The sequence below is a fragment of the Trematomus bernacchii genome, unplaced genomic scaffold (assembly GCF_902827165.1).
Source record: "Trematomus bernacchii unplaced genomic scaffold, fTreBer1.1, whole genome shotgun sequence".
In the NCBI taxonomy this organism is placed as follows: domain Eukaryota; kingdom Metazoa; phylum Chordata; class Actinopteri; order Perciformes; family Nototheniidae; genus Trematomus; species Trematomus bernacchii.
In genome coordinates, this window is record NW_022987869.1 from 2,846,764 (window position 1) to 2,990,942 (window position 144,179).

General features: G+C 42.5%; 1 protein-coding gene and 1 long non-coding RNA gene across 6 annotated transcripts; one reads left to right on the forward strand and one right to left on the reverse strand.

Moving 5' to 3' along the window:
* Window positions 1–21,391: 21,391 nt before the first annotated feature.
* nbr1b (NBR1 autophagy cargo receptor b) lies at window positions 21,392–119,588 on the reverse strand. Of its 5 annotated transcripts, none has more exons than XM_034113738.1 (23): window positions 119,426–119,588; window positions 96,731–96,793; window positions 91,922–91,940; window positions 91,811–91,833; window positions 90,588–90,776; window positions 86,846–86,923; window positions 86,516–86,763; window positions 84,458–84,583; window positions 74,681–74,887; window positions 73,896–74,055; window positions 73,177–73,260; window positions 72,902–73,087; window positions 72,659–72,772; window positions 70,989–71,064; window positions 70,622–70,732; window positions 67,164–67,340; window positions 43,239–43,520; window positions 33,835–34,027; window positions 32,837–33,067; window positions 30,830–30,915; window positions 28,935–29,007; window positions 23,992–24,077; window positions 21,392–22,604 (listed from the first exon to the last, which is right to left on the reverse strand). In XM_034113738.1, the coding sequence occupies exons 1-23, from the start codon at window positions 119,525–119,527 to the stop codon at window positions 22,459–22,461; spliced, it is 3,060 nt and encodes a 1,019-aa protein (XP_033969629.1). In that variant the 5' UTR covers window positions 119,528–119,588; the 3' UTR covers window positions 21,392–22,458. The 5 variants fall into 5 exon arrangements, with proteins under 5 accessions (XP_033969629.1, XP_033969628.1, XP_033969630.1 ...); XM_034113737.1 differs by having other exon boundaries at window positions 23,992–24,085; XM_034113739.1 differs by lacking the exon at window positions 70,622–70,732 and having other exon boundaries at window positions 23,992–24,085.
* LOC117469314 lies at window positions 76,711–78,135 on the forward strand. Its single transcript, XR_004554582.1, has 3 exons — window positions 76,711–77,686; window positions 77,785–77,812; window positions 77,959–78,135. It is a non-coding gene; the product is annotated as an uncharacterized LOC117469314 (long non-coding RNA).
* Window positions 119,589–144,179: the final 24,591 nt, after the last annotated feature.

Below are 144,179 nucleotides of genomic sequence, written 5' to 3' on the forward strand. Positions count from 1 at the left end.
TACTTGAGAGACAGAGAGCAACAAGAAGGTGGTATAATGTCTGAGACCCTACCTCCACCCTACGGAGATAAGGGCTCACAAATGCCACTTATGAGTATCCCATCTAATACTCCTAAAGGAAAACACATTGTTAGACCTGATATTCAGGGAAAAGGAATGTTGGAAATAGTAATGGCAGATATTGAAAATCTTAAACTGGATCAACCAACCATGTTAGTGAACCCTGCTAATATGGAGCTAATACATGTAGAAAGAATAGCAGCAGCTCTGGCAAAGACAATAGGTCCTAGCATGCAAGCACAGAGCGATACTATGATAAGGGCTATTAAACTGACCCTTTTTGGGAATGGGATTTTCCGTTACACAACAGAAGACTCAATTCAGGCCTTAAAGAACGCTTTACAAACAAGTCAGGGAGTGTTAAATGTGGAGCTATGTTGCTCAAAAGGGAGCTTACACTTTTGGGAAGAGATCTCCCACTTTCTCTGTCCTGAGGTGCTGCAGAATCACAGCAGCATACAGGGTCAAAGACAGGCGTGACCTCTGGAGAGGAAGAAAATCTAAATCTGAACAGACCACAGAGCCCATTAAAAGGTTTTATGGCCTCTACACTGAGAGGAAGATCTGGAGATTGTAAGGAACTCTCCCTAAATATCCACCCCCACCCAATCACGAGGGCAAGAGTGTGCCTCTCACCAATAAACGAATCATCTCTTAACCAAGTCAGATTTCAAAGTAGCCATACCTCAAGTTGTTAAGAAAAGAGGGAGATTCAAAAAGTTATCAATAATTGCCCAGTATATTAAATAAATACAAACGGACACGTATCAATATAAGTCAGATAATATAGACGAGGTCAATCGTGGAAGAAGGCTGACATTTAATGCCTGATATATAAGTAATAGTAATGATAAATATATAGCTGATATTAAAACTGATGTATAAGGCTCGATATTTCTGAAAATGGGAACACCGTTAACGGCGTTCTATTTCAGTAAAAGGGGGAAAAAAGATAGGATATACATCAGACAATATGTATGTGAGATTATTACGTTTTTAGGAGAAATTTATCAATTTAAAATACTAGTTATGGTATTTTTTGTTTTGTTTTACTTGTTGCTTTTAAGAGAAATTGATACATTTAAAATAATCTAGCTTTGGTTATTTTTTGTTTTGTTAGTTTGTTCCTTTTTTGTTTTATTTTTATTTTTGTTCTATTTTTTTATTTAATTTTTAATTTTTAATTTTTAATTTTTAATTTTAATTTTTAATTTTTAATTTTTGTTTATTATTTTCTGCATAGTCTCTTGTCCACACTCCAGTCTAGTTGGTGCCGCCAATAAACACTAAAGAAGTAGAAAAGATGATTTCAAAACCATATTTCCAGCAACTTAAGGGCTTGGTATGAGACTTCTCCACACAGGCTGCTGACGTCAAAAGGGGGACCCAAGAAACACAAGGCCAACACAGCAGATTACGTCTGGTTGGAGGGGACCTCCCATGCCGTTCGCCTAGATGGAAAGGGAGACAACTGGTACCACTGGAGCCAGTGTGCGGTCGGGAAAAACACCTGCGAGGACCCTGGACGACATCAGGACAGAGTTGGCCCTCGTCGCGAGGACCCTGGACGACATCAGAACAGACCTGGCTCTCGTCAAGGCAGTCGACCCAGGAGGCGCCATCAGCAGTCCGGAGGAGGAGGATCAGGACATCTCTCCAACAGTCGACCCGGAAGCCGCCATCAGCGGGCCGGGGGAGGACAATCAGGCCACATCTCTCTAGCAAGCACCCCAGAAGCCGCCGTCAGCGGGCTGGGGGGACGAAGATATGGCAAACCAAGACGGCACAGGGAACTCCATTTCCCGCTGAAACAGGTTGATATAGCCGGTGTGGAACTTTGTCTGAACAATCCATTTTTTTTTTTGAGGAACTTTCAACTTTATTTTTATATCCCATAAAAAGGGATTTGTATTTTTTATTCTACAGAACTATGTGTTACCAAAAGAGGGAAAAGTATGATAATGTCTTTTCTGATTTCTGTGGCTACTTTTATTGCCATTTTGGTGACATGTGGTTGTTGTTGTGTGCCTTGTATCCGCTCATTGTGTGTTAAACTCATCAGTTCCACCATTGAGGGTAGAGTAAAGATGACTCAGCTGACAAGGACTTTGCTTTTTAGACATATTTTATTCTCCCTCCACTGTCATGAGAAGTTCTTGTTGTGGACTGTTCCTAAAGGTTTAAAGTGCTCTATATCCCAGCTTCTGATGGGTTTATATAAATGTTGGGACAGACACAGTAGGAAAAAAGAATGACAGTGGTAATGTTTCTAATGATATATGTTGATCTCGTGAGGTGAGATCAAAAGAGGGATTGAAGTAAGAAGATATGATTCTAAACTGTATTGAAGTAAAGATGTATTATTTTGAATTGTATTTTAGTGAACATGTTTGAACTGTTTTAAGTAATCACACTCCTGGGTCATATACACACCCTGTCCCTTTCACCTCAACACACCAGATGTTGTTTTTTAAGGTAGATTTGGGTCTCTTTTTATGGGGGCACTAAAGGTTTAATTGTTTGAAAAAGAAAAGTTTATGAGATAACTCCCCTGGAAAAGGTAGGGAGGGGAGATCGGGACGGAGATAAGAATTGACTTTTGACCTTAGGGGACTTTGGAATTTCAAGTCCTGGTGAGAACTATTGAACCCGGCCAGAAGCGAATCCAGCCAGTCAGGGCACTTGGGGGAGGTGGTCAGTTTAAACAGCTCCTCCCCAGGGGCTCTCTAATTCGCTTGGGAGAAAAATGGGAAGGAAGACTCGACAAATCTCCGCCCCAAAAGTAGATAGAAATACTGATGTTTGTGTGTGTAAAAATGCTTTTTGGGTTTGGTGAGTTGGTTTGATCCCGATATCTGTGTCCGAATTGCATCACAGACCTGAAGTCCAATTTCTTTTTGGTTTGATGAGTTGGTTTGATCCCGATGCATTTATCCGAATCGCATCACAAATCTAAAAGCCCGGAGTACCCGGAGTACTCTGTATAACTTGTATATGTGTTTGGTTTCCTACTAGAAGTAAACTCAGATAATTTGTTATAACTTTGATTCCGGTGTTTTCAATTCCTTTCTTAATTTAATAGAGATCCAGCCTCATCCAACGAACGGCGCGTAGCAGAAGTATTCTACTCCAACAATGTGTATGCTAACTGAGCGAGCATGTCAAGCTAAGAGCTAAGATATATGTATATCTTAGCTTGACAGATGGAACAATGCATGTACTGTAATTTTTACAAGAATCTGATTTTGTGTAAGTTTTAAATATTGATTGAAGGTGTCTTGCACATTTGAATGTTTATTTATTTAAAACAATTATTAGTTGCTATAATGTAGACATGTAGGCCTACATATGTATAATTATATTATTATTTTAAGTGTGGTTTAAAGTAAACTAGCCAAGTAACCCAGGTGGATGCAATCAGGTAATTAGGACAGAGCCTCTATTTTTAGATGGGGTTTGTGGCCATGCTGTAGGCCTGACGTTTAAAATAAATGATCAAATCTTATCTGTTAAGATGAACGTTTCATTTAAAAGGTTATTATTTATTTGTTTAAGGAGGGACCCCAGAGCCAAGGGCAGGCCGAGCAGACCGCCTTCTCCCACCGCAGGCAGGATCAAACTCTCGGTCCGGCAGCTTCCCCGGGGATGGGCTCTGTGTAACAAGTCCCCTCAGTCTTTGCGGGGAGCCGCGCCGTGCCCAGGTACTCCCCGTTCTGCCCTATCTGCACCACAGTGATGCTGCGGTCATCGCTCGCCTCTCCTCCGGTGGTGCCCTCGGCTCCCTCCGCCGCCACACTGCCCAGCACACTGGAGATCACTATCCCGTCGGGGGTCGTCAGTCTCTGGCACTGTTATTTTGGGGGTCGTGGGCTGAAAAGTCTCACCATACTTAATCCTAGACAGTAGCACATGGTATATATTGTACGACTTTGTAATTTTTGAATGTTGATATGTATTCGCTCATAGCCTACTGTGCCTTTCACGCAGACAATACAAGTGAATTCTGAAATGACAAATAGGTTTATGTTTCAAGTTTATTTGCATTAAACACGTGTTTTTAAACCCTTCTGTTCAAAGTTGATATTTTGCTTCTTAAAAGTTTAATCTTTAAAAACATGCTGTTTGCCATTTTTATAGTTTGATGGAAGAAAAGAAAATATAGGTCACTGACGGAGCTTTAGGCCTGCAATGCTTTAACAACAAATGTTTTAGTTTCAGTTTTGAAGAGTGATATGGATGTTAAATTCACAAATTAGTATGAATAATCTTAAACAAGAACAAGATGTGGCTACTTCATTGTATTTGTGGTAGTAGTCTAACAAGTACTGAGTCCAACAGTACCAATTTTATTAAGAACTTATGGATACAAATCATTTTATCTCATCAAATATAGCAGAAGTGGCATGATTTTGTTCTCAGGGACTTTGAGAGAGTATTACCCAAAAAGTACATAGTAAAAATAGCCTACTTCATTTTATTGTAGCAGTCAAACTAGGACTGAGTCAAACAGTGTCAGTTTTATTAAGAACTTATGGTACAAATGACTTGTATTGCAAATAAAGCAGAAAAAAACATGCCTTATTTTACTCTTGTACAACGATTACCGTAAAGGCGCTATTAATTGCGCACTCAAAAATGAATAGCTGCTGATTTGACCAAGCGAACGCGAGAGACGGCTGAGTTGACCGCAGTTATGCAACAGCAACCGAAGCTAAACTGACTATCTTGACTACTTGTTGCTATCCTATTGTGGCATAAGACGTTTTCTACAGGCACATTTTACCTTTTCATTATGATTCTACGTGATAGTCGGACTCGGACATGACAACCTGTGCAGCCCATGTATTGATTCCATCTGATAGCTGCTATAATACAAAACAAAACTTCTGCCTGCTCTCCACAATGATCAATAACAGCGAACGGATGGTCAAAGTAAGGTACAAATAAACAGAATCACACGAAGCCTGGTTAGTGTTGCCTGACTTTATAAAGTGTGTTTGTTTATAAGTGTGTGGTTGCCTTCTAGTCACTTTGCTCAGCGCTACTGCTTGTTACAACTTTCATTTTCCGTACTCGCCATAAACTGTTATTATGGCTCAGGTTAATCTCGCCCCCTTCCGACGTGAGCGTGGTTCTTGGTTCTTGCCGGGTAGCCAAGTGGGGTCAGCTAAGAACCGGTTTTCGGTGTTTAGAGCCGGCTCCGCTGTGGCTGAAACAGGAAGAACCAGAGCTAAATCAGGCTGAGTGTGAAACAAGAACTATTGAGTCAGTGTTGCGGTGCTGTTGCTTTGGTCTGGATCTGTGAGCTAACCACGCCCCGTTCATTTGCATATAAGAAATGGAAATGTGTCATTATGAAATACAAGTCCCCTGAAATAAATAAATGTGTCATTATGAAATAAAAGTCCCATGAAATAAATAAATGTGTATTTAAATGTACATGTATACATATTTATTGCCTCATTTATTTATTTCAGAATTTATTTCATAGGCATATTTATATATATATATGTATTTATTTAATTATTTATGTATTTATTTAATTTTGGCTTAAATGGCATTCCATACTTTGGTTGCTTGGAATGGCTAACAGAAGAATGTGAGTGTCCAGCATCCAAACTGAAACTGTCCACATCAGTACTGTGTTATTGCTTTGGCTATTCATGCCATTAAATCTTATTGGTATATTAAGATTGCCTTGAGTCTGTGTGTGTGTGTGTGTGTGTGTGTGTGTGTGTGTGTGTGTGTGTGTGTGTGTGTGTGTGTGTGTGTGTGTGTGTGTGTGTGTGTGTGTGTGTGTGTGTGTGTGTGTGTGTGTGTGTGTGTGTGTGAGACCTCTGGGTATGCATCCTGTCCCCTGGCAGGTGGGACAGTGCACTATCTCTGCAGAGCTGAGTCTCCTGCTGTCCTCCTTCTCTATTATTGGCTGGCAGTCATTGTCTTGGCCACTCCCACTGTGCTGTGACCCCGCCCCCTTACCTTCACACTTGCTGGGAACAGACCCAATATCTAAAGAGACCACAGACGTTGTCAGTTAGTAGTCAAGTACACAACTACTACAAAAGAAGATAGGATATTACAATTCATGTAATTTAATGACATTTTTGAGAGTTAGAACTAGAACTAGAACAAGAAGTGGAAGAGTAGAAGTGTAGTGATGGCCCTTTAAACTTTAATCTAGTGATGTCATTTTGAATTACAGTTGAAGGAGGAAAACACAAAGAGGACATGGCTGAAGATAAAAACCTGCATACTCTTTATTTAACTCTTGTTTCTGAAAACTCACATTAGCGTCTACCAAACCTTGGTTTTTATTTTTTGCATAGAACAAGAACTCTGAGATGTTGTGCATTTTAGATATTTGAAATACAATTGTAACTATAAATGTACAATTTAAAATACACATTATATTAGTAGAATAAATCCTTTTATAACTAGTCAGATCTACGTTCTACACAGCAAAAAATAGAGTTTTTTGACAAATTGAATTCAACCTTACAAGAAATCCATAAAATGCCTATTTTTTTCCACGTGAAGTTATTCAGTGGTGGAATACAACAAAGTACATTTACTCAAGTAGAAATTGAAGGTACTTGTACTTCAACTGAGTATTTACACATTATGCTACTTTATACTTTTACTTTACTACATCTTTTGGGCACATTTTTTATTTTTAACTCCACTACTCCATCTACAGCTTTAGTGTCTAGCTACTTTGCAGACTATTTTCATCTAATAAATGTTGGGCTACTTTTATATGTTACACAGCAGTAAATAAAATAATTAAACTATACCCTATCTTTACTAGATGCAACGTTAAAGGGGTGAACACAGTAATGCATGAATACACATAATAAAACCCTTTAAATAGGTATGATTCTGAAATGAGCCATACTACATAATGGGTACTTTTACTTTTGCTACTTTATGTATATTTTGATGCCCGTACTTTTATACTTTTACTTGAGTACACATTTGATTAAAGGACTTGTACTTGTAACAGAGTATTTTTGCACTGTAGTATTGCTACTTTTACCAAAGATGGGAGAAGTATAGCGTGTAGGAGTACTCTGTTACAAGTAAAAGTCCTTTAATCAAATGTGTACTCAAGTAAAAAAATAAAAGTATTAGCATCAAAATATAGTTAAAGTAGCGACAGTAAAAGTAGTCATTGTGCAGATTGGTCCATTTCAGAATAATATATATGATATGTTTTATAATGATTGATCATTAAAGTGTTCTCAAAGCTGGTAAAGGTGCAGCTAGTTTGAATGACTTTGTATACTGCAGGGTAGCTTGTGGATTTACTCCAGGTGGAACTAAAGTCTGATTTAACACTTGGTTATATTTCACACCATTCATCCACATCTGTAAAGTAACTAAAGGTATTAAATACATGTAGTAAAGTGAAAGTAAACTATTAACCTCTCAAATGTAGTGGGTTAGAGCAAAACATTGAAATACTCCAGTAAATTACAAGTATATCAAAATTGTACTTAAGTATACTTGAGTAAATGTACTTAGTTACTTTACACAACTGTAACCTACTAATGTGTTTTGATTAAAGAAGGACTCTGTAATGAGTTTCATATTCACATGTTTATGTCAACGTGTTTTATATTCCTTCAATATCATTTCCACTAAAGGACAGTTCGACATGTAGGAATGATTTCTGCCATTTGATCACTAGTTGGTGACATGTCCGCGTGCTGCTCTGTGTTCCCGCTTCTCTCCTCATGTGTCTCAGTAGTTAGATCAAGTCTCTGTGCTGACAGCTTACCTGCGGCTGAGCCTGAGAAGATGTCAACAGCTTCCTGATTCCATCTCAGTCCTGTTCCTGTCCTGTTTGGCAGTACGGCAGGAGGAGTCACACGGTTCCCACAGCGTCACCGCCCTGAACACAACACACTGACACTTCCTGTCCAACACACTCTCACTCCCTAAGCGTCCAGGAGCGACGCTTGGTCAGGGTCCCGTGGCGTCCCGTTGTGACGCGCCGAGGCTCCTTCAGCTTCATAAACGGACGCAAAGAGCTTTCAACTGATTGCAATGTATTCCCATCGGCGGCGGTATTTGACGCTTAGGGAAGCACGGCATTCGTTTGTGTCGGAGGCTGTTAAAGGCAATGTGAGCGTCCATTCCCATTGGATAACGGAGAATTGTACACCCGGAAGTAAGTATTCCCCTTACTGTCGATTGATTTGACAGTGATATCTCCACTACTCATCAACTCAAAAACACCAGATTATCCTTGTTAATTAAACGACATTGATAGGTTTTAGTGTGTGTACAATGCTTTTGTCACGTTTTCCCCTTCAATTCTGAGAAACAAGTCGTTTTCTATGAGTTTTGGATGGCCGAAGACATTACATTACCCACAATCCTCTGTAGCAACCATAGACTGTATAAAAAAATTAAATAATACATTATTCCGAGTGTGCTTGCTTTTCTCTTTGAAAGTCATCACATAACGGCATTGTAATACACGTTTCGGCTGCATTAAATATTACATATCTGCCGTAGTTAACTCTATTTATAGAGCCCTGATGACAAGACTTCTAGACAAACAGGAACTGCCGCCAAAACTGAAAACTTGACGTGGATCTTAAATATATAAGCAATTAAACAACATCTTACATTTCTTTTCACACAATACGTCTCCTTGCAGTATCAACACTAATTCGGCTGACTTTTATATTTGATCCAATTGGTAGATAGGCTGTATTTACGCCATAACGGTGCACAGCTGATAGAAAGGGACACCTACTGGTTAAAGCACGTTATTGCATTTTATAATTTTATTATTAGATATTAATAGGAGGATGTGCAAAACAGACAAACTAATAAGGCTTTATTTAAACATTAAAGAATACTTTAGGTTAAGGTCTTCTTTTGAATAAGAAAAAAGCTTTGGGGGTATAGAAGATGAATATGGAGGGATGAAACCCTCTTTGATGGTCACACATGCAGAGCACACAGCACACACAGTGACATTTGTATCTACAGATAAATATTAAGCCTGACAAAGTACTTACTGTCTAATATATTGCTTTCCTGCAATGTTAACTATGTCTAAGCACTTATTTTAACTGATATTATACATATGTATTATACTCTTATAAGATGTATGTAGATAGTATAAGAAATGTGCAGAATATGACAGTTTAATGGTGGAGGTACACACATATTGATAGATGTCTTGTAATGCACTGTTGAGGAACCTGCGACCCAAGTTTTTCATTCATTGCATAACTACACCGTAGTTGTGTATAATATGATATGTCAATAAACTTTAGAAAATCTTGAAATCTTGAAAGGGATGTGCAAAATAGTCATTATATACAGTCTTTAATGTCAATAAACCTTAGAAAATCTTGAAATCTTGAATGGGATGTGCAAAATAGTCATTATATACAGTCTTTAATGAACTATTAGTAGAGAATAACGACGAGTAAAGAATATACTTTATAGGGATCCTATTAATATCTAATAATACAATTATAAAATGCAATAACGTGCTTATAACCAGTAGGTGTCCCTTTCTATCAGCTGTGCACCGTTATGGCGTAAATACAGCATATCTACCAATTGGATCAAATATAAAAGTCAGCCGAATTAGTGTTGATACTGCAAGGAGACGTATTGTGTGAAAAGAAATGTAAGATGTTGTTTAATTGCTTATATATTTCAGATCCACGTCAAGTTTTCAGTTTTGGCGGCAGTTCCTGTTTGTCTAGAAGTCTTGTCATCAGGGCTCTATACATAGTTAACTACGGCAGATATGTCATATTTAATGCAGCCGAAACGTGTATTACAATGCCGTTATGTGATGACTTTCAAAGAGAAAAGCAAGCACACTCGGAATAATGTATTATTTAATTTGTTTATACAGTCTATGGTTGCTACAGAGGATTCTGGGTAATGTAATGTCTTCGGCCATCCAAAACTCATAGAAAACGACTTGTTTCTCAGAATTGAAGGGGAAAACGTGACAAAAGCATTGTACACACACTAAAACCTATCAATGTCGTTTAATTAACAAGGATAATCTGGTGTTTTTGAGTTGATGAGTAGTGCAGATATCACTGTCAAATCAATCGACAGTAAGGGGAATACTTACTTCCGGGTGTACAATTCTCCGTTATCCAATGGGAATGGACGCTCACATTGCCTTTAACAGCCTCCGACACACACGAATGCGGTGCTTCCCTACGCGTCAAATACTGCCGCCGATGGGAATACATTGCAATCAGTTGAAAGCTATTTGCGTCCGTTTATGAAGCTGAAGGAGCCTCGGCGCGTCACAACTGGACGCCACGGGACCCTGACCAAGCGTAGCTCCTGGGAGTGAGGGAGTGAGAGTGTGTTGTCCTGTCACACCTTTCAAAGTAAAACTCTTTGGCATCACTTTTTAGTCTCTAAATAAGGCTGGTTCATCAAGTTTATTCAATATTTTTGTGTAGTTACCATCTGGGTTAACCCTGAAATGTTGAGTTTCCCAAAGAAATATATAGTATTGGTCCCCAGCACATAGAAACTGCCGGATGCTAATTTGCATATGTTGGGCAATTTTCACAATTAGCATAAATTGTGTTAATTAAAATGAATGGGATTACATGGAAGCCTGTTTGCGCCACAGGAAAAAATAAATAAAAATTCTGTAAGTCAATATATTGACTTAGCTATCTCAATATATTGACTTACTATCTCAATATATTGACTTACTATCTCAATATATTGACTTAGCTATCTCAATATATTGACTTACTATCTCAATATATTGACTTAACTATCTCATTATATTGAGTTATATATGTTTTTTTTAGTGAAACAATTATGTCAAATACAGAATAAGGCACATAGACATCAATGTTCATCATATAAGCGGTACAATTTTATATTAAGGTACACAAATTAACCATCAACTAGTTGTTAATTAACATGCATATTAGCAGTATATTGGCTATTTATTAGTCATTATAAAACACTTATTAATGCCTTATTCTACATGACCATATTCTACAAGTAATATGCCATTAGTTGAGAGTTTTTCCTCAATAACCCTCTAATTAGTCCTTATTTATTGCAAGTAAGGAAGTTGTTGTACATGAGCTTTGGTCTTAATATGCTCTCCTCAATATGTCTAAATAACTCCAAATTAGGTATTTCTATCTAAGAATATGTTCCCTATTTTAAAGTGAAGTTTTGTTCATAACCAATACGCTAGTAGTTTGACTCTAATTGACCTGAACAGGTTCCCTATTCAAAAGTTGCCTCCTCTTCACACTTTGTAAATACATTATAGCACACAACTACTGAAATTAACCTCAACAGTACATGAAGAAAGTAGGCTCACATTGAAATATCTGTTTTATTAATGAACCACTAAAGCAGTGGCGGCGCCAGAGATTTTCTCTAGGGGGTGCTGTGGGGTAGCTTGACGTTTCATAGAGGGTGCTCAAACATTTAGGGTTTCCCATTAATGCACCAGCGCTACAGTTGAATGTTCTACTGCAACAATCCCCACGCATATACACAGTGTACCCGCGACAGTTACAATGAAGGCTCGATAATCAGCTCACGGCATATAGGTGTAAGCAGGGGTAAAGTGCTATTTTTACAAGTGGGGAGTGGACCTCACCTCCTATAGGAGGGTCCTCACCTCCTCTAGGGCGGTCCGGGGGCATGCTCCCCCGGGAAGATTTGTTTTAAAATATTGAAGTTAAAAGCATCAATCTGGTGCACTTTGAGAGCAACATGAAGAGATCTATGGATACATCTCTCAACACCCATGAAACAGAACTGTAAACAGATTTTCTATTTCTTTATAGATATTTTACAAATCACTCCCCTTTTAATACTGTATTCTTGTTTTACTGTCATATAGTATTTCATACCTGTTTTTCATACTGATCATATAAACGTGTGCCTCGGAAATACTTATTTACATAAATCGTGACCAAACCGTTTGAGACCCACTGAGATAACTAGACTAAAGTTAACTATCTAAACATTGAGAGAGTCCTTTACCTCACTGAGCTGAGGTTATCTGAGACTCTCAGGCCTAGGCTCCACGGGAACGAAAACTGGTTGAATCCGCATATTTCTCATGCGTATAGCCCTTTAAGCTTAACGACGCCGTAACGGAAACGTAGAAACAGACCCTGCAAACGACAACGGGTCCAAAGGTGGATAGATCTGGGAACGGAGCGCTCTGGGGGGTCCAACGGGGCCGTGTGGTCGCCTATACGGTCATCCGTTTCTGATAATGACGACGCAATAGCCCCGCCTCTCCCCACCTCTGCTGCTCACCCCATGGATGTATAATAAGAACTAGATACAGCGTGGGAGGCGGGGCCTCATTCATTCCTATGAGAGTTGCTCATTCGCGCATGATGATAAAATGGCCCAACTTTTGAGAAAGCGAAACATCACAGATTACCCGGCATGCCTGAGAAGTACCCGTATGTGCGCTCATAGCGCATGCGCAACTTTAACCATGCCCCCCAAAATGCTCGTTCACATCAAGCACGTCAATTTGCGTACACGTAACAGCACCGCACGTTCATGACAGCATGGTAATGGGTTGTTATGATAGATTTGATATTAACGAGGCGGCAGTTCGCAGCTAGCGGTTAGCTAGTAATTATGCTAATTTACACATCAATCGTTATGTACTTTTATATTACGCTGTAACAGGATCTAGTGATATCCAAGCAACAGAGCTTCCTTTAGCATGAAAGAATTATTGCACTGTATATATATATATATATGTATATGTATATACAGTGCAATAAGCTTCTTAGTGCAATAAGAAGCTACAGGGACGTTAATCTACGTCGGTAATATTAACTTTATTTAATACAACATTTACGGTACAAGATTTACATCATACAGCCCATGTAGTATAATATTTGACAAATGATGAATTACAGCAAACATGTGCAATATATCCATTATTACAGCTCCGTGGGCTGGCAGTAAGGCGATATGGGTCCGTTCTTATTGTGCATCCATGGGTAAAGATAAACGCATGTTGTGCTGAACACGTAACATGAACGTGCCGGGCGGCGCGGTCCCGTGGGTTAGATGCACGTTCATAATGCAGAGGGAAATAACTCTCAGAATAACGTTATTAGCACATTTTTACAACTTGAGGAACGAATGTTTTTAATAAGGGCTATACAAGTGTTCATACTGGGTAGTTTATTTAGTTTAAAAAAAATTATCCAACGATTTACAGACCACTCTTTCCCCATGTAAGTCAATGGGAAAAAGTGTTTCCGGGCCTGGCAACCAAAAGGAAGTGTAGTACCGCCGTTTGGCCAGCACGAATATTTTCATCTGAGTCCGACGCACTTCCTGGGGGCTTGGCTCACCCCCGCAAAAGTACACTGCACACTGAATTCAGATTATTTATCTTTATCTCGATATGGACATAAACGCGAGTGAAGTCTAATCTGACAGGACGGAGACACGCAGCTCCTCCCGCTGTGATGCAGCGGGAGCAAAACACACACTTCAAGTCAGATCATCACCCTTAGCTATTTTAATTACCTCTCAAACTACCTAAACTAGTTATAAATATGTTTATTTTTACTGTCGGGTTTACTTACTGGATCAGCTGCTGCATGAGGAAGCATGAAGATTTAAACTTTAACACACGTTGACCGGCGAAAAACTCTGCGCGGTTCCCTCGGCCCCCACCGCGGAGAAGTGCAGCCATGACAACCATTCTTCTTCGCTGCTTTTGTGGAGGAAGTTGCTGCTTTTTGTGGAGGAAGTTACAGCGCCATGTACAGGTTCGGCATATGTACTGCAGCTTTTGGAGCAGGTTGGATGTAAACGGAGCCGTCTCGTGGAGCTTGACACAATCCGGTGTATATTGCGTGTGGGCGGAAGCTTTTTTGCGGTTGCGTTTGCGTTACTCCGATGCGTTTTGCCGTATGCGTTCCCGTGGAGCCGGGGCCTCAGTCTGACAGGAGAGAGTTCTCCCTCCACCTTGTTGTTGAAAAAGCTCCTCGCTCGCGCACGCACACAAAATGGCTCATGCCACACACACACAGAGCAGAGCTTGAATGAAACAGAGACCCAGAAGTAAGCTACTTGTACTGTACTGTAGCATATTACTTTCGAATCAATAATTTTTCAAATTATGAATTTCACACATAAAAAAAAAGACATTTCTTGGGGGTGCTTAGGGGGGGCTATGGCTATCCTGGGGGGTGCTTCAGCACCCCCTAGCGCCCCCCTGGCGCCGCCACTGCACTAAAGAGAGGTTCAGACACATGTACCAAAACATGTCAAGTTTCTCCAAGGCTGAGAACACATGCAGCCTGTACTTTTTAATAAAACTGATTTTTAACAGAGTTTATGTATTTGTGATCATACTGTGTGACCTGCTTGTAAGTACTTACACAATACAGGTGTACTGTTCTCTCTATGTGTTGTACTGTCTCAGTGTGAACATAGATTAAACAGCCAGCCAAACTCTTTTGAGAGCCAGGGAATGAGCAGCCATGCTCCTTTATTGACTTATTTGCAGTCTACTGACATTCAAACGGAGTGAAACTATACAAAAAGAAGTTACAAGGCACTTAATGATCTCATACATGCAAGTGTAACATACACAGATTACTTGTAGAATATGGTCATCTAGAATAAGGCATTAATTAGTGTTTTATAATGACTAATAAAGAGCCAATATACTGCTAATATGCATGTTAATTAACAACTAGTTGATGGTTAATTTGTGTACCTTAATATGAAGTTGTACCGCTTATATGACGAACATTGATGTCTATGTGCCTTATTCTGTATTTGACATAATAGTTTCAATAAAAAAAAATATATACAACTCAATATATTGACATAGCTAAGTCAATATATTGAGATAGTAAGTCAATATATTGAGATAGCTAAGTCAATATATTGAGATAGTAAGTCAATATATTAAGATAGCTAAGTCAATATATTGAGATAGTAAGTCAATATATTAAGATAGCTAAGTCAATATATTGACATAGCTAAGTCAATATATTGAGATAGTAAGTCAATATATTGAGATAGCTAAGTCAATATATTGACATAGCTAAGTCAATATATTGAGATAGTAAGTCAATATATTGAGATAGCTAAGTCAATATATTGAGATAGTAAGTCAATATATTGAGATAGCTAAGTCAATATATTGAGATAGTAAGTCAATATATTAAGATAGCTAAGTCAATATATTGCGATAGTAAGTCAATATATTGAGATAGCTATGTCAATATATTGAGATAGTAAGTCAATATATTGAGATAGTAAGTCAATATATTGAGATAGCTAAGTCAATATATTGCGATAGTAAGTCAATATATTGAGATAGTAAGTCAATATATTGAGATAGTAAGTCAATAAATTAACTTAAAGGATTTTTTATTTTTTTTCCTGTGGCGCAAACAGGCTTCCATAGATTAAAGCCTATGTGAACAATAGTACAAATAAAATGACTTTGTTTTGGGGGTTATTGAGGATGCTGAATTTCAGAATCAAAAATGGCAGTTTTAACCAGAAAGTGGCTTTATTTTACTCCCGGTGGGGCTGATTTTGACTACCATGTCATGATCATTGGATATAGAAAGCACAAGATGACAATTATTACCTCTACTGTGGACAATGCGTTTAAAAAAGAATATGTTGAAAATATCATTAAAAAGTCATAGTACAATATAAGTATATAATGTTGAAAACAATCATAATATAGTACGTCAAATACATCCTGACAAAAGCCATATTAAAATATGTTAAAAGATATATAAAAAGTAATAGTTGTAGTTTTGTACAGTATGTTAAGGCGGTTCTTCACAGTACTGGAGCTGAGCTTCCTTCTTGTCACACATGCTTCCCTTTAGCAGACTAATGTCATTAAACAGGAACAGGAAACAGTCATACTGCATCAGTGTAATGACTTTAATTGGAGACATATTGATTTGTACATGTTCATAAAGTGCAATACAGAAAAAAAAAAGCAAAGATTATCCAGTTTTAGCCTCCATAAATACTTGACATGTATTCATACCCCAATATGAAAATACTTCCCTTGCCCATCGCTTGTGGAACACATACACATTAATTTAAAGCAAAATGATTTACAGTACATCATAAGAATCTCTTCACTTTTATCCAGTGCACATTTCAACCGCGTTCACCCCGCAGGAGTTTGGATCAGACACGTGCAACAAAGTTTCATTAATACCCACTTCATGTCTTTTAAAGGGACTGTGGTCAGAGTCAGTTCAGTGAATAAATTATGCATTATGAACAAGAAACTCTGGAATAAGTTGAAGTAAACTATAGAAGATACAAGTTTACCCCAGGAGAACTGAGGGACACCTCCAAAACAAAAAAGAACTTTCCAAATATCTCTCACTAAGACATATTTAAATAGGGTTATGTGGTCATGTCTTTATGCACAATGTATCATTCTTTTGGTAGCAACTCAATGTCCAGGAACGCAAATGAGCCTATTTCCTTAAATGTTGAACTATTCCTTTTAACTTTCTTGTGTTTATGGACTGCTAAAGACAGTGACTTTTATAGGACAAAAACTAAAAAGCTGAATTATCATATCAAGGTTTTTTAAACCACTGATTTACATTATATATAACATATGAACAAAATTATAATCCTACAAGCTTTTTATTAAAGGATGTCTTCAACTCCAACCCCAAATCTTCTCCAATCAACTTGGTAACATTTTTACAAAAGGAAACACTAACACACACATACAGTACGGCAGAAATCCAATCACCATACAATAAGCCTTAAATACAACATCATCACCAAACAGTCTTCAGGCATTCCAAGCAAAAGCACCCTAAACAATTTGAAACTAAAGATTCAGCTGATAGTCATAGCTTCCAACTACAGACTTCTGTACATATTCTTACATTTGTGAAGGGAAACAAACACTTTTTCACACTGATTCCAGTTTAAGTTTGGAGAGTTGTAATGTACACATCCTTTAGGTTTAGGATATCAGCCTGGACACCGGTCCATTTTGAAGAAAAGAAGCTCAATGATAAGAACACACTGCGGAGGGGATTCCACCCGACGTAGCTAACCCCAATCTGACTGATCAGGTGAGATCTGTCACGTGTGTTCAGTCATTTTGGAGCTGATTCATATCTATAAATATATACATAAATTGATGTATTCAAACATTAGACGTTATGCATATTTTAACAGTTCTTTTATGTTCCTCAAGTTTTAAAACCATTTTTTTAACTGGACAAACAATTTGTGGACAGTGAAGATTTCTTCTGCTCTTGACCACTAGTAAAATTATCTCTTACTGTACCTAAAGAAAGAGCTAAAATAAATCATTGGTGAATCCCATATATCAATGGGCTCTGAAAAAATAAGAACAAAATGTGTAATTGTGTTTGTTTGTAACTTCCTGCATGATGCCCGTCAGACAAATAGTTTATTTGAAGAATAAGACCTTCAGTCTGGGATCCTTAGCCAGCGAACACGTCCAGGGAATGTGTGTGAAAGGCAAACTTTATTTAAAAAGACTGTTTACTGAACGGTATCTGTGTCCTGTAGCTTTTAAGTGCAAACACCAAATCCAGAGTCTAAAGGGGGATGTTCTTCCAATCAGCTTCAGTAGATCATGCACAGTACAGTGAGATAAAATCAATAAATGAATGATAATAATGCAGCCATACGCAAACATTTCCCAAATTGGGATCAATAAAGTACCTATCTATCTATCTATCTATCTATACTCTTAGATACTTGCACCTTAGTGAGCACATGTATTCACTTAATACCAAGCTCATAAAAAACCTGCTCTTTACCAACAGGACTGATAGGCAGGTGGCTCCAGTGCTCCAGAGTAAATGTAATTATATATCACAATCTGGACATCTGGGGATTTCTAATAACACTTTTGGAAAATTGTTTGACAAATTGTCTAAAGCTAAAATGCTTTTGGCTTAGGGGTTAGGGTTAGGGTTCCAGTGATTTAATTACCTGACTAATGAAGGTGTTTCCTTACTGCTCACCTATATCACGAGTAACATCATCTAAAAACTCTCCTGCCCATTGATTTATAAAATATCATAATACCGACACATTCACATCCTTATACATGATGTATATGTTCCCAAACCCTGATTGTACTTAGTAAATCTTCAAGAGTTTACATGAAGTAATACACAGGCCTAAAGCTGAAACCTGAACCCCCCCCTTCCGGGGCAGGTTGACGTCACTAAGTCCAAATGGACCAATTGGTCTAAATCAGGGATGGGCAACTTGGATGGTGGTGGGGGCCACATAATTTATGTACTGGTCACCAGGGGGCCGCAGATTCACTTGGAACACACACAAATTCCATGTATTGTATGTAATTATTAACAAATATACTAAGTCTGACATCTTCATTGACAATCTTTCAGGGAACATCCTCTAATAAGCTCACTAAACAAATATCAGTTCACAGAAATGTTATTTAATTTGTACAAGTGGCATGTTTGTATTGAACAGGTTATTTAACAGAGGAATAAAACTATTTTAAACTATTGGAAAGCACGGAAAATGTGTGTGCATTAAGATTAACCATAAAGATGACATAAACATGAAGTCATGAACACTAACCCAGACATTAGTTGTCTAACTTGAACCTAAGACACTTGTAGCCTGTCACTGCTGACGCACAATAAGGGGAATGTCAACACAGACACCTGTCAACACTCTGCTGTTCCTCAGCGCCGCTCCCCCTCCCTCCCGCTGAAATTATGAATGAAAAGCGTATAGTAATCATAGATAACACGGCAGGGTCCGTGACAGTTTGTTTTCATTTGATTTCAAATTAAAAAAGTCTTGGTTTTTAGAATATTAAACTTGTTTCGCCAAATTCAGATGATAAATGCAACTTTGAAGCTTGTAAAGGCATAATTACAAGCGGTAACTTAACGTCACAGCAGGCATAACAACAGCCGGTGTTTCTTGTGAGTGTTTCCCGGGAAACAAACACAATACACACAAATGCGTCACAGATTATTTCGCGGTATTTGGCTGCCGAACGAAATCATGTACGACGTAACTAGGAGTCTAGTGGACAGTATCAGTACTACAAGTAAAACAATGCAAAATAAATATATATATTTTTTTATTAATTACGTTGTTTATAAATTAATCTGAGGGCTGCAAAAAGAGGAGGTGGGGGGCCGCCCTTTGCCAATCCCTGGTCTAAATGGACCAATCCGCGGAGCTCTGTACACACACACACACGCACACGCACACACACACACACACACACACACACACACACACACACACACACACACACACACACACACACACACACACACACACACACACACACACACACACACACACACACATATCTTTTCTCAGCTCAGACCCCACACAGCAACCAGGAAACGACACCAGTAATCCACCTCCCCCCCAATGGGCGGAGCAGCGAGCCCCGCAACGTCCCGCCAACACGGCACCCAGACCCCACGCAGCATTCTCATCTGTTTGTCATTACTGGTGTCATTTTCTGGTTGCTAACAAACGCCATTGTAAAACATAAACACTGATGTTCAGCTGTAACGGTGGTTGACTAATCAGAACAGAGTGGGCGAGCTGACCAATCAGAGCACAGTGGGCTTATAGGGAGGGGGGGGGGGCAGGAGCTCCAACAAGCCGTGTAGGACAGAGTGAATACACATACTATACAGCAGGGGTCGGCAACCTTTTTGATATGATGTGCCATTAAAAAAATTCATTGTTATCAGCGTGCCAACGATCGAAAATGATCAAGGGGGGGGGGGGGGTGTTGAGGAGCTTGACGCTGGTGAACTATCAACAGGAGGGTGGGGGGAGCCTCGCTGCGGGGAAGCAGTGTGTGGACCTGTCAGCACAACTTACATAATTCCGAATTTAACAAACACATTTAAATAATTGGTTTAAACGGCATAATAATAAGGACGATCGTCCGTTCTGTGATTCTCCAGAACACACATGTTATGATATTAGGGTCATGCAGAGTGAGATGAGATCGCTGTCCCTTTAAGAGAGAGAGAGAGGGGTGTGGCGTGTGCATGTGTGTGTGTGTGGATGGTAGAGCGACAGTGAGGGAGCGTGTGTATGTTTCTGGAAGTGAAACGAGGCAGCAGAAAAACAGAGGTCTGTGATGTATTTTGTGAAACAGAAGAACAGCTAAATAAATGCATCCCAAGAAGAGCTCGCCTCTCTCCAGTCATTTAAGCTAAAGTGGGTTATTGAACCTGAAGCTTGTTGCTTCTGCCCTCCTCGACTACGGTCTGGGAGCCGACAGGAAAGTTCAACACACAGATTGCCAGTCCGCCCCTTTGTAGCATATTATTTCAATGAGAGATGAGCAGATCGCCACTGGGCTTTCAACTAAAGACACAGCCACGCAAAAACTGTGATATTTGTACAGCTCCTTATGGGTACTGCAATTTGTGCTTTCCTCCGTGGTGAAACGATCAGCACTGCACCACGGAGGAAAGCGGCAGAAAGTCACCTGGAGTTCAACAGAGCGGGGCTGCGCTGCGTGCATGGCTTCCTTCTGCATGTAACGGGGAGACGCGCTCTGGCGGCGGTCTCGTTCAGGATCCGAAAATACAATTTAAATATTTTGCACACTTATTCCACTTAATCCTAGTGTGCCACTGGTTACGGTGCCGCGTGCCAATGCTGGCACGCGTGCCAGGGGTTGCCGACCCCTGCTATACAGAGATGCTGTATGAGAAACCAATGTGATTTTGGAACATTGAACAATGTAAATCTATTCTAGTAGACCTCAACCATGGAATTGGCCAAGACATGGGACCTTTAAGTATTAAATGGCCACAACCCTATATTAAAGTGGACCTATCATGCTATATTTGAATAATATAGTGTAGGACCATACCTATATAAGGCATATTTATACTTTTTTTTTCTTCAAAATACCAAACAGATCATGCATTTTAGCCATGCCTCATTTCGCTAAATTTGAAAAATGTTAGCTCTGTTTTTGCAAGGGCTGATTCTGTGAGAACAGCACCATCTACAGGCCTGGCATATGTACTACAGCGTCTCCAGCTCTTTCGAACGGCAATGGCCGTGGCTGTCTCCTCCTGATTGGTGGAGTTGGCCGAATAGCCGTAGCGCCACTGTCCTGACGTCAGGACAGTGTTCAAATCTGGATCAGTTTTTATCAGATCCGTTGCAGCCCCTTTTTTAGAGATTTGGGTATGGAGGAAAATAGAGAGGGTTGTGTTTTCTGACACTTGGTGAGTTCCCTGGAACACCGGGGACACATATTCATGTATAAAAGACGTACAAAAGTGCATTTTGCATGATAGGTCCCCTTTAAGCAACGTGGACCTAGTGTTGTGTTGCCCGGAACCAGGTTATTTATTTCATTAACTCTATGGCAGATAAGGTCCAATTTATCCTTGGAAAATATACATTGGTGACTCTGGATTTTGCACAACGTAAACAAATAAATGTGACATAAAGACGATGTTGAATGTTGGCAAAAAAGCAACTTATCCGACCTGTTAGCATTTTAGAGAAGGTACCCAACACATGAGCCACCATGTTAACACAGCACATTGTTAAAGGAAGTAGATCAGTGCTCTGAGCTGTTTGGTGTGATATTCAGTCTGTGACCATCTATCATGTGACTACTGGTACCAAAGGAACCGTGCTGTGAACATCCACACCAAGGGTTATCTCTCTGCTTTGTACTTCATCAATGTCCCAGGTAAAAGGGCAAAGCAGGAATATGCTATGTGTAGCATTCTAATGAACAATTTGGGAATATTTACCGCTAAATTGCATCTTAGATTTAATCTAAAATCTGTTACAATACTTTACAGCATGGGGTTGGAACTGTTTCATATTTGAACCTGTTAGTATACTGTGTCACATTAAAGTACATCTTTTATGCTCCTGAAGGCTTTTACCAACTTTGTAGTTCTGGTTGCTTTTCAAAACAAATAGACCAATGGTTTCGTTGCAGGCTGCAGTGAGGCTCATGGGAAAGGTGGGCTTGATTTTAAGAAATACTAAATGCTACACATAGCTCCTTTGAAAGAACACATCTCTTATCTCTAAAACTCCAGTGCAAAGCAGCCTAAGATAAACATATCTGCACAGACAGTGTTTGATGCCCTACGATATCCCAGAGAGTTTGCTGGAATGTCTCCAACTGGACCAATCAGAAGAGAGATGTGTAGAAAGAGGAAGGCAAAAAGGGAGATGAGCAGAAATAAATCCTCTCCTCCAGTCTTTCCTCTAATCTCTCTTCATCCATCATTTCTGGTGTCATCTCCTCTCCTCTTCCTCTCTCTCTCCTGTCAGTAGCGTGTAGAGTACCAGTCATTGTCAGTCATCTGCACCAGCTCGTTCACCACGTCCAGCAGGACGAAGTTGTATTTCTTTAACAGCCGCTGGTTCAGTGGCCTGTCCCCGAAACCCATCTCCACCAGCACGGCCATCATGGTTTCCTGGGTGTTCGCATCCACAGGAGGCTGCAGAGAAACAAGAGGCAGTCGTCCATGAATGCTTGGTTATATATAATACTGGTTATATGAAAACCAAATCTCCCATAAACATACGAAGAAAAAAAGGAACCATCCAAGCTTTGGGTTTTTTCCACATGTTGATGCAGAGTGTTCCAACTGTGTGGCTCTACTTTAAACTCTTCTAAACCAAAAATATTGAATATTATATCAAAGAAATCCTGCTTTCCACAAGCATATCCACTGTGATGTGTTGTGTTGTGCCACTGGTTTAATCTTTTAAAATTAAGTTTAGGCTAACATTAGCTGCTCAGTAATGCTCTATTTTTCTATTGTCGTGTTAATACTACACCAGTACCCAGCCACTAGTTTTAAAGACAGATGTTGTGTCTCAAATCGCAGACTTCTGAAATTACTGGAGAGAATGTGAAGGATGGAAAAACGCACTGTGTACTCATAACACATCTTAGCTATGTAGCCGAAGTAGCGTGTTCAGTTGCTGTTGCTATGGAAATCACAGAACTAACTAAGTTATATATGTGTTTTTATTTACTGTTTAAGTAATTTAGCAGCTACACGTGTTTAGAAGAAGCCACTTTTAATTGTTTTGGGTAATTGAGTGGTTTGTAATGATTTGTCACCGCTAACGTTGCTAACTAGCTAGCTAGCTAGCTAGCTAGCTCGTCATTACTAGATTGTCACTTCCTGTGATGGCACAGCAGCCGTTTAAAACAACACTACAGGATCATTAGCACTGCAACAGTGTATGAAATACAGTGGGAATTATCTGAATTGAGACAGCAAGAATTATATCTGCTAAAGTGCCCCTAAAATAAATGAGAGTGTCTCTCTGCAGCCAATGTTGTCTAATGTGATGCGCATAGGTTATCAATAATTTACAGAAATAGGAAATGAAAAAAAAGTTTTAAAAAAGGACCGGATTGGCCTTTGTATTGGCAGATATCTGATACTGAAGGACTTGGATAGGGATCATGACCACTCCTAGTTTAGCACTTTACGGCCCGTCCACACGGCGGCGTGCGTTGAAACTTCAACGCTTCTGCCCATTCACTTTGAATGGGGTGACGTCACGCTTTGCCGAACTGCATTGTGGGAGCGTTGCTTCGCTTTGCTCGCGTTGCATCAAAAGTTGAGCAATGTTCAACTTTTGAAGCTTCGGCGGAAGCGTCAGCCAATCAAATCATATGCCAGTACAAGCTCTAGCCAATCAAACCGCGTGCTTGTGTGTCCGGGGCGGGAGATTCATGTGATTGGCTGTTGGTCGAGTTTCAGACAAGCTCACCGGCAAGCTTCAACGCACGCCGCCGTGTGGACGCTGCGTTAGGGACTTCTCAACAACATGAGGTATGACATCAGATGCCTGGTGTAATCTGACCTGTGTGGGGCCTTGTCCAGTGAACAGAGCTTTGTAGGCAGAGGCAGCGACGGACAGCGCTCCCTTCACCAGGCCGCTGGTGATGCCTGGGTGCCTGAGAGGGGACAATGAAGAGGTTATGTCCAAAACGTGACTCCCTTCTGACAGCCATGGCAACAACTTCAACCAGCCTTCCTACAGAAAACAATGATGTATTTAACTAGAAAAGCAGCTATCGTGACTGGACAGGTCTTATAAGAGAACTGACACCCCCTTTTCCACTGAAACGAGCTCCGTTCTATTTCCCTGTTGCGGCTGGTTTGGATCGCAGTTGGTTCAACATGCAGAACACTTAAGAACCAGTTTGCTGTTGCACCAACCAGAGCCAAGAGGAGCCACGTCATGATGTCTCTGCTTATGTGGCTGCAATGCCCACAGGAGTTTCTGTCACAAGAACAATGATGGTGGACTCTTTTTGGACTGGGCTCATGTTGCTCTTTGACCTACAAAACCAGATTTAATCGCAAGCACAACTTCTCAAACGTTATACTGTTCTCCAGAATTATGTGGCTCATTGTTTTTTCACTTACATTAATGAATAATCGTAATAATCATGATGCCTATGCAACAATTATTGTAATGGTAATTTCAGACAGAACCATGCAGGAATGTGTATTCAGCAGATCTACATGTAGATGCGTTTCACTTTCCTTAAAGGTAGGGATGGGTACCGAGCCCCGGTATTAAACGGGCCCCGGGGGTGAATTATTAAAGACCGTGGTACCGTTAAGCTCCGACGTTATCGGTCTTTTTATCGGTACTGGAGACATGTAAAAAATATGTCATGTGTATTATTGCTACACAAACATTATATTGCAGTTTTAGTGTCGCCAACTCCGTTTCTAACATGCAAAAAGACTGCAAAATGCGTCATTTTTAGTATTTTCGATCTCTCCAATCCAGACGAGAGATCTCTCTCTTCCCCGCCTGCTTGCGAGGGGGCGGGGCAGTTTACACACACGCAGCTGCTACATGCAGCAACACACACACACGGAGGAGATGGCGGAGAGAACTAAGCGCTCCGAGGTGTGGTTAAACTTTACCCGTCTCGCTCGTTGCCTAAAGTGCAATAAGAGTTTAGCATGTAAGGGCGGTAACATGAGCAATTTGTCTAAACATCTTGCAAAAGTGCACCACGTTCAGACGGAGAAATGCACCGTTTTCGACTGTCTTTCTAGTAGCTCTGTAGCCCCATCCACGAGTAACGTTTCCACGTCAGGTATATTATGTATGCTAGCAGCAACACACGGAGCTAACTCAATGATACAAACATGGGTTAATGATTAGAGGTAACCGAGTTATTTATTTTGTTAAAGTTTCAGCTATTCTGTTTACAGTTCTGTCATCAGATTATTTAATATGATTTGTTAAAACATTGTTGTTTCTTTTGATGTGAAATATTATGATAATTAATAAAAAGCAATGTTAGTTTTGTTCACAATTTGTTTATTTTCATTTTTCATTTAATCGTTTATTTGAATAGGGACAATGCACATTAATGAACACTTTAGACAAATAATGCTTCAAGTGTAAATATGCCGGATTTTTAGCTTTGAGCTAATTTCCATCCGTAGTCCCTGACATACAACATATAGTTAGTTTACCTCATTTTTCTCTCCAAAAGAACCGATAAAAGTACCATTAAAAGACCGGACCGATAAGCGGTATCGATAAAAGTAGTAGTACCGTTAAAACCTTAACGATACCCATCCCTACTTAAAGGTGGGGTAGCTAATTTTGGAGAAACCAGCTCGAGTGCGCTAGAATTTGAAAATACACAGCCGGAAAAAATCTGCCACTTCCTTACAGAGCCCCTCCTCCAACACACACAAACGCGCACATGACCAATGAGGGCACGAGATAAGTTTGTGCACAGATGGAAGGCTGACAGGCAGGTAGGCCATCCAGTTATTTTAGCCGGCCCGGCTAAAATGATTGGTTGTGCTTTTTACAGTACTACGGCTTCCACAGATGACATTTTGTTATGGATTTTTTGTCAAAGCACTTAAGAAATTCATTGCTATCGGGATGTTAAGAGCATTCCATGGAATATAACAAAAAGTGTATCTCGAGCCGCTTTCTCAAACTTACCTGCCCCACATTTAAGCTAGTTTGTAATTGAAAATGGCACCTTGAAAAGTCACGGAAAGATTTAAATATTTGAAAAGATGTGTATATAATATCTCAATATCAAGATGTAAATTAATCCAAGTTTAATTGAACTATTCTATAAATGTTATATTTGAAACAGATAAATGGGAGTGGTGGGGTTACGCCTGGGCATCATGAATAGCCCTACTTATCTTAATATAAAAATCATCATACTGGTGTTATAGAGTGGCGAAGTCACGCCCATCTACTTCCGGTCCATGGGACCTTATTTCGGAAAAGTTATGTATTGAAGTCAATGGAGAGAGAAAACGTATCTTTCGATCCCGTTTAAATTGTGCCATGAATTACACATATGATGTTTGTCAATCTTAAAAAATCATTTCCATGTCAAAAAAGTCACAGTTTGTCGTAAAACTGTTGAAATATAAGACTGAAAAATACACAACTAGAAAGACTACAAATCCCAGAGTCGCGTAAGTGATGTCACTCATAACTGATGTCACAATTGTTTTCCTCCACTAAAATAGAGATAGCTAAGATAAGATAACTTTAACAAGATGCCTGTGTGCTTAGTACCAGGTTGTTATCATACCAGCAATGGGTCTTGCTCGTTCTTTCGCTTCCCGTCTGATGAAAGGACCAGGAGTGGCTGGATCAAGTTAGCTACCTAGCTAGTAGCAAGCACGTTAGTTAGCATTACAGCCGGCTTAGCCTTGTCATTTTTATTAGCCTTAACATGAAGTAACATTAAGTAACCCAAAATGTTAAACAGTAAGATTAGTGTTCATATTTCGTGAACCCTTTGAAGAGTACTGTCACACCGGTGTGATCATTCTATAATACACCATTTAAGCCCTGGGGAGAAATGCTAACGCTAACGCTACATTAGCTTCGGCGATCTTTTCTACTTCATGCTATCTGCACAAATGGTTGACATTAAACATTAAAAAGATCAGGCAGTTCAGGGAGAATCAAAGGAAGGCAGGCAGGCAGGCAGGCAGGCAGCTTTGCATGACATTCTTCTGGACGTGTTTCATTGTGGTGATAGTGAGGGTATTCAATCACTTTTTTGACAAGACAGTAGTGACGGCCATCTTGGTGACGTGTATTGTTGTGCAAGAGATGTAGTTCATTGATTTTCTTTGACTTGCAAAATTATCTTTTAAATTGACAAACATCATATTCGTGGCACAATTCAAACGGGATCGAAAGATAATCTTTCTCTCTCCATTGACTTCAATACATATTTTTTCCGAAATAAGGTCCCATGGAGGTCCACCGGAAAGGGAGGGACTTCGCCACTGTATATAGAAAGGGATTTAAAATATTGCGATATACTGTATATCATGTATCGCAATATATGTTACGGTTTTGTATTTATGTTTTCATTTTCCACCTTAGTTTTGAAATGTTTTCCTCCTTGTGTCTTCTCTGTTCCTTCTTCCTGTGTTTGCCTTCCTGTCATTAGTTTCCCTGGTGTGTCTGATTGTGTTCACCTGTTGCCCTTGTGTTTCTGCCTGCCTTACCCCAGCTGTGTCTTGTCTTGTGATTACCCCTCTCTGTATTTAGTCTTGTCTTCCCCTGTGTGCCTTGTCGGTTCATTGTTGGTTTTTCCTGTCTCCCTCCATGTTGGTCACGATTATTCCTAGTGCTACCCTTGTTATCCATGCCATGTTTTTTTGCTCATCAGCTTTGTAAATAAAGCTAATTTTTTGTTTCTAGACCTGTTACCTCTTTTTGTAGTCTGCAGTTGGGTCCTACCTTTTCCACGCTACCTAACAATATAGCCTAAACATATAGAGATATCATTTTTAGGCTATATCTCCCAGCTCTAGTTCCACTGACGTTTCCTCACGCCATTTGCCGCTTAAATTATGAATTCACTTTTTGACCGGTCGCTGATGCATATTTCCCCATAAATGTAAATGTTTTGGTTGTTGAGCAAATAAAGGGTGGCCGAGTTAAAACAATTTTCATTGGTTGAGAGCTGGCGCAGCTCCAAACTGGCCCTGGAACTGCTTTGGTGGAAAAGGGTTAACAGAGTCCAAATAGGAAAATATCACAGCTCATAAACTGTGTGTATGGTGGTCAGTACACCCACTGAAATGACTTCATGTAAGCTCGGGGCCTTGATGCAACCAGCATTATTCAAACTGCTGATACTTAAAGTGGATCTATCATGCTATATTTGAATAATATATTGTAGGGCCATACCTATATAAAACATGTCTGTGAAATATTTTTTTCAAAATACCAAACAGATCATGCATTTTAGCCATGCCTCATTTCGCTCTATTTGCTGTATTCCAGCCCTGTTTTTGCAAGGGCTGATTCTGTGGCAAATGAGCTGCAGCTGACCACGCCCCCCTGCAAAGGAGGGGGGCGAGGCACGAGCGTCATGTTACCATGCTGTTACCATGCTGATACCATGCCACGGCAACCTCTCATTCCCCTGATAGGTGGAGAGTTGCCCATATAGGCGGAGCTCCCTGTTTCTGACATCAGAACAATTTCAAATCTGTATCAGTCTGTATCAGCTCCATTGCAGCCCCGTTTTTAGAGATTTGGGTATGGAGGAAAAGAGAGAGGGTTGTGTTTTCTGACACTTGGTGAGTTCCCTGACACACCGGGGACACATATTCATGTATAAAAGACGTACAAAAGTGCATTTTGCATGATAGGTCCCCTTTAATATATATGCTTGCTTTAGTGTGTGTGTGTGTGTGTGTGTGTGTGTGTGTGTGTGTGTGTGTGTGTGTGTGTGTGTGTGTGTGTGTGTGTGTGTGTGAGACCTGGGGTCCTCAGGGTTGTCCTCCTCGGTGTCTCCAGTAGCTTCAGTATCATCAGTCTGTTCAGGACCGGATGCTGTGGCACAACGATACATCATATTATAAAAAATATAGCATACACATGTTCTCATTTACAGCATATCTCTCCACATTTCCACATGTGGTCAGAGCAGGACCTTTCACACCTTTCATTGTGAACAACCAGGTCGTACATTGGATCTGGTTTCTTATTGCAAATATGCGAGCTCACTGTAAAACTCTACTTTATATATCCATCTGTAGCCAGGGACTGACAGGCGAGTAGGCTTCTGTGAGATGATGAATGAATATAGCAAAATGAATGGAAAGACTAATTTGTTGGCCGTATAATATTATTTAAAGACCTCTCTACTACCACTGCCCGTTATCGCAGATTATTGATCTTCATGTGGCATTAATATCATGTGAAATTCATCTAAACCTTTGTGAACCAAATGTTCCTTTCCCTGGCCACATCAACCAGCTCTGACTGGGGGATCCCAAGGCGCTCCCAGGCCAGCGCAGAGATATAATCCCTCCACCTGGTCCTAGGTCTACCCCTTGGTCTCTTCCCAGCTGGACGTGCCTGGAACACCTCTCTAGAGAGGCGCCCAGGTGGCATCCTTACTAGGTGCCCGAACCACCTCAACTGGCTCCTTTCGACGCGAAGAAGGAGCGGTTCAACTCCGAGTCCCTCCCGGATGACTGAACTTCTCACCTTATCCCTAAGGGAGACGCCAGCCACCCTGCGGAGAAAACCCATCTCGGCCGCTTGTATCCGCGATCTCGTTCTTTCGGTCATGACCCATCCTTCATGACCATAGGTGAGGGTAGGAATGAAAATGGCCCGGAAGACAGAGAGCTTTGCCTTCTGGCTCAGCTCTCTTTTCGTCACACCGGTGCGGTAAAGCGACTGCAGTACCGCTCCCGCTGCTCCGATTCTCCGGCCCATCTCATGCTCCATTGTTCCCTCACTCGAGAACAAGACCCCGAGATACTTGAACTCCTTCACTTGGGGTAAGGACTTATTCCCTACTTGGAGTGGACAGTCCATCGGTTTCTTGCTGAGAACCATGGCCTCCGATTTGGAGGTGCTGATCCTCATCCCATCCGCTTCACACTCGGTTGCGAACCGATCCAGTGAGTGCTGAAGGTTGCAGACCGATGAAGCCATTAGAACCACATCATCTGCAAAAAGCAGTGGTGCAATCCTTAGTCCACCGAACTGCAGACCCCCTCCCCCACGACTACGCCTCGAAATCCTATCCATGTATATTACAAACAGGATTGGTGACAAAGCGCAGCCCTGGCGGAGGCCAACCCTCACCGGAAATGCGTCCGACTTACTGCCGAGGACCCGGACACAGCTCTCGCTTTGGGAGTACAGAGATTGGATGGCCCTGAGTAGAGACCCCCTCACCCCATACTCCTGCAGCACCTCCCACAGTAACTCCCTGGGAACCCGGTCATACGCCTTCTCCAAGTCTACAAAACACATGTAGACCGGATAAGCGTACTCCCAGGCCCCCTCCAGGATCCTTGCGAGAGTAAAAAGCTGATCCGTCGTTCCACGACCAGGACAGAATCTGCATTGTTCCTCCTCAATCTGAGGTTCGACAATCGGCCTGACCCTCCTTTCGAGTACCTTAGAGTAAACTTTTGGAATAAATAAGTTCCCACTACAAACAAACTGAATGATGGACTAATTTGATCTCACTAAGTCTGTGTCTTTTGGTCAGAAAAAGGTTTGGCTGTGTATCCGGACCATAGCCTGGGGCAGGTTCCTCACCTGTGTTTCAAATCTAACTTAAACTCCTGACGGACAGGGCTCGTGTGAGGGGCCTTCTTGTTATTTCATGAGGACACAGGGATATGCTTACCGCCCTCAGTTCGGTACAGTTCAGAGCCGTCTGCTCCTCCCTCAGCAGCAGCTGGCTCAGCATCTCTCTCTCCACTGCTCTCCGGACTGCACAGCATGAAGAGCAACACATTTTCAACAGGTTATATCAACTGTAACAAACTCCAAGTCACCCTTAAACATTTTTCAAACAAAATAAAAAAACAAATGCTGCACATTTTCAAACTAAAGCTGAACTGGAACATCGAAAATACCAATGCACATAATGAATCTGCAAACCTATTGTTTTGTAAAACTAGGACTTCTTTAACCACATAGTCAACAATAATGGCTAACATTAGTGCTTGTAACAACAGACCTGAGCACTACACTTCAACAGTGAATAACAATGCTGCCTTTTAAAGTTTCTAAAAAACAAAATATATTTTGGGGGGAGTTGATCTCAACCCTTATGTAAAATGTAATAGATTATGGATGTTGCGTATTTTTGTTCTCAAGTATGGTTTATCATATGATATTTTTATACTTGGCGAAGGTTGATCTAAGCCAGGGGTCTGCAACCCCTGGCACGCGTGCCACCATTGGCACGCGGCACCGTAACCAGTGGCACACTAGGAATAAGTGGAATAAGTGTGCAAAATATTTAAATTGTATTTTCGGATCCTGAACGAGACCGCCGCCAGAGCGCGTCTCCCCGTTACCTGCAGAAGGAAGCCATGCACGCAGCGCAGCCCCGCTCTCTTTAACTCCAGGCGACTTTCTGCCGCTTTCCTCCGTGGTGCAGGGCTGATCGTTTCACCACAGAGGAAAGCACTTCACAAATTGCAGTACCCATAAGGAGCTGTACAAATGCCGCAGTTTTTGCGCGGCTGTGTCTTTAGTTGAAAGCCCAGTGGCGATCTGCTCATCTCTCATCGAAATAATATGCTACAAAGGGGCGGACTGGCCATCTGTGTGTTGAACTTTCCTGTCTGCAACAAGCTTCAGGTTCAATAACCCACTTTAGCTTAAATGACTGGAGAGAGGCGAGCTCTTCTTGGGAGGCCGTTGCATTTATTTAGCTGTTCTTCTGTTTCACAAAATACATCACAGACCTCTGTTTTTCTGCTGCCTCGTTTCACTTCCAGAAACATACACACGCTCCCTCACTGTCGCTCTACCATCCACACACACACACATGCACACGCCACACCCCTCTCTCTCTCTCTTAAAGGGACAGCGATCTCATCTCACTCTGCATGACCCTAATATCATAACATGTGTGTTCTGGAGAATCACAGAACGGACGATCGTCCTTATTATTATGCCGTTTAAACCAATTATTTAAATGTGTTTGTTAAATTCGGAATTATGTAAGTTGTGCTGACAGGTCCACACACTGCTTCCCCGCAGCGAGGCTCCCCCCACCCTCCTGTTGATAGTTCACCAGCGTCAAGCTCCTCAACACCCCCCCCCCCCCCCTTGATCATTTTCGATCGTTGGCACGCTGATAACAATGAATTTTTTAATGGCACATCATATCAAAAGGTTGCCGACCCCTGCTGTATAGTATGTGTATTCACTCTGTCCTACACGGCTTGTTGGAGCTCCTGCCCCCCCCCCCCTCCCTATAAGCCCACTGTGCTCTGATTGGTCAGCTCGCCCACTCTGTTCTGATTAGTCAACCACCGTTACAGCTGAACATCAGTGTTTATGTTTTACAATGGCGTTTGTTAGCAACCAGAAAATGACACCAGTAATGACAAACAGATGAGAATGCTGCGTGGGGTCTGGGTGTTGTTAAATTCGGAATTATGTAAGTTGTGCTGACAGGTCCACACACTGCTTCCCCGCAGTGAGGCTCCCCCCGCCCTCCTGTTGACAGTTCACGATCGTCGGCACGCTGATAAACAAATTTTTTTGTAATGGCACTTCATATCAAAAAGGTGGCCGACCCCTGATCGAAGCCTTTTCCAAATGCTGTTCCAGAAGCCTGCAGCTGAAGCAGCACATGAAGCAGCTGTGTTTGTACCACACCCCTCAGACTGACCTCGGGGTGACGGTGGTCAGGGGGGGTGCCACCACTTCAGGCGTCAGCGGCTCGTCGTCCAGCGTCTGGGACGTGCAGAGCATGTCGTTGGCGCTGCTGTTCCCCGACACTGCCTCCCCTAGCCCCCCCTGCTCCCCCTCTGGGGCGGGGGGGCCCGGTTGGTCGGGCGATGGAGTTTCTGGGTCTGTGGGGGTCTTAGCTGGGATGTCACCAGGCTGGGACAAGGCTGAACTGCAATGAAACAGAAAATTAAAGGAATTAAACAGAATGTGACAACATGCAGCCCGAGGTTGCCACCGGAAGTCCTTGTCTACTAAAATAACATTTGAACCCTTAAATGGTTTGTGCATCCTGGGAGATACAGTCATTTGACAGGCTATGTACATGTGTAAAATGGGTGTAATTACGATGTAATAGGGTGTAATGCCAGTGTAATATGGGTATGATTATGTGTAATATGGGTGCAATAGATACAATCGGAAGATGAAACCCTCTTTAATGGTCACACATACATGCACACAGCACACACAGCAATTTGACCTCTGCATTTAACCCATCCTAGTTCTAGGAGCAGTGGGCAGCTATTGTATAGCGCCCAGGGAGTACTATGGGTGTAATAAGGCAGTACTTCCGGTATAATAATGAATTACTAACGGTGTAATACAGGTGGCTGTATTAGGACTATTGTAATGTGTAATATGGGTGCAATGAAGAAAATACCAATCAATATGTGATTGCCCATTTAGGGTCAAATAACATGGTTCTTATATTAACAAGTTTTGTCAATTGCTAAAACCTTTTTTAATCAAGTTAATCACAATAACAATCTGTGATTAAGCATGATTTATAACAAGTTTTAGAAACTAGTAATGACTTAGTAATTATGGTAGGAAATTTTGGTTGAACTAGGTTTCCAGATGAATGGCGAGCCTTAACGCTGACGGCCCTAATATTTCATATTTATACATCCTGTTTCTGAAGTGCAAAGGGACCGGTACCTGTACATGGACTCCCCCAGGGGCCGGCTGGTGTCGAAGCAGTCAGGGAGGATGATGATGTAGTCCTCTGAGGAGGTAGAGGAGGAGCGGCTCCTCCTGCCCTCTCTCTTCTCCTCTCTTTTCTCCTTCTCCTCCTCCGACCCCTTCTCTCTCTCCTTCACCCTGGACTCCATGTCGGCCTCCGCAGCTTCAGCTGTGTTGGGATTAACAAAACTGATCAGTCTCAGACTATAGTTACCATACAGCGCTACAACTTTCTGCAGGATTGCAATCTCCCAAGACTTTTAAAACTCTTTTTACAAGATTATGGCTATATGAAATAATGTCAAGATCCAAAAGGCATATTTCATATTGTTACTTCAGTTGTGACTCAGTATACTAGGAGCCACTTGAACAGTTTATGCCAAACCCCAGCTGTAACGCTACCCTCCTAACAACTCACTTTCAGAAAGAAAAGAAAGAAAGACATGTTTTGCTCTAAAAGTAAAAAGTAAAAAGCAACACAAATTCACCAGGTGGCCGCTGAAGCAACCAGTCTAATGCTGCTGACCACACAGCTCCTGCATGCATTGTTGATGTACACAACCTAGGGCTGTGCAATTAATCGTATTTTAGCTTGCAGCGATTACGAAAACAACGTAATCGAAATAAAACTATTATTTTGCTGCGTGCGCTTTCGCCCCTCCCTTAAAGCCCTCTCGGCCAGGTTGTGAGTGACATTAGTTATGTGAGTTCAGCGCGAGTGAAGATGGCAGAACAAGAGCAACTCGTGAACAAGAAAGGTAACACGAATTTCACTGTTTGGAAATACTTTGGGTTTAAGGAGTCCGACGTGGAACAAAAAAAAGTACAGTGCAGCAGGGGCTGCTGGAGAATCACAGACGGCCGCCCCCCCGTTGACAGTTCAAGAGCGTGCCCCCTCGACTTCATCCACCACATCAGTCATCAATTAAGGACGCGCTTTACAGTGCAACGGCCTACTCAACCAGCTCGCAAAGACACAAATATATAACAGATGCCATCACATTCTACATAGAATGCAGAGAGTTAACTAATTAAAGGGGCGTGGCCCCACAGCTGTGACAACTCAGCAATCAGGACTGGTGTCCATTTTAGGCAGCACTTTCCTGGAGCGTCAGCTTCAGTGTCAGACAGATGAAGACTGACAAAGACAATAGAGTCCTGCGGGAGTCTCTAAGACTGACAAAGACAATAGAGTCCTGCGGGAGTCACGAGGGACGCAAAGAGGAGGCAAATCCTACTTTGATTGAGCTAAGTATCGCTGGTGTTTTTTAGCCCCTCATGCTAAAACATGTGTATATTCTCCATTCCTGTTCATGTGTCTTCTCACAATTATTACGGGCCCCGTATATCTCCTAATTGTTATAACCGGCCTGCTCTCGTCTATCCCACATGCTCCACTGAGATCCAACAGGTTAGATGCCGCCTATCACAGTGCTCTGAGATTTGTTACTAACTGTAAAGTACTTACTCATCACTGTACCCTGTATGCCAAGGCAGGTCTGCCTTCACTTACTGGTCGGAGGCTCAGTCATTGGTACATGTTCATCTACAAAGCCATGCTGGGTAAACTACCTTCTTATATCTGCTCTTTGATCTCACGGACAGTGGCAAGTAGCTATTGCCTGAGATCACAGGATGTGTTTTTATTACATGTGCCAAGTGCTAGGACTGTTTTAGGTGCTAAAGCTTTTATGTGCGCTGCTCCTCTGGCTTGGAACACCATGCAAAAAATATTGAAACTGAGCATTTTGATTCCCTTGCATCGTTTTAAAGCACGGCTGGATGAAATATTATTGGATACCTGTAAATGTAAATAGGTTGCTAATGTATACCCCTGTAATTATGTTGTGATGTCCTTTTGTTTTCTGTTTGTTTTTATATGTGTAACTAAATGTGCCGCAGGTCTCCCTTGTAAAAGAGATCGTTGATCTCAATGGGATTTTTTAACCTGGATAAATAAAGGCTACAAACAAACAAACAAACAACAGCTAGTTACAGGTGGCCTGTGGAACTGCCAGTCAGCTGTTCCTAAGGCTGACTTCATTTCTGGCTACGCTTCCCTGCAGTCTCTGGATTTCCTTGCTCTCACTGAGACCTGGATTACACCATCCAACACATCCACCCCAGCAGCTCTTTCCACAGCATATTCCTTCACCCATACACCCAGACCCACTGGCAGAGGAGGTGGCACTGGTCTCCTGCTCTCTCCCAAATGGAGCTTTTCCCTCTTCAAGCTACCTAACTTCACTCCTTCCACCTTTGAATTCCATGCCGTTACTGTAACCCATCCTATACAATTAACCATTGTTGTTCTCTAACGTCCACCAGGCGCCTTGGGGGACTTCTTGGAGGAATTAGATAATCTCCTCTCACACATCCCTGAAACTGGCCCTCCCACTGTACTTCTCTGAGACTTTAACCTCCAGACAGAGAAGATATCTGAACTAACATCTCTTTTAACCGCCTTTGCTTTCTCACTGTCTCCATCACCACCAACTCATAAAGCTGGCAATGTCCTTGATCTCATATTCTCAAGGAACTGCACTACTTCTAACCTCTCTGTAAACCCGCTTCACACATCCGATCACTTCTTCATATCATTCTCTCTACCCCTTTCCAAACATAACAAACTAATCTCTTCTAACTCTGCACCTGTCCGCCGTAACGTTCGTTCCCTCTCCCCCTCTACTCTTACCTCATCGGTGCTCTCAGCCCTCCTTTCCTCTGACTCGTTCCAACTCCTGCCTCCAAACTCTGCTGCAGAAACTCTCCTCTCGACTCTTTCATCCTCTCTGGACTCTCTCTGTCCTCTCACATCTCGGCAGGCTCGTCAGTCCCCTCCTGCTCCCTGGCTAAATGACGCACTGCGTGCTAATAGAACCATCCTTCGGGCAGCTGAGCAGAAATGGTGGAAATCCAAACACCATGACGACCTCCTAACCTATCAGGCTCTCCTCTCCTCTTTCTCTGCTTCGATCTCTCAGACAAAAAGCACTTTCTTTCAAGATAAGATCCATTCTTCCTATTCCAATCCCAAAAAACTATTTTCTATCTTCTCCACCCTCCTCGAACCCCCCAGAGCCCCTTCCCCCTCCTTCCTTCTTCCAAGCGACTTTGTTAACTACTTTGAAAAAAAGGTTGATGATATTCGCTCTTCTTTTTCCGACTCACCATTACTCACCACTGGGTCACCAGTCCCACCGTTCACCCACACACTAACCTCCTTTTCCCCTCTCTCTCCAAGTGAGGTTCTTACCATCATTACCTCTGCCCGTCCTACCACTTGTCCTCTGGACCCTATCCCCTCAAACCTCCTTCAGACTATCGCTCCTGATATTCTACCGTTTCTCACCCATCTCATCAATACTTCTCAACTTCTGGTCACTTTCTAAACAGTCTCAAGGAGGCAAGAGTAAACCCTCTCCTAAAGAAACCCACTCTCAACCCGTCCGATGTTATAAACTACAGGCCTGTCTCTCTCCTCCCATTCCTGTCTAAAACACTTGAACGCGCTGTCTTTAAACAACTCTCCTGTTATCTCCATCAGAACAACCTTCTTGATCCACACCAGTCTGGTTTCAAGGCAGGTCACTCTACAGAAACTGCTCTCCTTGCTGTCTCTGAGGAACTGCACACTGCTAAAGCAGCCTCCCTCTCCTCTGTCATCATCCTTTTGGACCTGTCAGTTGCATTCGACACGGTGAACCATCAGATCCTCCTTTGCACTCTCCAAGAACTTGGAGTTTCAGGCTCTGCACTTTCCCTCCTCACCTCATACCTCAAAGACCGCACCTACAGGGTAACTTGGAGAGGGTCAGAGTCTGACCCTTGTCAATTAACTACAGGGGTCCCTCAGGGCTCTGTTCTTGGTCCCCTCCTCTTCTCTCTGTACACAAACTCGCTCGGATCGGTCATTAGCCCGCATGGTTTTTCATACCACTGCTACACTGACGACACCCAATTAATTCTGTCTTTTCCCCGTTCAGAAACCCAGGTCGTCGCACGCATCTCTGCTTGTCTAGCAGACATCTCTCAGTGGATGTCTGCTCACCACTTCAAGCTAAACCTTGACAAGACTGAACTGCTTTTTCTTCCGGGAAAAGAGTGTCCCACCCTTGACCTAACAATCAACATCGGCACCTCTATTGTTTCCCCGACTCAGACTGCAAGGAATCTGGGTGTGACCCTAGATAACAACCTGTCCTTCACTGCAAACATCACTGCTACAACCCGCTGCTGCAGATACACCCTTTACAACATCAGGAGGATACGTCCCCTCCTGACCCAGAAAGCGACGCAACTTTTGGTCCAGGCTCTCGTCATCTCACGCCTAGACTACTGCAACTCCCTCCTGGCTGGTCTACCTGCATGTGCCATCCGACCTCTGCAGCTCATCCAGAATGCAGCGGCTCGTCTGGTCTTCAACCTTCCAACATTTTCCGACACCACACCGCTCCTCCGCTCCCTTCACTGGCTTCCAGTAACTGCTAGAATCCACTTCAAGACACTGGTACTTGCGTACCATGCTGTGAATGGATCTGGCCCTTCCTACACCCAGGACGTGGTTAAACTGTACACCCCAGCACGTGCACTCCGCTCTGCATCAGCCAAACGGCTCGCTGCACCCACACTGCGAGGGGGACCCAAGTTCCCATCAGCAAAAATACGTCGGTTTACTATCCTGGCTCCAAAATGGTGGAATGAGCTCCCCATTGACATCAGGACAGCAGAAAGCTTACACATCTTCCGGCGCAGACTAAAAACTCATCTCTTTCGACTCCACTTCGAGCAATACAATTACTAACAAAGCACTTATATACTAATAAAGGACTGGCTTATCTAAAGCTAGTTGAGTAGCACTTGAAATGTTTTGGCTCTATGAAACCTGATGTACTTATATGATTCTGTTTTCTTCAAGTGTATATCTTCTTGGTCGAATGCACTTATTGTAAGTCGCTTTGGATAAAAGCATCACCTAATGCAATGTAATGTAATGTAGACATGTGCCCAGTTAGCACGGTTAGCAACCAGGGGTTTAAGCAACTGGTTAACAACTGGTTAACACTATGGACAACTGGTTAGCACTATGGACAAGTGTTACGCAATGCCATCTCGGCATCATTTCACCAGATAGGCACTGCCTGCCCTATATGAGAAATGCCGGGGGGAAGTTGAAAAAGATGTGGCTTCAGCTGAATACTTTGCAGTTGAATTATACTAAAAGTGCACCTATCATGCTATTTTTAGGCAATAGCATAGGTCTCAGATATATACAAATATATAAAAAACATGTCAATAAAGTGTTTTGCTCAAAATACCAAACAGATCACCCATTCTAGCCATGCCTCATATCCCTCTATTTCACTTCCTGTTTCAAAAGTGCTGATTTTGGGTATAAAGCTTTAAAAAAGAAAAATTTGATAAAAAAGAAAAAAGGAGGAGGCTGAGCTCATGCGGGACCCGGCAGCTACTGTCTAAACTAAATACTGCCGTGATGAAACATTTTATTGATTTATATGATTATTTCTGAAACAGTATGGAGCTCAAAGGCTTTCTCTCTTGCCGGTTATACCACAAGGTGAGTTCCTTTTTATTTCCTGCTTCTTCACACACATGCTCTGTGTAGTACAGGTTAGCTCTGAGTGTTAGCGATGCTAATGTAAACACCGACCATATTACGTCCAAAACAGTCGGGCATTGTTTCTGATAGCAACTTTCTGATAGTGCCGTGGGTCCACATTTCCGATATTACGTCATATCGGACGCAAATCTGGATCAGCTCCGTTGTACCCCCGTTTTTAGAGATTTGGGTACGGAACAGGAAAAGAGAGAGGATTTTATTTTCTGACGCTGCGTGAGTTCCCTGACACACCGCGGACACATATTTATGTATAAAAGACATAAAAAAGTGCATTTTGCATGATAGGTCCCCTTTAAAGTTCAGGGTAATCAACTGTTCCTGTTAAGCCCCAAGCCTGTTTTTCAGGTCTCAGGCTCGAAAATGACATTTCCAGAACAAATGACCATAACTACACTTCTAAAAGGGGAAAATTAATAATCTTTTTTCTCAAAGTAATGATAAACCTGTGTGTTGGATGTAGAAAAGTCAGAATCAATATAGATGTTTTTTATTTTAAAGAAAATTCAGATTGAACATAGTAAAAAAACTGTAAATGATAGTGTCCGTCCAAAAATTATATTTTACTTATAGTGAAAACTACCCTTGGATGATGGGTTAGTAGACTAAAAGCTTTACGAATCCAAAGTACAACATATAATAAGTACCCTGTATCAAGATTGATGAAAAACAAGTGATATTTGACCTTTTTAGAGAGGTTTAGCAAAAAGAACTCCACCTCTGGGGTCATTTGGGTGGAAAGGGGCATTTTTGCCGTTTATCTGGAACCCATTGGTCGTTTTTGATGATTGACATCTCTTTTGAACTGTTAGAGCCAATAGAATCGAAGGGGAATTTCCACATACACCAACGTTACCATTGAGAAGTGGGGACTATGCGCACGCAGTTTGCCAAAAGCAAAACCTATCTTACGCTCTGAAATCTGAAAACTTAAAACTAGGTTTATTGCTGATGGATTATCAGAAATCATTTCAAAGTGACACAGACACATTGGATTAACCTATGGATTAACCTTCAGCAGCGTTGTTATCGTTTTAATGCCATTGAAGACAACTTTTGATCAGACAACAACAGAGGTAAGACATATTGCCGTGTTTGCTACCTAGCGCCACGTGTTGTGATGTCTGTTTTTGTTTCTAATGTCGCGAGTTCTGATCATGGAGTGATGATATAGATACCTGTTATACCGTGAGTTCTGTACCAACGGCGTTAGCATTTTTTCGCTCAGGGCTAATTCAGAGGCTCAGCGTTGGCCTTGTGTTTCTTCCCGTTACATGGATATGAAACATTCATAGTTTATTAAATCTTAAGAAGCCCTCAGACACTGTTGCTTGCAGATGTTGTGGTTTCGGACCCGCCGAAGGGTCTGTGGGGCTTAAGAGGTTTTAAAAAGATACTGTTAAAATTATTATTATTTGTTTCTTTTAAGTTCAATAAATGGATGTTTTCAAAGTCAATGAATAATCATATTTAATAATCGTGATATCAGTATTGACCAAAATAATCGTGATTATGATTTTTCCCATAATCGAGCAGCCCTAACACAACCTTAACTATGACAAAATATACATTTAAAATAACATATTGGTTGATTAAACTTTTTCACGTCAAAAACAAATCAAAAAGTAACCTTTGAGGACAAGCACTGTGGGAGATATATGGGATTAGCTTTGTGTCATTAAGATAAAGGAACACTTTCTCAGAATCAAGCAAAACTAAGAGTTTAAGAGAAAAAAAACTGAGTCAAACAAAATCAAATTAATTTCAAAAATAAAACTACAAGTTGCAAACAAATCATTTGTGTAATCATGTAAACTATAAGTATTTTTTCTTTGTTTTAACATAGGTTTTTGTTTGCAGTTCTTGTTTCTTCTTTCTCAATGATCAGACTTTTGCTCTCGCTGCAGCTCTCTCGTTTGCGCTCCTTCATTTTTTGTTTTCGATTCTGACACAAACATCCCAGGTGGGCGGGACTTTCAGGGGTGCGTCCCCATTGGCTACTCAGTTTTTGAGTGACAGCCCAGTCCTCCGGCGATTGTACAGTGCAGCTGCATACATAGCTGAGCACGGACAAAAGACCCCCAGAAGAACCAGCATTTCAATTATTACAATACAAGTGAAAATATATGTAAGTATTGATCATTTGTGTTGTTTGTGCTGTACTATACGGTCTGTTTCTTTATTGTGTTAAGTGAGAAGAAAAGCTGTGCTATGAAAGTTAGCTTTTGCTAACTTTAGATCCATAACAATGCAAGCTAAGTAGCCTAAAGCCCCTGACACACCAACCTGATTTTGGGAGTCAGAGGCCGTCAGAGGCAGTCGGGCATTCGCGGCGCCCTACTCAGGTTGGTGTGTCCCGCACCGTTGTCTCTTTACGGCACATTTTCACACCTCCCGCGGCCGATTCAACATGTTGAATCGGTAGACAGTCGGCCAAAGAAAGTCGGCCAAAGAAATCACTCTGATTGGCTGTTCAGCTTAGCGAATCAGTGCATGAGAAAACTTTGGCGGGGACATTTTCTGTTCTGAGTTTGATCTAATCTGTCAAAATGACGGACGGCTTTCAGATATTTCCGTCATTGTTAAAAAAAAAACGTCATAGACGGAAAATATTCGGTTAACGCGACCTCTGACCCTATCCCACTGAAAAGGCACCGACACCGTTAAAATATTGGTCAGAATCAAAAACAAAAAATGAAGGAGCGCAAACGAGAAGAGCTGCAGCGAGAGCAAAAGTCTGATCGTTGAGAAAGAAGCAAAGAGAACTGCAAACAAAAAGATATGTTAAAACAAAGAAAAAATACTTATAGTTTACATGATTACACAAATGATTTGTTTGCAACTTATAGTTTTATTTTTTTAATTAATTTTATTTTGTTTGACTCAGTTTTTTTTTCTCTTAAACTCTTAGTTTTGCTTGATTCTGAGAAAGTGTTGCTTTATCTTTATGACACAAAACTAATCCCATAGGGATGCACATTCATTTTTTGATTAACTTATCAAAACATATAATGGGAAAGAAGCGTGAATGAACAAATTAATTAATACATTTAGTCAAGTCTTTTCTAAAGTTTTCTAATATCTCTTGTTCAGAGGTTGATGTAGTTGCTTTATATGTTACAATGCTGTTAATAAGAAGCATCACAAGTGATTGTCAGTTAATGTTGTCTCTCAGAAGCTCTGGAGCATAACTTTAAAGTGTGTTTACAGACAAGTGCTCAAGTTTTTGGAAAAAAGTCCTCATAAAAAAGCCTGAAAGGTGACCAACAGACCAAGGACATCTGAGTCTTCTAAGAGCACAATGACCAGTCCATTTATTTAGATGGGGCCGCCCTTCTTAAGTAGTTTACAATTCACTGAGAACTACTAAGAAGCAGCAACAAAGAGCTGAAGCACACTATGGAAACATTCAGTCAGCAATATTAATTACAAAAAGGTTAAATAACCTGATAACATTATTAACGCTACTTTCAGTCTGCAATCATGTGTGTGGCTTTTAGAAAGAATACGTGACCTCAAGGATAGATGTCAGCAGTCAAAACACAGAAGATACTAAAACTAATATACAATATTATCTAAAGGACGGACATAAACATAATAAAAACACATTTTTGAGTAGAGCGGATCTTTAAGGATTAAAACTTGAAGCCAAAGCGGTGTTTTTCTAGATTACACATGTTTAGCAAACGCTTTTCATTCAACATAAAAAAGGGTCCAATCAAAATGTGTTTTAGAGCGTCACCTGTGGCTGTGTGCAGGGTGGAGGCCCTGGGAGGAGCAAGGAGTGGGGTCGGTGCTGAGCTGGGTCCTGGAGCCGGGGCCACAACCAGGGGAGCAGGCAGCGAGGCTTTGATAGGGGGAGGGAGGGAAGCCTTCAGCGTGGAGGGGCCCAACAGTGGGGGGTTAGAGGTGCTGGGGCTGCTGTCTGCGCTCTCCTCTGTCCTCCCTGTTTTACTCTTCACACAGGAGGAGGAAGAGGAAGAGGAGGAGGAGGAGGAGCCTCCCTGAGCAGCAGGACGCAGCACTGGGGGCAAACAGGAAGTCCACTGTGAGACACTGAACTGTGATACTCTTTATTTACATGCAAACACATAGAGCTGCAGACGGGAAAATATGGTTAGATTAGTCTAAAAATTAATGAATCCACACAGAAGGATTCACAAATGTAATTTATATATATAAAAAAAAGTCAATGTATACACAAATCCACATATATAAAAATACGTTTCACAAATATATTTCTGATCCATACATTCTTTTTTTTTTTTTAAATAAACGTAATATTAATCCACAAATATATGTAAGTGTTTAATGTTTCCATCTAAAACATATTTAAATGTAATTACCTTTATATAAAAAATGCTTTTTGTGCATGAATCTCTCTGCATTTGTGTGTGGATTTTTGAGACAACGCCATCAGATTGACAAATGCATTATTTTCAACAGGAAACTGTTTGTAGCCAATCAGATGTCTCCTTCATTTTTAGCCAATGACATGAGCGCGACCCTACGACGGTGTGGTTTATGCGTTCAGGACGTAGCGTAACATCTACACATTCTGCATAGTAAATAGGGGGAATATTTCATTTTTTTTCAAAGCCTGTGTTGTGTCTCACTGCAGATACTCCCCTACACTGCCTTGTCATTCTCTGTGAACACTTACATACTGTTTTGACCCTGAAGTTCTATTTCGCATTGCACATGGCGTCTGCCGATCGCCGCTGTTAGCTAAAAACGATCAAATGCATTACCAAACATTATAGACGGCTTCAATATCCCAATTAACCTAATGGTGGCTTGTTTTTTAGTTTAGTGGTAGGTTGCTTAAATAGCAACAATGTATAACTTTTATCTGGATAGCATGTGTTCACTGGAGCAGCATCAATGGAGGCTGGTTCCACAACTTTTTTAGAAACATATATTATATATCTATTTAAATGGAATAAACATGAGGTTGTATTTTGAAAAAACTCCATGTTTGGACAAACTAAGTCAACTAGAAAATGCATTTCCTGCAGAAAATGCGTGCGAATGCTGTAAACTGTGAACATTTGTGGCTGAATTTAGCTGAAAATGCAGAAAAAGCTGAATATGTTATTAGCTGAATGGTAGCTGCTTTTAGCTACAAAAATGCAGAAAAAGCTTAATATTTAAAAGAAAAGGTTTTTAAAAAGGTATAAACAACAACATGTATAGCCTTGATGTCCTGAAATAGCTGAATAATGTAATAGTTGAATGGTTTCTGCAGCTGAAAATAGGCTGAAGGAGTTAAATATCAGATGTAAGTAGTAGTGAATGCATTTGTATTAAGATGAGAAAAGAAAGTAAAAAGGCTTGGGAAAGCAGCAGAATATTTGAACTGCAAACTTTTGAACTAACTTGATGGTGAATTATCTGTCGCCATGGCAACGACATTTGATGACACCCCATAATACGCTTAGATGTGTTGATGGCTGCATCGTTACCAAACCTGTGAAGTTTTGGGCCATTTCGAGCATTTTCACTGAAGTTATGAGAAAACCGTGTTTCATGGTGAGCATTGTGTTGCCATGGCAACGGCATTTGAAGAAATCCCAAAACTGTCCTGTAGATGTCTTCACGGCTGGACTGTTAGCACACATGTGAAGTTTGAGCACTTTTTGCACATTTTCATAGGAGTTATACATTACATTAGGAGGTTACATTACTCTCTCTCTTGTCTTGATCGCCCTCTCTCTTCTCTTGATCACCCTCTCAATCTTCTATCGCCCTCTCTCTCTTCTCTTGATCGCCCTCTCTCTCTTCTCTTGATCACCCTCTCACTCTTCTATCACCCTCTCTCCCTTCTCTTGATCGCCCTCTCTCTCTTCTCTTGATCGCCCTCTCTCTCTTCTCTTGATTACCCTCTCACTCTTCTATCACCCTGTCTCTCTTCTCTTGATCACCCTCTCACTCTATCACCCTCTCTCTCTTCTCTTGATCGCCCTCTCTTCTCTTGATCGCCCTCTCTCTCGCCTCTTGATCTCCCTCTCTCTTCTTTTGATCACCCTCTCAATCTTCTATCGCCCTCTCTCTCTTCTCTTGATCGCTCTCTCTCTCTTCTCTTGATCACCCTCTCACTCTTCTATCACCCTCTCTCCCTTCACTTGATCGCCCTCTCTCTCTTCTCTTGATCGCCCTCTCTCTCTTCTCTTGATCACCCTCTCACTCTTCTATCACCCTCTCTCTCTTCTCTTGATCACCCTCTCACTCTTCTATCACCCTCTCTCTCTTCTCTTGATCGCCCTCTCTTCTCTTGATCGCCCTCTCTCTCTTCTCTTGATCGCCCTCTCTCTCTTCTCTTGATCACTTATGTTAAGAATAAGTTCAGTGTAACCACATTGGTTTCCAAATCTATCAGTAAGCAATTCGAATTTTTAGCCTTAAATATAGAAGTGGCAAAGGGTCAACTGGTCATGGTGGTGGGCTGTTACAGACCCCCCTCAGCTGTCAAGGACTCCTTGTCTTCGCTAGCAAATCTTTTATCGCAACTAGACTATAAGGAAATAGTGCTACTTGGTGATTTTAACTGGGACTGGTTAACTGCAGTATCAGAGGATTTAAAAAACCTTTGTATCTCTTTGAATATTACTCAGATTGTTGACAGTCCTACTCGCCCTAACATTAAGTCCCCTAATAAATCCTCCCTAATTGATCTCATTCTAACTAATGTTCGCTATAAATACTCATCTGTGGGAGTATTTGCGAATGATGTGAGTGACCACTGTGCTGTAAACACAATTAGGGACACTAAGGTCCAAAAGGTTAAACCTCGTATTATCATTAAGAGAGACATAAAACATTTTGTGGAGCAGGGTTTTGTACATGATCTGTTTGGGTTTGATTGGGGGAAAATCGATCTGTGTGCTGATGTAGAAACTGCATGGTCTTATTTTCATCTTGGTTTTATGGAGATCATTGATAGACATGCACCCCTAAGTAAATTTAGAGTAAAGGGACGAGACAATCCTTGGTTTTCTGCTGAACTGTCTAGTCTCCTACATGAGAGAAACAAGGCCTGGGCAAAGGCTAGGAAATCAGGCTCAGAGGTAGAATGGCTGCGTTTTAGGCAACTAAGGAATAGCTTCACTTCACATGTAAAAAGTGCTAAGTCGAAGTACTATTTGTCAGTTACCACAGAAAACCTAAATAATCCTAGGAAATTTTGGAAAGCCATAAAATCGATATCCACCGGTGAGATCCGAAATGAGCTACCTCCTTGCCTTACCACAGCATCTGGCACTATATCGGACAGGGCTACTATGCTAAATTGTTTTAATGAGCATTTTGTGTCCCGCGGTTCTATGTTTGATTCTGTCACTAACTCTGTTTCTGTGAACACCTCAATCCGTGACTCTGAACAATGTGGTTTGGAAAACCCTTTCAGTTTTACTCCTTTTACTGTAAATGTTGTTCATAAAGCATTATCTAAGTTAGATCCTAAGAAACCGGCTGGCCCGGACAACGTAGAGCCTTTCTTTTTAAAGATAGCTGCAGATTGTATTGCTCCACCTCTCACTACACTTTTTAACCTCTCCCTCAGCACAAATGCAATTCCAAAAGTATGGAAGTCAGCTTATGTCTTGCCTTTGCTAAAAGGAGGGGAAGCAACTATTTTAAATAACTATAGGCCAATCTCTAAATTGTCAGTTCTGGCGAAGGTGCTCGAACGCCTAGTGAGTGAACAAGTAAAGGAGTTTTTATGTAAAAATGATATCCTGTCTAAACATCAGTCAGGCTTCAGAAAGAAACATAGCACCATCACTGCGACAATGAAAGTGGTGAATGACATTACGAGTATTTTAGATAATAAGCAGAGTTGTGCAGCCCTATTTATTGACCTTTCCAAAGCGTTTGACACCGTCGATCATCCCATCTTAAAGCACAGGCTACTCAGTATTGGCATATCCAGCCATGCAGTGGGGTGGTTTGTGAACTACCTCTCTGAAAGGTCCCAATGTGTTCACTTTGATGGGCTGTCTTCTGAGTGGTTGAACATTGCTAATGGTGTTCCTCAAGGTTCTGTTTTAGGTCCACTTTTATTCTCCATATATATCAATAGTTTAGGTGAAAATGTGGATGAAGCTACTTTACATTTTTATGCGGATGATACCGTGATGTACTGTGCAGGTCCCTCCATTAAGGAGGCGGTTGTTAAATTAAAGGCTGTTTTTAACATTATTCAGACTCAGCTCGCTGAGCTTAACCTGTTAAGCACCAAGCCTGTTTTTCATGTTTCAGGCTCGAAAATGACATGCCCAAAACAAATGACTACAACCTAACTTCTAAAAGGGTTATATGAATAATTTCTTTTATCAAAGCAAGGTTACATCTGTGAGTTGGGTGTAGAAGTGTCAGAATCAATATAAATGTTTTTTATTTTAAAGAAAATTCAGATTTTACATAGTAAAAAACTGTAAATTATAGTGTCCGTCCAAAATTATTTTTTACAGATAATGAAAACTACCCTTGGATGATGGGTTAGTAGACTAAAAGCTTTAGGAATCCAAAGTACAACATATAATAAGTACCCTGTATCAAGATTGATGCAAAACAAGTGACATTTGACCTTTTTAGAGAGATTTAGCCAAAACCACCCTACCTCTGAGGTGATTTGGGTGAAAATGGTTTTTTTTCATATCTCTGGCCCCCCTTGCTCGATTTTGATGGTTGACACCTCTTTCTGACCGTTAGAGCCAATAGAATCGAAGGGGGAGGCCCACATACACACTCATTGTAAAGAGAAAAGGTGGGGGCTTTGCGCATGTAAATGCAGGGCAGAGTGTGAGCTATCTCTCCCTCTGGCATTTGGAAACTAAAAAGCAGTTTTATTGCTTATGGATTATCAGAAATAATTTCAAAGAGGGCACAGATACATTGGATGAACCTATGGATTAACTGCAGCATCGTTTTTTTATCGTTTTAATGCCATTGAAGACCAGTTTTGACCAAGGTAAGCCATGTTAGCGTTTCTAGCTACTTAGCTCCACATGTTATGATGTACGCTTTCGTTTATAGCATCGCAAATGTTTATCACTGAGTGTTGAGGTTTTTTACACAGATTCAGTGTCTCCAGGACACCAAAAACGAGTGGTTGGCTGTGCATCTAGGATAAGTAATAAGAGGCTGAGTGCTAGCATTGTGGGGTTTTTTTTGAAAAAAAAATTAAAAAGATCAGTTAGCTGAGTTTCTTCCCGTTACATGGATATAAAACGATAGTTACGTCTGTAACTACGGTTCTATGAGTCCCGGATGACCGCCAGAGGCGGTGCTTTTAGCACTGGATATGTCCATCGTGCGCATGCGCAGTACGAGTACCAATATCAACAAAGTCACCTGTGACCCACGTGACACCGGCTATATTAGCCAGTGTCATCAGAGGATCTGTTCCCAGAATCTTCTCGCAAGCACACAAGAATTCTGAGTGACAGGAAACTCTGGCGGTCATCCGGGACTCATAGAACCGTAGTTACAGACGTAACTATCGTTCTATTTCGTCCCTACTGACCGCCAGAGGCGGTGCTTTTAGCACTGGATGACTTATACCAACCATGTCATGAAGAATCCCAGCCCTGGCTCACTACTGGAAGCAGCGGAGCTTGGCAAAAGGACCATGCCCAAAGAATGGGGAGTGGCGACATTAACCCGATAACTGGAGAATGTGCCAGAAGACGCCCGCGACGCCGCGGCGCAGATGGTCTCCAGGGGCGCCCCTCTCAGGGCAGCCCAAGATGTTGAGATGCTCCTTGCAGAGTGGTATCTCAGCCCAGATGGCAAGGGGCGGCCACTGGCCCCGTAGGCATGTGAAATGGTATCGACAACCTAGTGGGGCAGCCACTGGTAGAGGGCACACCTCCTTTAGTGCCGCTATGGCAAAAACAAGAGTTGCTCCGACTGCCGTATACAGGCAGTAGCCTCGATATTCGCCCTTTGGGCACCCACAGGGCACAGCCACTTCGACGTGCCGTTCTCCCGAATGTCAAAGCGTGCCAGCTGGGCAGGCTGATTGAAGTGGGTTTGTGGAAGCACCCTGGGCAGGAATGCCAAGGGCAACACCTGAGAGTCCCACCTGGGGCATGTATTGTTTATGGAGAGGACATGTAACTCCCCAATTTGCCTCCCTGAGGCCATGGCAAGCAGAAATTCTGCCTTCGTGGGCAGCCACCAAAGCCCCACCTGGGCCAGGGGCTCGAAGGGAGGAGATGATAGGGCATCCGGCAGCAGGGGCAGGTCCCAAGCCGGAGCCCTCGGGGTGCTAGGGGGACGCTGCCGTAAAGCCCCTCTTCAGGAAGAGGGACACCGACCTGAGGCACCCCGCCGTGGCGCCGTCGACCCGAACATGTCGGGCAGAAATAGCAGCCACATAAATTCAGAGTGGAGTGAGAACGCCCACTATCTAGAAGGGACTGCCGTCTGGGCAACAGTGTACCTGCTGTCCCAAGGAACATGCATATTCTTGCCCCTCAGTTGGGGTAGAAAGTACGTGAGTGCAAGCTGCACAGCCCGAAGCTCTAGCACGCTGACATGGCGTGCACCCTCCTGGGCAGACCACTGACCCTGAGCGGTCCTGCCCTGCCGCACTGCACCCCACCATAAGAGACATGCACCTATGGTGACGGTCTCCTGGCGGGATGGGATGGCGCCCATGGGCACGCCCATCAGGAGATAGACCCTGCCCCTCCGGCGTGACAGAGAGTGGAGACAACGCTGCAACGCTCTGACTTTCCTGTGCCTGTGCCACTTGGCATCCAAGAGAAGGCTGATCAGCCACATCTGCATGGGGCACAACGACAGCGGGCCTAAGGGCCCAACGGCTGAGGCAGCCGTCAGTCTGCCCAAGGGCCGGAGGAACTGAATATCAGGCACCCTCTTGCCGAGGAAGTAGGCCTCCCTAAAGTCCACGGTTGCGAACCACTCCCACTGTGCATGTGCTGCGGTCAGCATATGGAATGGCAGCACCTCCAGGAATCTGTCGATTCCTCTGAGGTCCAAGAGCAGGTGAAATCCGCCGACTTTCTTGGCCACGAGAAAGTACGCAGAGTAGAACCCCCTGGGCTAAGCAGAGGGTCTACTGGCTCGATTGCCTCCTTGGGCAGAAGGACGGACAACTCTTGGCTAGAGCTAGGGCATCTGCCATTTTGGCCCGGCCGAAGGCTAGGGGCCGGAACTGCGGTTCGTACCCCTGGGTTAAGGTGAAAACCACCCAAGGGCCGGAAGTACAGACAGCCCAGTAGCTGAGCTGCTGCTGGGGGGAGGCCGGTAAGGCTCTGAGGCACGAGGCCGCCTAGAAGGCCGGCAGCCGGGGGCACAACGGATGAGTGGGCCGCTGGGACCTGCGCAGACCACCACTGTAAGCTGATGGCTGAGTGCGGCTGCTAGAGGGGCCCCTGGGCCTGCTGGGAGTGGGCACAGGCCTATAAAAGACCCGATAGCTGCTGCCTGGTCTGCCTAGCTTGGGCAGCACGCTCCAGTGCCTACAGGGCAGCTGCCCCAAACAGCTCCCCTGACTCGACTGGCACACTCCGGAGGACATGTCTCCGACAGTGGTGACTAAGCAGGCCAAACCTGGCGACGAGTCTGCACCATAAGGACATGACTCGTCCCAATTCCCTAGCATTAGGGCAAAGGCTTGCAGTGATGCATCACTGAGGCCCAGCAAAGAAGGCTCAGCCGGAGCCTGCTGCAGAGAGGTAGAGACAGCCAGTATCAGGTGGGAGAGGGAGTTCCCGTGCCGCTGTGTCGTAGGCCTTACAGAGCAGCTCGTTTGTGACCCTGCACTGAGGCCGAGGGCGCCTGGCATCCGGGGCCAGAATCGGGGAGGCGATGGCAGGCTCAATGGATGGCAAGCGACCCAGCCCCACCCTCGCCGGATCCTGCATGGCAGCAGAATGGGAGAGGGCCCTGGTGTGTCTCTAGCATGCATGGAGCTCCCTCAGGTACTCCTCTAAAGGAGGAACAGTGGGAATGAAAGGGGGCAGGGTTATGCCTGAAGAAGGCGCTAGCCTGGGTCGGCCTGCGGAACCTGAAGCCGCAAGCGTACCAGGGCCGCACGAATAATGGGCGCCATGGAGCCGTCCTCCGTGCCCTGCAAAGAGCTCTGAGCAGAGGAGTGGGGAGCCTCTTCGGGGGTGAGCGGGGCCCCGCCCCCCGCCTTTCAAGAAGAGGTTCAGCCGGAGCCGCTAGCGACATGGCATCCTCAAGCGGAGGTGTGGCAACCGAAGGCAGGCCAGGCGGCAAGCTAGTAGCCCCCACACCGGCCCCTGGCTGAAGGGCCAACAGGAGCGGCTTTGTCTGCTCCATGATGGCAGCTAACCGATCCACCTTAGGGGACAGCCCACATGAATGAGCCATTCTGTGGGTAGCCAGATGCAGCGTAGCCGGGAGCGGGTGCGGGAACACAGCCTGCACCAGCTACCTGTTTAACGGAAAGAGTAGAGCGGTGCTGCTACTCGCCAAACAGAAAGAGGGATGTAATTACACCCACGTTACCGGCAGAGGGAGCGGGAGCGAGAGCGCTGCCTTCGCCTAGCTGGATTAATAAACAAGGCAGTCTAGCGTCTACCAGGAGCGGGGGCGGGAACACCGCCTTCACCAGCTACCTGCTGAACCGAAAGAGTAGAGCAATGCTCCTACTTGCCGAATACAAAGAGGGATGTAACTACACCCACGTTACCAGCAGAGGGAGCGGGAGCGAGAGCACTGCCTTCACCTAGCTGGATTAACGAACAAGGCAGTTTTAGCGTCTACCAGGAGCGGGGGCGAGAGCACTGCCTTCACTGGTTAAGTTTGAGACGAATGCCAGATGCAGCGTAACCGGGAGCGGGGTGCGAGAACACAGCCTTCACCTGCTGAACGGAAAGAGTAGAGCCATGCTCCTACTCGCCGAACACGAGAGGGGTGTAATGTCCTACACCCACGTTACTAGCAGAGGGAGCGGGGAGCGAGAGCACTGCCTTCACCTAGCTGAGTAAATGAAAGTGCAAGGCTACTAGCAGAGGGAGCGGGGAGCGAGAGCACTGCCTTCACCTAGCCGAGTAAACGAAGCACGGAGCTACCAGCAGAGGGAGCGGGAGCGAGAGCACTGCCTTCACCTAGCTGGATTAAATAAAGAAGTTCAACAGGACAGCTTAGCCGGGCGGCTGCTGCTAGAATCAAGTACACGTCTACCAGGAGCGGGGGCGAGAACACTGCCTTCACTGGTTGAGTCAGAGACAAATGCCAGATGCAGCGTAACCGGGAGCGGTAACACAGCCTTCACCGGCTACCTGCTGAACGGAAAGAGTAGAGCACTGCTCCTACTCGCCGAACACAGAGGGGGATGTGAATTACCTACACCCACGCTACTAGCAGAGGGAGCGGGAGCGAGAGCACTGCCTACACCTGGCTAGATTAAACGAAGAAGCTTAACAGGGCAGCTTAGCCAGGCAGCTGCTGCTAAGAATCAAGCAGCACGCCGAACACGCCAGATGTTAGCCAAGTGGCCGCTGCTAATAGCCAGAGTGATACGTTACAGGGCAACGTTACCGGGAGCGGGAGCGAGAGCACTGCCTTCACCAGCTGAGTTAAATAATGAAGCTAAACGGTCCATGCAAGGTGTTAGTCAAGCGGCTGCTGCTAACAATCAAGCGAAATCAAGTCAAAAAACACAATGTTTAAGACCAGATAACTAGCTTCCAAAGAAGAGAACAGCACAGAGCTGTAGTTACAGTAGTAACCATGGCCAGCCTACACGGCCTAGAACCGTAGTTACAGTAGTAACTATGGACAGTACTTGCACGGCTTAGAACCGTAGTTACAGTAGTAACTATGGCCAGTACTTACACGGCTTAGACCCGTAGTTACAGTAGTAACTATGGCCAGTATTTACGCGGCGTAGAACCGTAGTTACAGTAGTAACCATGGCCAGTACCTACGCGGCTTAGAACCGTAGTTACAGTAGTAACTATGGCCAGTACTTACGCGGCTTAGAACCGTAGTTACAGTAGTAACTATGGCCAGTATTTACAAGGCGTAGACCCGTAGTTACAGTAGTAACTATGGCCAATACTTAAACGGCTTAGAACCGTAGCTACAGTAGTAACTATGGCAAAAGTAACCGTGGCCGGTGAATGGCCACACATGCGGAGCACACAGCACACACAGTGAAGATTGTTCTCCGCATCTACCCATCCTAGTGCTAGGAGACTAGCACTAGGAGTGGTAAATACAACAATATAGCGCTACTGCAGTCGCTGAGAATGAAGCTAATTAGCTTCTAAGGAATAGAACAGCCCGCAAGAACCATAGGCCATGGTTACAGCAGTAACCATGCCGTAGTTGCATGGCCTAGGACTGTAGTTACAGTAGTAACTCTGGCCAGAACTTACCTTACTCTCTGCACCTAACAAAAAACAGGCAATTTATGGCACTGTGGGCTTTCCATACAATTAAATGAGAGATGTAGCGAAAGCTGGGAACTCAAATGCTAAAGACAGCTCGGGCACAACACCACAAGCAGAACTTTCGAAAGAGCATCATAAGGGCAACTTTATGGGAGAGGAGGCGAGAACACTGTCGTCACCAGAAAGTAGCCCGACAATAACAAGACAGCAATCAGGACAACTTAGCTGGGAGAGGGTGCGGGAACACAGCCATCACCACAAGTTGACACGAACCTGTCCGTCGAGGCTCTGCACGGCGCACCGCCGGCCACAGCTCCTGGAGGACGCGTTAACAACCCGTAGCTCCGACTATCAGTCGCGAAGCTCCCCGCGGCCAGCTGTATGCAGAGAAATCCCTCAGATCAAACGTTCAAACCTGAACGCTGTAGGCTGCAAGAATGCAGCCACGGTACTCTCGCGCAGCGAGAAGATGAAAGGAACAGATCCTCTGATGACACTGGCTGATATAGCCGGTGTCACGTGGGTCACAGGTGACTTTGTTGATATTGGTACTCGTACTGCGCATGCGCACGATGGACATATCCAGTGCTAAAAGCACCGCCTCTGGCGGTCAGTAGGGATGAAATAGAACATTCATAGTTTTATTAAATATTAAGATTTCTTAGACGTTGTTTCCTGCAAATGACGCGTTTATCCGCCCGGTACCGGGGGGGCCGTGCGTAACAGGTTAAGCTTCTTTTAAATGTTGAGAAAACCAAGGTAATGCTCTTTTCTAAAGCTAAAAAGACTCCAGAGACTGCTTTGGATATTGTTACTATGCAAGGACAAGTACTCAAAGTGGTTACCTGTTATAAATACCTTGGTATCTGACTTGATGATTGTCTTACTTTTAAACTTCAGGTCATTAATCTGCTTAAAAAGCTGAGGGTTAGACTAGGTTTATTTTTTAGAAACAAGTCCTGTTTCTCTTTTGAAGCCAGGAAGAAAGAGAGAGAGAGAGAGAGAGAGAGAGAGAGAGAGAGAGAGAGAGAGAGAGAGAGAGAGAGAGAGAGAGAGAGAGAGAGAGCGAGAGAGAGAAGAGAGAGAGATAGATCATATATGAGCAGAGCGAGAGAATGAGAAAGAGAGGAGAGAGAGAGAGAGAGAGATATATGAGAGAGGGAGATCTATTCTCTCTCTCTCTCTCTCTCTCTTCTACTCCTCATCTCCTCTCTCTCTCTTCTCTCTCTCTCTCTTCTCTCTCTCTCTCCTCTCTCTCTCCCTTCTCTCTCTCTCGAGGCACTCTCTCTCTCTCTCTCTCTCTTCTTCTCATCTCTCTCTCTCTCTCTCTCTCTCTATCTCTACTTCTCTCTCTCTCTCTCTCTCTCTCTCTCTCTCTCTCTCTACTCTACCTCTCTCTACTCTCCTATGCTCCCTCTCTCTCTCTCTCTCTCTCTCTCCTCTCTCTCTCTCTCTCTCTCTCTCTTCTCTCTCTCACCTCTCTCTCTCTCTCTGCGTCTCTTCTCTCTTTCTAGAGAGAGAGCATATAACAGCTGTTCCTCACAGCTCACTCTGATCACTCCTCTACTTCATGGGTCTCTTTTCTTTCTTTCTTTTTACATTTGATACTTGAGGTTTTGTAATAATATATTGTTGTAAATTGTTTAATGAATGAATTGTATTTGTATCAATTTTATTGAATTGTATTATCCTTGACGCTTTGGCAATATTGTTCACCTGACATTCATGCCAATAAAGAGAGAGAGAGCATTTTCATTTCAAGATGGCGCCTGTGTCAGCATGCCGCTCCCTCAGCTCTCTGCCCTTAGCTATCCTGTTTTTGTTTTATGTTTGTCAGAATGTCTCTGCTCTGCTCGTCTATGATCGCCAAGCTCTCCTCCACCTCAGACCCTCACTGGAGTTTATACTGCTGCCCAAACCTACATCCGGCAACCGTAAATCGACTCCCCCCCCCTCTACTGTCGGATATTCCCACCTACCTGCGCCAGTTGCCCTGCATCCTGCCTCACCGAAAGCCAGAGGTGGGAGTAAGTCCTACATGTGCAAGTCATGAGCAAGTCTCAAGTCTTGACCTACAAGTATCAAGCAAGTCCCAAGTCACTGTGGTGAGAGTCAAGCAAGTCAAGTCAAGTCATTGCTCAGGTCAAGCAAGTCAAGTCAAGTCATTGCTCAGGTCAAGCAAGTCAAGTCAAGTCATACAAAATTCTGATGAATAAGCCCAGTTTCCGCATTTAAATCAGTTAAAAGACAGTGGTTATGAAAATGGATTCAACCCACACTATGATCTTCATTACATACACCAGGGGTCGGCAACAGGCGGACCGCGGTCCGGATCCGGACCCAGACGCCGACCTATACGGACCCGGACCTATAATCAATACATTAATAGGGGATTTCAATTTTGACGGGGCGATTCTATTTTAACCGCTGCCGACAGGGGGCGAAAGAGACGAGTGAGCGATACAGGGAGAGAAACACAGAAGAAGAGATGAGAGAGCGGCAGAGAGAAGCGGAGAGGAAAGTGAGTAAAGAGAATAATTAGCGATACAGGCAGAGAAGACGGAGAGGAGAGTGAACAGGCGTGTTAGCGGCAGACAGGGAGAGACAAATAATGACACATGGCGCTCTCCAAGAAGAGGAAAGTGGACAGTGAGAACAGAGCTTTTAACCCTGCGTGGACGGACTCATTCATGTTCATCCGGCCCACTGGGAGCACAGAACCAGTGTGTCTCAGTTGTTCATTGACCGTGGCGCTCAAGCAGAATACAAAAATCAAGTAACTGTATTCAGCTCGCGTTATATTTGAAAAACGAGTAATCTGATTACAGTTACTTTCGTAAACCTGAAGTGAATACATTTTGGAATACTTATGGGAATTATTGGTGGAAAAGTTTCCTCATAAAATGTAATAGTCATTACCAGCAGAACTGTGTGCACACTGCACAGCTGCAGCGTGTCTGTGAGCGAGAGAGATGCAGCGTGTCGGTGAGGCCCCGCCCCCGCACGCAGATCAGAGAGAGAGATCTCTTTTAAAATATAATGAAAGTTAGAAACGGAGATGGTTCGATAAAATGTGCAAGATAACGTTTATGTAGCATTTCTTTATTGTCAAAATGATGACATTTCATAACGGGATCAAATCAAAGTGAATGGCCTGCTGCTGCTGAATGGGGCAAGTGACTGGAAACAGTTTTAAAAGTTATTACGTCGTTTCAGATAATAAATAATAATGATAATTCATTCTATTTAGGGGCGCCTTTCAAAGCACCCAAGGACACCTGACAATTCATAACATATTCTAAGGAAAGGTTTAAGAGAGTACAAATAATGCAGTCCGGGTGATGTTTTTTATGTGGGGTGCAGATGAGAGGGAGCTGTCCAGAATGACACCAAGATGTTGTGTTTGAGTTGTGCTCTTGATAAGCCATTAAAACAGTAAAATAAGTGTCTCCTGTTCACCAAAACATACCCATCTGTTATGGAAAAATAAAGTATTCCAAAAGTATTCTAAAAGTAATCTGAATACGTTACTTTTTTAAGACACGTAACTGTAACTGTATTCGGATTACTTTCGGAGCCATGTATTCAGTAACCGATTACATTTACAAAGTAACCCTCCCAACCCTAATTAAAAGTGCCAAAACGCCACAAAACACAAAGTGTTTGACCAAACATTCCCTCTCAAGTCAGAACTGAGGTCACAAAAAATAAGCAGTCTCAGAGCCCAATATGATCAGTCCACCAGGATCAAAATTAAAAATAAATATCGTTCCAGGGCAGGCTAACCGAGGCTAATGAGCACCTGCATGTGTGTATGAGAATGGCCCTGACAGCATTTCAGCCCAGATTTAAACTCCTGGCAGGACAAGCTCAAGCTCAATTTTCGCACTGAATTAAAGAAAAGTGAGTGAGGGACTGCAATATAAGAGGGAAAGAAAGAGAAACTTTAAAACTGTTCAATTGTTATGATGTGTAAAGACTGATATTGTTCTATAATCGTCTGAAACTGTTAAGTCATGATGTGAAACGGTTAACAAAGCTATTTTATTTATTTCTCTATTTTATTTTTAAATGCAGTCCGAGAGGAACATTACACATATCCACAGTATTTACTGTATATCTGTATAGTTCAATGTTCATTGACAATACATATTGTTGTTAATGAATTGTACTTTCTTTATTTGATTGGCAGTCGGTTGTTGATGACGTTGATAAAGCTACAGGCTACTTCAATATATATCACACTAATTCATAAAGCAAGTTAGACATTTTGATGTTCCGGACCTTTGCATGGGGACATTTTCTCTAACTGGACCTCGTTGAATTTTAGTTGAATACCCCTGACATACACAGTTAATCATTTGAAATCTAATTTAGACCGATGGCAATCATATTAGATCAATATTAACCCTAGAACTGCAGACAATATAGCTAGGACTCAATATAGCTAGGACTCAATATAGCTAGGACTCAGTCAAAAAGTCTGTTCAAAAAGGCACAATTCCAGGTAAGAAAATCGTATATGGCATTTGCCATTACACATATTTAATTTAAATTTCTGTTAACACTAGAACCGCCAACAGCATCAGCACCTACATAGATATCATTTTCAAATCATTTAATTTGTTCCTCTTCATAATTTCCTTATAAACTAAGTAGGACGATTTAAAACTCACTTAATTGGGTTAATTTAGAAATTGCTTCAGTTTATCATCATAACAGATCAAAAAGTTCAGATTCATTTTTACAATAAATCAAGGAATGATGCACTTCTACAAACAAAAACAACATAATTAAAACATTTAAACAAACTACTAAAAGTAGATACAGTAACTTCTGATAATAACACAGGGGAAATAAACGAGGCATCTCTTTTCCTCTCTCTCTCTCCCTCCTGACAGCACGTCAGTCTCAGGGTTAGTCAAAATGAATCCCTTGGCGGTTCTAGTGTTCATTTACCGTTTTGTCTTCTCTTTGCAATGCTTAATCGATTTGAAACCAAGTCTAACGTAGCTTAAATGTAACGTTAGCTTTCTAGCTAACACAACACATTCACGCACCTTTCTCTGTGGGTTTTTTTGTAGTGACGAATGAAGTTGGATGTTGTGGTGGTCGTGTCACTGATCTTTATGCTGCAGACCCTTCATACCGCTGTTTTCTTCTTATTAGCGTCATCGACAACATAATCCTTGAATCCAAACTTGACTATTTTTGGAGTAATGCTAGCCGCTGCCATGTTAACTGACACTCCTGCCATCTAGTGGGTTGCCAGGTTTGCGCGCACGGCGCTATAATCACCCAATCACGTTTAGAAAAAACTAAATGTAATATCTCAATACAAAAACAAACGCAAATATTTAATTTTAAAAAGTCAAGTCCTTTCAAGTAATCTGTCTCAAGCTTAAAGGAGAGGTGTCATGCTTTTCCGGTTATTACCCGTCCCCTTGTGTGTTATGAAGGTTTTTATGCATGTAAACGGTGTGCAGAGTCAAAACCCTCAAAGTACACCCTATAGCGAGTAAAACTCTAACACAGAAAATACCTCCCCAAAACGCCTCGTTGGAGATACATCACTGTCCATTTGATTCTTCCGGGTATGGCATGATGTCAAGCCGTACCCGGAACGAAATGGACCAATCCGTGGAGCCGTTACGTTATGTCCGCGGAGCCGTTACGTTAAGCCCTTGCTGATTGGTCCAAATTGACTAATCCACGGACTTCCTCACACACACACACATCTGTGTGCAGGGAGCAGGCAGCTCAGCTGATTTCTCCTCCCTGGCTGCAGGCTGATAACAGACAGTTGGGATCGCGGCGAAATTCTCTCTGCAGACCCATTCTCACAGCGTTTATCAACCTTTTTCTTACTCAATATCAAGCCACACTTATTGTTTTTACTTCGGCTGTGACTTTGTGTGTGCTCAGGATGAGTTTGGCTGTGTTTGGCTATGTATCTTAAACAAGGAAACAACACCTCCACGGAGCTCAGCGCTATTCACAACGTCCCGACCAATCAGAGCACACTGTGCTCACAGGGAGGGTGGGGGCTGGAGCTATTGGAGCTACAACGAGCCGTTAAAGGCAGAGAGTGAAATTCAGTGAATACAAGTAGTTTACAGAGATGCTGTATGAGAAACCAATGTGAGTTTGGAAAAATGCACAGTATAAATCTATTTTAGTATACCTCAACAATGGAATTATGATCAGTGGAAATGGCCATGACACCTCTCCTTTAAGTCAAGTCTCAAGCCATGAATACCAAGTCAAAGTCAAGTCAAGTCTTTTATCAATGTTAGTCAAGCAAGTCTCAAGTCCAAAAATATGTGACTCGAGTGGGACTCGAGTCAAGTCATGTGACTCGAGTCCCCACCTCTGCCGAAAGCGCTTTAGACGACGGGGAAAGCGTGGTGGTGCGCTGGTCCATCAAAAAGCATACCTGACGGCTTCTTCTGGGACTTATCCACGTATCAGATGTCATGGCCCTCCCGCTGCACGCCATCTGAGGGTTCGGTGGGTTTGCCCTGTCTTTCCGGAGCTGCGGCCTCTGCTGGGCCCGCTGGCAGCTCCTCCTGCCCGACTGACTGCTCCCGGTCCGCTCGGCGTTCAACACGCACATCTTCGTCAGCTGAGACGCACTACACCTTCGGCCAGCCCGGAGAGAAAACTTTGCATGGCTTTGCTAAACGCTAGGTCAATAGCAAACAAGACGTTCCTGTTAAACGACTTCTTCACCGACTTCTTCACCTCTCGTGATCTGGATTTGGATTTGATGTTCCATACGCTGGCGAGTATACACCGTTCTCTGAACTTCTTCCTCCTGACTGTACATTCTTCAGCTCCCCCCGTGCCATCGGCCGTGGTGGGGGCATAGCAACAGTGTTTAGAGCTAATCTCCAATGCCGATTGCTTCACCCTGTAACTAGCTATGCTAGCTTTGAGTTGCAGCTTTTTGAACTGAACCCGGCCTCGCCTATACTCTGCGCAGTCGTGTATCGTCCGCCAAAGTGCAATAAGGATTTCATTACTGACTTTTCGGACTTTCTGTCCGGGATCATGGTGAAATATGATCGTGTTTTGATTTGCGGAGATTTTAATGTCCATGTGTGCTGCGAGTCCAAACCTCTGGTTAGGGACTTTTTAAATCTCCTCGACTCTTTCGGTCTTATTCAGTCCGTGGCTGGTCCAACACATGATAAAGGACACACCTTAGATTTAGTATTATCGTTTGGATTGTCTATCTCTGTGGATGAAATCTGTGCAGCAACGCGTATCTCAGACCATTTACCGGTTCTGTTTACAACCTCCATCCCTTCCGCAGGAGTCGAATTACGTGCCCCTGCGCGTCGTCTGCGTTCAATTAACCCCTTGACTGCCTCACAGTTTTCAGATGCTTTTAATACTTCTCCGATCTGTAAATTAGAAGTGAACTGTGCTCTTAGTGCGGATGAGCTTATCTCCATGTTTGATTCGACATGTACACTAATACTGGATTCTGTTGCTCCTTTTACACTTAGACGCACCAAAGCTCTTTCAGAGCCGTGGCTTAATGACTGTAATCGCGCCTTTAGACGCGCTTGCAGGCGTGCAGAGAGAAAATGGAAATAAGATAAACTCCATGTCTCCTTAGAAATCCTTCGTGCTTGCCTCTCCGACTACCAGACGGCAGTCAAAGCAGCCAAAACAGAGTATATTTCTCTGTTAATCTCCAAAAACAGCCATAAACCTAAAGTTCTATTTAATGTCCTCTATTCGATCATTAATCCCTGTGATGCTTCTCCAATTGTGCCATCGACTACTCTCTGTGATACATTTCTTAAATCTTTTATCGAAAAAGTATCTGCTCTGAGGCTAGCCCATACTAGTGCTACCCCAGATCCTGCTCCTTTTCTGTGCCCTGCTGTCCTCGACCACTTTGAGCCTATATCCCTCTCTTCTCTCTCGGATGTAGTCATGCACTTGCGGCCGACAAACTGCACCTCAGACAGCATTCCCTCTCGCTTTTTTAGAGATGTTTTTGAATCAGTTGGAGCGAGTGTTTTATTGCTTGTAAACACCTCTCTTAGCTCAGGATGTGTCCCAGCTGCCTTCAAACATGCCGTGGTGCAGCCACTACTTAAAAAGAAAAATCTTGATCCCTCCATTCTTGCAAATTTTAGGCCCATCTCACAGCTACCTTTTTTTATCTAAAGCCCTGGAGCGAGTAGTCTACGCCCAGCTGCAGTCGTTCTTAACCACGCATGGAATCCACGAAAAGTTTCAGTCTGGCTTCAAACCCATGCACAGCACTGAAACAGCCCTTTTAAGAGTTTTTAATGATCTGCTCCTAGCCACCGACTCAGGTAGCCCAGCTGTCCTGGTGCTGTTAGACCTGACAGCTGCCTTTGACACTGTGGACCATTGCATCCTGTTGTCACGGCTTGAATTGTCCGCAGGCAGCGGGCCCTAGGCTCTGGAATACTTTGGCCCTCCATGTGAGGTCGGCCCAGACCCTAGGGGTTTTTAAATCAACACTTAAAACTCATTTCTTCTCTCTGGCCTTCTAGCCTTCTCTTATTATACCGATAGTATTTCCGTTTTAAGAGTACTCTTATGACCTTCCTTTTTGATAAAGCTTATAGCTTATATAATAATCAAATAAGACTGCATTGACGTAGATACACTGTGCATCTTCACCTATATTTGGGTCCTTGCTCTTTCACTTAAATCCTAAAAACTTGGATCGTATATTGAAAAATAAGGTTATTACTACTACTCATTCTTCTAAATCTTGTCTCTCTCTACTTCTCATACTCTCTATTCCTGTAATCGATTCTTTCTATCCTCTCTTTATCCAAAACCTTTTCCCTCTCTAACCTCTCGAGGTTTTATTAGAGGGAAACAGGTTTGCAGAGTGGCTTAGGCAGGCCGGGGAGTGTTATGATTCGTAGACACAGCGTACCTCCCTATCTCCCTGGATCCTCTATCCTGAGTTCTGGATTAAGTCGTGGACTTCGGGTCGTGGCTGGGCCTGTCTCTGCGGTCCTGCCTGGCTCTCGTCATGCTGCTTCCCTGAAGGCTCCCACAGGATTGTTGTTGACATCCTCGTGGATTCATCTTCTTATTATAGACACATGCATTTCCTAACATTCGGTCTACCTACGCTGTAAAACGTATTATCTCATCGATTTACACACGGCATCTATTGCACGTCTGTCCGTCCTGGGAGAGGGATCCCTCCTCTGTTGCTCTCCCCGAGGTTTCTCCCATTTTTTCCCTTTAAACTGTGGGTTTTTCTCCGGAAGTTTTTCCTTGTACGATGTGAGGGTCTAAGGACAGAGGGTGTCGTTTTTTCTCATACTGATATTCTGAACAAACTGTGCTGTTGTATTAGCTGTAAAATGTCTTTACTGTAGGGTATTTTTATTAATTGTACAGCACTTTGGCTCGACCAAAAATCATTTATAAATGTGCTTTACAGATGTAGCACTCCAGATAGGACTCCAGCTTACAGCTTCCTGCCTAAGACCTGCCTAAGACCAGCGTCTGGGTATGTTAAGCCCTCCCACTATTTTCCAAGTGGGCGTTGCCAGATTTTCAATTTCAGGATTTAACCAGGAGATGGCGCTTCATTCACAAATACAGAAAGACAACTTTTCATGGACTTTCAGTTGTGTTTTGAAGAGCATTTGAACACATCAATATTTTAGATCAAATAAAGTATATCTAATCTTGTAATTCAATAATATATAGTCTTTATATATTAAATAATCATAATAATAATGTAAATGTTTACATTATACTTCTTTATTTGTTATGCTCATACTTTTACCTTTACAATCGTTTGCTTTAATATGCAGTATATTTTTTGTATATGTGTGTGTTTGCTTCCTCCTGCTCCGTTTCGGACACATACTGTATGATTTATTATTATTATTAATATGAAGAAATTATTAAGATAAGATAAGATGTTACTTTATTAATTGAACATTTCAGTTTAGAATGTGCTATCCCACGGTAATTCAGAAGGCTCACAGGTCACATTCCGACCATTATTTAAAACAATAGGCGCTTTCACGCCGTCAGTTTGATTTGCATACAGTAGAGGGAGCTGTGGCTGAATGGCCGGCGATTAGGTGTTGCGCATTTATCATTAGGTGATCAGAGCTGCCTGCCTGCCGTCAGATTTCATTTAAAAAACAGGTCTGATTTTAAGACTATTTCTGCGCTCATAAAGAATGATAAGAATAAGAATAATGCGTATTGAACTGGTTTCATTAATTAGTGAGTTTATTTAAGGTAATTAGGTAGAAGCCCTTTTTTATCAGTACCGAATTTAGCAGTTGAACATAAAAGTCAACTAACTGAGTGTCACTTGCAATGACAGTGTTGTGCTTTTATTTTATGAACCTTTTACATTAAAAATGGTTGTTGAATATATAAATATAATTATGAATATGGATAAATACTAGGCTATTTATTATAAACGTTAGTCCTTAACATCTATCACTGTGTATATCACCATTCTTTAATTACATGTTTGATAAGTTTCTATGAAATAAGAAATGAATACAATTCAAATGTAATTATCATATCATATATTATAATGTATTGTATTATTAAGTAATATCATACATTAACCCAATTATAGCAGATGCCACATTGAATGGATGAACACATTTATGCATCAATAATTACAACGGAGTATTTATAAATACAAGTTGTAAAAATACTTATATGTATTTAATACTAATAACATAATGATTCATTTTACTTTCAGATGATAATACTTTTCAGGGTTAGGGTTAGGTCCGGTCTGACAGCGCTTAGCTCTCTGCTGCAGAGAGGAAGAGAAGATTACTGCTCTAAACAAAGTCAAAAATCGTGCATTTCAATTAATATTGGGAGTCATGTCGTTACTTTGTTGAGAATGTGGCCATGTAATAAGCGGGATAATTTGCAGCGACTTGGTCATTGTGGGGAAAATAACACCCGTCGGGATCCTGATCTGCCTGACGAGGCTCCATTCAAATATAAATATTTTTAGTGAATTACTGAGTTTAGGCACGTTAATAAAGTTTTAATGAAGTTGAATACAGAATATTCATATTTGTCAGTGATTTCATGTCAATTCGGCGAACATAAACATAAATGATCGTGGTGAAGATGATGATTAAATTAGGATTAAAAATCGAGAGCCGGCTGCATTTTCTCTCGTTCGTTTTTTTCGACTAAACAACATTATTTTGTTAAATAACAACATGGTGCTGTTTTGTAAATGATTACATGTCTCTTATTTAGCACAGACTATGATCCTATCCGTGACATATGGATCTTAACAAAGATCTGCTATACAGTAGTACCAGACATACTGTACATCCAGCGTAATGTATCAGAGTTGATTTCACATGAGCTCCAGTGTGGAACCCCACTGCACCCCCTGGTGGATCAATGATCCATTGCAGCTGGCTTCATTATAATTACATTTATTTATCACGGGGGCGGTCTCAAGTCACGCTGGAGGTTGTCTCTTGATCGAGGGCAGACCCCGTGCCGACCACGGCCCTCGCGTTTCAAACGGTCCTAAATGAGGTGCTACATCTGTATAAATAAAACTTGATTTGATTTGTTTTGTGTGTGTGAGAGAGAGAGAGAGAGAGTGTGTGTGAGAGAGAGAGAGAGAGTGTGTGTGTGTCTGTGTGTGAGAGAGAGAGAGAGAGAGAGAGAGTGTGTGTGTGTATGTGTGTGTGAGTGTGAGAGAGAGTGTGTGTGTGCGCGTGTGTGTCTGTGTGTGCTCTCTCTCTTCTCTTGATCACCCTCTCACTCTTCTATCACCCTCTCTCTCTTCTCTTGATCGCCCTCTCTCTCTTCTCTTGATCGCCCTCTCTCTCTTCTCTTGATCATTCATCATCATCGGTGTGTGTCTGTGTGAGAGAGAGTGTGTGTGTGTGTGTCTGTCTGTGAGAGAGAGAGAGAGTGTGTGTTAATTGTTACAGCTCAAATGCATTGCAATGACTTCCATGTTAAAAAAAGACTTTAAAAAGCTGAATGTTTTAAAAAGTATAACATATTTTGAAAAGGTTGAAAGTTTCCCATCATGTGCTGAAAAGGCTGAATGGTTTGATATTTTAATGGTTCCTGCAGCTGAAATTAGGCTGAAGGAGTTAAATAAAGATATTAAATGTAAGTAGTAGTGAATGAATGTTTACAAACACCTGTGTGTGTAAACCCAGAGATCAAAGGTTACCATGGTGACGACTTATGACGATTTACCAACTGCAGCACTGAGTCCCATTAAGAATGCATTGAGGATTATATCTGACAATTTTGCCACCTGTTCAAAAACTATGGCTCCTATTAAAAAATTACCAGACCGTGAGCATCAGGGAACCCCAATGAACTGATATATGTTGTTTTTTTGGTTTTGTGTGTAAAATGTGGAGATGGGAGCAGTTTGTCTAAAGTGTACTTCTCTCTGCTCTGAAGAAAGATCCGGAAAAATTTAACATGGGAATCAATTGGGAGCTAGGTGGACCTTTTGTCTCTTCATGCCCTCAAGAGGCATGTTGTTTAATATTTTTTCTTAATTTTTTTACATTTTCCAACCTAGGAGAGGTTTTCTTACGTTTTTCATGAACAAATATGTCTGAGGAGTGTAGGGTTTGGGAATTATGGCAAGTTTAAAACATTTTTGGGGGAGAATTTCAAGCACTCCTGCACTCTGTTTTGAGATCAAAGCTGCTCCATCCACACTAATGTTAAAATCTGAAAAAGGCCTCTCTACCAAGCTCTAAACCAAGTTAAATATCTCAAAAAATGTAAAAGATATCAAAAATCTGAATAACAAGTTTTATAGCTGAAAATCTTGTGATCATTTTAAAGTTGGAATGAAGTCTCAAGCTGAAAGTATGTGGAAGGAGAAACATTTGGCGTAAGGTGTAGGAAAAGAGGATTTGAAGGCTCCTCCCATTGACTTCCATGTTAAAAAAAGAGTTTAAAAAGCTGAATATTTCAAAAAGTATAACATATTGTTTTAAAGTTGAAGGTTTCCCATCGATTCCTGAAAAGGCTGAATAGTTTAATATTTGAATGGTTTCTGTAGCTGAAAATAAGCTGAAGTTATGGAGAGCCAAAGTATTGGCTGAAATAAGGGGAATAAAGATTTGATTATTTCCGCTGCCCTTACTTTGATAAAAAAAGCAGCAATCAAAAACTGGAAATTAATCTGAGGACAGATTAAAAGCAACATAATTTAGTCTGCAGCTTCAGAAGAGCAGCCCCTGCTGACTGACCTTTACCGGTCCCCTGGCGGGGCCCTCTCAGAGGGGCGTGGTCGGGGGCCTCCTCCAGGGTCATTGAGCGAATCACAGTCTCACAAACAAACTGAGTCCCGCTGATGTCATCCTCCCCTTCCTCCTGAGCCGGGACTCCTCCCCCCTCTGCTCCGGATCCCGCCCCATGAGGGACATCTGAGTAACAGGAAGTTGGACAAATGTTATGTCTTCAAATCAGCTTCTATTTGAAAAAAGCATTTCTTCTGGGGTGATAGGATGCCCTCAATGATTTCATTTCATCAGTTTGTTTCTGTGGTTCCATAAAATGAAGTGCTAAAATGGAGTCCTGAACCCGAAAAAGAGGTAGCATTTTCCGGTCCCTTATGGGGCATTTCCACCATGGCGCGGAGCGCGGTTTAAGCGTGCCGTGTCGTGCCGGGCCCGTTTTTGGTTGCGCTTCCACTAGGCCTAGTTCCGGCCCGGGGGTACTTTTTCACCTCTTTTCTGGCCCGACAAAATCATGGTTCTATCGGGGTCAACAAACAGGGCTGAGTTTGCTAAACTAGAGAGAGAATCGCTGGCAAGGGGGCTACAACTACAACAAGATGAACATATTTGACCGTGATTTAATTTTAATACACGTTTCAAAATGATGCCGAAGTAACAACATACTGATACCGGTTAGTAAAAACCATGAATTAATGCTTTGACAAGTCTGCAGACAGACGGCAGGTGAAAAACCTTTTAAAATGCGTGTTTTCTAGATGGAGATTGGCTAAGCTAACGCAATATATGCTCCGACCGTCCACACTCACAACAACGGCCTATACAGACATAAATAAACCAGCGACTGTATTCGCCATGACACAGACAGTCTGTGGTTTGTACTTGTTTAACTTTTGTCTAGTTTCTGAACAGATATGAGGAGCTGTGAGCTTGAGTGCTAACAGCTAACAGCTGTGTTGTTTTTCTGGGGTTCTCATTGAAGATGACGTCACGGCTCCGCCTACACTGCGTTAATATAGTAACTACCCCAGTTCCTAAACTGTAATGGAAGCGCAGCATGAAGTGAGCCGGCCATAACAAGGCCCAACGCGGCCTAGCAGTACCGAGCGAGGCCGAGGCCGACCATGTGGTGGAAATGCGCCATAAGTCTCAAAATCAAGAGTTTTTTGGTTAGATTCCTGTTAATACAAGCTAAAAAGATCTTCACGTTTTGTTCTACGACATTGTGGCAGCGGGGTGTGGTTAGAGCGCCGGCTGCTGGAGTGATGGGAGTGGCTCAGCCGGAGGCAACACAGCTGATCAGAATCAGGTAATGAGGCTCTCAGTAAAAAGCATGCTGATAACCTGATTCTGGCCTCTCTTGCAGTAGGCTGGGTCCTGAGAGGAGGACCGTTTGACACCAAGCTGTCTCAGGGAATAGTTTCATCTGTTTCATATCATCTCCCGAGTCGGGATCCCGAAAGAGATCCTGACTGACCAGGGCACATCATTTACGTCACGCACACTACGCGAGCTGTACGAACATTTTGGCGTCCACTCAATCCGGACTAGTGTTTACCATCCTCAGACCGACGGCCTGGTGGAGCAGTTTAACAAAACACTAAAGAACATGGTTCGTAAGTTCGTTCACGAAGATAGTCGTAATTGGGAAAAATGGTTAGACCCTCTGTTGTTTGCAGTGCGGGAGGTGCCCCAGTCCCCCACAGGATTTTCTCCCTTAGAGCTATTATTTGTCCGGAAGCAACGGGGTGTATTGGACCTAGTTAAGGAAAACTGGGAGGAGTGTCTGAACACCAGTAAAAATGTAATTCAATATGTGATGGACCTGCGGGCAAAACTCCATTCACTGGGGCAGATATCACATGAGAATTTGCTCCAGGCTCAGGAACGTCAGCAGCGCCTGTACAACAGAGGGTCTAGACTGAGACAATTTTCACCAAGAGATAAAGTGCTTGTGTTACTCCCATCCTCTAGCTCTAAATTACTCACCAAGTGGCAAGGACCCTTCGTGGTCACACTGCAAGTGGGGGACGTATATTATGAGGTGGTGCGTCCTGACAGGGGGGGGGAGCAACACAGATTTACCACCTTCACCTCCTCAAAGCATGGAGGGAGGTGGCGCATGCTTCTCTGGCCACCACGGTGATCGAGGGAGATGAGTTGTGACCGGTCTGTTGTGACGACCATCTCTCACCGGGTCAGAGAGCAGACGTTGCCTCGTTGCAAAGGCAGTTTGCCGATTTGTGTTCTCCCCATTGGCAGGGCGCAACTCTCTAATCCACCACCACATAGACATGCCCATTCGTTCACGGCCCTATCGGTTGCCAGAACACAAAAGGAAAATTGTTCAGGCGGATCTTCAGGCCATGCTAGAAATGGGAGTGATAGAAGAGTCCACCAGTGAATGGTGCTACCCCGTCGTGCTGGTACGCAACTCCGACGGGTCAATCCGGTTCTGTGTGGACTACCGCAGGGTTAATGAGATGTCCAAATTCGATGTTTACCCAATGCCCCGGGTCGACGAACTCCTGGATCGGCTAGGCACTGCTCACTTTTACGCGACACTGGATTTAACCAAGGGCTATTGGCAGATTCCCATATGACAAGAGTCCACGGAAAAAACAGCTTTCTCCACTCCGTATGGTTTGTACCAATTTGTCACACTTCCTTTCGGGTTGTTTGGGGCCCCAGCCACCTTCCAGCGGCTCATGGACTTGTCCTGCGTCCCCACTCTGCATATGCTGCCAAATACTTAGGCGATATGGAGCACGTAGTGGAGCATGTAGTGGAGCACGTGCGTGAACTGCGAGCGCCGGAGCCTTGCAGTGGCGAAACTGTGGCGCGCTTCATTGCACTGCATGTGTGCATAAGCTGAAGTGCACCGCATTTGCGCATCAGATGAGTCTCCCTCCGCAAGATGAGGCCCCACGCAGTCTGCGTGATCTGCGTGTAGGGAGGGGCGGGCCTGAAAACATGTAAGTACCATAAACGTTTGTTTGTCAAATAATTTATTCACTGCAATATTCCAAAATCCAATTGAAACATCCCATTGCTTTTGTTCAGAGAGCCCTTCACTGCACCACTCTATTACTGTGGTCCATATAAAGCTTTAGTCTAGTCCACAAGCATCAAGACAATAACTAAACTCTATCCTTTTTATTGGTTAAAAGTCCTCAGTACATCTCTCTCTTCTACAACTGCTTTCTATCTTTTGCTGTTGCTACAATAGGTAGCTCCACATTGAGGGTACTGCATTCCAAAGAGAAGTGATGACCATATATAGCATTCTGTGGTGTCTGTTGTTTCATGACTGAGCAGATGTTGGACAGGGGACATTTGTCTTTTTCTTTGCATTAAGTATGAGTGAATATGTTCATTTGGACAGTTCACACATGCATTTAAGGCTGTGCATGCTTTCGTCAATGATCCACCAAGAACCTTGAGCAAATATGAATAGAAAACTCCTTTACCCATAATGCTATTGATGACTTCAGTCTCTTCCTGGATGAGACCCAGAGAGGGACTGCTTTTGTCCTGCAGGTGGCCATCTTGAGGCAGAGGGGACATGCATGGGGTCATGTCTGAACGGATAAAAGACATCAGAGACTGAAGTCTGTTCATCAGCCAGGCCCCCGACATGTAGCACTGATTTATAATCATTCAGAATCACAATGAGAGCTTCAGCGAAAAACTGAAAAACCACAACTGTATCCGCCTCGGTAGAGGATATTGTTGGTTTTTCACTACAATTATATGTCTGTATTGTTGATTCAAACAATATCAATATCAGCTTTGAACACACACACCAACCAGAGGACACACAGGAAGTGGTCTTACCAGCAGGTGTGTTGTTGGGGACACTCTCCAGCTCCTGCACGATGTTGATGTCCAACAGCTCAAAAGACAGCAGATCCTGAGAGATCAGCAACAACAGATAGCTAGTAAACACTCTGAACAGCATTATGGGAGATGTAGGAGGCAGAGTTTTAGGAGTTTGACCTACACTACATATAAAAAGTCAGGATTTCAGCCTCTGCTGTTTCCATTTGGACCGTCACTTGTGAGTGTGAAAGACCACACTAAATCACTAGACCTTTAAGTCATTTATCAAGGAAGATTCTATAATGTGACAATGTGCTGCTTTTGTTAAACTGTACTTTTGTGTGAGAACAAACATCCTCCGGTGGGTGCTGAAAACAAATGTCAAATACATATTAAGTAGCCCAAAAAGATAATAAAACCCAAGGGGGCAAAGCCAGTCTGTCAGTGATGCAAGGAGCTATGTGGACACAGGCTCATTTTCACACTAGCTTACATTTGGCGTATTATATGTGACCGGAATATGCCCCTTCCTGCTTTACATTATTATTAAATACAACAAAAGTTAAAGTTGGAATTGAAAATGATATATTTGTTTTAAACTATGGAGTGGACACAGTGGGAGGACTGCTTCTGATCAGCAGTAATCCTACACCACCAACTGCATGTGCACCAGTTGATAGCAGCAGAGTAAATGTACAGTTTAAAGGTGTTACATGTCTACTGAGTACATTTATTTTCAGGATGAAGTTACTAGTTATGTTGCACATTAAGATGGGTAACACAACAGCATTATACATGAACCCAACAGCAGAGGTGGGAAGTAACTAAGTAAATATACTCAAGTACTTACTGAAGTACAATTTTGAGAGACTTGTACTTTACTTGAGTATTTCCATTTTATGCTACTTTGTACTTCTACTCCACTACAGTTCAGAGGTAAATGGTGTACTTTGACTCCACTACATGTATTTAATAGCTTTAATTACTCTACAGATCTGGATGAATGACGTGAAATATAATCAAGTGTTAAATCAGACTTTAGTTCCACCTGGAGTAAATCCACAAGCTACCCTGCAGTATACAAAGTCATTCAAACTAGCTGCACCTTTACCAGCTTTGAGAACACTTTCATGATCAATCATTATAAAACATATCATATATATTATTCTGAAATGGATCAATCTGCAAAATGACTACTTTTACTGTCGGTACTTTAACTATATTTTGATAACACTTTTCTACTTTTACTTGAGTAACATTTTGAATGCAGGACTTTTACTTGTAACAGAGTATTCCTTCACTCTGAGTACTTACTCAAGTACAAGATCCGAGTACTTACTTAATACTACCTCTGCCCAACAGTATTTTTAGGTAGTTAACATTATTTCTACCTAGCTTCAGCCATGAAATATATATTATCCTGAATTCGACCATTCTACATAATGATTTTTATATTTTTGGCACTTTAAGTACATTTAACAGAAAATACATCTGTGCTTTAACTTGATTAAAATGCAGAATGCAGGACTTTTACTATAGTATTACTACACTGTGCTCAGAGTACTTTCCCACCACTGTGTGTGTTAAATATGAGACAAGAATTAGAAGGTGTGCCTGTGGTTAATCTAATAAATATTACATTTAATTTTCAGCAGCCAATAGTTTGCTGGGTGCAGGTGTGTTACCTGAGCAGTGAGCAGGTCCACAGAGGGGGTGTAGTACTCCTCTTGGTCCACGGTCATCAACGGTTGCTCTGGAGCGGCACAGGCCTTCCCATCCTTTGCCGCCGGGTTCTTACCCTGCAGAGAAGCTCATACTTACACACCCTTATCTGCAGTGTGTCGCTATGTGTGTGTGTTTATGCATCACTGTGCATTCTTATTTTATACCAATGCATTTATTCAGTCTTATCAGAATCCTGGTTGTACCTGCGGGGTGACACAGGGGGACACCAGGATCCCGTCAGCCATCATGGGGGCCGGGGCCAGAGGGTCCACCACGATGCTGCACCACACCCTGGGGCCAAACTGCTCTCCGCCGTGGGCCAGACGCCAGTGGGAGGTGTAGGAGCCCTCCACCCCGGGGGCACACAGCGCTACACTCACTATACCAACCTGCACACACACAGCAGGAAAATGCTTACCACATAAATAACAAGTTAGAGGTACATTTACAATGATTATCTAAAAATGCAGACTCTCACCTGTCCTGGCTGGAGGAAGGGGACGGACACTTCTCTCCAACGATCCCCAGAACCCACCGCCAGGTTCCCCCACATGAACTTCAGCTGGGGGAAGCAAAACAAGCGAAATATGATCAGAGTCAGAAATGCTTCGGAGTCGTTCATTGTTAGGAGAAAGTGTAGGAGAAAGTGCAGATACTTGTTTTTAAATGTCATTTTAGAATGTGTTTCTGTTGCATTATATCTTAATGCTTTTAATGTTTATTAAACCTTTGAATTCCCTTGTGTTGAAATGTGCTACATATATTGACTTGCTTTGCTGTTAAAAAAATAAAAAGACGAGGCAATATAATAAAAATCAAAGCATTTAAAAAGTGAACATATAGAAGTAATGCTCCCTCATCAACGGTAGTTCATGTATCCTGTAGCATATTTTTTAAAGCTCTATTAATCTAATCAAAAGTTATTCATGGTTTCCAGAAGTTTCCCGGAGATTTCTTTGGGCTACTCTGACCAGCTTTTTGACCAGCATTACTGGCTATCATTTCCTTATATGTACACTTTATATACAAAAGGTTTTAAAATCAAGTTGGCAGATCGGAGCCCTTTCATCATCCCCAGATGTAGAACCCTTACCAATTTAGATATTTTTTTCTCCAATGGCACAAGATGCCTTCTAACACACTTGGCATATTCCCATGAAATTTGCTTAACACCCTCGCAGGAGGATGAACTCTTACCTTCGTATCAGCGTTCCAGCTGATTGTCCCAGTGTTCCTCATCTTCCAGTACTTGATAAACTTTGACCGTGGTCGCAGTCTGGTTCCATCGGGAAGGTTCTCATCCAGAAAAGTGGCTGTCATGGTAGGAACCACCAGGGGACAGGGACGCTTTGGACGCCTGGGAAAGAAATAAAGTCCTGCATGGATCTTGAGATGTTCTTTTAAAGATGTTTTCACATAAGTTCAGACCAGCTGTGGTCATTTGTTTCACATCCAAGTATATTTAAATAAACCTATAATTGAAACATGCATCAGGAATAGAGTGTAGCTGGAATGAGTCTTGAACCTGGTCATGAGTTAGCATTCTTATCACTAGGCTCCGTCCTCAGGTTTTTGGTATGATTCCTGAAATGTGATCTGTGTTTTATACTAGCTTACAAGATATTCACATTTTGTACACATAAATAACGTCAGAAGCTTTTGTGTTACGCATTAAAAACAGCAGCTGTCTTAAGGAGACTACTTAACGTTACCACGTCCAACATTAGCTGCCTTTAGCTTAGCAAATGTGATTGTGATGTAATTTGCTTATAGCATTATGTTGAATTCCACTTATGTGCATGTTTGCCAACTAGCTTACACATACTTAAAAGTGACACTGTATGAAGATATATTTCTATTGGAACAGTAAAAGAAATTTGTTTCAAATGACTTTAGCTGCTTCACAATCTTCTACAAACAATAATATCCCTAGTTAGTGAAATATTAGAGACCCCAGAAACTGAGTTTTTTGAGTGTCTTACTCGGGGCTGCTGTGCTGAGTGGCCCGAGGCTGAAGGAGGACGGGGGAGGAGCTTCCCTCGCGGTGGGACGAGCTCCACTGTATGCCCCGCCTCTCCATCCTCAGCTGTTTCCGGATCTCTTTGACCTCGGCCTTCAGCAGGCGCTTCTCCGCCTTCAGACGTTGCTTTTCTGCCTTTCTGAAACTGCGGTCGCCTCGCCGGTAGAACCTGAGAAGGACAGCAGGGTTTGAGCCACTATGAAAATGACTAAATCATCAAATGTGCCATCATTGCACCCAATTGTCCCCCATATATCTTGGCTGGGATTAGTGCCATTAGCAGGCTTTTCATTTGCTTCGTTAACATTTTTTTTCGTGAATGAATCAACGAACAAAATGAGGGTTGCAGTCATCTTACATTACATTACATGTTACTATTAGACGCTTTTATCCAAAGCGACTTACATACTCAATACTGTGGATAATCCCCACAGGAGCAATTTGGGGTGAAGTGTCTCAGGGACACAACGACATGTTGACTGCAGTGGGGTTTGAACCTGTGCTCCCCTGATCCGAACACCAACGTACTAGTCCACTGCGCCACAGCCTCCCTCATATAGTCTTGTTTGTTTCGAAAGGCTTCTTTGAAGTGAAATGTTTGAATCATATTCCTAAGTCCTGATGAACTCTACTTCACATTTTCCCTTAACCCGATGACATTTTTTACTGAGGTTAGGAAAAGGGGTTAGGAAAGGCATAGGACCTGATTTTATGACTATTCAACTGCAGCCACTGTGACTACAGACAACGTTGCTTCAATACCCCCAAATGTTGACATTAGGAGAAACGTGCTGCAGATTTGAAAAATCCAAAACAAAAAAAGCCAAACCAAATACATCAGCAGCAAATAAGATGGAAATACCAAAACGATACAAAGCCAAAAAACACACAAATCCCAAAACGAAAGCGACTGGATCCTGCTGTTAGCCTGTCAACACGTCAGAGCTGCTTTATCTCTGACCCGAGGGACGGACCAGATGAGAGGACTGTTTTTGGAGCAGAGTTGGATTTTAACCGCTCCTACAAAGGCCTGGGACAATTTCAGCTACTAGTAATTTGACAGTTTCAGTTTTATATAAAAACTGTTATAGAATATTATGCAGATGAAAGTCCTAGTGTTATATAAACAGTTCCAATACCTGATCCTCTGCCAACTGAAACCACACACTGTTTCCTCTGCTAATGCCTGAGTAATAAATATCAAATAATATGAATACTGTGGTGGTGTTTTAATCCTTGTCTACGAATTTAATAGCCACCTCTATCGGGTTGTGGGTTTTGACGCGCCTCTCTTTGTTTCCAAACAAATGAGCTGAGAACATGGTTGAATCAGATGAGCTTTATTCGTTAGTCCAGACGGCATATAACCAGCAGGACACATTTCTTCGCTTCATCCTAAATCAAAGTTAATAGTCTCCACAAGAACAAAAAGAACACGGTCAAAAGACTTTTCCGTTTCCCCGTCTCATCACCATCAGCTGTGTCCTATCAACCTACCATATATAGGCATATAGCCATGCACGTGATACTGACGCACATAACAAATAATAAGTGAGCCTTAAATTAATACATTTTAAACCATAGTATGACTCGGAAAAATACCTTTAGATGGTGAGTTTAATTTAATTTATATTATTATCAAGCCTAACTATCAGACAATAATAACTCAAGGAAAATGGCTCTAACATACCAGCCCCTAATTGCTTATTACATAGCAATTACCAATTATAATATATCAAGAGTCATTTTAACAAAACATATAACATCCATACGTAGCATAGTATATTGCATACTTTCAAGTCCATAGTATATTGCATACTTTCAAGTCCACAGTAACACCAGTACTGAATGTGTAGGTCTAGTACTAATTGTCTGTAATGTTCTGCTGTTCAAAAGGCAGCCTTTGATGGGGAGGTAGGAGACCAAGAGTCTAGTCCTTTGGTCTAAAAGTCAGAGGTGCACGTGACTGAAAGGCTAAGGCTTAGTAGGCTCAGTCTGTTGTCTCCAGGAGCAGACATAATTTAGTTATGGGTCTTTCAATGGTACTTGTCTTGGTTTTAACCAGGACACTCCTAACAAGTCATGTTGATCCAGGAAGGGTCTTAACTACACGTCCCAGGAGCCAAGTGTTCCTCGGTGCGTTCTCATCAACGATGACGACCAGGTCTCCGGGGGTGAAGTTTCTTTTGATTGTATTCCAGTTGGGCCGTTCTTGCATCAAAGGAAGGTATTCCTGGTCCAGCGCTTCCAAAACAGGTCAGCAAGGTATTGCACCTGCCTCCTGGCTGAAGAGTTTGCAGCTGATAGCCAGTAACGTTGAAGGAGTTTGGAGAGCATGTGACCTGAGTGACCAACTTGATGATGTATGTGGCTTAGTATCAACTTGGAAATACGAGAATGTTTAAGTAGAATCATTGGATGTTTGAAGTCAGTTGGCATAGCCATCTTTGTAGTTCTTCCTCCAACTCTCAGAATCCCAGCATCAATGATAGAGTCCAGCTTGTATAGGGAGCTTCCTCTATTGCACTGTTTGGCTTTTTCCAGCAAGGCAAAATCCTCTTTGAAATGCTGTCTCTGCTCGTGGCAAATAATGGCCTTTTCAGCATTTTCCGTGTCCTCTACTGAAAGTCTTAGTGCATTAGCTGTAGGCTTTTTGAGCAGAAGCATCTGATCCTTCAGTCGCTTTCCTTTATCCTGCTTTACTCCAAGATCAGTGGAGCAATCTTTCCTCTTTTCTCTCCTCTGCAGGAGCTTTCGGTCATCAGCTGACATTTGTCTTTCCTCTTCATACTCGTTTTCTGGAAAGTCATTAATATATTGTCTTTCATTAAGCTTCTCAAGGTGAACAATTGAGGTCCTGTTCACTACTGCCACAGGGGTTTCATCATCCGGATCTGTGGAAGCATTAGGTGGACCATTAACGACCCATCCTAACAGTGTTTTCACTGCATATGGGCCGTTTCCTTGGGTATTTATAACTGTCCATGGTTCCATAGCCTTTGGAGTATTTACTCCAATAAGAAGTCCCACGTCAGCATCTAATTCTCTTATTTGGATTTCCTGCAGATAAGGCCATTTCTTGAGGTCCGCCTGGGTAAGAATGTTTATTTTGGTAACAGGGATTTTGTTCTGAGTGTAAACCTTGGGCAACTTTATATATGTGCCATCTTCCACATTGCCCACTTCTAGACCCGTTACCTCAAAACTCCTGACTGTTTTCTCTGTTCCCATCGTTTGAAGAAGGACTTCAGTTCTCCGTCCTCTAGCACCAAGCTGCCTCATGAGCCCCTCTGTGCAAAATGTGTCGGTACTACCAGGGTCCAGGAATGCATAGGTCAGTATACTTTTATTTCCATGGCAGAGTTTCACCTTCACTGGCACTATGGCAAGTATGCTGTCTTTACCAGCCCCAATTCCTTCACCTTCTCCTACTAAAACAAGAGCACTGCTGATGGATGTCTCTTCAGGCCTTGCTCCTCCACTCTTCTGCTCTGTCTTATCATGTTTAAAGTTCTCAGTTTCAGGCTTAGAAGATCTTTAATGTGCAGAATAGTTTGGGTGTCTAGCATGACAGATTTGACAGGTCATTCTCCTGTTACAGTTCCTGCTCAAGTGCCCCACCTTCAGGCAGCCAAAGCATAGTCCTTTCTCTTTCAGAAACTCAATTTTAGCTTCATGAGATATTGAATGTATTGTATGGCATTCAGCTAAAGGATGCATGCTGGTACAAAAGGTACATGAGGTGTCATTGTTAGTGGAGGAAATGTAGCTTTTAACAAGATAATTGTCTTCTTTGGGTTTCTCTGCATGGCTGTCTGACACTATAGCCACTGTGGTTGCAAAACTGCTTCCCTTGCACTTATTTCGGCTTAAATCAGCAGGAGTTGTAATGAAAGTCTTTGTACTGTTAAGTTGATGATCGTGAATGTCACCAAAGAGAGGGTCTTGAAGTATTCTAGCTTGTCTTTCAATAAATACAACAAGGTCATGCAATTTTGCTCTTTGATGGCTCCGATCCAGAATGTCACAAGCTGCTGTTCTCCACTTCTCCCTTAGTTTGTAAGGTAGCTTTGAAAGAATGAGCCGTAGGTTGGATGGCAGGTCCAGCTCCTCCATGTCCTGCAGATCCCTCATTGCATTACAGCAGCCTCTCAGAAAAAGTGCATAACAGTGCAGTGACTTTCCATCCTCTGCCTTTATAGTGTTCCAGTTGAGAGCTTTCCCCATATATGCATTTGCTATCTTGAGGTCATCTCCAAAATGCACTTTTAGCAGTCTCTTAGCTTCAGCAAAGCCACTATTAGCATCCATATGAAGGCAGCTTCTCACCAGTTCCCTGCAGGATCCCGAAGTATATTGTTCCAGGTAATATAATCGATCCTGGTTACTGGTGGTTCTCTCCTCAATGCCATGTTGAAAAATGCCCATCACAAATATTTGATAATTCAGGGGATTGCCATCAAAGACTGGGATTTCCCTAGTGGGCAGTGATGTTTGCTTTTGTTGAAGTACAAGTAAATTAACAATGTCATTTTGTCTCTGCATCACAGTCAGGAAATTGTCATTATTATTTGTCCCTGTAATTCCTGCATCTCTAGCTGTGTGTTGAGGGCTTTGGTTTGTATTATCAATATTTTCTGGTGGTCTTGGTTGTTGGTATAGAAGCCTTTGAAGTGGTGTTTTGGGAATGGCTCCAAACTCAGCAAAGGTAATTGGAGACGGCTCTGCATCCATTGACATATGTGGTTTTACTCTGTAGTCTTTTACATAGTCATTCATGCCGTCTTGTGTTGGATTTTGTGAACCAGTCTCAAAATGCTCCAGAACTTTCATTTTTGCATCAGATTCAGCTAGGCTGGCTTCCATTTCCATCCGTTCGAATCTAGCTTGCAGTTGAGCCTTTTCCATTTCAAGTGCATGCTTTTCCTTTAATCCTGCTGCCCGGGCAAGGAGGGCAGCTCTTTCTGTGGCTATTTTGAGGTGGGTTGAGGAAGCAGAAGAAGTTGTTGATCCTGCTTTTGATCTCCTCCTGTGTGATGCATTGGAAACACTGTCATGGGGTTCGATCAGTATCTGAGGATCCATTTGAGAGCTTTTCCACATTTCCACATCCTTAAGGAAATTCGTGAATGCAGACATTTTTGGTTCATACCAATCCATTCTCTCAGTTTCCCTTATTTCCTCAGATAAAAGCATTTGAACATGTCCATGACACTCAATAAATTCATTGAGTAACATCTTGAATGTTGCAACAGCTTCATCCACCTTTTCCATATTTCCACCTTGCACCAGTAATGGTTTAATTTCATTCATTCTGCGGGTGCATGCTCCAAGTTTTCCTCTTCGCGATCAGTGGCGACTGGTCATTAGGGGCAGGTGGGGCACAGCCCCACCTAGTGTCAGCAGAAAGTATTACAAATAATGATTACAAAAATGCAAAAAAATAAATAAAAAAATATATAAAATATATTTTAAGATCATGTTTAATCATCTGATTCGTCTGTACATTGCTGTTTTAGTCTGTGTTCTTCTAATTAGTGTGTCTACAGTCACAGTGTGTGCCTATTGAGCTGTTTAGAGCCATGTGGACAAAACCTGATTATGCCCCTCCCTCTCGCTGTGAAGTCAACGGTGACTGTAAAAACTACACTGCGCATGCTCAGAGTATTTTGTAATGAAATGTGTGTGGCAAAAAATAATGACCAGAGGGGCATGGAGCTACCATCCCCACCATACGTCATCTCAAATCATTCAGAGCTGATGTGCTTGTAAGTACGTGTGCCGCGAAAAGTGTGGTGTGTGAAGAGGAGACGAGAGAGCTGCAGTGACGCGTCCTAAAACCAGGAAGTAAGCTGCGCATGGCTTCCCTCGACAAAAAAGCAATGAGATTTCTCCAGAGGATTTTAGAAAATAGCTGGAAATAAGATCTGTGGGAAACGTACCTGTTAGATAAATGCACGTTTTGATGCAGCCGGATAAACATCCACATGTCTACCCCTACTTTTATAATTTTTTTTTATCATTAAATCTATGGATTAGATTTATGATAGACTTTTGAAACTACAAGAACATAAGGAGGACTTTACAAAAAGTTATAGACATTTTTGTCCAGAAGGATAGGCAAATGGACTTCATCTTCAAGTCAAGGTAAGACCGCCAATTTGATTGAAAATGGGATCTTACTAAGAGAGAACAATTCAATATTTAAATGATAAAATTAACATTTTTTGGGGTATCCTTTTGTTGAACTGTCTGTTTAAAATTAATCGAAGCATCAGACAAAAAAAGCTTTTGAAAATAATATTATATTTTGGTTTAGGTCAAAATATAATATTTGTAAACCTGAAGAGTCAGTGCCAGTGCCCTCACCAGCATGAACCCTCACTGCACGTCTCACTGCAGAAGCTTATATATAGACATCTACGTTTTTGTGCCCCACCACTTTTGTACATATAAAAACGCCACTGTTCGCGATTGGCTGAGAGTTTTTAAATCTCTCCTCTGCCGCTGGCAACATCAGCTGGAGGAATATCAGGATCCATTGTTTATTTTGTTTGTTTTTTCTTCAATTGGCTCCACATGAAATAAAGTCGTTAATATTTCCAAGAACAAGTTCTTCGTGAATCCTGTTTTTGTGCCAAACATTCCTTTAACGTCCGCTTCCTTAACATGCGTTAACTGTTTAAGCATTCCAACAGCAATTGCGGATTATCTTCATATCATCCCCAGTAAGCATCATGATATCACTGGATGGATTTCCCGTTTCGTTTTGTCAAACTTCCGTAACTATGCACACATCAGTCCTTGCATTGTTTGATGAAGCGATCCCATTGTAAACAGCGTTTCATTCATAGATTCCGGGCCGGCATGGTTTACTCACGGCCTCCTCCTCACGGCACTTTAGAACGTCCGATCGCTGTTTCCAAAGCAGAGCTGAAATCCACACGAATCCTGTGCTTGTCCTTCGAAGTTTTTATCCACAGTTTACGGAGTCTTTTGACTAATGTGGTGGCGTTTTAATCCTTGTCTACGAATTTAATAGCCACCTCTATCGGGTTGTGGGTTTTGACGCGCCTCTCTTTGTTTCCAAACAAATGAGCTGAGAACATGGTTGAATCAGATGAGCTTTATTCGTTAGTCCAGACGGCATATAACCAGCAGGACACATTTCTTCGCTTCATCCTAAATCAAGTTAATAGTCTCCACAAGAACAAAAGAACACGGTCAAAAGACTTTTCCGTTTCCTCCTTCCTCCCGTCTCATCACCATCAGCTGTGTCCTATCAACCTACCATATATAGGCATATAGCCATGCACGTGATACTGACACACATAACAAATAATAAGTGAGCCTTAAATTAATACATTTTAAACCATAATATGACTCGCAAAAATACCTTTAGATGGTGAGTTTAATCTAATTTATATTATTATCAAGCCTAACTATCAGACAATAATAACTCAAGGAAAATGGCTCTAACAAATACACTTCTTTGCAAGTTCTTTTAAAACTCTAAGTGAACTCTGCTTATAATACTTGCATACTTTTACTTAAAGAGGACATATTCTACTTATTGTCAGGTTCATATCAGTATGTAGTGTCTCTACTGTGACTTGTCTCCATGCTTTAATGTTCAGAAAGCTCTTTCTTTTTCTCATACTGCCTGCAGCACCTCTTTTCACCCTCAGTCTGAAACCAGAGCCCAGTCTGCTCTGATTGGTTACGATACGATACGATATTACTTTATTAGTCAGACCAAGTCTGAAATGTGACTTGCGTCACAGCAGCTCCATGTCCAACACCAACATAGACAAATATCCAGACACAAATACATGAAACACAAACAACAAACATTTAACATAACAGCACAATCAGTGAGAGAAAAGCTGCTCAAAGAGCCTTCAGCGTGCATTTGATCTGCATTCAGCTCTGTATTTACTGAGAGGATTGACTGATGCACAAAGGAGTGCTTCAGTCTGACCTTATTGAATCGTGGGATCCTGTATCTCCCATTAGATGGTAGCAGTTCATATTCACTGTTCAGAACATGGTTTGGGTCAGAGATGATGTGGTTAGACAGCCTCACTAGGTTGTTATGATTGATTTCATCTGTATGGATGACAATGGGGACTTTATGGGAGTCAGATGGTGAGCCAAAAATGATTTCCTCAGTTTTCTTGGTGTTGATCTCAAGAGCATTGCTATCAGTCCACTCGACCACCTGATTTACAGCCTGTTGGTGCAGCTCAGGGTCGTCTGTGTTACTGAGTAGAGATATTATTGCAGTATCATCGGAGTACTTAATGATGACTTGATTTGGTGTGTTGGTACGACAATCATCAGTGTAGAGAGTAAAGAGCACAGCTGAACTCACGCAGCCCTGGGGGGCACCTACATTGGTTGTGATGGCAGATGACAGGGTTTTGTTAACCTTCACAAGTTGCTCTCTACTAGTGAGGAAAGCAGCATACCAGCAAATCAGGTATGGATTTACTTCCATTTTGGCCATTTTTGACACCGAGATGTCTGCTTGTATTGTGTTGAATGCTGATGAGAAGTCTAGGAAGAGGGCTCTTGCATAGGTGTTACGTTTATCTAAATGTTTAGTGATGATGTGAACCAAAGTAGCCACAGCGTCTTCCGTACCGCACCCTTGTTTATAGGCAAATTGGTATGGATCAAGTTTGTCTTGTGTTGTACTGATAAGAAATCGGAGCAGAATTCTTTCTAGTGGTTTCATAATCACTGAGGTGAGGGCTATTGGTCTGTAGTCCTTATGTTCTTTTGGGCATGGAATTTTGGGCAGTGGTTTGATGTGTGAAGTTTTCCATGACAGAGGGATGGTGTGTGTGTCAATGGAAGCCTGAAAGATGGGTTGCCACACTGGAGCCAGCTCAGTAGCAACGTTTTTCAGCAGAAAACCACTGCACCCATCTGGCCCCAGCCGCTTTCTTGGTGTTGGTGTACTGAAATGTTTTTCTGACCTCTTCGACACTGATGGTAATTTTGTCAGAGGAAGCAGGTATTATGGTTTCGAGCATTTCAGTGCACTTTGCAGAATTATCCAGTGACTCGAAACGGGTAAAGAACGTGTTTAGTTCGTTAGCAAAACAAAATTAATTGTCCGTCACAATAGGTTTAGCTGAAGAGGTCATCCCTGTCATGGTTTTCATGGTGTCCCACACTTTTTGGGGGTTTTTGGCTTTAAAAGCATTTTCCAGGTTAGCTGGCTGGCTCTGTTGTGATTGGTCAACCGCTCAGAGATGTCCCGCCCCTTAGCCTATCATAAACACGCACCTTGGCCTAAAACCTATATAACACAATACAGGAAAGGGGAAACCCAAAAAGCACAAATAAATAGCCCTCTGAGTGATATTTTATGGAGCAGAAAGAATAACTTTTCAGTTATAGTATTGCGACTGTTACCTTAGTAGAGGAAGTGGATTCAAGATCCACATTTCAGAGATGTTATAATCACAAGCACAATAGCTACAGTGCAGTTTTTAAAATGAAACGTAAAAATAAATAGAAATAGTGTAGAAGAAATACAAACCATTAAAAGCGAATAGTGCAAAGTAAAATAAAAATAAAACATTTGAAATAGAACAAGACTAAATCAAAACAGAAAATTAAATACCATTGTGTCAGAAGGTGGAGAATCCAGGGTCTGGTAAACATCCAGCTGGATTTTTTTAAGAGATATAAAAATCTGAGAATCCAACTAGAGTGGGTGTCCTACCTGCTGTGGTCCGGAGCGGGGGATCCGTGCTCTGGGATGGACAGAGGGGTCCGGGCTCTCACCAGGTTGTGACTGGGGTCATGAGCGAAGCTGCAGGGCTCGCACAGAGTGCACGAGGTACACACACTGAGCACAGAGGACAAGATAAAGGAGGGTGGAGAGAAAGGAAAGGGAAGGAGAGAAGGGGGGTTCTGGGACTACTGTAACAAGCTGACGTCTGTTGTGTATTTCAACAGGAGAAAGAGAAAGTGTTCAGGCAAACAGAAACTGATTCCCTTTCTAAGTTTCAGATATCAAGGAAAGGAAACACATGTGTCGTGTCTACACTGTGTTACCACGCCTCTTTATGTCTATATGAGGCATTATTATCTCTACCTTCTTAGAATAAACCTCACCAAGACTTTGAACCCTGGGACAGCATCTAAACTAAAACTAGAAGTCATATATTGGTCATTATTATCTGCAGTACCAACATTTAAAAAATACCAATAAATTAAATATCTCCTTTGTTCATTATGCAATATAATGAAGAAAAGACAAAAGCAAGAGGTTAAAGGAACAGTTCATAATTTCAGACAATTGCTTTTATTCTGAGCTTGAGATGAGAAGATAGGTAGATATTTTGTTGGACAATGCGAATAACTTTAAAACTAGGAAAATATAAACGTGTGGTTATAATATAGCCCAGAATCAAACAAACAGAGGAGATATGTTTAAAAATATGAAAACATCAATTGATAAAGTAATAATATTAATTCTAATAATAATAATAATAGTAATATCTTATTATTATCATACATATGAAAATTAAAAAATATAAATAGTATTAAAATATTTTAGAATTACTCCAAAAAACACAAACATATGCATTTTATATACAGTGGAGGAAATAAGTATTTGATCCCTTACAAATAAATTAACAGTCTATAATTGTAATGGTAGGTTTATTTTACTAATGAGAGACAGAATATCAGAAAGAAAATCCAGAAATTGACATTATATAAAAGATAAACATTGATTTGTATTTAACTGTTGGAAATAAGTATTTGATCCCCTTGCAACCAACAAGAATTCTGGCTTCCACAGACCGGTTACATAAGTCCTCTTCCTTTAAGAAAGTACTCCTAATATCAACTAGTTAACTGTATAAAACACACCTGTCCACAGAATCAATCAATCAGATTCCAACCTCTCCACCATGGGCAAGACTAAAGAGCTGTCTAAGGACCTCAGGGACATGATTATAGACCTGCACAAGGCTGGGACTGGCTACAAGACCATCAGAAAGCAGCTTGGTGAGGAGGAGACAACTATTGGTGCCATTATTTGATAATGGAAGAAAGACAAAATGAGTATCAGTCGCCCTCGGTCTGGGGCTCCACACAAGATCTGGCCCCGTGGGGTATTGATGATCATGAGAAAGGTGAGGGATCAGCCAAGAACTACACAGGAGAAACGTATTAATGATCTCAAGGCAGCTGGGACCACAGTCACCAAGAAAACTATTGGGAACACACTACACCATAATGGATCAAATCCTGCAGCGCCTGAAGGCCCCCTGCTCAAGAAGAACATGAAAGGCCCGTCTGAGGTTTGACAATGAACATCTGAATGCTTCAGAGAAGGCTTGGGAGAAGGTGATGTGGTCAGATGAGACCAAAATGTTGATCTTTGGCATCAACTCAACACGCCGTGTTTGATGAATTTTGGGTTGATTTGAACGTTTTAGAGGACTAAATACTGCTATTTCTGATACTGGAAATGTCAGAAATTGATTAAACATCCTCAAAAATCATCCAAACCACACCAAAAGTGTCCAAATTGACCAAGCCATTTTAAAGCTATTGTCTGCATATGCTTATCAATGCTAATTAACACAATTGTGCAAATGGCCCAACATATGCAGGTTAGCATCCAGCAGTTTCTAAGTGCTGGGGACCCTACTATACATTTCTAACATAAAACGTTGGGGTACTCTACATTTCCGGGGTCACTAAGCTGGCAAACAGACCATAGAGCTGTAACACATACTGACCCTGGCCTGCTGACAGCTCGTACCTGCACTGGTAGCCCCCTCCGGTGGTCTGCCCCCGGCAGGAGGAGCAGGGAGGGGTGGAGGAGGATGGAGCTCCGGGCAGGGTGGAGGAGGAGACCTCAGGGACCTGCTGGGCCTCCACTCCCCCTGCAGCCTCCCCTCTACCTCCCCCACCTCCTGCCCCCCCTCCCAGGGGCTTGTGAATGCAGCACTGTCCCGAGAACTCACGGCAGATCTTCTCCACTGCCTCGCGCACCACCTGGTCCTTAAACTGAGAGAATGGAGGAGAGCGCTCACTTATTTTGCCTCTGTTAATCTAACAGCTGACATGTGCTCCATCAGCTTGTTCCTACCTTCTCCATGTACAAGGTGAACCAGGCTGGGGGGGTCTTGTCTTCTTCTTTGGTTCCCTTCACTTCTTTCAGGATCATCTGATCAGAAGGAGAATATGAGATCTAGTGGATGACTCACATCAACATCTTTGGTACATCATTGACATTAACCTGCAGCCAGCTCTTTTTCAGTAGATTGCATTTACGCTTCAAATATCCTAAAGTGGTGTTGATATGAGGAGACATTTGTTTCCACAGATTTTATTTTTCTGTAATATTCTGAAGTCAGAAATTATTAACATTAAGGACTGGCCACAAACTGCCATTTAAGGAAAACGTTTTTTTCAAATATATAAAAAAAAAAAGCTCTATATTTAACTACAGTGAAAAAACTGAAACATTGACTTTCATTAAATATATTGTGTTAACAAATTTCACATAACTGTATTAAGTTAAGTATTTTTTAATACTTAACCCTTATTTAAACGTATTGCTTTCAACTAACCTAATACAGTTCTGTTGACATAATACATTAAAGGTGGGGTAGTTAATTTTGGAGAAACCAGCTCGAGTGCGCTAGAATTTGAAAATACACAGCCGGAGAAAATCTGCCACTTCCTTACATAGCCCCGCCTCCAACACACACGAACGCGCACATGACCAATGAGGGCACGAGATAAGTTTGTGCAGAGATGGAAGGCTGACAGGCAGGTAGGCCATCCAGTTATTTTACAGTACTACGGCTTCCACAGATGACATTCTTTTATAGATTTTTTGTCAAAGCACTTAAAGGTAGGGTAGGTAAGTTTGAGAAACCGGCTCGAGATAGACTTTTTGTTATATTCCATGGAATGCTCTTAACATCCCGATAGCAATGAATATCTTAAGTGCTTTGACAAAAAATCCATAAAAAAATCTGTGGAAGCCGCAGTACTGTAAAAAGCACGACCAATCATTTTAGCCGGCCCGGCTAAAATAACTGGATGGCCTACCTGCCTGTCAGCCTTCCATCTGTGCACAAACTTATCTCGTGCCCTCATGGGTACTGTGAAAACTACGCTGCGCATGCTCAGTCTTTTTGTATTCAATGTGTGCGGCAAAAAAAAAATCACAAGTGGGGCAAAGTGCTGGCAACCCCACCAAAACGTCATCTCATAATTCAGAGAGCTGATTGGCTGTAAGTACGTGTGCCGCGAAAAGTGTAGTTGTGAAGAGGTGACGAGAGAGAGCAGCGTATAGTGATTAAAATCAGTAAAACGGAAAGAAAATGAATGAAGTTGACCATCTACTTCAGCTTTGGTAAGTTCATTTATGTCATATCTTTAGTTGATCTTCTGTGTTTTGCCTATAGGCTATTGCTCTGCTGGATCGATTGATATTGTGACCTTGGTGATGAGTAGGGATGGGTATCGTTTGAAATGTATCGATTCCGATTCCGGTTCTGCTTATCGATTCCGGTTCTTATCGATTCCCCGTTTCGATTCCAAAATTGTAAAAGAAAGAGGTCAAACGTTTAGATAACAAAAATATCTTTATTCTTTTAAGCTTTAACTGACATTTTTACAAATAAAAAATATACATGCTATACAAATGTATTGCACAATAGCTGTGCTTTATTTTAACTGAGCTATGCCTGTGGCAAGCTATTAACAGGCATTACACTGTGCCTTGTCTTTTTCTTTATTAGTGTAGTGGAGCCTCACTTTAGAGCGTTTACCGCGATCCATCTTTGGTGTTATGAAGTGACTGAGCTCGTGAACTGTCTACGGGAGGGCGGGGGGAGCCTCGCTGCGGGGCAACTGTAGACCTCTGTCGCCTGTCAGCGCAACTTACATGATGCCGTTTAAAAAAATGAAGGGCGGTGCCGGCCGTCAGCGTACCGAGCCGGCCGTCAACGGCCCGCTGACGATCGGCCGTTCTGCAATTCTCCAGAACACACAGATGGCCAGTCCGCCCTTACCCTGTATTCCACCGGGTCACCGCGGCGCAGACGGACCCGCGGTGCAGACGGACCCGGTGGAATACAGGGTCTACAGCGTTTAGGAACCGTTAAGCAGAACCGAAATTCTTATCGGTTCTCATCTGGAACCGAGTTTCGGTTCCCAACCCTAGGGATGAGTGTCTGTGTTTTCCTTATATTTACAGTCTATGGTGTTTTAATGCTGAAGCATTACGGTTGTTGTTATTGTTAAGAATTGCTTTGTGATGGTGCCCTTTACTGCATGTATTAAGGTGCATTACAATATGACATCCCCACGCTGTGTATGTAAATGTATGCGCACAGTGTTGCTCTATGTTCTTCATTCACGGCTTCCGACAGTATGTCATTTGACACTCCCCCCCCCCTCTCTCTATCGGAACCATGGATAGCCTACAGCGATTTGTTTACGTGTTTAAAAAAGCACCAGAAGCTTATATATAAACATCTATGTTATTCGTGCCCCACCAGTTTTGTACATATAAAAACGCCACTGGTTACAGCGATGAGAGAGAGCAAACAAACCAACAGCAGGAACTGGGTTTGTCCTGAGAGCTGCGGAAGACATTAAGACATGCCACTGTTAGCTATAGTAGTGTTTTCATGTAGCGTTATAGTGGAGATATAGTGAGTTCATTAAAGCTGCATTCACATTATACGTGGTAAAAGCTACATTCGGCGTCACGCACCGCTCACAGTTCAAATTGTTTTAATTTGGACCAAGTTATCGCTGACCTTTCGACGCGCAACCAATCAGATGACAGCTGTATGTAGCGGCGCAAGCTAGCAGAGGACGTAACCATAGAAACTAAACTCAACTGACTGTTAACACTGAAAGGCTCCGGCTGAAAACATTGCGGTGACCAAAGACAAAATCACATTTCATGTGAATGACGCTTAAGAGTTATGTTAGAATTCTAGTGATTTTATAGTGAAGTAAAGTATAAACGTGGTGTTGTCTCTGAGCGCAATGGTAGAACTCTGGTTATGTATTTTAGAGAGTGGAACTGTCGTGATGTTACAGCAATGAGCAAGAGCAAACAATCCAACAAACAACAACCGATGTCTGTCTCTTTGCTGTTTCCTGCATCAGTGTGACCGGCTTTTCTCTGTCTTGGTACGTTCTGCACTTCTAGACACGCACAGATCAATGCTGTGAGACTGAGCTGAGGTCAACTTCAAGAAATATTAATCAATAGTCCTTCAAAGAGCTTCCATGTACACAGATTACTGTTGAATTTAAAAGACAACTTGTCCTTTCTAATCCCCCGTTATTTGTTTATTCCACAAATCCACATATTTACATTTTATTTCAGTATACAGTATTTAATTTTACATTGTTTTATCTTAATCTATTTTACATTGCATTTTTATGCCTGCATTTCACTTGCACCATTGTAAAACTTGCACTATTTTCCCTCCCTTATTCTTAATGTCCTCAGTTTATTGGATGCTGCACTGCTGGCAGACCATGTGACTTTGAATTATACATTTTTGAATCCTTGGAAACGTTGGGGTATCGAGAACTGAATACCTTTTTTATTATAGTTTGTGATTTATTGAGTTATTTTGTGTATAAGAAAATGTAGTTTGCATTATAAGTAATCTAAGGGTAGAAATGACTCAACCCCTTGCTACAGCCAAAACCCTTGAGTACAGCCCCCCCGGCAAATATAATATAATATAATATATTTTTTAAATCCAGTGAGTGGCAGCTGAGGGGTTATGACTGCTATGAAACGCCCAGTGTCCAGTGTGAGCGGCTGTGGGGGGGGGGGGTCTCACCATGCCCTGCTCCGGCACCGCAGCCTGCACTTTGCGGCTGACCACCTGGGTCAGAGCGGGGCAGTGCTGGGGGGGTCTGAAGCCCCTCTTTGGCTCCGTGCTGCTGGCCTTGGTGGTGGGGACCCTCGCCGGCTGGCCCCGGGTCTCGTACACGTTCATATGGAGCCGGTTGCCCTGCCTCGCTGCACTCTGGGAAATATACACACCGATTAGTCTCTCCTGCTAACATACAGGACATATTGGATACATCTCTCTTTGTTCTGAAAACAAGAAAAACCCTTTGGTAAAGCAATCTCCTGAAGCATTAGCACCTTTGGAGATAGAAAACTAAGGAGCAATTAAAATAAGTCAGAATTAAAGATTTTAGCTGACCAATGTCAACATGATATGACAGGGGTTGCTTGGCAGACGTGGTGCAGGAATTAGTCATTAAACCCGGAAATTAGTTAGCATGTTAGCAATTGCAATGGCATTGTTCCCAACTTGTTGAAAAAAGGTCTGTTGTTAACACAAGCTGAAGAGAGTTTCACGTTTTGTTTTACGACATAAATGACTTAGGTAAATACCCCACTACTGAATGTCTGAAGCTTCTATGTGTCTTAAAAATGGCGGTTTAACAAGTGTCTGAACTAGATTACCTAATGCCATCATGAGGGAACATCAGCCACCTTTAGCTTAGCGGTAGGATGTAGTTATAGCCTAACGATAACTTTGTACTTCTGGTGATTGCATCTCCGCTTCAAAAATCATAAAGTGGTGGTAATATTTGGAGATTATCCTGCTAAACAAGACATGTACGTTTCATAAACGTGTGTTTGCCACAGAGATTATTTTCAGCAATAAAAATGACTTGCTGTGCTAACCTTAGGGTATCCTTACAAATATATGTCATGACTGCCCCCTCTGTAGTGTTCTGAAACTGAATCTCTCTTTGAAGCCTGATTAAACCAACACTTCAAAACCTGAGAATTGAAGATTCCCTTTTTCCATCCACTGTACTGACCATTAGTTTACAAAGCTACTTTGAGCTCATGTAATGCATGGATGTAGGCTATTTGTCAAGTGGAGAATTTCTTTATTTGGATTGGAAAATAACCAAACCAAGTGGCAGATAATGAAGGGTCATATTTAATACATGAATCCGCTCAGATGTAAAGTACAGCACTGTTTATGTCCCCATAAGTACATAATGTGAGTAGCAATTGGACGTCAAAGCTTCTTACCTTCAACGCCTCCTCATAGTCAGCTGCAATAAATACAGAAACAATTATGAACACAAATTCTTTATGCAACACATGTTTCTATCTCATAGATTGTATAGTTTTTTTGCTTACCTTGGCTGTTAATGGACACCTGGAAGAAGAAAAAGGGAGATTATAGATAGATAGATAGATAGATCGTACTTTATTGATCCCAAATTGGGAAATTGTTTTTGTTACAGCAGCATAAAAGGCATTTTACAATAAAACAAAATATACAAGAATAGAAATAAAATAAAATAAAATAAAATATAAAATAAAATATAAAATATACATGTCAAAATACAAAATAGAAAATATACATACAGATATTATATATATATATATATATATATATATACAAATATACAAATATATATATATTCAAAATATATGGAATTATGGAGTATTAAATATGAAACAGATTATGTGTGAGTAAAATGTACAAGGTGGTTTTATTTCTAGAGAAACTATGGAGCAGAGAGTTCTCTTCCAGCCAGAGGTGATTTGTTGTACAGTGTTATTGCAGTGGGCAGGAATGTGTTCCAGTATCTGTCCTTGTGACAGGGGAGCTGCAGCAGTCTGTTGGAGAAGGAGCTCCGTTGACTGTCCAGCTGCAGGTGGAGAGGATGGGTGGGGTTATCCATGATGGACAACAGCCTGTTCAGTGTCCTCCTCTCCACCACAGCTTCAAAGGGTTCCAGCTTGATGCCGATGACTGACCCAGCTTTCCTGATCAGTTTATTGATCCTGCAGGTGTCACCGGCTCTGATGCTGCCCCCCCAGCAGACCGCAGCAAAGAAGAGTGCACTAGCCACAACAGACTGATAGAAGATCTCCAGCATCTTACTGCATACGTTGAAGGATCTCAGCTTCCTCAGAAAATAGAGTGTGCTCATCCCCTTCTTGTACACAGCGTCAGTGTTGATCCTCCAGTTCAGCCCATTGTCTAAGTGCACTCCCAGGTACTTGTAGACCTCCACAACTGCCACATCCTCTCCCAGAATGCACAGGGGCAGAGGAGGAGATGTCCTCTTCCTCCTGAAATCAATGACCATCTCTCTGGTCTTGGCCACATTCAAAAGCAGATGATTTCTTCCAGTCCACTCAACAAAATCACCCACCAGCGCTCTGTACTCCTCCTCCCGTCCATCCCTTATACACCCTACCACTGCAGAGTCATCCGAAAACTTCTGCAGGTGGCATGACTCTGAGTTGTATAGAAAGTCAGAGGTGTATAAGGTGAACAGGAAAGGAGACAGCACAGTCCCCTGTGGGGCTCCAATACTACCAACCACCACATCAGACAGCACACTGCCCAGCCGGACGTACTGTGGTCTGTCCGTGAGGTAGTTGGTAATCCAGGAGATGGTGGACGAGTTTACCCTCATAGCCTGCAGCTTGTCACTCAGTAGCCGAGGCTGGATCGTGTTGAATGCACTGGAGAAATCAAAAAAGGTGATTCTCACAGTGCAACCCGATCCATTCAGGTATGAGTGAGCACGCTGCAGCAGGTAAATAATGGCATCGTCCACCCCCAGGTGAGGCTGGTAGGCAAATTGCAGAGGGTCAAGGAATGATCTCACCTGCGGTCTGAGATGGGCCAAGACCAGTCTCTCAAGCACCTTCATCACATGAGATGTGAGTGCTACAGGGCGATAGTCATTGAGCCCAGAAGGAGTTGTCTTTTTAGGGACCGGAACAACGCATGATGTCTTCCACAGCACCGGGATGGTCTCCAAGTGCAGGCTCAGGTTGAATATATACTGGAGAACAGGAGCCAGCTGGCGTGCACAGGTCCTCAGGACCCTGGGGCTGATACCATCAGGGCCAGCAGCCTTGCCTTGGTGGAGTTTTTCCATCTGACTCTGGACCTGTCCTGTGCTCACAGTGAAGCGGGGGGGGGGGCTTGATGGAAGGGGGGATAGAGGGGGGGGGGGGTCTGAGGCAAGATGAGCAGAGGGGGGGGGGGGGGGTCAGCGGCAATGTGAGCAGAGGGGGGGTGCAGAAGCCAGGCTGGGTGGTGGAGGAGAGGTGTGAAGTGTAGGTGGTGAGCAGAGGGGGGATGTTGACGCCAGGCTGAGAGGAGGAGGTGAGGTGAGAAGAGGAAGTGGAGGAGACAGCAGCGGGCGGAGAGCTAAACCTATTGAAGAAGGTGTTCAGCTCGTTGGCCCTCTCCAGGGTGCCCACAGTCAGTCTGTCTCTCCCTTTGAAGCCAGTGATAGCCTTCATCCCAGCCCAGACATCCCTGCTATTGTTCAGCTGGAGCTTAGTCTCCAGCTTCTTCCTGTACGAATCTCTGCCCCTCCTCAAATTGTCTCTCAGTTGATGCTGGACACTCTTCAGCATTGATTTGTCCCCAGACTTATAAGCTTCCTTTTTCTTATTTAAAAGAGTTTTCAGGTCACTAGTAATCCAGGGTTTATTATTGGGGAAACAGTTGACAGTTTTAGCCGGTAATATTGTTTGTTCACAGAAGTTGATGTATTCTGTGATGCAGTCAGTCATATTATTGATGTCCTCTCCATGTGGCACACAAAGCACGTCCCAGTCAGTGGTCTCGAAGCAGTCCTGTAGAGCCTCATTAGCCCCTGGAGTCCATTTCCTCACAGTCCTGGTGGATACAGGCTGCCTCTGCACCAGTGGGACATATTTAGGAGCCAAAAAGACGAGGTTGTGGTCAGATCTGCCCAGGGGGGGGAGGGCAGTGGCACAATATGCATTCTTGGTATTAGCATATAGAAGATCCAGAGTATTATTTCCCCTGGTGGGGCATTTCACATACTGAGTGAATGTAGGCAGAGATTTGTCCAGTTTTGCACGGTTAAAATCCCCAGTTATTGTTATGAATGCATTTGGGTGAAGAGTTTGGAGTTTGGCCACAGAAGAGTGAATGACGTCACCAGCCACCTCCGCGTCCGCGTTCGGTGGAATATAGACAGCAACTACGATGACAGAATAAAGTTCTCTAGGTAGATAAAATGGACGTAATCCCACAGCTAGCAGTTCAATGTCCGGGCTACAGAAACGCTCCTTCACAGTAACATGTCCAGGATTACACCATCGTTCGTTCACATACAGTGCAATCCCTCCTCCTTTCTTTTTACCGCTCAGAATAACGTCCCTGTCCGCCCGAACACTCGTGAAGCCGGGGAGAGCCGTGTTATTATCCGGGATGAGCGAGTGCAACCAAGTCTCGGTAAAACACATGATGCTACACTCACGGTATTCCCACTGCGTCTTCGTCAGCACGCGGAGCTCGTCCATCTTATTCCCCAAAGACCTCACGTTCCCCATTATGATGGCCGGTACACAGGGTTTGTACCTCATCTTCTTCTTCATCCTCAGCTTGGCCCCAGCTCTGCAGCCACGCTTGAGCCTCCGAAGCTCCTCCGGGATGTCATGCCTGGCTCCGGGCAGCAGCACGGGTCGGCACAGCGCAATCAGCTGCTCACGCGTGTAAACAATGCCATCACTCCTCTGAGCATGGCTCTCCGACACAAAAAGTGAAAAAAGTAGCAGAAGAATGACCAGAAAACGTTCGAAGTAAAACGTGGCCATAGTTCGCTGCAAAACAAAATAAATATCCAAAGAAAAAAGTACAACTAAGAGAATAAAAGTAAACAAAAAGACAAAGAACAATAAAACACCGGGAGCTGCATGCAACAGGCAGCCACCAGCACGGCGCCTTACTTAGAACTTATTTGTGTAAATATGTAAGAATATGAAGATTATTGGTGCAGCGGACGTAAACAACAACGCGCTGTCGGAGCTCCATAAAAACAAAACTGTCTCTGCCGTCTGACGCTCTATTTGATGCCATTTCATATTTCTGGAGTAATTAGGGAGGCTGTGGCTCAGTGGAATAGTGCGCTGATCTTCGAATCAGAGGATAGCAAGTTCGAATCCCACTGCAGTCAGCATGTCGTTGTGTCCCTGGGCAAGACACTTCACCCCAAATTGCTCCTGTGGGGATTGCCCACAGTATTGAGTATGCAAGTCGCTTTGGATAAAAGCGTTTAACAAGTGACATGTCATGTAACGTAAATATACAGTTTTTGACGAACAGAAATATTGTTTTCTGGCATCACTTTAACATTTTACGGGAAGAATCAGCATTTTGGAATGAGGGCGCATGGCGAGAGTAAGAGGGTGCAGCGCCCCTGTTACCGGGTGCAGACAAAGCCCAGTAGACAGTAAATTGAGGGTTTGGAGTTCAAAACACGAAGACATTTAACAGGATTTAAAGAATTTAAATTAAAAAGGAATCTCAGTCTCTGTTGCAGCAGCTCTGACAATTATTTTGCACAAATTACACAAATGTGTTGAACGTCTATTACTATTTTTTTTGGGGTGTCCCTTTAACAGTTCTGTAAAGTAGGGATGCACAATGACTCAGAATTTAAAAATATTACACAGAACAAAAGAGGTGTTCAGTAAAAACACTGACAAGGGTTAGCTCAGAAGCTAGCTAGCCCAGGAGCTGTAAATACGTCTTTATTGTGTGGAGAATAAAGCTTACATAAATATTTGACACAGGGTTGGTAAAATAATCCTGACCCTAATACATTTGACGGAAACAAATAACTGAAGTGTTATTCAGATCTATTCATGACATGCATTTTTACAGTAACATAATATCAGCAATGTAGCATATTTAACGTATACGTTCCTATTTAAGTGTGCTTTTTTACTGAATGTATAAAATAAATATTTCTTAGTTACAATACATTATTTTCTGTTTATTGTTGAGTATAAAGAATAATAAGAGTATAGCCGTTACGACAGAGATTATCATCAGGTACATTTGACAATAAATTATGATGGGTAGATTATAGGGGATATTTCCCAGCCTTATAAACAGCAAGAAGACAAACCAGAGTGATTCAAAGTAGATTCTCTCACCTCCTCGTTCTCCTCATCGAAATATGTCAGCTGGAGACTGCACAGGCCAAAGGAACGCTTCACCTACACACACACACACACACACACACACACACACACACACACACACACACACACACACACACACACACACACACACACACACACACACACACACACACACACACACACACACACACACACACACACACACACACACACACACACACACACACACACACACACACACACACACACACGGGATCAGGTCAAATGATGAGAGCTCATACAGAAAAGACAAAAGTCACAATTTCTAACTGTCATTTAAATTAGCATGGCTCACACTAAGTGTGTGTGTTTGTGTTTGAGTGTGTATGGGTGTATGGATGTGTGTGCGTGTCGAAAATGTGACCTGATGAAACCGTGTTCAAAATGACCAAGCGGTACCAGCAACAGATCCCCGCGGCTGGCCCGGAGAGAGAGCCCAGAGAAGTCCCCGAGGCTGGCACGGAGTGAGAGTGCCCAGAGGAGTGAGAGAGACGTATCCGGCTTGGCTCCTCCTATATTCTTTCCCCAGGTGTTGCTCATCAAGCAGGTATCCTCCCCGACAGGTACAGCTCATCATTGAACCTGTAAACCAGGGGTGGGGAACCTCCGGCCCCCGGGCCGTATACGGCCCGCGAGACAATTTGATACGGCCCTCGAGGTAATTTATAAACAGAAGCAAAAAAGAAATCTAGACCGCAAAATAATTAAACAAGCGAGTGCCTGTTTTTCCTGGCCAAGGTCAGGGTCCTTGAACACAACACGAGCCTAACATGTCATCACGTGGTATATGTCTTGTCTGACAGGGGTGCAGTTCTGACGGAGAGCACCAGAACACGGCTCCGGCACTTCAGATAAGGAGCTGTACACATGCCGCAGGTTTTGCGTGGCTGTGTCTTTAGTTGTAAGCCCAGTGGCGATCTGTTCATCTGTCATACTGATCATCAGGCACGTGCACACAGACATCAAAGTGGGCTTGAGCCCCTGCCCTTTTTCTTCCTCCAGAGAAAGTGCCCTTTTTTCCCCTTTTTTTTATTTTTATAAATGAATATATATCTACTGCTGTTTGCGCAGTTTCCCTTTCCACAAATATATTGATTGAATACAAAATTAAAATATCAGGTCGGGAGATTAGACTGTGAAGCTCCGATGCTCTCTCTACCCTCCCTCCCTCCCTCCACGTCTCGCGCACAGCGGTGCGGACATTGGCAGTCACTTCAGACAGACAGGTAGCAGCGCCTCCCACTTTACTGTGCCATGTTATGCCGGCTTTTCTTGGCTTATTTTGAAGGTGAGTGGTGATGAACAAATTACTAAACTGCCAGTGCCTCGAGTTTACAGCTAATTAGCTAAAAGACAATAACAATTAAAACTGCGGTCACAGGAGTGTGCGCAGTGATGAGCGGGCCCTCGCGTCCGTGCGCCTGTCGGGGAGGGCGGCCGGTCGTCCCGGCGTCAAGCAGACGTGCGCGAGTCCTGGGAAATGAGCCGTTTGTCATTTCTCTAATTTTCGCGTCCCAGACTCCCAGGTCCTCCGGCAGCGACCCGGAAACGGAGGTCGGCGCGCCGTCTCGAAGGAAATCAAAGTTTCTCTAAAGGCTCGTCGAGGATCGATTATCGAGGAGGCTGTCTGGAGGAGCCGTAACCGAGGATACACTGATTTAGAGGAGAGAGGAGTGTCTCTGGAGGAGCTATAACCGAGGGTACAAAGATGTAGAGGAGAGGGGAGAGAGGAGTCTCTCTGGAGGAGCTATAACCGAGGGTACACTGATGTACGAGCTGAACACCTTCTTCAATAGGTTTAGCTCTCCGCCCGCTGCTGTCTCCTCCACCTCCACTTCTCACCTCACCTCCTTCTCTCAGCCTGGCGTCAGCATCCCCCCCCCCCACCACCTCTGCTCACCACATCCACTTCACACCTCTCCTCCACCACCCAGCCTGGCTTCTGCACCCCCCCTCTGCTCACATTGCCGCTGACCCCCCCCTCTGCTCATCTTGTCTCAGACCCCCCCCCCTATATCCCCCCTGCCATCAAGCCCCCCCCCCCCGCTTCACTGTGAGCACTGGACAGGTCCAGAGACAGATGGAAAAACTCCACCAAGGCAAGGCTGCTGGCCCTGATGGTATCAGCCCCAGGGTCCTGAGGACCTGTGCACACCAGCTGGCTCCTGTTCTCCAACATCTCTACAACCTGAGCCTGCACCATCCCGGTGCTGTGGAAGACGTCCTGTGTTGTTCCGGTCCCTAAAAAGACGACTCCTTCTGAGCTCAATGACTATCGCCCTGTAGCACTCACATCTCATGTGATGAAGGTGCTTGAGAGACTGGTCTTGGCCCATCTCAGACCGCAGGTGAGATCATTCCTTGACCCTCTGCAATTTGCCTACCAGCCTCACCTGGGGGTGGACGATGCCATTATTTACCTGCTGCAACGTCCTCACTCAAACCTGAATGGATCGGGTTGCACTGTGAGAATCACCTTTTTTGATTTCTCCAGTGCATTCAACACGATCCAGCCTCGGCTACTGAGTGACAAGCTGCAGGCTATGAGGGTAGACTCGTCCACCATCTCCTGGATTACCAACTACCTCACGGACAGACCACAGTACGTCCGGCTGGGCAGTGTGCTGTCTGATGTGGTGGTTGGTAGTATTGGAGCCCCACAGGGGACTGTGCTGTCTCCTTTCCTGTTCACCTTATACACCTCTGACTTTCAATACAACTCAGAGTCATGCCACCTGCAGAAGTTTTCGGATGACTCTGCAGTGGTAGGGTGTATAAGGGATGGACGGGAGGAGGAGTACAGAGCGCTGGTGGGTGATTTTGTTGAGTGGACTGGAAGAAATCATCTGCTTCTGAATGTGGCCAAGACCAGAGAGATGGTAATTGATTTCAGGAGGAAGAGGACATCTCCTCCTCTGCCCCTGTGCATTCTAGGAGAGGATGTGGCAGTTGTGGAGGTCTACAAGTACCTGGGAGTGCACTTAGACAATGGGCTGAACTGGAGGATCAACACTGACGCTGTGTACAAGAAGGGGATGAGCCGACTCTATTTTCTGAGGAAGCTGAGATCCTTCAACGTATGCAGCAAGATGCTGGAGATCTTCTATCAGTCTGTGGTGGCTAGTGCACTCTTCTTTGCTGCGGTCTGCTGGGGGGGCAGCATAAGAGACGGTGACACCAGCAGGATCAATAAACTGATCAGGAAAGCTGGGTCAGTCATCAAGCTGGAACCCTTTGAAGCTGTGGTGGAGAGGAGGACACTGAACAGGCTGTTGTCCATCATGGATAACCCCACCCATCCTCTCCACCTGCAGCTGGACAGTCAACGGAGCTCCTTCTCCAACAGACTGCTGCAGCTCCCCTGTCACAAGGACAGATACTGGAAAACATTCCTGCCCACTGCAATAACACTGTACAACAAATCACCTCTGGCTGGAAGAGAACTCTCTGCTCCATAGTTTCTCTAGAAATTAAACCACCTTGTACATTTTACTCTATAATCTGTTCAATATTTATACTCCATATTCCATATATTTTGAATATATATATATATATTTGTATATATATATATATATATATATATATATAATATCAACATGTATATTTTATATTTTATTTTATTTTATTTTTCTTTCTATTCTTGTATATTTTGTAGTTTTGTTTTATTGTAAATGCCTTTTATGCTGCTGTAACAACAAGAATCTCCCAATTTGGGATCAATAAAGTACTATCTATCTATCTATTCTCCGGAGTAGATTTCAGCCAACAGTGATGTTTAAAAGAGGCGTGACGCATGGCTGGACTTATGTCAACGAAGCACAGCTCTGCAAACTGTCCCCGTTGTGATTATAAGTTATTTAAGATGATCAAATGTGCATCAGACTTTCTGCCCTTTACCGTTTGTTTGCTCACTAATCACATCTCCCCTGGATGTTAGGCTATTTATTTGTTTAATACAACTGCTTTCATTGTGACGCGATGTTTACAGTGAGAACAGCTGCTGAGGTCAGTGCAGAAAGCAGAACAGTGTGTATAATATATATCGCTCAATAATATATGTAACAGGCGTACATTTCACACTTTATTTGTAGGCTTTAGGAGATATCTACAAATAAACAGTAGGGTTAGGGTTAGGGTTAGGGTTATGGAGTGTATAGGTGTCTGTTGTAATGAATATGCCGCCAGCGTTGTTGGACAAACAGTAGGTGAGTGTGTGTGTGTGTGTGTGTGTGTGTGTGTGTGTGTGTGTGTGTGTGTGTGTGAGAGTTGATGTGCCGGGCAGACAGGCGGGTCTCAGTAGCTTAAGGTAGTATCTGACATATAAATGGTCAAAAATGGTACATTCTCCGTTAGCTTACGAGCTCCATGTTCAAGCGATCGACTATTCCTTCGCAATGTAGCATCACATTGGATATGCGCTTAAGTTGCCCTAGATTGGAATTTTTCCGATCATTTCCCTATGACGAATTAGCAAAAATGTGCTTAAAATGCATGAAAAACGCACATTTTTCAAAATGGCCAGCTTTCTGGGGGGCGGGGCTAATGAAAAGCAATTTGAAATATGTGTGCAATCATAATAGCAATGTGTATACAGCGTTTCGTGAATATCGGAAAAACTATATGCGAGCAGTTTGGAGCAATTTGCGACATGTAAATCGTCAAAAATGGTGTATTCGCTGTTAGCTTACGACCTCCATGAGTGATTTTTCAAAAATGTGCTCCGCAATTAAGTATCATATTGGATAGGGGCTGAACTTGTCCTGGACTGGAATTTTTCCGATCATTCCCCTAGGAGGAGTTCGCAAGAATGTGCTTAAAATGCATGAAAAACGCACATTTTTGAAAATGGCCGACTTTCTCGGGGGCGGGGCTAATGGAAGCAAATTAGTAATATGTCCGCAATTCCATGAGGAATGTGTGTGCCACAATTCGTGAAGTTCTGAGAAACTATATGTGACTACCACACAATAGGGGGCACTAGTGAGCAGTTTCTTTAAAAAAGTACGTTTTTTTTTTTACATTCTGGAAAAGGTCATGGGCTTTGACGTGTGTCCCAAGTTTTGCGTTCCGAAGCACATTTTAGCACATCGTCATAAAAAAAAAGTACAGGCCACGCCCACATTTGTCATTCGTTGCAACACTTTAAATTAGGGCAGTCAGTCGATTAAAATATTTAATCGCATGATTGTCCATAGTTAATCGCGATTAATCGCAAATTAATCGCACATTTTGTATCTGTTCTAAATGTACCTTAGAGGGATATTTTTCAAGTTTTTAATACTCTTATCAACATATGAGTGGACAAATATGCTTTATAGGTTTGTTTATTATCATTTGAACAATGACAAATATCCTCATGAATATTAAACACAACAACCTCTGAACATTACAAATATTCGCCTCAATTCAACCTGGAACCTCTCTCATACAATAATACAATACAAAGAGTGTGTGTGTGTGTGTGTGTGTGTGTGTGTGTGTGTGTGTGTGTGTGTGTGTGTGTGTGTGTGTGTGTGTGTGTGTGTGTGTGTGTGTGTGAATGTGGAGACACTGTGATGGATCGTTGGAGCTATGTGCAGCTCAAGGCAGGCGCGCCGGATTCATTTTAGAAGTGGGGGGGCCAAAAAAATGCGTGTGTATGGCCCAATCCCAAACCACGCCCTACACCCTACCCCTACACACTCCCCCTCCGTGACGGAGTGAACTCCGTGGAGTGACACATGAGGCTCCCTCCTGTCAGATGGAGGGAGTAAATACAGCGGCAAGCTTTGGGACAAACTCCCCTCTCTCCGACAGAAACAGGAAATGCCGTAACTGTATCAACGGTATCAAATCAGCATCTCTTTGACAAAAAATGTAAATTAATAACTAAAATAAAACTCCAAACATCTCTAATTGTGTTACTTTTTTGTAAAGCTCTTTTAGTTTTAAACCTGATGTTTATAAGTTTCTTAGTTTTTGCAACAGTCTGTAAATATATACAACTTTATAATAAAATGCACACATTTACCTTTTTCTAGACTAAACACAGGTAGATCCTCAGTTAAAAAAATATGAGGTTATCATGAGGTTGTTAACATCGCAGTTTATCAGTGGATGTTTGCTGGAAGCACAATAACTGCATGTTTTGCATTGCTTTTAAATTTCAGTTAATATAGTGGTGAGAGACTCCCGATACATTAGATTTATAAGTTCATTAATTGTCTCATGATGCATATTTCCCGGTGAGCATGAAGCTTTTCAGAGTGGGGTTTTTCTCAGCTACGAGTTCTTTTGGAAATTGCTCTCCTTATCCGCCCTGATTATGCCCCCTGATTGCTAGGCCCTGTCGGGTTAGAAACTGCAGACAGCGCAGTTGCTCCATCATTCCATCTCTTCTTTTTTCCTGCTCAATACGCTGTTGTTTGACAAGCTGTATGTTGACTGGTGTTTGACTGAAGAAAGCGCACTTTTTTTTAATACACTCTCTGTGGAAATTAGACTTTTCGTGGCTGTCCAGGAGGCTTGGGCACTTTTTCCAGTTATTAACTCCGATATTAACAAAGCTATCATCTCCACATTTTGAGAAAGTTACAAGCCGTTTGACAGCAGCAAATCTGCATATTTCACAGAAGGCCCGTTTAGTGGTTTTGCAAAGAATTAACCACTCTCTGTTTTTGTACCATTCTGCGTTGAAGTACCTTTCTCTTTGCCCAAATAATCTAGCGGTCAGTTAGCTGCAGCTTTACCCGTCTCAATGTCCCGACAACAAACCTCCATGCAGTCGGAGCCAGCCTGTTTTCGGTTCAACGACGGCGGTGGCGGGTTCTTTTGGGTTCATCTGGCTTCGCTGTTTCTATGATTGATGAAGGTCCAGGCTCCGGAGACGTGGATGTCAGGGATGTGACCTTCCAGTTGTTAATTTAAGTTTAGATTGACTGTATAGTTTTCTTCTGCGCTGGTTCTTCTGACGTGTTTGCAAGTGTATATTTTTTCTATCTAGGTTAACGGCTGACACACACAGAACAACGTAACAAATAAAGTAAACAACGTAACGAATAAACAAATCTAAGCTTTTTTATTGGTTGTAATTTACATGGATACATTTGAATGGTGTGACAATGTCCTATCTGATTGGGTTAAAATGTACATATTCTTCCTGTTATGTCTGCCTGCTTTATTTTACCTAATGCAAAGTGACCTGCTCCATCGAAATCAGTCGCATTGACCCGAAGACACATTTTGAGTTGTATACACTGTTGGAAAGAGGAGATTCATAACTTTCTAATGATATCAGGATTGTTGTTGTAGGCTACTCCAAATATTAAGCAAAATATGTCACATTATATAATGACTGTTACAGAGTCATCATTTTGAGAAAAAGGCCTTTAAAGTTTCCTCTTCTCTGGATCGATCTGATTGATTATTAGCGGAGCAAATGATCAAAATAGTACGAAGGGAAGATAGGGGAAGCAAGCGAGTGTGTGTGTGTATACGTGTGTGTTTGTGTATTTTTGCGTTTGTGTGTATTGTGTTTGTTTCCCGGGGGAAACACTCACGAGAAACACCGGCTGTTATGCCTGCAGTGACGTAAAGTTACTCCGTTGCTTGTAATTATGCCGTTACAAGCTTCAAAGTTGTATTTATCATCTGAATTTGCCAAAACAAGTTTAATATTCTGAAAGCCAAGACTTTGTTTATTTGAAATCAGATAAAAACAAACTGTAACGGACCCTGCCGTGTTATCTATGATTACTATACGCCTTACATTCATAATTTCAGCAGAGGGAGGGGAAGCGGCGCTGTGGAACAGCAGAGTGGCGAGTGAGAGCTTTACAAACTTAAAAAATGCCTGTAGCTAATGAGATTGAATATAACAATCAAACATAACAAAATATACACAGCTATATCAGATCGCGTTTTAGATGCGACTTTAGAGTAGAGGGGAATTATTGAAACGGGATTTGTACAGTGTTCCACGGCATCCGCCGCTGCGAAAATGTGGGGCAGGGCTGAAAAGTGGGGGGGCCAATGGCCCCCCCGCTTCCGGCGCCCTTGGCTCAAGGCATATATGCTCGAACGGGAGCTGCCTGGACGCTGCAATCATGTTGCGCGCACTATCCGTGCTGAGTGTGCTGACTTTTCGTACAATGTCCCACTGTCTGGCTACCTGCATAAAGTCAAGTGCTCGGCGCAGTTGTCGGCGAAATGTCGCTCCTCTGTTTTCATTGAAACAGCTCCTTATATCCGTTAGCGCAGCTAGCTAGCACCAGATGCTAACAACAACAATACGTAAGGTGTGCCTCGCTCACGCCACACATACACACACCCTCCCGGTCCTCCCGATGGCCAGTCCGGGCCTGCCGGTGAGCGTGGAAGTGCGGTCTGCCACAAGCGGGCGGCAGGAGCGGGGCTGTCAGCATCAGCTTGTAGATGGTATTTTAAACTCTGATGCGCTCTGAAACTACGGGGCGGCCGAGGACAAAAAATACACATGCGTTAATCGCGTTAAAATAATTTGTGGCGTTAATTTGTTTTTGCGTTAACGCGTTATTAACTACTTTAAATATAAGTTCATACTCACCCCCAGAGTATGTCTAAAAAATAAAAAAATTATTTCGTCCATCAGTTCTTGAGTTATACATTTGTCATGTTTTTGGCGCCCCCTATAGTCCAAAAAGAAAATTACATTTTGTGCCTATTCCCCAATACAGAATGAACCTTACCACCAAAATGTGTGTTTTTTGGATACATTGTTGATGAGTTATGAGCATTTCTATCTAAGCCCCGCCTTATTGCGAGTACGTTTTTATTCATGGCGGCAATATTTATCGTGTTAACATGCTCATTTTCTACAGTAATGTGTCTGACCCTCCAACGATGCTGTATACTAAGTTTGGTGTTGAAAAACAAAAAATTGAAATTTAAGTGAATATTTAACTGTTTTTAAAATTATGCTAATTTAAAAAAAGATAAAGTAGGCGGAGCTTAGGGGTTCAAGGAGATTATATGTAGAGCAGGTCCACCTGAATAAGTGTGCAAAATGTCAGGTCATTTGGAGTTACGGTGCGACTTTGTACATCTTTCCAAAAATGGAAATGGCCATAGGTGGCGCTAGAGAGCATGTTGGACAATTTGAACTCATTGACTCCAGAATATTGTAGTTTTCACCGATTCTGGAATCCGTGCAAAATTATACAACTTTTGAAGCATCCTAAAGCCCTCAAAAACAGGAAACGCCAGCAGAAAAATAATAAGAATTCCTCCAATAACAATAGGTTCCTCGCACTTCATGCTAGGACACCGTTGCTCCGCGCTCGGGCCCTAAATATAGTTGACTAATGCTGCGTTCACACCGGACGCGATGCGATGTTTGGGGGCGGCGCGATTACATGTAAAGTCAATGCAGAGACGCGGACAGACGCGAATTCGCTCCGACGGCGCGCATGAAGCGGTGGACGCGGCGCGAATCACGCGATTGAGGCGATTGAACGGTGCCGCGTCAAACGCGAGAGTTCAATTTGTTCAACTCGAGCGTCAAATTCACATGACGCGTTCTCGCGGAAGCCAATCAGCGGTGAGGATCTCAGCCTGCCGTCACTGACGTTCAACCAGAAAACATCAGCCGTTAGCTGTTAGCAGTTAGCACACAGAGCTCACAGCTCCTCATATCTGTTCAGAAACTGGACAAAAGTTAAACAAGTACAAACCACAGACTGTCTGTGTCATGGCGAATACAGTCGCTGGTTTATTTATGTCTGTAGGCCGTTGTTATGAGTGTGGAATGAGCATATACAACGTTAGCTTAGCCTGGTCAACCCGATCTTCATTCAGAAAACAAGCATTTAAAAAGATTTTTCGCCTGCCGTCTTGTCTGCAGACTTGTCAAGCATTAATTCATGGTTTTTACTAACCGGTATCAGTATGTTGTTACTTCGGCATCATTTATAAACGTGTATTACAATTTAATCACGGTAAAATATGTTCATTTTGTTGTAGTTGTAGCTCCCGAGCCAGCGCGTCTTGTTTGAATGATGCGAGTAAACACAGCTGGCAGCCGCGGTGAAACTCGAGCGTTTAGAGCGATGCGATAGGAGCGATTAGAGCGAAGCGAATATTCGCATCGCGTCCGGCATCATAAGGCTACTAGCTAATGGATAAGTTAGCTCAAGGTTTAGCTAAGACAATTTATCATGGGCATACAGGCTAATGTAGGCCTACTGTACTTAAGGGGAGACACTTAAAGTGAATACAGTAAAATGTGTATCTAATAACGTCATCACAATCGCCACATTGATATGCAAATTAGGCGTTAACTAGGCTTAATTAAAATGCGCTAATTTGCATGCAGTTACCAAGGCATTGCAGGTGAAAAGGATAAAACAACATCACCTCACAACATCCCCAGATAGTAACTTACGTCAAGTCAGTATTTTCCCCTGAAATGTTATGTTTAAATATGCAGATTAGCTTGAAATCTATAGATGAATTCAGACATGGTAGTAAAACGAACACCATTTATATGTGTTTCTTGGAAGTTTTATTTCCATTAGTGAAAGAAAACATGGAAGCAAAATAGATCAAAATAACAAGTACATGAAAAAACGATCTTTTTGCCTGTAATGTCCTTAAAGGTAGGGTAGGTAAGTTTGAGAAACCGGCTCGAGATCGCTAGAATTTGAAATAACACAACCGGAGAAAATCTGCCACTTCCTTATAGAGCCCCTCCTCCAACACACACGAACGCGCACATGACCAATGAGGGCACGATTGTGCACAGATGGAAGGCTGACAGGCAGGTAGGCCATCCAGTTATTTTAGCCGGGCCGGCTAAAATGATTGGTCGTACTTTTTACAGTATTACGGCTTCCACAGATGACATTTTTTTATGGATTTTTTGTCAAAGCACTTAAGATATTCATTGCTATCGGGATGTTAAGAGCATTCCATGGAATATAACAAAAAGTGTATCTCGAGCCGGTTTCTCAAACTTACCTACCCTACCTTTAAACAGTAACTTCATAATTTTGATTGTTGGCTGCTCATTTAATAACTATTAATTGTACTAGTTTGTTGTCTGCTCTTGTGCTTAGTGAATACTAAAGAAGGCCATTGTCTCTGTGTTAGCTGATTATTTTGTAGAATTCTGTTGAGTATTAAACAATTGCGTGAGTGTGAGGGTATTAAAATAAATTGGTCAGTAAGTCAGAGATGTGCAACTATATTTAACTTTTTGTTTTAAAACACTTTTTTATAAATGATTATGGGAAGTGCCCTTTTTCTCACTTGAGCACCCGCCCCCCAAAATGTCTGTGCACGTCCCTGCTGATCATACAGTCAATAACTTTCTTGTTATTAGCATCTGGCTAGCTAGCTATGCTAAAGAATATAAGAAGCTTTTTCTACAACCAGTGAGGTAGAGGCACATCTTTATATGATGATTATAGTTATAAAAAAATAAGAGAATAAAGTAAACAGGTATAAAATACTATATGACAGTAAAAAAAGTTGTTATTAATAAACAAGAATACAGTTTAAAAGGGGAGTGATTTGTAAAATATCCATAAAGAAAAATTAAATCTGCTTACAGTTCTGTTTCATATGGGTGTTGAGAGATGTATCCATAGAGCTCCTAATTTTGCTCTCAAAGTGCACCAGATTGATGCTTTCAACTTCAACATTTAAAATAAAAATCTTCCCGGGGGAGCATGCCCCCCGGACCCCCCTAGAGGAGGTTAGGTCCACCCCCCACTTAAATCATGTTCACATGGATAGGAAACTAAATACATTTGGACACATCTTGTGTCCATATCTTTCTGTTGTGGTGGTCATGCCACAACCGTGCACGTGCATGCATGCGCGAGTCATGGTAAGATATCTGGATTAAGAGGTTGCTTTTTCTTTGCACAGCATGAAAGAAAGGCGAAATGAATGGGCTGTGATTTTAGTATTTTTAAGCAGAGGTCAATAATTTGTACGGCCCTCGGAGGATGTTGAAACAATTTAAATGGCCCTTGAGAGGAAAAAGGTTCCCCACCCCTGCTGTAAACACACACAAACACACTTTGCCCTCGACGGCACCCCACGTAGTGTGGAGGGGTCGTCACAGAGCTCAGAAAAGTTATCGAGTCCATTTTTATTTATCGTACGATAAGTCAATTTATTGATTATTGCGACAGGCCTAACCATCACAAAGCAATTCTTAACAATAACTACAACCATAATGCTTCAGCATTAAAACACCATATGTAAATATAAGGAAAACACAGACACTCATCACAGAGGTCACAATATCAATCGATCCAGCAGAGCAATAGCCTATAGGCAAAACACAGAAGATCAACAAAAGATATGACATAAATGAACTTACCAAAGCTGAAGTAGATGGTCAACTTCATTCATTTTCTTTCCGTTTTACTGATTTTAATGGCTATAAGCTGCTCTCTCTCGTCTCCTCTTCACAACTACACTTGTCGCGGCACACGTACTTACAGCCAATCAGCTGTGAATTATGAGATGGCGTTTTGGAGGGGTTGCCAGCACTTTGCCCCACTTGTGATAATTTTGTTGCCGCACACATTGAATACAAAAAGACTCTGAGCATGCGCAATGTAGTTTTTACAGAACCCATTCATTTTGACAGTGAGAGAGGGGGGCAGATCGGGGCTTGCCCCACATCGCTCAACCCGGCTCAATAGGCACACTGTAGACACTAATTACAAGAACGCAGACTAAAACAGCAATGTAGAGACGAATCAGACGACTAAACATGATCTTAAAATATATTTTAACATATATTTTAACACATATTTTTGGAATTATTATTTGAATTAATTTCTGCTGACAGTAGGTGGGGCTGTGCCACTGCTCATGGGAATGAACGGGGACTGCCTCCGACGCTGTATCCAGTTCTCTTAATAAATCCATGAAGGGAAAAAGTGTTTTTGGGCCCAATGACGTCACAAACTGACACGGAAGTTGTTTGTACCGCGTTAACTTCTGCCTCACTTCCTGGGGCTTGATCTTCACCTGTGATGTCTGGTGTAACTAAATGTCTCATGAAAGATTGATCGATAAACAGTAAAACTCAGTTTAGTAATCTTTATAGCAGCTACATGAAAGCCCAGACTGACTCCATCTGCAATCTTTCTCCACCGTTTGAAACGCAGTTGGCTCCTGGTGAGATCCTAGTGACAGCTCAACTAAATTCAAGCTGCCTGACATGATTTTAGTTTCGTGTGTTTAGGTCTCGGTTTTATTTTGAAATTCTGTTCTCCCTGTGTCTGGTCTTCCTTCCTGTGTTTGCCCTCCTGTGTCTGATTGTCTCATTGTGTTCACCTGTTGCACCCCCCTGTGTTTCTGCCTCCCCTCCCCAGCTGTGTCTTGTCCTGTGATTACCCTTCTGTGTATTTAATCTTATCTTCCCTTGTGCTCCTTGTTCGGTCGTCGTCTTTCTCGTCCATGTTACATGCCTGTTCCTGGTCCTACGACGTTGGTTATCAACTCGGTAAATCAAGCCAGGGTTTCTCTCTCCAGCTGAGAGCGCGTTCACGTGAAAGGGGCGGGGTTAGCAGCCTTTGACCAATCACAAACAGGGACAAGTGTACTGACAGCGCAGCGTCATACTTCATTAATGAAAAGTAAACTAATATTAGACAAATATGAACTTTAAACATCCATGATTTAAACATATAATCCAGGATACAGGCCACATAGTTGCACCTGCAAGGTGAATACAGAACAACTGGTTAAAAAATAAATAAACTACCAAGTGTTTGAAAGCGTACAACAGTTTTATGATATTACTGCCCCATCTAAGACACGAGTGGATCTGACTTTAATTACATTTGAGTTGAGTGTTTCGTCAACCTAATGTGTTGCTTAAAATAATACTTCTGCATACAGTATGTGACAATGTAAGTGTTGCATGGCCAGATACGGCTCGAGAAGCTGACTCAGATAAGGAAATATATGATATATTATGATATGATATGATCGATGATCTGATTGATGATGTGATATGAATGATAAGTGCGACACGTCGGCGTCTTCTCTGCATACGGCAGTTTAAACTGTATTTCATTTATCCTGTAATATGACTTGATAGATTTAAACTCCGCACACTGAGCTCTGATTGGTCAGCAGGCGGTGCTTTCACTGAGTTGATCTCATTTCTATAGACGCCGGAGGCGGGCAGCGTCAGGTAAAAAAGGTTATTTAGCCTTCCCAAACCTGAGCCTCACGCGCCGCTTATGATGTCCCCCCTGTCCCCAGTGGAAATTACGCAATGCGTATGTGTGCGTCAAGTGCAATAAATATAATATGCAAGTTGCAACACACAGAGTAAAACTCTGCCCATCATGTGTTGTATAGGCTGGCATGACTAGGCTTTTTTCAATGGGGCTGATGTGTTGTGTAGATTCTGCCAGAAGGAAAATCACGGTCAAACTCCTTAAGAAGTGTGCGGTGGAGACTTCCGGTGGGGCGAGATGGAGTAGGCAGTGTCGAATCTAGCTCCCGTAACTTTTATTCATTTACTATTTTAAATCCCCATAGTTTTGCCTTTGGCCATCGCCAGGTGGATAATTATTCCATTCTAAACACTCCGGTGCTGGATTATGCCTTCCAAGCAGCAGAAGTCGGACAAGAAGGAGCAGTCTGCCATGCCGGCGGCAAATGGCAGTGACTTCAACATGGCGGTTTTGGCTAACCAACTGGAACAACACCGGAATGCTATCTCTGCAGACTTCAAGGCTACTTTATCTACGCTCGAAGCCAAGCTAGACTGCATTCAAACCACAGTCTCCGATCATACCCACTCAATTAATTCGCTTGAATCCAACGCTAACGAACAAGACGGACGCTTACAAAGTTTGGAATCGATGTGTGCTAAGCTAGCTGAGAATAATACCAAGCTACAAGCTAAATTGACGGACCTCGAGTCTCGCAGCCGCCGTAACAATATCAGGATCATTGGTCTACCTGAGTCCATCGAAGGGCCTCACCCCTCCACCTTCTTTTCTGAACTTCTGGCTGAGGTCCTTGGTGACGGCGTTTTTGAGTCTCCACCGGAGTGCGACAGAGCGCACCGTAGACTCTCCAACAAGCCAGGACCGGGTCAGAGACCGAGACCCGTGGTCGTCAGACTCCTCAGATTCCAGCAGAAAGATAAAATCATCCGTGAGGCCAGAGCTAAGAGAGGCAAGCTGCAGTACCGTGGGACCCCCATTGCAATCTACGAGGATTATCCTTCTGAGATAGTGGAGCAGTGCAGGGAATACCAAGAGGTGATGTCTGAACTTTACCAACTTCAAGCCCTCACTACTTTTCCCTGCGAGGCTTAACATCACACTGAAGGATGGGGTCAGGAAGAGACTTTCCTCCGTTTCTGAGGCCAAGGACTTTATTGCAGCTGACCGATCTGGTATCGGCTCTCATACATCCTCCTCCGCCTGACTGCTGCGGTTTGGTAACGTTAGCCCAGTTTACTAGCCCATCGTGGCTACTTCAGTAACTTGTCTGACCTATTAATTCACATGGGTTTTAATTATGGCGTTATCACGCAGACAGACATGTGTGTTTCTCCATGGCTAGTAGTTATTTTCTTGGCCTGTTTTCATTGACTTCTTATATTTTCCTTTTGTTGTTCCTTGCCGTTATGAATGCCTGTTGATAGGTCACTGCGTTGTCCGCAGTGTATCGCTTTTGCCTCTAGAGGGAGCAACAGCTCCATTGATGTGGAGCTGTTGCACTAGCTTATTTTCTTGTCCACCTGTGCCTTTACCATTCAGAGATTTCTTTTGCACTTTATTTTATTTCCTATTATGTCTCATTTATCTGAATGGATAAAATACATTGTATTTACTTGTTGGACCGATTGTTCATGCTGATTTTTACTGCACTAAATTGTATGTGTGTTCACATTTTTTCTGCATAATATTTGACAATTTCCTGTTCACTTAATAATATGGGGATGGTTTACTGTTTAGATAGGGACTAGGTCCCCGGAAGACTAGTGTTAGTGTAATTACAAGTGTTAGTGTAATTACATAGATCTGAGCCAGAGTGCTTGATTATGCTGTGTATTTTGGGTTTAGCTATAGGTATGGTCACATGGGGTTTTTTTTTTTTTTTTTTTTTTTTTTTGTTATTATCATTACTATTATTATTTTTCGTCGTCCTCTTCTCTTTCTCCTGTGTATGCAAGACAGTGTTTGTCCAGGTCAACTTGTCTTCAAGGAACTTCCTAGATGGTGTCTGCCATGACAACGACAGGTAGAGGAGTGCGCCTGATTTCCTGGAATACTAAGGGCATGAACAACGCTGCTAAAATTGGTAAAGTAATGACACGGCTGCAAGATCTGAATGGAGATATCATATTCCTGCAGGAAACTCATCTTAAATCTTCTGATACCCTTCGTATTAAGAGGGCATGGATGAGTCACTTGTTCCACTCAAAATTCTCCCACAAAGCCAGAGGGGCAGCAATTATTATTCACAAGAATGTCAGATTTGAACTGACAAATTCGATATCAGATCCTAATGGTCGTTATGTCATAGTTTCGGGGACGCTACAGAACACACCAGTGATACTAGCTTCTATCTACGCTCCCAATTGGGATGATGGTAATTTTTTTGTGAACCTCTTCGCTCAAATTCCCAACGCCGACAACCATCGTATTATTATGGCTGGCGACTGGAATTTGGTCCAGGACGTGAGTCTCGACAGGTCATCGCTCACACAAGCTACTCTCTCCAATTCGGCCAAGGTAGTACTGCACAATGCATCACGATTAGGACTCTCAGACCCCTGGAGATTTATTAACCCGCAAAGTAGAGCATTTTCCTTCTTCTCGCACAGGCACCACACATTTTCACGAATTGATTTATTTTTACTCGATAACAATTTGATTAATCTAGTCAATGTATGCGTATACCATCCGATAGCCATCTCAGATCATTCTCCCACCTCGGTTGACATTAATTTCCCTCTTGGTATGTCCCCCCCTCCATTATGGAAATTCAATTCTCCCCTGCTGTCAGACAGTGAATTTAGAGACTATCTTTCCACTCAGATTTCTTCCTACATTGAAATTAATGACACTTCCGACGTTAGTAGCGGTATTCTCTGGGAGGCTCTTAAGGCCACTGTGCGGGGACAGGTCATTTCGTACACTTCACGTAAGAGAAAAGAGGAAAAGGCTAGGCTTTCAGAAATCTGTGTTGAGCTTCGCTTACTCGATGAAACGTACTCCTCCTCTCCCTCTCCTTCTCTCTATAAAAAACGCCTCCTGCTACATTCAGAACACGACCTTCTGATGACAGGCATTGTTGAGAGACAACTGAGACAGTGTAGGCAACGTTACTTTGAGCAGGGCGACAAAGCTGGTAGACTCCTAGCTCAACAAGCTCGTGCGGCCAGTGCGTCCAGATTGATTCCCCAAATCAGATTGTCCGATGGCAACCTTACTTCTAACCCAGCTGATATTAACAGGGCTTTCTCTGAATTTTACACCAATCTCTACACTTCGGATTGTCCCCCGATCCCTGCCACGACCCCCAATCCTCTTGACTCCTTAACATACTCCAAAATTAACGAGAACATCGCTGGCGAATTGGGCGGCCCCATCTCCACCCTTGAGATACATGATGCAATAAAATCTATGCAAAGTGGGAAGTCTCCTGGGCCTGACGGCTATACAGTTGAATAAGGCATATTCTTTCAAGTTAGCCCCGATTTTGGCAAGGATGTACAATGACTCTCTCCAGACAGGCCGATTGCCAGAAACGTTGTCCATTGCGTCTATCTCCTTGCTTCTCAAGAAAGACAAAGATCCTACTTCATGTGGCAGTTACAGACCAATCTCACTGTTAAATGTGGACTGTAAGATACTGGCTATCCGCCTCCAACGCGTACTGCCAGATATAATTTCGCTGGACCAAACAGGCTTTATGGTGGGGAGACACTCTTTTTTTAACACAAGGAGGTTGATTGATGTAATTTTCTCTCCTTCCTCTAACACCCCCGAAGTCATAGTGACACTTGACGCAGAGAAGGCCTTTGATAGGGTTGAGTGGGGTTTCCTATTTTCTAGTCTTGATAAATGTGGTTTCGATTCCCAATTTATTTCCTGGATTAAACTCCTATATGCCTCTCCATCTGCCTCTGTACACACTAATGGCATTCGATCTCCCCCTTTCTCTCTCCAACGTGGTACTCGCCAGGGGTGTCCTCTTTCGCCGCTGTTGTTCAATATAGCCATTGAACCTCTCGCTATCTGGCTCAGAAGCCATGATAGGTTTGAGGGCATTACGCGTCATGGCTTGGTTCATAAACTGTCTCTGTATGCTGATGACCTTCTTCTTATGATCTCGAACCCCTTATCCTCTCTCCCCCCCATACTGTCGATTTTAGATCAATTTGGCCGTGTATCAGGTTACAAACTAAACATTCAAAAGAGCGAAGTATTTTTTGTAAATAAAATGGCAGAGGCACTTCCCCAATCCCTATTCCCCTTTAAAAGGGCTGTGGAGGGGTTCAAATACTTGGGGGTGTTTGTTGCAAACTCTTTTAAAGACCTGTTCCCGAAAAACTTTCAGCCTCTACTAGATAAATGCAAAGCTGATATGTCTAGGTGGGCCTCCCTTCCCCTGTCTCTTGCGGGTCGCGTCAACCTTATAAAGATGGTCATCCTGCCAAAGTTTCTTTACCTTTTCCAACACATCCCTGTACGCATCAACAAATCTTTTTTCACTGATCTTGATAAGCAGTTGAATGCGTTCATCTGGAACAACAAGCCTGCGCGTATTAGAAGGTTGTGTCTCCAACTCCCTAAATCAGAAGGGGGCCTGGCGCTCCCCAACTTTCGCCACTATTACTGGGCCTCTAATATTAATAAACTCCTCTATTGGGCTAAATATAAACTTTCAGACCCCTGCCCACCTTGGGTACATATCGAGCTGTCATCTTCTGCTCCTTTGCACTCTATAATCTGCTCTCAGCTCCCTGTAGCGACCCATAAACATTTGAGTAACCCAATTGTTACTAGCACCTTAAGCATTTGGCTCCAATTCAGGAAACAGCACGGGTTACATAGAGCTTCGGTTCACGCCCCAATTTCAAACAATCACCTATTCTCCCCATCATGTACTGACCCGGCCTTCCGCGTTTGGTCGAACAATGGTCTGGCAACGCTTAATGACCTTTACGAGGATGGAGTCTTTTCATCCTTTGAGTCCCTGTCAGTCAAATTCAACCTGCCAAACAGTCATCTCTTCCGTTTTTTCCAAATGAGGCACTTCATCCAAAAGCAATTTCCCCATTTTCCTAACCGCCCCCCCGAATCGCCAATTGATACATTTCTCACACTCGACCCTGATCAAAAGCGCTTGGTTTCAGTTCTCTATGGTCAGATTGGTTCCCTGAGTCCGGACCCTATGGTGCCTCTTAAGGAGCTCTGGGAGCGTGATCTAGGTAGCAACATTTCCGATGATCAATGGAGTGACGTTCTCAACCTAGTCCATACATCATCTATCTGTGCTAGACATGGCCTACTCCAGTGCAAGGTGCTCCACAGAGCTCACTTTACTAATGCTAAGCTGGCTAAAATGTTCCCGGATCGGAGTGATGCCTGTAACAGATGCAATCAATCCCCAGCTGACCATCTGCACATGTTCTGGACTTGCCCGAGGCTGGACACATTTTGGTCTGACATATTTGGAACCATTGAGCAGGCCTATAACACAAAAGATAAACCCTAATCCTATGACTGCACTGTTCGGCCTTCCTCCATCTGAGAATATGCCCATTACTATACGCCGTGTCATTGCCTTCACCACTCTATTAGCTAGACGCTCTATTCTCTTGAAATGGATACATGCTTCCCCACCAACACATGATCAGTGGATACGTGATGTCTTGCAATGCCTTCAGATGGAGAAGTTAAGATTCTCATTAAAAGGATCTCTGAAATCCTTCCGTACTACCTGGGACCCACTATTAGGCCTTATCAAAGAACTCCCTATCACTTCTGACGCTGAGTCGCAGGTAGCTCTCTGAAAGGGAATAAATTAAATAAAAGTGACCATTCATATTACTGCTCTTCCGCCATGATCCTTTGTCTTTTGCCCTAGACTACTCATCTATATTTCCTTTTCGCTCTTAATGAAACCCTTTTTCCTCACCAAGACGACAATGTTTACTATTATTTTCTTCCCTTACACCAGCAGACTGTTTTCGCTCTCGACTTTATTTATTTTATTATTTATTATTTTTATTTTATTTTATTTTTATTTTTATTTTTTATTTTATTTTGTATTAGTATTATTATTTATGTTTTACTTATTATTGTATCTGACTTATTCAGTTATTTTACTATTTGGGGCCATCCATACCTGTGGGTGGGGGGTGGGGGCTGGATGGGTTAAATGAATGAAAAAAAAAAAAAAAAAAGACTGTAAACAAGGACTCTACGAACCCTGAAGTGAATGCAATTTCAAGGAGGTCCTTTGTAATGATCCCCATTGTAATTGTAACATCTGTACTGTTTAGTATTACTGCTCTCACTTCTTGTCATTTGCTGGATTATGACTTGTTTGCAATAAAAAGATTTGTAAAAAAAAAAAAGAAGTGTGCGGTGAGGTGCTGCTCCACATTGCTTTTCTTCCCGACTGCAACGCTGGTCCCGTAAATCCAGCAAGAACGTGATTGGTCGATATTCATTGTAGGGGGTGGGGGGAGGAGGGGTGTTAGATAGATAAGAGTTGAAGTAAGTAGATAGAGTTCACTATGATTGAGGTTTCGTTTATGCATAGGGTAGATTCTTTTAACTACATTTCCTTTTTTTTGGTGTGTATTTTTTACATTTTGGATTTGCTTGGCGAGCTACTTATTGAGGGCTTGCGAGCTACCGGTAGCTCGCGATCGACGTGTTGGAGACCCCTGCTCTATCTGATGCTGAAATTGGCCAATAATAAAACGTTTTTGTTGTTGTTATTTTTTCTCAAGGACCATAAACATGTAAGGGTTAGGGTTGTGTTGTCCATAGTGACTCAGCAGCCACAGACACACATTGAATTCTGACTTTAACCTCAGAATTCTAATCAGAAAAAATTGCACTTTTGGTCAGATCTAAAAAGATTAAGTGGCCCTAATCCTCTCCCGTAGGATAGTAACAGTGTAATGTTTCATTGTTTTTAATCCTGGTCCTCTGCAGCGACCAACCAGTCAAGTGAAGTTAACAGCGTTCACCTTCGGCAGGACACTTAACCCCACATTGCTCCCATAGGCATGTCTACGGTCCTGAAGTGTTTGTAAGTCACCTTCAATAAAAGCGTCTGCTAAATTACATGTCATGTAAACTTTCCACCTCAAACAACAGTTACATACTGAAAAAGGTGTACAAAAAAATAACCTAAAAAAACGAATGCATTCAGAAAAGAAAAAAACCCAACATGTATAAGAAAGTCACAAAAATGTGAGAGAAAAAAAATGATAGTAAGTGAAAAACGTCTGACAAATGCAAGCTGTCCATCCTTTGAGTTGTGATTGAAAATACTTCCTGCTTAGTACATTATTATTATTATTAATCAGTCACTCTGTAGTCCTTTATTGGGGTCAAATTGCATCTCTTTGTGGTTGCTTTGAGTCTCCTTTTAGTCATGCGTGAATATGAAAAGTCATGCTAATTATCCAGATGCATAATAATACCATTGCTTACTGCTGCTAATGATGAAGCATTGTTACATTAGTGAAATATTAAGCGGAGGAAATGTAGTATTCAGCATATCTGACGGGGGATATAATGTAATCAGAACTATTCCCCCATAGATGAAAAAAAAAATATATATATATATATATATATACAAATATATATAAAAAGTCTATAAAAATATCAGAAGAAATGTAAATTAATTTATAGAAAATGTGTGAAAAAGGAAGGATTATCTGTCACTGTAGTCATTGTAAGTCTCTTCTTTGCATCTGTATGTATGAATATGAAGAGTCAGATGCGTAATAATACCATTGCTAACTGCTGCTGCTGATGAATCAGGGATTTTAGTATTCGTATATCTCACAGGGGATGAGTTGTCTTTTTAATTAAAAGAGGATTTATTCTTTTGTACTGATGGAGTCTGACAGCAAATAAACACGGAGCTGCTGAGTTTGCATTAACATAATGTAAAAACAGGGACAGATCAGGAACCAGGAAACATACAGATAATAAAAATGATATACATAGACTAATGCACGATGGGGTTAGGCCCACCTTCATAATGCATTAATCATATTCCAGTCCCTGATTGATCAGTGTCTGTGGCAGTGATGCTGTTGTGTAATGAACAACTCCATCACCTGTGTGTCCATGCCAGCCCACAGACCTGACACTGTGTTAAATGTGTGATGGTAAACAGTGTTATCATGACGACAGTTCACCATAATAACCCTGTAAGGACTAGTGCATCCTCCCTGTCCTCTGTGACACTGGTCCCTGTTGTCAGGGACACGCCGCTATGCATGACGGTACTGCTACAGTGCTACATCTCTCTCATATGTGCAGCTGTTCCCTACACAGCGGGCACCATCCCAGGCGGAGTGAGTGTGTGAGGCTCGGTGTGTGTGAGGCGTGAGGCTCGGTGTGTGTGAGGCTCGGTGTGTGTGACAGCGGCCCGGGCATCTCCCTCTCTTACCATGGCCTCCATCGACTCCCAGCTCTTGGTTTCGGATCCCGACAGAAGGAAATTTTTGGAATTTCCTCTGAAATTCACCTTCAGGTTGATGTAGAAGTCCATGTCTGCGCCTTACCGCATATTACTCACGACAACACGGCCCAACGGAGGCTGCTCGGGGTAATCTCGCCCTGTCCGCTCCACCGTGACTGATCCGACGGGGGATGAGGCGTATTCTGTGTTTACATCAGCGTCCCAGCCACGCCCACCCTGCGTCATGTGCCCGGAACTCAGAGCGACACTTTCGACGTGGAGCTTATTTATTTTGTATTAAAGAAAATGTAGGCTAATTATAATTAACAAAACTGTAATAAAACCAAAAAAAAAAATAATAACAATACAAATAAATAATAATAATACATTCTACGTATAGAGCAATTATCAAACTAAATTCTTTGCATAAAGAATAAAGAAACAAGAATGAATAATAATAATAATTATTATTATTATTATTATTATTATTATTTTATAGATGTTTTACCATAATAATAATAATATTTTTGATTTAAAGACGATCTTTCAAGCCATAAGAAGAAGATTTGTAGGATAATATATTTTTGTAAGAAGATATCGTGATTTCAATTTGAGGAAAACAGCCCATATGTTATTCATATATTTATAAATGTGCTTCTTTTTTTGAAGACCATTATAATTTAACTGTTGCTGTAATTTGTAAATTTGCCGGTTTTTTCATGCTCAATTGTATATAATGGGCACACTTTTGTATCAAATATGTCAATAATACCTCATTTAAATTTGTTCAAATGGCACAGGAGCAGCAACATTACTTACCTTTTGTGATCCTTAGATTTCTAGTAATTATAACAGAATACAGTTATAAAATAACACAGCAACATTTATATTTAACTTTGTCTGTTACCGTTACAAACTATCTGTAATGTAGCCTATTCTGTAATGTATCCTGAGCATATTTAACACGCAGTGGCACATCTGGACTTAATTCAATGATAATTCAATTTTACATTACATGAAAAAGACAATAAACAAAAACATTAGTAAAAAAGAATAATAAAGTGTACGTCACTTTTTAGTGTGCCTTGGTTTCTGTTGTTTTGAGCTTCTTGTTTTATTAGGAGAATTATGTATATGCAGCGCTTTTAGTAAAAGCCGGCATGTTTGGTCAAGTCGGTGAAGATGTCTCTTCATTTGCATGTGTTTTGGCATATTTGTGTTTTTGTAATTGCATCGGTTCTAACGATTGTTTTGGGCCGTTCTAGCGGTTTACACCTGTTGGCCACTGTAAGAAACACCCTTAAACCTTTATCTTTTTTAGACTTTTACTAATTATTATGCTGCCTGAGTAGCGCGACTCCGACACTATAAATAAGTATAATTAACTAGGTTTTTATTTTTATAGGATTTTGATCATTGGATATGCTTTGGGATTTAATTGTTTTGAATAAAGTCGGAAAAAAGGTAAAAATGAAATCCAAAAAGGAGAGGGATGGGGGCGCAATGTGAAGTAAAATACACTTACCTGTTAATGGAAACGACAAAAAAATACACTGGCATTTTAAAAAGGCACTATGTGAACACACGCCCTTAGTTGGCATTGTTCGGCTTGTGGAGCTCAGGACTTTGTGAGACCTGTGGTCACTCCACATACATGTAGGCATGGAACTGAAACGCTGTGGGGGTTTCCCTCTCCTGTAGTGTGTTCTATAGGTTTTTGGGCATGTAAATGGTATGCAAAGGCTTAAATCCCTCATGGGAGTTTCTCTCCCACATACCTCCTTGGTTTTATTCCGTGACATAGTGACATCACTATATAACACTTGCACTTCTATTGGCTAGCGCTCAAACACGTTGTACGCAGTGGCGACTGGTCATTAGGGGCAGGTGGGGCACAGCCCCACCTAGTGTCAGCAGAAAGTATTACAAATAATGATTACAAAAAATGCAAAAAAAAAATAAAAAAATATATAAAATATATTTTAAGATCATGGTTAATCATCTGATTCGTCTGTACATTGCTGTTTTAGTCTGTGTTCTTCTAATTAGTGTCTACAGTGTGTGCCTATTGAGCTGTTTAGAGCCATGTGGGACAAAACCTGATCATGCCCCCCCCTCTCACTGTCTAACTGAATGGTGACTGTAAAAACTACACTGCGCATGCTCAGAGTATTTTCCTATTTAATGTGTGTGGCAAAAAAATAATGACCATAGGGGCACTGAGCTGCCATCCCCACCATACGTCATCTCACATAATTCAGAGCTGATTGGCTGTAAGTACGTGTGCCGCGAAAAGTGTGGTGTGTGAAGAGGAGACGAGAGAGCTGCAGTGACGCGTCCTAAAACCCGGAAGTAAGCTGCGCATGGCTTCCCTCGACAAAAAAGCAAGGAGATTTCTCCATAGGATTTTAGAAAATAGCTCGAAATAAGATCTGTGGGAAACGTACCTGTTAGATAAATGCACATTTTGTTCAGCCGGATAACATCCACATGTCTACCCTACTTTTATAATTTTTGAATTATAAATCTATCGATTAGATTTATGATAGACTTTTGAAACTACAAGAAGATAAGGAGGACTTTTACAAAAAAGTAATGGAGATTTTTGTCCAGAAGGATAGACAAATGGACTTCATCTTCAAGTCAAGGTAAGACCGCAATTTTATTGAAAATGGGATCTTACTAAGAGAGAACAATTCAATATTTAAATGATAAAATTACATTTTTTGGGTATCCTTTTGTTGAACTGTCTGTTTAAAATTAATCGAAGCATCAGACAAAAAAAGCTTTTGAAAATAATATTATATTTTGGTTTAGGTCAAAATATAATATTTGTAAACCTGAAGAGTCAGTGCCAGTGCCTCACCAGCCATGAACCTCACTGCACGTCACTGCAGAAGCTTATATATAGACATCTAAGTTTTTTGTGCCCCACCACTTTTGTACATATAAAAACGCCACTGGTTGTACGTAAGGACGGGACATTTCTAAGCGGTTGACCAATTACAACAGAGCTGGCCAGCTAACCAATCAGAGCAGACTGGGCTCTGGTTTCAAACAGAGGATGAAAAGAGGTGCTGCAGCACAGGCAGTATGAGAAAAATAAAGAGCTTTTTGAACATTAAAGCATGGAGACATGTCACAGTAGGCACTAAATACTGATATGATCCTGAACATCAGCACAATAAGGCCCCTTTAAGTCTGCTATTTCAGGCACTTGTTTCCCGTTGCATTCAAAATATGTTATTTATGCTATGTGAAATAATTTTGCCCTTATATTTGCATGTGTTGCAATTATTCCTGTCACTAAAACAATCTGTTTTAGAGCCATTGCTATTTTGCTCTTCATTCAGCATTGAGGGATATCATTGGTCAGATACCGCCATCTACTGGATTTTTTGTATATCTACACCCCCTCTTGGTCCCATCACCATGTCAAGTGGAAGATAGATAATGGTGGAATATATAAACAGGGTTGAGACGGTTACTTTATAAATGTATTCTCTTGTAAAATGTAATCATCAACCTAATCTGAGTCTCACAACAGTAATATGACCTGATTTATTCCTACTACTTTTGGACCTCAACATCAACTCCAATGCAAATAAATACATGAGAAAATAAATATAAATTAAAGCTGCAAGCAGCGATGAGCGGGTCTTCGACAATCCGCGCAGGTTCGCTGTTGTCCGCATGTCGACGTCGCGCAGATGTTTTCCGGACTCGGCCGTTAGCAAACGAGGGAAGTTTCAGGCCGATCGGGCAATGTACATGGGAGGTACAGCAGTAACATAAACATCGTGTTGGATGGCGACGGCATATGACACCTCATAATAGGCTTAGATGACTTGAGGTCTGCATCGTTATCAAACGTGATGTTTTGGGCCGTTTGGTGGACGATCGGACCGTGTCCATTGGAGTTACAGCGACATCGTGTTTTATGGCGAGGGATGCGTTTGCATGGCCACATGATGAAACCTCAGATTTGACATAGAGCTGTTCAGGGCCGCAGTGTTAACCATCATGTGATGTTTGGCGGCGTTCGGAGTATGTTGGAGTTATGACATCATCGTGTTCCATGGCGAGGGATCTCCTAGCATCGAGCTAACGTGAAAATGGGCACCGCTTAACGACTATGCCGTGCGGTGAAAAATTACAATTTTAATAACTTTTCATCCCCCATGTCTTGAGACGCTACCCGCCAAATTTGTTATACTGCAATAGGCTATTTAAAAAAACATGATATTAGATTTTAAAACATAAATATCTTTCTATTCATGTTTTTGTCAATTCGTAAATATGTATAATTCAGCCTACTTTCAGCTACAGAAACCATATTTCTATAAATATAAGTTTATATATTTATTACTTCTCATTATGTTTACACATTAATTATTCCAGTTCATATTTCTATGTCTACATCTTTTATTTCTTGTTATGTATACACTTTTTCTACATCGATTTTTTTACATCTGCATACATACATATATGCAGTGCATCCGGAAAGTATTCATACCCCTTAACTTTTTTCACATTTTGTTATGTCACATCCATATTTCTAAATGGATTAAATTCATTTTTGTTCAATATCCCATGCACAATACCCGATAATGACAAAGCGAAAACGTTTTAAAATAATTTTTTGCAAACGTGTTAAAAATAATTAAATGAAATATCACATGTACATAATGTGTATTCGTCATTCAAAAGAGGCAACAACCGGAAGACAGACTGCGTGATAACCGAGAGAAGAAGAACAGACTGTGTGATATAAACAAACAACAAATAGCGTGTGCGTTCCATTTTCACTCTACAACGAGAAGCTCATGGGGCTTTCCCGAACCTGTGTCGAGAGCTGGAGTTAAATTCAATCTCAGATTTGCCTTCTTAATAGTTTGTTTGGGTCCCTCACTTCCGTTTCGCTTCTCATGCACTGATTCGCTAGCTGAACAGCCAATCCGAGTGATTTCTTTTGCCGACAGCCTTTGGCCGACTGCCCACCAATTCGACATGTTGAATCGGTGGGTTTTCGGCAGAAAAGGTGTCGGCACGGCTGAAAAGACACGACGGTGCGGAACACACCAATCTGACTAGGGCGTGTCGACGCTCATCGTCGGCCTGACGCCCACCGACGGCCAAAATCGGCTTGGTGTGTCCGGGCCTTAAGTATTCACACCCTTTGCTTTACTGAAAATTGAGCTCAAGTGCATCCCGTTTCCACTGATCATCCTTGAAATGTTTCTATTACTTGATTGGAGTCCACCTGTGGTAAATTAAATTGATTGGACATGACTTAGAAAAGAACACACCTGTCTATATGAAGTCCCTCAGTTGACAGTGCATATCAGAGCACAAACCAAGTCATGAGGTCCAAGGAATTGACTGTAGATCTCAGAGACAGGATTGTATCAAGGCACAGATCTGGGGAAGGGTACAGAAAAATGTCTGCAGCATTGAAGGTCCCAACGAGCACAATAGTCTCCATTATTTGCAAATGGAAGATGTTTGAAACCACCAGAGGCCTGTACTACGAAGCTGGTTCAACCTAACCTGGATATGTTTGAGTTAGCCGGTTGGCCCAATCCAAAACATACGCGCTCTCGCTAAACTGTACTACGACGCTGGATATCAAGTGGATCGCTCAAGCCAGCCGTGTCCTATCTAGTTAGGTGCGCGTTCACATGAAAGGGGTGGTATCTGGAGCATTCGACCAATCTCAAACATGGACAAGCGTACTGACAGCGCAGCGTCATACTTCCTGAATGAAAAGTGAACTTTAATATTAGTCAAATATGAAGAAGTTAAACTTTAAACATCCATGAATTAAACACTTTATCCAGGATAAAAGCCACATAGCTGCACCTGCAAGGTGAATACAGCTGGTAAAAGTGTTTGAATGCGTACATTAACAGGTTTATGATATCACTGCCCCGTCCAAGACACGAGTGGATCTGACTTTAATTACATTTGACTCGAGTGTTTCGTCAACTTAATGTGTTGCTTAAAATAATACTTCTGCATAGCATACAGTATGTGACACTGTGAGTGTTGCACGGCCAGATACGGCTCAAGAAGCTGACTCAAATAAGGAAATATATGATACATTATGATGTGATATGATATGAATGATAATGGGACACATCGACGTCTGCACTCACAGTGCCGCGGACTGTACGTAATGTTACTCTGATCCGGTTACTTATGTTTTTGCAGATATTTAAGTAAGCTTTCTTAACGCTAATATTATAATAGTCAGATTGCTCTGAAGATGGGATATTCTATAAATGTTCACGTTCACACAGTCAGTTGATTTTTGCCGGCCGTCTTTCCTGCAACGGCAGTTTTTCTGTATTTCCTCTATCCTGTAATATGACTTGATAGCTTTAAACTCTGCACACGGAGCTCTGATTGGTCAGCAGGCGGTGCTTTCACTGAGTTGATCTCTTAGCCTGCAACCTTAGCCGCTCAGCATAAGTTACCATGGAGATCTAGCCCGCTAAAAAGAGAACCAGCGTCGTAGGACCGGAAAGCCCGAGTTTTCCCTGAAGTCAGCCGGCTAAGCGAAAATCCGGCTTCGTAGTACAGGCCTCTGGGCTCTTCCTAAAGCTTGCTGCCCAAACCAAACTGAACATCGGGGGAGAAGGGCCTTAAGGCCCGGACACACCAAGCCGATTTTGGCCGTCGATGGGCGTCAGGCCGACGATGAGCGTCGACACGCCCTACTCAGATTGGTGTGTCCCGCACCGTCGTGTCTTTTCAGCCGTGCCGACAGCTTTTCGGCCGAAAACCCACCGATTCAACATGTCGAATTGGTGGGCAGTCGGCCAAAGGCTGTCGGCAAAAGAAATCACTCGGATTGGCTGTTCAGCTAGCAAATCAGTGCATGAGAAGCTAAATGGAAGTGAGGGACCCAAACAAACTATTAAGAAGGCAAATCTGAGATTTAATTTAACTCCAGCTCTCGACACAGGTTCGGGAAAGCCCCATGAGCTTCTCGTTGTAGAGTGAACATGGAACGCACACGCTATTTGTTGTTTGTTTATATCACACAGTCTGTTCTTCTTCTCTCGGTTATCACGCAGTCTGTCTTCCGGTTGTTGCCTCTTTTGAATGACGAATACACACTACCGCCGCCTGCTGGTAAGGAGAGTTATTGCCACTCACGCATGCGCAGTTCGTACGTGCTTCTTGGCCGTCGGCTGAAGTCTTTGCGGTGTGTTCCAGTGCGAAACATGGCCAAGACGCAGAGACGCGAGGCGACACAACAGTCGGGGGTCCGTCTGTGTCAGTTCTTTGGTGTCAGCTTGGTGTGTCCGGGCCTTTAGTCAGAGAGGTGACCAAGAACCTGATGATCACTCTGATAGAGCTCCAGTGTTCCTCTGTGGAGATGGGAGAACCTTCTAGAAGGACAACCATCTTTGCAGCACTCCACCAATCAGGCCTTTATGGTAGAGTGGCCAGAAGGAAGCCAAAGGCACATGAAAGCCCCGATGGAACACCTAGAGCAGCGGTTCTCAAACTGTGACCACCTCATACAGTACATGTTCTGAATGTGTGAAATTACTCACTGCTGTTTCTCTCTTCTTGTCTCGTGTCTGTGTTTGAATATATCGTGCTGACTCACTGACTGCACCGATTTGATTGGCTGAGTAGCGTCACCTCCTTAAAACATTAAACAATAACTTTTTTAAACCTTTTTATCTTTATGTTTTAAAAAAAAATTAAAAAATCTTTTAACATCGTGGATATATATATTATATGCTCCCGGCAACACACTGAACGTCAACTTTGCCTCCTTATTACACTCACCCCTACTTTAGTGGGAACAATGAGTCTGCGTCTTTGATGCGCACAGGCGGATGATGCGGGGATGCAATGTAGACAGGAATAAACGCAGATCATCCTCTGGCTGCAGCCTTGACCGGTACTTGCTTTTGATCAAAGTCAATGCGGAAAACCCGCACTCACACAGGTAGGTGGAGGCAGGGGCGGACTGGGACTAAAAATCAGCCCTGGAATCTCACCCAGCCCAGTCCACACAAATTGGTAGAGCACGCTAGTGAACTGTCAACGGGGGGTGCTCGTGAACTGTCAACGGGGGGAGCCTCGCTGCGTGGAAACGGCCCGCTGAACGGACCTCTGTTGCCTGTCAGCGCAACTTAAATGATGCCATTTAAAAACATAAAAAATAAAGGGCGGTGCCGGCCATCAGCGAACCGAGGCAGCCGTCAACGGCCCGCTGACGACCCGCTGACGACCCCCGCTGACGACCCGCTGACGACCGGCCGTTCTGTGATTCTCCAGAACACACAGATGGCCAGTCCGCCCCTGGGTGGAGGTGAAGAGAATGAGCACTTTTACAGCCTTTTTGGCGAGGTGGGGGAACTCGGTCTCCACAGACAGCCAAAGGTGTGCAAGTGACACTTTACTAGTCTTTTTCTCGTTATTTTTTTCTCACGCTGCGCCTCCCCTGAAGCTCTCTGTCGCCCCCCAGGGAGGCACACCTCACACTTTGAAAAGCGCTGCTGTATGCTGAAGTTGCAAAAACACCACGATCTTATGATCCAATTCTATCAGTTTCCCACAGAATGCATTAATAACAGGATAGTAAATACAATTTTTGGTAATTAGTGGTCAATAAAGGTTTAGATTTGCAATATTTATACAACATATCGATATGTGTATGTAGTTACATCAATATGTTTTTTGTTTTTTTTAAAGTAAAATGTGCTAATATTTGAGGATTAAGATAAAACTAGAGAATGCAATTCCTGAAGAAATTGCTAGTGGGAATGCTTTATGCTGAAAATGTGACGCTAAACTGCTATGCTGAAATGTAATGTGTAAGAAGAAAGTGAAGAATTTAGATTGAAATGATACATGAACACTGGGGGCTTGAATGTGTGATGAGAGAAGAAAAGAAAGTAAAAAGGCTTGGAAAAGCAGCAGAATATTTGAACTGCAAACTTTTGAACTAACTTGATGGTGAATGATCTGTCGCCATGCCAACGGCATTTGATGACATCCCATAATACGCTTAGATGCGTTGATGGCTGCATCGTTAACAAACCTGTGAAGTTTTGGGCCATTTGGAGCATTTTCACTTATGAGAAAACCGTGTTTCATGGCGGGCATTGTGTTGCCATGGCAACGGCATGTCCCGTAGATGTCTTCACGGCTGGACTGTTAGCACACATGTGAAATTTGAGCACTTTTTGAACATTTTCATAGGATTTATAGCGACATCGTCGTTTATGTCGAGTGATGCGTTTCCATGGAAACGGCATATGGTGAGATCTCAGATTTGGCGTAGAGCTGTTGAGGCATGGACCGGTGATATACAAGTGAAGATTGGGGGACGATTGGACCGTGTCCATTGGACTTACAGCGACATCGTGTTTCATGGCGAGTGATCTGTCGCCATGGCAACGGCATTTGATGACACCCCATAATACGCTTAGATGTGTGGATGGCTGCATTGTTACCAAACCTGTGAAGGTTTGGGCCGTTTGGAGCATTTTCAGTGAAGTTATGAGAAAACCGTGTCTCATGGCGAGCCTTGTGTTACCATGGCAACGACATTTGAAGAAATCTCAAAACTCTCACGTAGATGTCGTCACAGCTGGACTGTTAGCACACATGTAAAGTTTGAGCACTTTTTGAACATTTTCATAGGAGTTAATGTAAAGCGACATCGTCTTTTATGGCGAGGGATGCGTTTCCATGGAAACGGCATATGATGACACCCCATAATTGACGTAGCTGTTGAGGGCAGGACCATTAACCATTATCTGAAGTCTGCTGCTCTAATGCTGCGTTCACACCAGACGCGATGCGATGTTTGGGGGCGGCGCGATTACATGTAAAGTCAATGCAGAGACGCGGACAGACGCGAATTCGCTCCGACGGCGAGCATGAAGCGGTGGACGCGGCGCGAATCACGCGATTGAACGGTGCCACGTTAAACGCAAGAGTTCAATTTTTCAACTCGAGCGTCAAATTCACGTGACGCGTTCTCGCGGAAGCCAATCAGCGGTGAGGATCTCAGCCTGCCGTCACTGACGTTCAACCACACAACATCAGCCGTTAGCTGTTAGCAGTTAGCACACAGAGCTCACAGCTCCTCATATCTGTTCAGAAACTGGACAAAAGTTAAACAAGTACAAACCAGAGACTGTCTGTGTCATGGCGAATACAGTCGCTGGTTTATTTATGTCTGTAGGCCGTTGTGGAATGAGCATATACAACGTTAGCTTAGCCTGGTCGACCCGATCTTCATTCAGAAAACAAGCATTTTAAAAGATTTTTCGCCTGCTGTCTTGTCTGCAGACTTGTCAAGCATTAATTCATGGTTTTTACTAACCGGTATGTTGTTACTTCGGCATCATTTAGAAACGTGTATTACAATTTAATCACGGTAAAATATGTTAATTTTGTTGTAGTTGTAGCTCCCGAGCCAGCGCGTCTTGTTTGAATGATGCGAGTAAACACAGCTGGCAGCCACGGTGAAACTCGAGCGTTTAGAGCGATGCGATAGGAGCGATAGAGCGAAGCGAATATTCGCATCGCGTCCGGTGTGAACGCAGCATAATTATGTCAGTTGGAGTTATGACATCATCGTGTTCCATGACACAGGTGTTTATATTTGAGCTAACGACGTGTCAACGTGCAGTAATCGGTGAGAGGAGAGCATTTGCATTGTTCTGAATGAGAGATAAACCTCTTACATGTGAACGTTTTGTTGAAGAAACGTAACAGATATCGGTGAAATTTCAAAGCGTGAAGCATCTCAAGGACCTTGAGTATCTGAAGTGTGTTTTTTGTGTACTTTCGGGTCAATAATGTGGCCTTTTTGGCAGATTAACTAAAGGTGTGCGGCTGCTGCTATGAGGAAATATCAGCCTGAAATTACAATGGGCTTTAATGGAGACATGTTGAAAGTTTTTGTCACTTCATGCCCTCAAGAGGCATTTTGTTTAATTATTTTGCTTAATTATTTGACATTTTTCAAGCTACGAGATGTTTTCCTACATTTGTCATGAAAAAGTATGTCTCAGGAATGTAGGGTTTGGGAATTATGGCAGTTTAAAAAAAAATATGAAGGCAAATTTCAAGATTTCCTACACTCTAGCTGTGACATCACACACTCTAGTTAATGTTAAAATCTGAAGAAGGCCTCTGTACCAAGGTCTGAACAATGTTTAATATCTCTAAAAGTAAGAATCAGATTTAAAAGTTGTGTTACACGAATAATGTCAGAAAGATGTGTAACATTTTAAAGTTGGAATGAGGTTTCTGAGTGAAAGTATGAAGGAACAGTTAGCAGTTGAAGTCGCATGAAGATTGTTCAAGTCTGAAGATTTTCTCCATTGACTTCAATGGTTAAAAATGTGATGTATTATGGGATGTATCTCTGGAATTATGAAAGTTATGAATGAGAAAAGTAATAGCCATCGATTCCCGACCGAGCTGAACGTTTTGATGTTTGAACGGAGTTTCTGCGATGTGGAATGTGGGAGAAGAAGACCGGCAAATTAACGGGCGGAATCAAGATTTTGAATAACATATAGTTGGAATGCTGTATCAGCATTCCCACTAAATAAGAAGTACTTTATTGATACCAATTGGGGAAATGTTTACACTGCAGCAGCAAAAGACAAGGCATTGTACATTAGATAGTTAAAAGACTAGAATTAAACAATCGAAAATGTAAACATCTTAAATAGAAATAAAATAGCATTACAAAAAGTAGAAAATATACATAGTGTGAACAGCTATCTTACCTGTTAACATATACATGTTAGGCTAACGTTGCCTTGGTTACAGAGCCTGTTGCTGTTGTTTATTGCTTTGAATTCTTTAACCTCTTAAGCCCTGAGCCTGTTTTTCAGGTCCCAGAACAAATGACCATATCTTCCCTTCTATAAGGGTTAAATTAATCATCTTTATTCTCAAAGTAATGATAAACCTGTGAGTTGGATGTAGAAAAGTCAGAATCAATATAGATGTTTTTTATTTTAAAGAAAATTCAGATTTTACATAGTAAAAAACTGTAAATTATAGTGTCCGTCCAAAAATAATTTTTTACTTATCGTGAAAACTACCCTTGGATGATGGGTTATGAAGTAAGAAGATATGATTCTACACTGTATTGAAGTAAACATATATTGTTTGAACGGGTTTTGATAATCACTTAGAAAAAGAATGTTATTCTCACTTTTAAATTCACTGACTCAGAGATTCTGTGTTTCACACACCAACATTGGCTGTTATCATCTCTAAGAGCCAGATGCTGTTTCTAAGTCGTTAAAGACATCGTAAAATAGGAAAAGATCCCCTGGAAAAGGTAGGGAGGGGAGATCGGGACGGAGATAAGAATTGACTTTTGACCTTAGGGGACTTTGGAATTTCAAGTCCTGGAGAGAACTATTGAACCCGGCCAGAAGCGAATCCAGCCAGTCAGGGCACTTGGGGGAGGTGGTCAGTTTAAACAGCTCCTCCCCAGGGGTTCTCTGATTTGCTTGGGAGAAAAGTGGGAAGGAAGAATCGACAAATCTCCGCCCCAAAGACAGATAGAAATACTGACGTTTGTGTGTGTAAAATTGCTTTTGGGTTTGGTGAGTGGCAGGTCCTGAGAACTGTGTCCGTATCGCATCACAAACCTGAAGTCCAATTTCTTTTTGGTTTGATGAGTTGGCGGGTCCTGACGCATTTGTCCGCATCGCATCACAAATCTAAAAGCCCGGGGTACCCGGAGTACTCTGTATAACTTGTATATGTGTTTGATTTCCTACCAGTAAACTCAGATAATTGTTGTAACTTTTGATTCCGGTGTTTTCAATTCCTTTCTTAATTTAATAGAGATCCAGCCTCATCCAACGAACGGCGCGTAGCAGAGGTATTCTACTCCTACAAGTGGTGACTCCCGACGTTTGTGAGCGGATCTCTAGAAAGGGACACCGACAGCCAGGGGACAGAATCCAGTCCAGGGGGAGGACACAGAGATACTGGTGACAACTAAACCAATGGCCATATACAAAAGGTGAGCAGACACCTGTTTTGATTATTAAAAATCTGTGATTGATTATACTAAAAATTTAGAGTTGTCAGCAGCGTTCTCAGTGTTTTTAGTCACGGCGGGAAATACAATACATATTCTAGTTAAATTAGATTATTAGTGCTTAGAGTCGGGTAGTTCAGTCCTTACCTAAGGCACAAAAGTGCTCATAAGAGGCGGGTATTCAGTCCCGTCCTATGACCCACTAACAACGAACGCTGTAACGCTGTAAAAGATGTATGGGGTAAATTCCCCGCAAGTCAAAATAACATTGATTAATGCGGTTAGCTTGCAGTGCGTCAATTAAAGACTGCAAAAGGTGTAAAAAAGGGTTGCATTCCCCGCAGATCATGATAAGATTGATTAATGCGGTTACCTTTCGTGGTGCTTTAAATGTATAAAATGTCTGTAATTGTTATATGGTGGGTGATAGAGGAGGAGAGAGACGCGACCTCCAACTAATTATTTGGAACGACCGTATCTCATCACAAAACTGTTGTGGGGATAATCAGGCTCATTAAACGTGACGATAAAGAGATTTTGTTGACTGAGTTTTTAACTCTTGACCTGAAGTCGCAATCACCGTGAGGAGATTGTAGAAGCTTACTTCTGGAAGTCACGCTATCTGTTGAAATAAACATCGCACAATAATAATTTGCCTGACTGTGATATGATAAGGTATGAGAAGCTCTGTGTGATTTTTTTTAAGTCAAATCTGTGTAATACTTGAGAGACAGAGAGCAACAAGAAGGTGGTATAATGTCTGAGACCCTACCTCCACCCTATGGAGATAATGGCTCACGAATGCCACTTATGAGTATCCCATCTAATACTCCTAAAGGAAAACACATTGTTAGACCTGATATTCAGGGATAAGGAATGTTGGAAATAGTAATGGAAGATATTGAAAATCTTAAACTGGATCAACCAACCATGTTAGTGAACCCTGCTAATATGGAGCTAATACATGTAGAAAGACTAGCAGCAGCTCTGGCAAAGACAATAGGTCCTAGCATGCAAGCACAGAGCGGTAATATGATAAGGGCTATTAAACTGACCCTTTTTGGGAATGGGATTTTCCGTTACACAACAGAAGACTCAATTCAGGCCTTAAAGAACGCTTTACAAACAAGTCAGGGAGTGTTAAATGTGGAGCTATGTTGCTCAAAAGGGAACTTACACTTTTGGGAAGAGATCTCCCTTTCTCTGTCGTGAGGTGCTGCAGATTCAAAGCAGCATACAGGGTCAAAGACAGGCGTGACCTCTGGAGAGGAAGAAAATCTAAATCTGAACAGACCACAGAGCCCATTAAAAGGTTTTATGGCCTCTACACTGAGAGGAAGATCTGGAGATTGTAAGGAACTCTCCCTGAATATCCACCCCCACACCATTGAGGGGAAGAGTGTTCCTTTCACCAATAAACAAATCATCTCTTAACCAAGTCAGATTTCAAAATAGCCATACCTCAAGTTGTTAAGAAAAGAGGGAGATTCGAAAAGTTATCAATAAATTGCCCAGTATATTAAATAAATACAAACAGACACGTATCAATATAAGTCAGATAATGTAGACGAGGTCAATCATGGAAGAAGGCTGACATTTCATGCCTGATATATAAGTAATAGTAATAATAAATATATAGCTGATATTAAATAACTGATGTATAAGGCTCGATATTTCTGAAAATAGGAACACCGTTAACGGCGTTCTATTTCAGTAAAAGGGGGAAAAGGATAGGATATACATCAGACAATATGTATGTGAGATTATTACGTTTTTAGGAGAAATGTATCAATTTAAAATACTAGTTATGGTATTTTTTGTTTTGTTTTATTTGTTGCTTTTAAGAGAAATTGATACAGTTAAAATAATCTAGCTTTGGTTATTTTTTGTTTTGTTAGTTTGTTCCTTTTTTGTTTTATTTTTATTTTTGTTCTATTTTTTATTTTTATTTGGATTTTTGATTTTGATTTTTGATTTTTATTTTTTGAGATGATTTCAAAACCATATACAAAAGCAACTTAAGGGCTTGGTATGAGACTTCTCCACACAGGCTGCTGACGTCAAAAGGGGGACCCGAGAAACACAAGGCCAACACAGCAGATTACGTCTGGTTGGAGGGGACCTCCCATGCCGTTCGCCTAGATGGAAAGGGAGACAACTGGTACCACTGGAGCCAGTGTGCGGTCGGGAAAAACACCTGCGAGGACCCTGGACGACATCAGGACAGAGTTGGCCCTCGTCGCGAGGACCCTGGACGACATCAGAACAGATCTGGCTCTCGTCAAGGCAGTCGACACAGGAGGCGCCATCAGCGGGCCGGAGGAGGAGGATCAGGACATCTCTCCAGCATCGACCCGGAAGCCGCCATCAGCGGGCCGGGGGAGGACAATCAGGCCACATCTCTCTAGCAGGCACCCCAGAAGCCGCCGTCAGCGGGCTGGGGGGACGAAGATATGGCAAACCAAGACGGCACAGGGAACTCCATTTCCCGCTGAAACAGGTTGATATAGCCGGTGTGGAACTTTGTCTGAACAATCCATTTTTTTTGAGGAACTTTCAACTTTATTTTTATATCCCATAATGTAAGGGATTTGTATTTTTTATTCTACAGAACTATGTGTTACCAAAAGAGGGAAAAGTATGATAATGTCTTTTCTGATTTCTGTGGCTACTTCTATTGCCATTTTAGTGACATGTGGTTGTTGTTGTTGTGTGCCTTGTATCTGCTCACTGTGTGTTAGACTCATCAGTTCCACCATTGAGGGAAGAGTAAAGATGACTCAGCTGACAAGGACTTTGCTTTTTAGACATATTTTATTCTCCCTCCACTGTCATAATAAGTTGTTGTTGTGGACTGTTCCTAAAGGTTTAAAGTGCTCTATATCCCAACTTCTGATGGGTTTATATAAATGTTGGGACAGACACAGTAAGAAGAAAATTGACAGTGGTAATGTTTCAAATGCTATATGTTGATCTCGTGAGGTGAGATCAAAAGAGGGATTGAAGTAAGAAGATATGATTCTACACTGTATTGAAGTAAACATATATTGTTTGAACGGGTTTTGATAATCACTTAGAAAAAGAATGTTATTCTCACTTTTAAATTCACTGACTCAGAGATTCTGTGTTTCACACACCAACATTGGCTGTTATCATCTCTAAGAGCCAGATGCTGTTTCTAAGTCGTTAAAGACATCGTAAAATAGGAAAAGATCCCCTGGAAAAGGTAGGGAGGGGAGATCGGGACGGAGATAAGAATTGACTTTTGACCTTAGGGGACTTTGGAATTTCAAGTCCTGGAGAGAACTATTGAACCCGGCCAGAAGCGAATCCAGCCAGTCAGGGCACTTGGGGGAGGTGGTCAGTTTAAACAGCTCCTCCCCAGGGGTTCTCTGATTTGCTTGGGAGAAAAGTGGGAAGGAAGAATCGACAAATCTCCGCCCCAAAGACAGATAGAAATACTGACGTTTGTGTGTGTAAAATTGCTTTTGGGTTTGGTGAGTGGCAGGTCCTGAGAACTGTGTCCGTATCGCATCACAAACCTGAAGTCCAATTTCTTTTTGGTTTGATGAGTTGGCGGGTCCTGACGCATTTGTCCGCATCGCATCACAAATCTAAAAGCCCGGGGTACCCGGAGTACTCTGTATAACTTGTATATGTGTTTGATTTCCTACCAGTAAACTCAGATAATTGTTGTAACTTTTGATTCCGGTGTTTTCAATTCCTTTCTTAATTTAATAGAGATCCAGCCTCATCCAACGAACGGCGCGTAGCAGAGGTATTCTACTCCTACAAGTGGTGACTCCCGACGTTTGTGAGCGGATCTCTAGAAAGGGACACCGACAGCCAGGGGACAGAATCCAGTCCAGGGGGAGGACACAGAGATACTGGTGACAACTAAACCAATGGCCATATACAAAAGGTGAGCAGACACCTGTTTTGATTATCAAAAATCTGTGATTGATTATACTAAAAATTTAGAGTTGTCAGCAGCGTTCTCAGTGTTTTTAGTCACGGCGGGAAATACAATACATATTCTAGTTAAATTAGATTATTAGTGCTTAGAGTCGGGTAGTTCAGTCCTTACCTAAGGCACAAAAGTGCTCATAAGAGGCGGGTATTCAGTCCCGTCCTATGACCCACTAACAACGAACGCTGTAACGCTGTAAAAGATGTATGGGGTAAATTCCCCGCAAGTCAAAATAACATTGATTAATGCGGTTAGCTTGCAGTGCGTCAATTAAAGACTGCAAAAGGTGTAAAAAAGGGTTGCATTCCCCGCAGATCATGATAAGATTGATTAATGCGGTTACCTTTCGTGGTGCTTTAAATGTATAAAATGTCTGTAATTGTTATATGGTGGGTGATAGAGGAGGAGAGAGACGCGACCTCCAACTAATTATTTGGAACGACCGTATCTCATCACAAAACTGTTGTGGGGATAATCAGGCTCATTAAACGTGACGATAAAGAGATTTTGTTGACTGAGTTTTTAACTCTTGACCTGAAGTCGCAATCACCGTGAGGAGATTGTAGAAGCTTACTTCTGGAAGTCACGCTATCTGTTGAAATAAACATCGCACAATAATAATTTGCCTGACTGTGATATGATAAGGTATGAGAAGCTCTGTGTGATTTTTTTTAAGTCAAATCTGTGTAATACTTGAGAGACAGAGAGCAACAAGAAGGTGGTATAATGTCTGAGACCCTACCTCCACCCTATGGAGATAATGGCTCACGAATGCCACTTATGAGTATCCCATCTAATACTCCTAAAGGAAAACACATTGTTAGACCTGATATTCAGGGATAAGGAATGTTGGAAATAGTAATGGAAGATATTGAAAATCTTAAACTGGATCAACCAACCATGTTAGTGAACCCTGCTAATATGGAGCTAATACATGTAGAAAGACTAGCAGCAGCTCTGGCAAAGACAATAGGTCCTAGCATGCAAGCACAGAGCGGTAATATGATAAGGGCTATTAAACTGACCCTTTTTGGGAATGGGATTTTCCGTTACACAACAGAAGACTCAATTCAGGCCTTAAAGAACGCTTTACAAACAAGTCAGGGAGTGTTAAATGTGGAGCTATGTTGCTCAAAAGGGAACTTACACTTTTGGGAAGAGATCTCCCTTTCTCTGTCGTGAGGTGCTGCAGATTCAAAGCAGCATACAGGGTCAAAGACAGGCGTGACCTCTGGAGAGGAAGAAAATCTAAATCTGAACAGACCACAGAGCCCATTAAAAGGTTTTATGGCCTCTACACTGAGAGGAAGATCTGGAGATTGTAAGGAACTCTCCCTGAATATCCACCCCCACACCATTGAGGGGAAGAGTGTTCCTTTCACCAATAAACAAATCATCTCTTAACCAAGTCAGATTTCAAAATAGCCATACCTCAAGTTGTTAAGAAAAGAGGGAGATTCGAAAAGTTATCAATAAATTGCCCAGTATATTAAATAAATACAAACAGACACGTATCAATATAAGTCAGATAATGTAGACGAGGTCAATCATGGAAGAAGGCTGACATTTCATGCCTGATATATAAGTAATAGTAATAATAAATATATAGCTGATATTAAATAACTGATGTATAAGGCTCGATATTTCTGAAAATAGGAACACCGTTAACGGCGTTCTATTTCAGTAAAAGGGGGAAAAGGATAGGATATACATCAGACAATATGTATGTGAGATTATTACGTTTTTAGGAGAAATGTATCAATTTAAAATACTAGTTATGGTATTTTTTGTTTTGTTTTATTTGTTGCTTTTAAGAGAAATTGATACAGTTAAAATAATCTAGCTTTGGTTATTTTTTGTTTTGTTAGTTTGTTCCTTTTTTGTTTTATTTTTATTTTTGTTCTATTTTTTTATTTTTATTTGGATTTTTGATTTTGATTTTGATTTTTATTTTTTGAGATGATTTCAAAAACCATATACAAAAGCAACTTAAGGGCTTGGTATGAGACTTCTCCACACAGGCTGCTGACGTCAAAAGGGGGACCCGAGAAACACAAGGCCAACACAGCAGATTACGTCTGGTTGGAGGGGACCTCCCATGCCGTTCGCCTAGATGGAAAGGGAGACAACTGGTACCACTGGAGCCAGTGTGCGGTCGGGAAAAACACCTGCGAGGACCCTGGACGACATCAGGACAGAGTTGGCCCTCGTCGCGAGGACCCTGGACGACATCAGAACAGATCTGGCTCTCGTCAAGGCAGTCGACACAGGAGGCGCCATCAGCGGGCCGGAGGAGGAGGATCAGGACATCTCTCCAGCATCGACCCGGAAGCCGCCATCAGCGGGCCGGGGGAGGACAATCAGGCCACATCTCTCTAGCAGGCACCCCAGAAGCCGCCGTCAGCGGGCTGGGGGGACGAAGATATGGCAAACCAAGACGGCACAGGGAACTCCATTTCCCGCTGAAACAGGTTGATATAGCCGGTGTGGAACTTTGTCTGAACAATCCATTTTTTTTGAGGAACTTTCAACTTTATTTTTATATCCCATAATGTAAGGGATTTGTATTTTTTATTCTACAGAACTATGTGTTACCAAAAGAGGGAAAAGTATGATAATGTCTTTTCTGATTTCTGTGGCTACTTCTATTGCCATTTTAGTGACATGTGGTTGTTGTTGTTGTGTGCCTTGTATCTGCTCACTGTGTGTTAGACTCATCAGTTCCACCATTGAGGGAAGAGTAAAGATGACTCAGCTGACAAGGACTTTGCTTTTTAGACATATTTTATTCTCCCTCCACTGTCATAATAAGTTGTTGTTGTGGACTGTTCCTAAAGGTTTAAAGTGCTCTATATCCCAACTTCTGATGGGTTTATATAAATGTTGGGACAGACACAGTAAGAAGAAAATTGACAGTGGTAATGTTTCAAATGCTATATGTTGATCTCGTGAGGTGAGATCAAAAGAGGGATTGAAGTAAGAAGATATGATTCTACACTGTATTGAAGTAAACATATATTGTTTGAACGGGTTTTGATAATCACTTAGAAAAAGAATGTTATTCTCACTTTTAAATTCACTGACTCAGAGATTCTGTGTTTCACACACCAACATTGGCTGTTATCATCTCTAAGAGCCAGATGCTGTTTCTAAGTCGTTAAAGACATCGTAAAATAGGAAAAGATCCCCTGGAAAAGGTAGGGAGGGGAGATCGGGACGGAGATAAGAATTGACTTTTGACCTTAGGGGACTTTGGAATTTCAAGTCCTGGAGAGAACTATTGAACCCGGCCAGAAGCGAATCCAGCCAGTCAGGGCACTTGGGGGAGGTGGTCAGTTTAAACAGCTCCTCCCCAGGGGTTCTCTGATTTGCTTGGGAGAAAAGTGGGAAGGAAGAATCGACAAATCTCCGCCCCAAAGACAGATAGAAATACTGACGTTTGTGTGTGTAAAATTGCTTTTGGGTTTGGTGAGTGGCAGGTCCTGAGAACTGTGTCCGTATCGCATCACAAACCTGAAGTCCAATTTCTTTTTGGTTTGATGAGTTGGCGGGTCCTGACGCATTTGTCCGCATCGCATCACAAATCTAAAAGCCCGGGGTACCCGGAGTACTCTGTATAACTTGTATATGTGTTTGATTTCCTACCAGTAAACTCAGATAATTGTTGTAACTTTTGATTCCGGTGTTTTCAATTCCTTTCTTAATTTAATAGAGATCCAGCCTCATCCAACGAACGGCGCGTAGCAGAGGTATTCTACTCCTACAGTTAGTAGACTAAAAGCTTTAGGAATCCAAAGTACAACATATAATAAGTACCCTGTATCAAGATTGATGCAAAACAAGTTAAATTTGACCTTTTTAGAGATATTTAGCCAAAAAAACCCACTTCTGGGGTCATTTGGGTGGATTTGACCTATCTCTGGCCCCCCTTGCTCGATTTTGATGAATGAAATCTCTTTATAACCGCTAGAGCCAATGGAATCGAGGGAAAGTTATATACACACCAAAACGTTAACAAATAAGGAGTGAGAGTGACGCGTTACCAAAACCGGAAGCTGCATACCATTAGCAGCTAACTTTTCCGCTCCGATTTTTACATAAAAAATGGAATTATGGATTATAAATAATTTTTTAAAAGGCACAGGTACATTATCAACCTATGGATCAACAGTTGTAGATTTTTTTTTTTTCGTTTTAATGCCATTGAACACGTCTTTTGACCTAATTGACAGCTACGGTGAGACGATCTGCCGTAAAAGCTCCGTAAAGGTACGTGTTGTGATGTCTGTGTTTGCTTCCCCTGTCGCAAGTTCGGATCGCTCAGTGATGATAGTATACCTAAATAATCAGTGGAGTCTCAGCTTTAATAGGCTATATTGTATGTGCAGCTACGATAAGTAATAAGGGTATCTTTATCTTGAATTGTGTGCCGCAGTGCGTTAGAATGTTTTCGCTCAGGGGTCATTTAGACCCTTCTTATGAGACTTGTGTTTTGTTTTGGTAAAAATGGTTCATATCTTCAGTTAGCTGAGATTCTTCCCGTTAATCTGGTGCTACACATTAATAGTTTCATAAATGTTAAGAAGCCCTGAGACATTATCTCGAAAACAAAACGGTGGGAGGGGTCCAATGGGGGGACCGCCGTGCTTAAGAGGTTAAAACAAATATTATCTTCTTAAACTTGTATGGTAGTCAAGAACATCACATCCTAATGTTTATTGATATATTTAGAGGGAGGGGATGGGAAGGAAGGCTTCAAAATTCAGATTAGAATAATTTCTACCATTTCTTTAATTCATAGTGGTTTCAGTAATCCCATGGTAATTGAGGACATAAGTAATCTAAATCAGGGGTTCCCAACCTTTATTGTGCCAAGGACCGGTAGATACATTGACCGGTTGTCAATTTTAACTGATTTTAATATTTACTCACCAGCAGCAGGTAGCAACAGAGGCTAATTGTATGTAACAGCCTGAACAAATACTAGAACAATATGCATCCAAAACATATTAACAACGTTTAAAAAAGAACCGGTGTTTTTTGGTTTTTCGGAAAACCAAAAAACCGACGTTATTCAGTTTTTAAACCAAAACGGGAAAACAGATAAATCAACGTTTTGGTTGTGTTTGTATGATTTACGGATACTCCAGTGAATGCTGGAGAAATGAGGAGAAGGCGCATTATGAAGGAGGTGTCCGGTCGCCAGGGTGTGTGTGTGTGTGTGTGTGTGTGTGTGTGTGTGTGTGTGTGTGTGTGTGTGTGTGTGTGTGTGTGTGTGTGTGTGTGTGTGTGTGTGTGTGTGTGTGTGTGTGTGTGTGTGTGTGTGTGTGTGTGTGTGTGACACTGGCATTTGTTTTCAGAAGATATTATGATAGTGTCGTTCGTTCCGGTGCACTCCCGACAGCATAGCACTACATCGAGATTAAGATTCAACTAATTTATTTTGGGAACAGCCGCATATGCCGGTGTCGGACAGACACAAACACACAGAGCTGAGCTGAGCAGAGCACATACACACACACATCATGCGCCTTGGTGACTGACTGGACATCTCCTTCATAAAACTAATAAAAGGGGGAGTAATCGGGCAGTTCGATGTATGTAGATGTGTGTGTGGTTAACACGTAGCAGCCTGCAGTCACTCTTAAACTGTTCTGATTAAGTTAAACACCTAGCGAAGGCGGGGCGTAAAAAGGCACAGCTCTTTACCGAGTACGTCCCGCTGCCTCCTGATGCTGCAGCCAGCCCATTTCATGAAGTGAAGGAGGGTCCTTCTATAAAACAGCTGCGGGCAGCAGATACCGTGAGAGTCCCGGACATTAATTCATAGATCAAGGCAGACTGGTTTACTCTCCTGTTTTGCCAATCCGGTGCTTAAACAAATAGCTCCTCTACACCCCTGGCCGACATGTCCTTAAAATGAAGTCCGAGTTTGAAATATATCTCAAATAATGTATGCACCACCATTTCCCCACATAAACATAACAGTCTGCAATCAAACGGTTGTCTCCTGTGCTCTTCCTACTTGGCGCACCGGTAACATGCTCGTGCGCACAAGAGGCTGAGACCTTAGGCTGAGCCGCCGAATCCCTCGGAGCATCATAAAAGCCATTTTCAACGGTTTTCTGGTGAAAGATTAACTAGCTACTGGATGAAATCATATGACTGGTGGCATAGGTGCAAAAATTAAACACTTTTTGAAAAAAAATATTATGATAAAATATTTTTATATATTTATAATTCTGCAAATATTACGATAAACTCACAGCTATTTCGCGGCCCGGTAGTAACACCTCCGCGGCCCGGTACCGGTCCGCGAACCGGGGGTTGGGAACCCCGGATCTAAATGACTAATGTAATCTTTATGACTTTCAGAAAGGACAGGAGACCGACAGGTGCCTATCAATGATTGTCAACTGACAGCACAATGAGTCAAAGGACTAGCAGCAGCAGCATGATGATGATGTTAAATGTGTTGTTTTAGGAACATCCAAATAAACATCCAAATAAATGGAATTCAATACACATTGAAAAGCATGTCATGCAGTTTGTCTGTGCCTTTTCCTCTGTGTTGTCCTGGCATATACAGTAGTCTCCCCCATGGTTTGCTGTGCTGCCTGGGGATGCTCCAATTGCTCAGAGAAAGGAGTATGAATGTACGGTTTCCCCACTGACACAGAGAGGAGGAAAGAATGGCTGGCTCAAGTCAGCAGGAGCAATTTAACTATCACAAAAGACAACAACAGTAACAAAATATGTGAGGTAATCATATTTTTCACAAAACAAAGACCACACCATTGGGAAGCTTAATGTCTGGTTTAATACAAATAAGGAACAGGAAGAGGCTTGCAAAACTCTTCGAGTTGAGACTCAGGCTTAGGATGAGGGTCTCATTGGCAGGTCTTCAGGCTCCATTACATCCCCCTGGGGTTCTTGTGCTGAAAGTGGGAGACAAAGACAGGAGAAAGGGTTAGATCTAGCAACCTATAGGATGGGAAATTGCAGACCTATTTTAAACTTACCTTGTATTTTCACTCTCACTTAAGTCCCTCTCCCTTTGCCATCAATCCAAAATCAGCTGAGCTGCAACATAATACAGACAGGTAATAATCAACAGAATCACAAGGACATTATATGACTCTGCTAAAAATACTCACCCATAAGTTACGTTTTTGTTTACTGTTTGGAAGTCTCTAAATCCATATCAATAGCGATGTATCACAAAAATAGCTCTCTTCCTTATTCCTTATTACGTTAACTATATTATACTAGCTTGAACTCCAAAATGGATATCCTCATTTCACCACCTCCACCCACTACAATCACACGCCCCAATGTTATATTAAACTAATATTTAACTCCCTCCACCCCGGATAAAAGCACGTTAAGAAGCCCCTTTTCTCTAATTCCACAACGTTGGATGAAATAACATTAGGAGAACGGATTAATAGGCTGTTCATGGTTAACGTGTGTTGCTAACTTTATCCGGTATCCTAGCCTAATCTGTTTAGTTGTCCGGTTGAAAATTAACGCAAGCTCTACTATGCCCATTGTAGAACAGGAAACTGAAGTTGGTCCAGGTTCTGGGGCCTCATTTATAAAGGGATATACGCTCAAAAAATGGCGTACGCCAGTTTCTACGCAATGTTTGCGATTTATAAAATTCTAACTTGACGGGAAAATGTGCGGTCCTCCACGCAAACTCTAACCCA

What these genes read in the sequence shown, in the direction of transcription:
- nbr1b (XM_034113737.1), bottom strand. Translation starts at nt 119,527, where the DNA reads ATGGACTTCTACATCAACCTGAAGGTGAATTTCAGAGGAAATTCCAAA. An exon ending in GCTGGAACGCTGATACGAAG is followed by an intron (nt 73,261 to 73,895) that starts GTAAGAGTTCAT and finishes TGCTTCCCCCAG; the next exon opens with CTGAAGTTCATGTGGGGGAA. An exon ending in CCTTCCTCCAGCCAGGACAG is followed by an intron (nt 73,088 to 73,176) that starts GTGAGAGTCTGC and finishes GTGTGTGTGCAG; the next exon opens with GTTGGTATAGTGAGTGTAGC.